The sequence below is a fragment of the Anguilla rostrata genome, chromosome 1, assembly GCF_018555375.3.
Source record: "Anguilla rostrata isolate EN2019 chromosome 1, ASM1855537v3, whole genome shotgun sequence".
NCBI classification, from domain to species: Eukaryota; Metazoa; Chordata; class Actinopteri; order Anguilliformes; family Anguillidae; genus Anguilla; species Anguilla rostrata.
In genome coordinates, this window is record NC_057933.1 from 78,582,849 (window position 1) to 78,725,740 (window position 142,892).

Below are 142,892 nucleotides of genomic sequence, written 5' to 3' on the forward strand. Positions count from 1 at the left end.
TTTATTAAAACCAATTCTGTGCCAGTGGTTAATTTGCCATATGTGCGCCTTGGCGCCGTTAAAATTCAAATTTTAATTGAGTGAGCACTTAAATTGGCGCGCATTTTGCATCAACAGGCAAGATGCAATGCGCGTAGAAAACACTCAGAACAATGTTTTTACAGTAAGCCTAGACTCTTAGCGCTCTCGTGTGGTCGATGTTACTAACTACTTTGCCGCGAACCTCACAAATTGTTACGACTGAACAGATCTGACTGTGATTTGCGAACATTTTTTTCTATCACGTGTGACTTGCACCAGAAACTAAAGGACGCCTACAGGATTAATTCTATTTTATTAGACGTGGAAGTAATGATGAATAGAATTTGAAAAAGGAATATTGTTTGTAATATACATAAAATATTTAAATAAAAAATAAATATTTGAATTGTACTGAGATTTTAAATATACAACCACGCAGGTATATCTCAAGAGATTGTACTTATTTTAAATCAAAACAATCGTTTCAATTAATTTAATTTTTTTTTTAAACGGACACGGAAACATTTGCGCATGTTTGAATGCTTCTTGTGTGTGGGTGTGATTCGTGGTTTTGGACGTATGCTCGCTTCGTGGTTGCGTGAATCCATGTGCGTCTAATTTAATTTTTATCGCTCCCTAATACCAATGTTTTGTCGGTTGTTTGTAATGTGAATTATTCATCGCCAGATGTCCCATTGCGTCGAGGGGGTAAAAACAGCACGAGGGGAGCGGTTTCTCCCACACTGGGTTACTGTGGCAGGGAAGTCAACATATACTGACGACAGACATCTTACCACATGCGTATAGTTGTATGGTCGACAACATGACACAATATATTTACCATCCTTACCACCAGCTGTCAGCGCCGCAAAAAATGTCGCTCTCCGTTATTGTGCCCAGAACGGTTAAGTGGTTTGCTTTCTTCCTCTGTAATACTTTTGCTGTTACTCCAAGAGGAGCTAGTATGGGGTCTGTTAGCGCTGGGAGCGGGCTCCTGTCACGTGCTGTCCGGAGAACAAGGTGGACTGTCAGTCGCGTGGCTCGTCGCCACTTCTGTTCAACCGCCACTGTTCTTTTCTCACGAGGTGTGCTGCTTAATTAAAATGATCCAGTGATTACCGGTCCACTCCTTGATTGTAAACACGCCACTCCACGGACCTCTACACGCCTGCGCGGGCATCAACGAAAAAAATGCCTGTCAAGGCCACTGTATATTTTAAATAAAACCTGTTTGGTTTATCCTAGCTACATTTTCTGATTATGTTGGGTTCGGAATTCCCTTTACTTAATATTTTGCAGCCGACCGATCCTTTGGACAGACTATCAGGTATACCAATGGACAATTCAATCCTTATTTGCTGGCAGGACCTGAGGAATCAAATGTAGAGAGGAATGATGAGGTGGCCAGATTTAGTGCGGATTTAAAAAAATTCATATTCATCTAGCTGGGACTGCATGAAACTAGGTGGGCCAGAACTACATAGGAGAACCTTCTCAATTGGATGTGGTGGTTCCGCCAAGACAAATGGGTGGGCCAGGGTAATATCTGAGTGACCTTGGCCCAGCCACCCCTGCAATTTTAGCGTGAACATCAAGCGTGATGCGAGTAGCACACTGAGGTTAAGAGCTCTGCTCATTCAGAAAGTCTCATGAGATCTTGAATGACCACATGGAGCCAGGACCTCAGCTCAATGTCTCATCCGAAGGGTGGCATTTTCAACAGTACAGCCCCGACTCCCCCCCTCCCCCTCTCCCTCCCCCTCCCCCTCCCCCTTTCTTTTGCTGGTGTCTCAGCCTGCTTTTGAGGTTTGAGACTCCGTCTTATCGTCTAAATCCTCTAACAGGACGTCACCTTACAGAGTCTGACACGATTAGGAGAAATGGGATTACCTGCCACTGGCCACAGATTACTCACATGAGCAGCACGCTTGTCAATCAAGCAAAAACAAACATAAATAAATAAATAAATTTTAACAGTCAAATTTCTGCACCCTATGTTTTGAACTCGCCAGTTGCCGCCACCCTGTGTCAGTTCTAGAATCTCTACATACGTTTATTTCAAAAACATCTGAGAGTAGAAGTGCTGGTCTAGGACCAGTATTGCTTTTTAGTTGATAATGGATAGGGTGAGGATACGGGCAGAGGAAAACTGATCTGAGATCAGCACTCTCAGATTTGTTTTTTTTCAGGCCTGCTCTCCTGAGCTGGGAATGAAACTCAGTTGAGCTGCTGCTTTAACCCCTTTAAAGTGTGAGATTGCAGTTGTGAGATTAGAATGTTCTTAGCTGAACATTCTAATGCTGATGTAACAATCACAGCTGGTAACTGAAAGCAATGGAGTTCTAGAACACTGACAAATTCCAAAAAAACTACTCCATAGAGGGTTAAAGCTAAAAACAATGTTTAACACATAGCCCCTCCTTCTCCTCCTTCACCTCAAATCATACAAGGGCGGCAGTGCCACATGCCCCCTGTCAAGAACTGAATGTTCTAATGTTGATGTACCAATCACTACTGGCGAAACAATTGAAATCAGTGGAGTTCTAGGACACTGACATCGAATTTAGAACAAAAAAAGAGGGTTAATAATGGGCTGTAGTTCTTACCCATCTCACCTCATAGACCTGTGATGTAATGATGACATGCCTCCATGCACCTGTGTGCCAAATAGCCACAGTGCAGCAGCTTGTCGTGGGTGTTGGTTAGTGGGTGTTGGAGTCAAATAACCATTTTACTGAGGTGTTTTCTTTTTTTTTGGAATATATAATGATAAATACATTTCCTCAGCACTTAAGTATGTACTTAGTACATTTGGCTATACGTTGTGAAGTTTTGCAATATTGTTAATAAAAATTTCCTTTCAGAACAATGCATTTCAATAAGAGGTGTCTTGGTTTTTGTTGCTTTTATGACATGCAAAAATAAAAAAATAAAAAAAGAATGAATTCAAAATGTGAAAATCACTGGACAGGCTAAACATTACCGGTCGTTTCGACTTATTTGTTACTTATTAAAGAGCGTCTTCTAGTTATATATTACTCCATATAATACACATTCACGCGTGTAGCTGAAGGAATTCTTACCACCAGCAGGGGGAAGACTTACATCAAAGATAAGGCAAGTGGTGTCAAAGCATGGAACCCCATTAGCCAATCAGTCGCCTCCGCTATTTGAACCTCAGGCACCAGTGTGTTCATAACTGACGACAGATTGAAAAACATTTTTTTTTTTTTTTTTTTTTTTTAATTCCCAGTTGTCAGTAATAAAAACCTATAGAATTGCATAGGCCACACTGATTCTACTTTACACATCAAAGTCTTGGGTGTGAAACATAACTATAAAACAATAATTATCTGAGATAGAAACAATGTACTTTTACTGACATGTAAGTCAAGATGTCTTGAGAGTTATTAAACACTGTTTTTTTTCTGTAGATTTTGTCGTAAAATGTTGCTTTACTTTACACATGCTTTGTCACTTATTATTATCTGTTCGTATTTTATTATAATAAATTATTTTTGTTTTGCTTAATTATCTACTGTGTTCTTAATGCCATTTTAAACTGTTTTTTTGAATCATATAATTGTTTTTCTAGCTTTTAACTGTTATCATAAAGTGTTATTTTAAACATGCTTTGTCTGTCTACTGTAAAGCACTTCGCGCTGCAATCCATGTATGAAAAGGTGTTATGCAAATAAATGTATTATTATGATTATTGAGACTTATGAGGGATATGAATGAAATTAACTTATGGGGTGTTATGTAACACTATGAGAGTGTGGCTACAGCACAACACAACGTCACAAGCCGAAGGCCTTAAAACTGGCCAACAGATTCCACCTTAGCCCATCTCAGTCCAGTCCACAGTGATGAAGTTAAAGCAGAGCACGTGTCATGTCCTAAGACACTCTCTGTCTTATACGTGACACGTGGGGGTGACTGGCAGGGTTAAAGACAAAAAAGGCGGTAAAAAGTAAAAAGTTAAAAATAAAAATAAAATAAAAAGTCAGTCTGTGGCGCTCTTAGATAGATGTATTGTGCATTCTGAGAGGCTAATTTGCGGCTTGTTGCATACTTTGTAGGGAGCAGAGATGACCTGAGAGATATGGCCCCATGTTACCCTAAGGAAGGGTGGAGCTTGGGGCATGTGCAGGCAGAATGACCTTTAACCCTGAGATTGCTAGGAGACTCTGATAATAGAACAAAGTGAAGGGGGTCAATAAAAAAGTCCCAACAAAACATCTGTTGCGATTTTGTTACTATGAATAAAGGCTTTCAGGTTAATTTACGGAAAAAAAGAGAAAAGAATAATAGGAACATGGTTAGTGACTGTCTCATCACTATTGATGTGATCTACACCCACAGTTCCATTCACAGGATATTTGTTATGCTGAAATATTATTTTGTGGAGGGAAAAAATTATCGTGGCACTGACATATGTCTCATCACTATTGACGTGATCTACACCCACAGTTCCATTCACAGGATATTTGTTTTGCTGAAATAGCCTATTAAGATTCAGATTGAAAAAGTCTTGAAGTGACTTGAATAATTCCTATGTTAATTAATTATTACGCTATGAATGGAAGTTACACGTCGCAATATAATTTTGAAGTTGTCAGGAATCGCCACTGAATCAGCCTGCTTGTATTTAAGAATGCGTTTGTCTATAGGAGCACACCGCGAGGAGATGCAGTATCTACTAAGTTCGGCGTAATGCGAGCACGTGAGCCCGAGGCGGTGAGAGACTGAGTTGCGTGCTACTCAGCACGATAGCGCGTAAAAATATTTTTTAGTTTACTTTAGTTTATTTAACAGTTATTAAAATACATGTTACAGCAAGTCATGTATCCTAAAATTATCAAGGATAGCACAAAAAGTCACAGACTTATTTCCATTGTGGTCCTTGGTCTCAGCACATAATATATACGTAACATTATTATCATTAGCCTACATCATTAAAAGTAAAACTAAACAAAATACAGCATCAATAAAATAAAATAAAATATCTTATAAATGTATAGATCTTATATACACTAAAAACAGGAACCCTCCCTCCACTGTCAGTCTCCTGAATTTACTCTTGGACTTTTTCTAGGAGCCATTTCCTAACGTTCACCTTAAAACTATATAGGATCAAGCCCTGTTTGATGGTCAAAGGCAACTCATTCCACTCTTGTGCTCCTGTGTGAGCAAACGAGCATTACCCCATCTTTGTCCTACACCTTAGAGGATGCAGGTTTGCTATGCTAGATCTGGTTCTGTGGCTGTGTGATTCCCTAACACTAGGAAAATAGTTGCTAAGATATTTGGGGGCCCTGTGATTGACTATTTTGTGAACCATGTTGAGCCTAAGCTGGGCTACTCTGGCCTCAACTGGTAACCAGGTGAGCTCCTGAAAATGGCTCCTCCCAACATGATCACGAGGGCCTAGGCCCATCACAACCCTGATCAGCTTATTCTGTGACACCTGTAGTTTCTTCTTTAATGAAACTGACAGCCCTCCAAACCAGGCTACACTAGCATAATCAAAATGTTACTGCACTAGTCTTTTAAATACCCCAGCAAAAATGTACAGATCCAAAATACATATTGAAGGTAGAACAGAGAAAGACTGATCACTAATGGGGAGCCCAAATTTACCTTTAAGTGCGGTGTTTAATAAAGCCTTTATCTGTAGCGCTAGGCTTCAGCCACGAATACATTTTAGCTTATGGCGTAGATGTTGGTTTAAATGAGACCACTAATGGTTTTATAGATTATGTGGCTGTTACAGCTTTAAATGGCATATGTTTGAGTGTTTGTTTAGACTTTAGAGTATCTGTAGTTTTGCATAGAAGACCCTTTAATGTAAGAAAAATATATAAGGTATTTAATATAGCTTGGGGACAAATGTTAGTAAACCTAAAACTAAACAAAAATGTTAGTTTACGACATAGCCTATACAGCGATCTTTAATACTGAAACTGTATGCATGAACTCAGTTGACCCCCCCCCCCCCCCCAGTTTAAACACTAAGTTCAAGCAGTGTATTTTTATTTGCATCCGAATATGTAGATAGTTATTTATAACTGGGGGAGGGGGGTAACTGTTCAAAAAAATTGCAACGCACAGTAAACGTATTAGTACAACTCTGGAACGTTACGCCAGCGTGAACCGGCGTGTGTACTTTGGTGAATGAATAAGGCCAGAGGTATTCCTGCGTGTGCAAATGATCAGTGGACTCTAGGAGAGAGAGAGAGAGAGAGAGAGAGGGAGATATACAGAGAGAGAGCGAGAGAGAGAGAGAGAGAGGAGGGTTATGGGTAAAGAAGGCTGTGTCTGCGTGTTGATGTCAGAGCAGAGGACTTGAATTGAGTATGGAGGACCGAAGAAGCTAGTTAGCCACGGCAACTGACACTGTAGAAACGAATTACAGCGACAAAAAGTTACAGTGAGGAAAAATAGCATCGAGACGCATATGTATGAACTGTTGCCGATGAGAATCGGCTGGATGTGTTTTTAGGAATACGGGATTCTTCGCTAAACATTCCCCTTTGGAGAGGATGCGGGAGGAATTTACTGTTTATTTACGGGCGAAAAGAAAAGGGTTGGATTTTGAATACTGGGGGTTGTTTGTGAACAGGAAAATTTGAAATTGAGGAGAGGCAGTCCGCAGCGCTCAAAAAGAGGAGGGGAGGGAGACGAAGAAAACGCCCTGTTGCTGAATCCCTCACAAAACATTAGGGTTAACTTTATCGCGCCATCGAAAACACCAGTCGCACAAATGGATATGGATCGGGAAGTTTAATACTTCATTGGCAAAAGGACTCTGCGTACACTAACGGGGATTGTGGAACGGTCTGCGTTTACGCATTTTTTTCCGGGATTGTTTTCCCTCGTTTCTCTCTTCGCCTGGACATAAAGCGAGTCCGAACTAATTCCTGAGGGCGGTGAATTGGAGGCGGCTTAGGCCCACGGACACTGTGTGGCAGAACAAAAAAAAAAGCTGTTTTCGAACCTCCTTCATGTGAGCTCATCTTTTAAAAAAGGGTTATCCTGAATTCTGTAAAGGAACGGACACCGATTAAACTGTTAAAAATGTCGTCCGGAGCAGAACGACGGCTTGAAAACCGGCTGAAGAAACTGGAAGCCATGATCAAAGATCCAAAGAACGCGGTAAACTTGGAAAGTTTACTGGTAAGTTAGCGGCGATATTTTTTATGAATATTTAATAAGACTGTGCTTATCTGCGCTGATGTTAGACCAGTGCAGTGGCGGCAGTCGACACATAAATTGTGCTCATCACCAAGACACATTTTCAGCAAGAAAATAATAAAATAATGAAAAAAAAAATCAACTCACGTAACCATCGTGTGTGGCGGTTTTGTAATTTACAGTAGTCTTATGGATTCTGTTATGTGTGTTACATAGCTCAGCATGTTTTCCCGTATCAGATAACGGCGCGCGTGCATCGTTCCCAATCCTTTGGAGATGATGAACACTGTAGCCTATTCTATCGCGCGAGCTGCATCAGCTGGATTGATATATAAATTCTTACATGCTGTTTTTTGCATTTAATTGACTTTGGGAGGTGCTGCGGCGTTTGGTTTCAAAACATGCCATTCTCCTGAGGCCATTTCCTTTCATCTCGCCGTTTTGTGTCGAGCAAAACTCATTTGTCTATAAAATGTCACGTGGTATACCTGTGAGTTAACTTGGCCAGGTAGCTGTCAGACAGAACATTGAGCATTGGAACGCTGCTGCACACGCACAGGCGTAATGATCTTGTCAAAGTATTGGCAGACAGAACGGTAGTCTGACAGAACTGTCACGTCAGGGCAAACAGGTTGCGCCGTACCAATAACACCGCTGACGCGCCACAGCGCTTTATACTAATACAACGTCATAGCTCAGGAATGCCAGGTTGAAGCGCGCGGGCCGATTAATGGTTTTGTACGCCATATTATCATATCTGCGGTGTCGCGTGGGAGCTTTAGCGTCTGCCGCATCCCCTGTCGGCACCGAGATGTCAGTTTTGAATTCAACTATGCATGTTTATGCACTTGGAGGAAAATGATTGAAGGCGAGTAGGCCTGCCTAGCTGTGTTGCGTTTTTACGGCGTCGGTTCGAACGCTGGGGCTCATTCCCGTGTTACGAAATGGGCCGTTTATTTTCCTGGAATGAGCGGGAGAGATCAGTGCGCTCGCGTGGGGGGGTCAGGAGCGAAGCAGAGTGGGAAGAGCGCGTGGGAGTGAGCACGTTGTGTATCCTGGACTCTTCCTCTATCATGCCATTTTTAGACTGGTGTTCTGTTGTAGCTCCCCCCCCCCACCCCCCATCCAAAATTTTAAAAAAGTGCTTAACTGAAGTGGACCGTGGAGGGCAATCCCAGCAGGGCTTCACTGGCAAGCCAGACTCTCAATCCACAGTAACAGCCCCCCCCCCACCTTTCTACCATCCATTTATGGCTGCTCCAGTTGGCTGCACAGGCTGTGCCCTCAATAATGTCTATGGTTCATCCACACCGCCCAAACTGACTTTCCACCTTTTGTTGTTATTGTTTATGTGAATCCTGGAGGGGATTTGTTTGTTTTATTTGTTTGTTTGTTTTTTGTTTTTTTTTGTCCGCCCGAAGTGAGCCTTCTTACAGAAGCAAATTCCTGTCTTCTCAGAGGAGAGGATCTGCTGCATCCCCCTGCTGCTTTCTTAAACCGCGTTTGCTCTTAACTGAGCCATGCCAAACTGTGCCAAACCATGCCAAACCGTGCTGGACCTGATGACAAGGCCCGGTGTCTGGGCTGTGATTTGATGGAATAAATGGCATAATGAATTTCTGTGGCAGAATGGGGATAGTTATTATTGACCTGCAATAAAAAATATTTTTAAAAAAGCTTCAGTTTAGAGTTCTCTAGCCTTCATTTACTGGACAAGCATAAAAAAAAAAATAGCTGCCAGTATTTTGTAGTAACCATGGTTTGAGCGGTGTGATTCTACAAGTGTGTTTTACAAGCTAACTAACCTTTCCGTCATACATTCTTAAACCTCAAGTAGTTGTCAACTGTTACAGCTGTCCTGCAGCTGCATGGCTGGAAGTGGAAGGAGGGAAGGAAGGAAGGAATGTTTGACAAAAGCACATGCAAGGCTTTACAGGGCGATTTGGGCATTTCTGTGGCCCCAAGGTGCAGCAGTTTAACGTATACAGTAGCTTCGCGTTGTGGTAATATTGACGTAAGACTCCATTTGACGCGCTCTCCTTCCCGACAGCGCTGAGTTACTGCGTCGCTGTGCTAATTGCTAGCGCTAGCGCTAGCCGTACCCCTGTCTGGGCTGTAACCAGGCTAGTGCCAATTGAGTCGCGCGACCCAGCTGACGCGTATAGTTCTTGTTCGGCTCTGTGTCAAATATAATGGGGGGGGAAAACTGTACAGCCTCCCCCCCCCCCCCCCTTCATCACCAACCCCCCCTGCCCCCCCAACCAAATTTTAGAGTGGGCCTTTGTTCCTGCTTTGTCAGGGAAAAACGCTATGTGCTGACTAGTACTTTGTACCGTAGGGCTATTTTTGTTTTTCCACTTCATTACCTTTATTACCTCTTTACCTGCCCCCACACAGAGATTTGACAGGAAATCCTCCCCAAAGAAATTATTTAGGTGGAGGGGAAAAGCCTTTTTATTGTTGTGTTTTTAAGGGGTTGCTTTTGTTCCCCTGGATTGGGCTGTACCCTGGTGTGGCCCATGTTTTGGAGGTTTGCGGGTTTACCTCCAGTGCTGGTGGACTCTGGTTTTCTCTCTTTTCTTTCCCAACATGAAGAGAGAATGAGCCACAGGTGTTCAGATTCTCAGTTTTTTAATTAAAATTTTTTTTTTTTTTAACAGGCCAAATCAAAAATCAAATCAAAATCAATTGATATAGCACATTTCACAAACAATTGCCACAGTGTGCTTCACAGACAACCCTGGCCTAACCCCGCCCCCCCGCGCCCCCCCAGGAGCAAAAGCCTAAGGCAACAGTGGCAAGAAAGAACCACTGGGGGGGGGTGGTTAAACCTACACTCCTCTGGTCGAGTGTAGGTTTAATTGACCCAAACACGGTCTGTCAGTCAATGGCCTGGCTTTCTAGTCAGTCCATAACTTACTTTGTCAGTTAAGGGGTGGAGTCTGTCCAGTCACTAGGGCCTTGAGCTGCCCTCTGTTTCTGGGTATGTGGGTGTCGGTTGGTGGGGGGGTTGGAGCCTTATCCCAATCTCATGGGGAAGCCCCACAGATAAACTCTCTCCACTGTTGGGCCTAGCTAGAATATGCCCAGGCCCAAACTTTCCTCCTTTTCTTCCTCCAAAAGCTCAATTGGGGCTGTGAGTAGGCCCAAATCTGTGCCTGAGGCACTCCTCCCAAGACCAGCGTGCTGCTTGTCACGATTCTCCCGATTTGTATCTCCCAAATGGGGCAACATGCGTGGTTGTGGGTTTGAACGATGTTACCATGGCTACGTCACTGGAGGTTCAGAGTTCAGTTGCTACTTTTTTCATAGCATCTAGGGAGACAGTGGTGGTTTTTTTTTACTCCTGTGCATAGTTTTTGGCCTAAAATGGCAACAAGTGTTTTTATTTTTTATTTTATTTTTTTAATGTTTTGGAAGCCTTCAGAATTTAGTGTAATGTCAGCTTTGATGGGCTTTTCTGGAAAATAAATAAAAGGCTTAAAATGAAACTCAAACCCATTTACTCTGAACTAATAATGTCCAGCTAAAATAAGCCTCATTCCCCCAAGACTGTGTTTCACAAAAGCAGGATTACTGAGTTAGCTGGCTAACTGCACTGAGTAAAACCCTGTATCACAAAGCAGGATTACTGAGTTAGCTGGCTAACTGCACTGAGTAAAACCCTGTATCACAAAGCAGGATTACTGAGTTAGCTGGCTAACTGCACTGAGTAAAACCCTGTATCACAAAGCAGGATTACTGAGTTAGCTGGCTAACTGCACTGAGTAAAACCCTGTATCACGAAGCAGGATTACTGAGTTAGCTGGGTAACTACACTGAGTAAAACTCAGATCCCACCCAAATCTGGAACATGGACTGAAGTAAAAAAGAGCTTTTCCGCGTTTTACTCTGCACAGTTATCTAGCTATCTCAGTAATCCTGCTTCATGAAATACCCCCCTCGGATTACTGAGTTGGCTGGGTAACTGCACTGACTAAAACCCAGAACCCTCTCAAATCTGGAACATGGACTGAAGTTAAAAAAAAAGAAGCTTTTCCATGTTTTACTCGGCACAGTTATCCAGCCATCTCAGTAATTTTCCTTCATGAAATACCCCCCCGGGCCTCTGCGCTCACAGATGGCCTGGAGTTAATCAAGTCTGAGGAACATCGAATTTGTGAATTTGTGCAGAGTCATGAGGTCAGGGGGATATATCGTGAGTGTAATCTGTGCATAATGTGATCTGCAGCTGGGCCTTCATACTTGCGTCCTGGGTACAGTTCTCACATTGTGTTTTGAGTCATGGGGCCCCCCATTCACATATTTTCTCTGCTACTGGAAGTATGAAATGGCTGCTTTCCAAAATGCACATTTGGCGTGCATCACAACAGCGCCTGGTCTGCGCTCGACAAAAACAGCGGTCTGTGCTAAAAATATACAGGAAATATGTAATTTTATTATGTTTCTCTCACCAAGGAGACTGTTCCACAAAATATATAACTCATATTCAGGGCTGCATTTTGTATTGTAATAATTTATTGTGCCCTCCTGCTCTGCTGGCTGATGTTAAAGTGGGGGGGGGGGGGTGCCAGGTAGCTAACGCGGTTAAAGTTTGTGAGAGCACCAAGGTCTCGGACCGAATCTGGCCCATGCCAGTGCCGACTGTGGCCTCCAGCCCAAGGGGTACATGGGCGGGGTTCAGTCAGGTTGGGATAGCGGCGTTCGTTGCTCGCGCGTCCCCCTGTTGGCCAGTCCGAGCGCCTGCGTCTTGCTTTCTAGTCAAGGTATGATTGGGTCTCCTCCGCCCCTGCGCTGTGTGCACGCGGCTTGCGGCTGCGGTGTGAAAAGAAGCATCTGGGCTAACGTCGCGCATTTCGGAGGAACACCACGAGGTGCCTTCGTTCTCCCGAGCTGGCAGCCGGGAGATTGTGAGCCTCGCTTGTGCATGCATATGTTGGGCATTTCCGAACTTGGGTGAGATTGGAGATGCCAGTTCCTCCCCCCACAAAAAAAAGTGTAAATGCATATTTATATTTGTGGCGGAAATGTAGTATAAAATGGGTAAGGAACCAGTTTTGTCACCCGTAATTCCTGGGTAGGACACTGCCGTTGTACCCTTCAGCAAGGCACTTAACCTGCATTGCTTCAGTATACGTCCAGCTGTATAAATGGATACAATGTAAAATGCTATGTAAAAAGTTGTGTAAGTCGCTCTGGATAAGAGCGTCTCCTAAATGCCTGTAATGTAATGTAACGGTTTTTGGAGCTGAAATTATTTCGCCTAACGATGTCACCTGTCGGTTTTGTTGGTGAAATCCACATTTGAGTTGCTCGCCTGTACTGAGACGGCAGTTGTCATTTTTCTCTCTGCCATGACGGCCACGCAGGTCTGTCTCTCTCTCGAGTTTAAAAGCGTTTTCTTACGGGTAAATCCGCCACGCCCCCCTTACTGCATTTTCTTAATGCCTTCGGGGCTCCCAGTAAGTTCAAAAGAAGATTCCAGTTTTGGGGCTTTTTGAGAGCTAAGTCGGCTGCCGCTCTAGGGCGTAGATGTTTTTGTCAGAGCCTCGCGTAAGCGCGTCGGTAATGATGTGGTTGGCGTGCCGCGCGGACCAACGTTAATTGCCGGGTTGCCGTCGCCATTACGGCTCGTTCGCGCGTTCCTTGTTTCATAAAGACGTGTGTTTATATTGGAAACTGCCTCGCGTCGTCGCTGTTATACATCTGTACACCTTTTGTGAACGGTTTGGGATGTCGTGGGAATGCTTTAACTGGGTCTGTTTTTGCGTTGACGTTCACGGTCTCTCCCTGTGCGTTTGAATGGGCTTGGCCCTCTCATGCATTTTTCATGACGTGTGATGTTGGCGCATGTACATGCTGTCCGTGTCACTCATTATTAAGCTGCTGGTGGAAGTTTCAATAATTAATAGCGTTCAAAAGATGCTGATTGGCGTTTGCTTTGGTCTAGAAAACCATGTTCTTTTCTTTAACCCGTCTGACAATAGACTGTGTTTCGCTCTGCTCCATGGCGTTAGCTTTGTCCGTTCAGATAAATTCATTTGGTCAAGTAGCACATTTTACAGAGAAATCGCCACAGGATGCTTCACAGTTTACCCCAACCTGAGTTTGCCCCTCAAAGGAAACCAGAGGCAACAGTGGCAAGGAAAAACCTCCCTGGATGGCTTTTAGGAAGCAACTTTGTGAGGAACCAGTTGGTTTCTTAAGTTGAATACTGTATGCATCGTGTTTTTACCAGTAAAATTTAGTCTGACTTTTTTTGATCTAACGTTTCTAAGTTCTTTGGTCATTCCTGACTGTTGCTTGCTGTGCTTATCTGAGTAAGAAATTGCACAAGCCCAAATTGGTATGAGGCACAGTCATCGCATATAATTTTTTTCTGCGTCAAATTCCAGCGGTGGCTAAGTTACTTTTCCAGCTTGTGTTTGTGAACAAAGAAAATGCAGCATTTTCTGTTGCTGTATGTTTGAAAGTATAGTCAGGGGTCTAGTGCTGGTTCTTTTATAAAACATATGTTTAAATAGAATTGGTGTAGTTGACTGCATCAATGTACAGTACATGTGTGATTTATATGTAATAATAATTTTGAAGCTTCAGACAGTTATTAATTTAGTCAAGCTGTAGGGTACAAAAGGAAATTTTATTTTTATTGGGCATGAAAAAAATGAAAATAATGTTGGACAGACACAGAGTTTGAAGTTTGGGTAGCTTCTCTGTGTTGTGTGGGGTTGTGAAACAGGATGTGTGCATGCAATATCCCTGTGTTGAAACCAGGCTGCATTGTGCCAGTCCACCAATCACAGAATCTTCAGCATATAGCCCCCACCAATGACAGAAGCTTCAGCACGTAACCCACCAATCGCAGAAGCTTCAGCACATAACCCACCAATCACAGAATATTCAACATATAGCCCACCAATCACAGAATCTTCTGCACATAGCCCACCAATCACAGAATCTTCAGCTCATAGCCCACCAATCGCAGAAGCTTCAGCGTATAGCCCACCAATCACAGAAGCTTCAGCACATAGCCCACCAATCGCAGAAGCTTCAGCACATAACCCACCAATTCACCTCTCCACTTTTGTCTGAGGTAGTGGAATTCCCACCCCCCCTTATTAAGTCACTCCCCATTGGTGCAGGCCGGGCCCTGTGGTTGCAGGTTCGAGCCTTGGGCGGGTCAGTAGCCGAAAGTGCCCTGGAGTGGGGACTCTTGCCCTGGGCCTGTCGGGGGGGGGGGGGGGGGGGGATAGTGGGTTTAAGTGGGCCGACTTTCGTTTGACTACCGTCGCTTCAGCACCTGGCCTGCAGGTGAGCATGCAGGTGGTGCAGTAGACACTTCACAGGTGGGGATCCCGAGAGGGTTGAGGGGTGTGGGTGTTAAAATTCCTGTAATGGAGCATGAAGAGGGAAAACCTGTTGCTCAGCCTTGATATAAACCTTCTGATAACCTGAATAGCTTCATGGCAGTCGTCCGTGCGGACAGGCATGCTGAGTAGACAGTGGGGCGGTATTTGTGTGCCAGTGCAGAGCGCCTCAGATTTAGGGTACTATTTCTGCAGACGGGACCGGGGCAGCTTGATCGGTAAGCCGCCTGGCGGTCCCCGTTGATGAAAGGATTAACGGGATTGGTCGGCTGCGACGCGCGGGCCAGCCAGTCAGCCGCTGGGCTCGGCGAGTGTGGCGTTTCTCCCGCAGGAAGTCGGGTTTAGCGAGCGGAGGCCGGTGTGTCAGCCTGCGTGTGTGCTTGTGTCTGTCTGTGTCTTTGTGTGTGCATGTGTGTGTTTGTGTCTGTGTGTGTGTGTGTTTGTGTCTGTGTGTGTCTGTCTGTGTCTTTGTGTGTGCCTGTGTGTCTGTGGGCATGTCTGTGTACGTGTCTGTGTGTGCGCGTGCGTGCCTGTGTGCGTGCATGCGTGGGCGTGTGTGTGTTTGTCCCTCTGTTTGTCTCTGTGTGCGTCTGTGTGTGTATCTGGGTGTGCCTGTGTGCGTGTTCCTGTATCTGTGTGTGTGTGTGTGCGAGTGAGTCAGGAGAGTGGGAGTGCATAGTCCGGTCACGTTCTGATATACTTATGGGGACGCTTTACTGAGGACACTGGGGTGCTGCTGGGACGGGGCGGGGCGGGACGGGACAGGACGGGACAGCGGGTATTCTGCCTTGTCGGTGAAACGGGACGCCCCCTCATCCAGGTGCACAGGTGCCAGTGTGGGAGAGTGTGCTTGCTTCCTCATTTTTTTTAGTTGTCAATCAGGCCCAGTTTAGAGGTTCTCCTGAGGGTGCTGTAGTTTCTTTCAGTTTATTAGTCTGAGACTTCAGGGCACCAAGCCAAGTGTCCCTCCTAGATTTTATAAATCTTAAGGGTTCTGCATGTCTGAAAGTGTGGGTTCTTATGTGCGGACTGTCATCTGATTGAAGTGCTGGAGGGTTGGAGGTCACATGTCAGGTGACAGATGTGTGCGTGTGTTTGTGTGTACCTGTGCATGCGTGTGTGTGTGTGTGTGTGTGTGTGTGTGTGTGTGTGTGTGTGTGTGTGTGTGTGTGTGTGTGTGTGTGTGTGTGTGTGTGTGTGTGTGTGCGCGTGTGCACGTTTGTGTGTACCTGTGCGTGTGTGTGTGTGTGTTTGTGTATGTATGGATGTGTGCGTACGTGTGTATGCGTACGCGTGTGGGTAAGTGTTCATTTGTTTGCGCATTTGTGTGTCTGTGTGTGTGCGTACGCGCGTAAGTGTGTGCGCGTGCGTTTGTGCGTATGTGCGTGGGTGCGTGCATGCCTGTGTGTGTGTGTGTATGTGTGTGTGTGTGCGTGGATGCAGGCTGCATGTCCAGGCTTGGCTGTGTCTTCATGCTGGAATGCTGCTGGTCTGTTTGGGCCCCCCAGCGGTGGCTGAAGGTGGCGACTCTCGCCTCTATTAAAATTCCTCTGTCGCTTCGCATCTGGGCCTCGCCAAACTCCAAACACCCTCCCAGAGAGCGGGGGGAAGTGTCCGCTCTACCGCCATACCTCACCTCTTCCCCCGAAAACAGATTGGACTCTGTGACCCACCAACCCGTCACATTCATACGAGCCCAGACCCCAGAACCGAGAGACCAGCACCGAGCGGCGTGTCCCAGGAAAGCTGCACCGTGTCAGATAAACCCCGCCCTCAGTGTCTGCAGACCTCACGAGTATTTGTGAGGTCTGCAGACCTATTATAGCTATTCTACCTCATTTTCCCCTTCACTTCCTGCTTGGAGTGCCTGAGGGGTGATGTCACTACTTGTCACTGCTGGGGTTTCTCATATACAGTACACCATGTCCAGAAATGGGGGTTAAAATAAAGGATTCATTTATTTCCTGATTGACTCTTACGGTTTGCATTTTAAGAGAGAATCCCTGGGAATGTATGTTCTAGAACAACGAGTCGTTTTTTGAAAATTTGGAGCCCCTTCGCGTGTTGCCCCTACGCTGCAGCCGGTCTGCGATGCCCTCGTCGTCAGGGCGACGTCTCGGTAACGGAGTTGTTGGCGGTAACGGGCTGAGCCCTGACCCCGCCCCACTTCCTGCCTCCACAATCGGAACCCGCGCCGGCGAGAGAGAGAAATGATGTCATGCCCTCTCCTCCGCCCTCCCGGCGGATCCCGGCCACAAACAGCGCTGACTGAGGGCAGGGACGCTGGCAGCTGCTGTATTTTAGAGGTGTGTGTGTGTGTGTGTGTGTGAGTGTGAGTGTGAGTGTGAGTGTGAGTGTGAGTGTGAGTGTGTGTGTGTGTGTGTGTGTGTGTGTGTGTGTGTGTGTGTGTGTGTGTGTGTGTGTGTGTGTGTGTGTGTGTGTGTGTGTGTGTGTGTGTGTGTTTGTTTGTGTGTGTGTGTGTGTTGTTTTTTTTTCGGGGTTCTCTCCCCCCCATGGTCTGCTTGTGAGCGATAACATCTTGGGACACACCCTGCAGGCCTCAGGAATTCGCCTGCCCCTCACCAGAGGGGAGAGGGGTACTGCGATGGGTCCCAATTGAGCCCTCTCTCTCCCCCCCCATCTCCCTCTCTCCCTCTCTCTCCCCCATCTCTCTCTCTCTCTCTCTCTCTCTCTCTCTCTCTCTCTCTCTCTCTCTCGAGCCCGATTGTTTATGAGCTCTTTAATTCCTCGTTTCTGGAACGACAGATTGTGTTAGAGTACATTACTGTTGGGAGGGGAAGTCCCTTCATATTAGAGGAGAGAGGTATTAACTCTAGAGTCACTGCTGAGAGAGAGAAAGAGAGCGATGAGCAGAGCTTTTCCCGAGATGAAGAATCTGGCTCGATCGATTTCTGCTTCGCAGACCGCACTGCTTAAGCTGTGCAAAGGGCTTTTAATAATATAATGCAGTGCCTTTTTTATGGACCGGAGGTTTGACTGTCTCCTGCGAACAGCTGACCTTTCTTTCCTTCTTTCCTGTTCTGTCTCTTCCTTTTTTTTCTTCTCCATCTCACCCTCCTCCTCCTCCTCCTCCTCCTCCTCTTTTTGTGTTCTGGAGCTCATGAGGAGGTTTGAAATGGGTAAATAAAGTGCAGCCGGTAGTTGTGAGAATAAGTCCCCTTTAGGTAAGAGCTGCGCGTGGAGAAACTCGGGTGATTCATATCAGTGTGCTGTGCAGGCTGTGCTCTGTGCAGGTTGTGTTCTGTTCAGGCTGTGTTCTGTGCAGGTTGTGCTGTGCAGGCTATGCTCTGTGCAGGCTTTGCTGGATGCAGGCTATGCTCTGTGCAGGCTTTGCTGGATGCAGGCTATGCTCTGTGCAGGCTTTGCTGGATGCGAGCTGTGCTCTGTGCAGGCTTTGCTGGATGCAGGCTGTGCTCTGTGCAGGCTTTGCTGGATGCAGGCTATGCTCTGTGCAGGCTATGCTGGATGCAGGCTATGCTCTGTATAGGCTTTGCGGAGTGTGGCACAGTGGGTAAGGAACTGCGCTTGTAACCGAAAGGTCGCAGGTTCGATTCCCGGGTAAGGACACTGCCGTTGTACCCTTGAGCAAGGTACTTAACCTGCATTGCTTCAGTATATATCCAGCTGTATAAATGGATACAATGTAAAGTGCTATGTAAAAAGTTGTGTAAGTCGCTCTGGATAAGAGCGTCTGCTAAATGCCTGTTATGTAATGTAATGTAATGCAGGCTATGCTCTGTATAGGCTTTGCTGGATGTAGGCTGTGCTCTGTGCAGGCTTTGCTGGATGCAGGCTATGCTCTGTATAGGCGTTGCTGGATGCAGGTTGTGCTCTGTATAGGCTTTGCTGGATGCAGGCTATGCTCTGTGCAGGCTTTGCTGGATGCAGGCTATGCTCTGTGTAGGCTATGCTCTGTATAGGCTTTGCTGGATGCAGGCTATGCTCTGTATAGGCTTTGCTGGATGCAGGCTATGCTCTGTGCAGGCTTTGCTGGATGCAGGCTGTGCTCTGTGCAGGCTTTGCTGGATGCAGGCTGTGCTCTGTGCAGGCTTTGCTGGATGCAGGCTGTGCTCTGTGCAGGCTTTGCTGGATGCAGGCTGTGCTCTGTGCAGGCTTTGCTGGATGCAGGCTATGCTCTGTGCAGGCTTTGCTGGATGCAGGCTATGCTCTGTATAGGCTTTGCTGGATGCAGGCTATGCTCTGTATAGGCTTTGCTGGATGCAGGCTGTGCTCTGTATAGGCTTTGCTGGATGCAGGCTGTGCTCTGCAGGCTATGCTGGATGCAGGCTACGCTCTGTGCAGGCTTTGCTGGATGCAGGCTATGCTCTGTGCAGGCTTTGCTGGATGCAGGCTGTGCTCTGTGCAGGCTTTGCTGGATGCAGGCTGTGCTCTGTGCAGGCTTTGCTGGATGCAGGCTATGCTCTGTGCAGGCTTTGCTGGATGCAGGCTATGCTCTGTGCAGGCTATGCTCTGTATAGGCTTTGCTGGATGCAGGCTGTGCTCTGTATAGGCTTTGCTGGATGCAGGCTGTGCTCTGTGCAGGCTTTGCTGGATGCAGGCTGTGCTCTGTGCAGGCTATGCTGGATGCAGGCTACGCTCTGTGCAGGCTATGCTGGATGCAGGCTACGCTCTGTGCAGGCTTTGCTGGATGCAGGCTATGCTCTGCAGGCTTTGCTATGCAGGCTGTGCTCTGTGCAGGCTTTGCTATGCAGGCTGTGCTCTGTGCAGGCCTGCCTTGCTCCTGGATGGTTGTCTCTTGGCGTGACTCACTTCTGCATCTTGTCTTATTTTCATATCTTTTGAATGTGGGTGGTGATGTGTTTGTGGAGGGGGGGGGGGGGGGTGACCCAGGTTTTGTGTTGTTATTTAAGGGGGGGGGGGGGGGGGTGCAGTTGCGACACAATGCAGGCCTTCATGGGCGGGTGAGCTTCCACTGAAGTAATGTCCATGGGCCAGTGAAAACAAGGCATTGTGGGTAAATCCGTCACTCTGCTTTGCTTCAGCGATCGTCCTCCTACGCGTACTCCCTGCGTGCACACCTCCCCCAAACACATACACACACACGCACACTCACACACCTGCATAAGCACACACACGCACACACGCTCAGGAGGAGGAGGAGGCAGTGACAAGTTAACACTCGAGCCGTGGTCATGCATTCCACTTTGTGTGTGTTTGTTTGTGTGTGATAGAATGAGAGATACCTTCTGTGTGTATGTGTGTGCGTGCGTGCGTGCTTGTGTGTGTGTGCGTCTGTGTTTGTTCTTGTTTATGTGTGTGTATATCAGGGGCCTATGAATAAACAGGGACTCCAGCTCTCTAGCTGCCTCTCTGGGGGGGTAGGGGGGGAAGGGTTGGGGGGGTTGCAGCACTCCGGTGGTCAGGGGCTCAGAGCTGGCTGGTGAAATTCCATCACCCCAGGAGAGCCGCTGTGCACACGAGCAGCGCAGAGCGGAGCAGCCCGGAGCAGCCCAGAGTAGCCCAGAGCAGCCTGGAGCAGCGCAATGAGACACACTGCACTACAGCACCAATTCTAACTCTTCCTGCAGCACCAACGGGAGCAGTGCAGTATCGCAAGAATCTTCTCTCCATCTGGGCTTAGAGGACTTAATCCTCCTGTAAGTGTGTGTGTGTGCACGCGCCTGTGTGTGTGTGTGTGTTTGTGTGTTGGAGATCAGCTGCAGCCAGCAGGAAGTTGTGTGGAATTAGCCTCTGAATTAAGGCCCATTAAAATCTCCCAATACTCTAATTTTGGTTCTTTTGTGTTATATTTTCCCCTCAGGTTTGCTTGTTTTAACACAGCTTTCTTTCTCAGGCTTCCCTGATTGGGTGAAAACTGTAGCATGCAAGACGTGCTAACTAACACCGTATTTGTAGTGTCCAAGAACGTGTTGTATGCATAAACTGTGCATGAAAGTGCGCTGTTACCTGTGTAATAGTGGTAGTTGTGAGGCTGTGCGGTCAATGTTAGCACTCGGAGTCCCACGAAATTGGCCTGCGCTCCCTGTGCACTAAACGGCTTTCCTGCTTGCTTGATGCCCAGACTCGTTGTTGTTGTTTTTATATGGTGGAGCTGCAGCAGGGTGAGTTCTGTGCCAGCGGAGAGGGGTCTGTGCTCTTTGTGGGGACGGAAGAGGGTGTGGTGTGTGTGTGTGTGTGTGGGGGGGGGGAGGGGGGGTCACTGCTCCATCCTGCTCGGGCAGTACTGCTGCATCTTGATTGGTCATTGCTGCTGCGTCTTGATTGGTCATTACTGCTCCCTCCTGGCTGGTCAGTACAGCTACGTCCTGATTGGTCTGTACTGTTCCCTCTTGGTTGGTCAGTGCTGCTGACTCCGGGTGCTTTAAGGTTAATAAACCGCTGGATCACGCTGTCCAGCAATACGAGTGCTTTCTTAGCATTTGAACTTTAAATAGAGTGGCAGTGTGTGGCTCTGTTGTGTGCTGGACACAGTGGTCAGTTGTGCTGGTGTGAGAAGCTTTCTGCAGACAGAGTGAGAGAGAGAGAGCAGTCTAAGAATCTGAAATGCAAAGAGGTGACGGCGGTGTTTGGAGCACTTGTTTATTGGGGATGCCTTTATGACAGGCGTACTTCTCACCCTGTCTCTCACCACTTCCGCTAAAATGAATAGCGCATTCAGTGCGTTAGATGGGAAAAGTACGATAACGTGAATTTGAGTGAAACTGTTCAGCACAAACGGTTTAGAAATAGTCCTAACGGCTCATGGGAAATTACAATGAAAACAAACGCAATTTAATAAGTGAGTCAACAGACTGAAATGGACTGGACAGAGTCGACAGAAAAAGTTTCTAGAACTTTCTCTCTTTAAATTTTTTTTTGTTTTGTTTTCTATTGGCTTGCTTCTGAGCCTAGTCTCCAGACTCCAGCTCCGGCGTCAGAAAGTGGACGTGTTTGTAAAGCGGGAATATCGAAGCAGCGCCCTTTGACCTCTGCTCAGGTTTGCCCATGTAAACATAGCTCGCTGCAGCCGGCGAAGTTCTGAGTCATCTCTGACTCGTATTGCGTCCGTGCTTCGCTTTCTGTTTATTTAGTGACGTATTTGTTCTCCGGGGAAACCGCCTCGCCACAAATCCGTGCTGTAGCGACAGCGCTAATGGAGCCGCGTCCGTATTTAATTATTTTTAATTAACCGGCCTTGTGCTTTTTCTTGAATTAACCGCGCGTGGCTGCGTTTTCCCCGGTGTGCATTATTAGCCTCGCGGCTAGCGGTCATACCACAAGCACAACCCCATGCAGGTTTTAATCCATACTCTATTCCACACAGAATTCAGCCACATCGAAAAGGAATCCATTTGAACTTGAATTTAACGTTTTTTATATCCTTCGTTTGAGTGCATTGTGGTGACAATGATTAAGCTATAGGTTTATGCAGGTCTTATTGATTGTGTGCATTGAGTTTATATTGTGGTTGTTTTATAACAAAACATAACAATGACGAGAACAGACCATTCAGTCCAACGATGTTTGCCGTTTTCTTGACTAAATTGTACCTAGTGCTCTCGTCACATACAGGCTAGATAGTATCTAACACCTTAACAAAATCTCCAGAATTTCTGCCTCTACTACATGACCTGGCAGGCTATGTCAAGCAGTGACTATGTGTTTTATTTGTCCCGTATACTCTTTGTAAGACGTCACAATTTGCGCATTATCCTCATGTACAAAGCCGCTCTCGGTTTCAACCTGCGCTACGTGTAGAATGTCAGTTATGGCACTGCACTGCTGCGTGTACTATGCAGTGACACGTGCGAGACACACCCCAAGAAACGGCTTTGATTCTAGCTTCAGGTTGCACACAAAGCAGCGGGTGAACGTAGCATTAGCCCAGTGGTCTCCAACCCTGGTCCTGGAGAGCTACAGGGTCTGCCGGTTTTCATAGTGACTCGGCACTTCATGAATCAATTAGAGCAGTTGATCACACAGTTAACTCAACTCACCCGGTGTCTTGGGTCTCAATTGGGTGCTGATTTTAAGGTGAAAACAAAAACCGGCAGACCCTGTAGCTGTCCAGGACCAGAGTTGGAGACCACTGCTTTAGCCCATGAACAGTGTTCCCAGGCCCAGCGTGTGCGTGTACGTGCAACATCGCTGAAGCTCCAAACTTTGACAACCTAGTAGAAGCTTGATGCATACCATAAAGCACACAATAAAATGCATTTAAAAAAAGCCATAAACTGTATGTAAAATGCCATAAAAACCAGAGTGCATACCTGAGATGGCATTCTGAGGGTGGAGGTGGGGGTTGGGGTTGGGGTTGGGGTGGAGGGGCAGTGGGTGGGGTGGTGGAGACAGAATGCCCAGTGCTGTGGAGGTGCCGTGCGGTGTAAAAGCAGGCATTCTCTCACTTTTGGGGTGATGTTACGGCTTGGCTGGGGGCCCGTGACGTGCGCTTGGGGGGGGGGGGGTTTGGGAGAAACGCTTCCGTATAAGGCAGTGTGTCTGACTCTGCGGCTTTGCGGGTTTCCTAATAACCTTCAGCCTCTCCTCCTCCTCCTCCTCCCCCCCCCCCCCCCCCCCCCGCCCTCTCAGTTCTGCTACGCCAGGGCCTCGGCTAGCAGGCAACGCTCCCGCAACGTTGGGAGAACCTTGCGTTTGCACCTGGGACTTTCGGCAGATCTGTTTAACTGATCGAGCTCCTCAGAAAAGCTAGTCGATGCTCTGGCACCCCCCCTCCCAACCAACCCCCCCAGAGCTCATATCATGGAGCTCTGTAGCGCTTCAGTGCCACATTACGTCACTTTGTATTGTATTACATTACATTACATTACAGTGCGTGCATTTAGCTGGGCCTCTTGTCCGGGGCGAGTTGCAGCATCGCAGAACTTGAGCGTGTAGACCTGAGCGGATTTGTGTGAGCGCTAGCAGCTAGCGGCTAACGGCGCACTCAGGCCAGTGAGCTAAGCGCGCTAAGTCACCGCAACTGTAAATGCAAGTTAAACTGCACCAACCTGTCGCTCTCATCCAGGCCGACTTGCGTAGCTTTGCATTGTACAGCTGGATGTATACAAACGCTCAGCGCAACCAGGGTACACCAGCGGTGTCCAGTCTAGGAATTCAACCTGCAGCCTTTAGATAACGAGCACAACTAAGGTACACCGGCAGTGTCCAATCTAGGAACTGAACCTGCAACCTTTAGGTAACACGCACAACTAAGGTACACCAGCAGTGTCCAGTCTAGGAATTGAACGTGCAACCATTAGGTAATTGGCACAACCGAGGTACACCAGCTGTGTCCAGTTTAGGAATTGAACCTGCAACCTTTAGTTAACGAGCACAACTAAGGTACACCGGCAGTGTCCAGTCTAGGAATTGAACCTGCAACCATTAGGTAATTAGCACAACTGAGGTACACCAGCAGTGTCCAGTCTAGGAATTGAACCTGCAACCATTAGGTAATTAGCACATCTGAGGTAAACCAGCAGTGTTCAGTTTAGGAATTGAACCTGCAACCATTAGGTAACGAGCACCATTTCTCAGCCATTGTACTGGATGAGGCTGGCTTGTCCTGTGTAGAGGAGACCCAGGAAGCACCCAGTCCACTGCTGCCTTGCACATTCGACCACTAGCCCTGCGGTTTACTCTGTTGCTCCTGGCACTGTGCGACTGTGGTTCATGTGCCCCCGGCTCGTTACAGGTGTGCCCGTTCTGCTGTCCTTAGCAGGGCACCCCCCCCCCCCCCCATGGACGACCTCTCGGGGGACCTCTATTGCTGTTTCTGAGGACCGTGGCATTGCGGTTTCGGCACCGTCAACCTCTCTCTCTGTTGGGGAAACTTCACCCTGGTCCAGGAATGGTCAACCACTGTGGTTGCGCACGGTCCACGTTTATAGCGTAGAGGGCCTGAGAAGTGCTTCAGCGTGTCCAGAACCCTCAGAGTACAGAGGAAGTGTTTGGGTGATTCAGCATGCAGCACACTTCCTCTTTACTTTCAGCATGCGGGGGCTGGGGTAGTGTAATGGTTAGTGAACTGGTCGTCTTGTGCACTTGCGCCCTTGAGCAGTGTACTTGGCAGTAAGTGTCCATCTGTATAAAGGGGCGCTATGTAGAAAATGCAGAAGCTGCGTGTGAGAAAGCTGGGCTGAGAGAGCGTCTTGTTAAAGGCCTGTGATGTGGCATGCCTGCAGGCTCTGCGGTCTGTTCGCAGTCGCTGTGTTGGTATGCAGCGTGGTGGGGCTGGTGGTTTTCCCCGCTTGCTTTCCACAGCTCAGTTGTGGGTCAGCCATTGCCCTGTACTGGGGGGTTGGGGGGGGGGGGGGGGTTGGGGGGGGTGGTGTGGAGTAAGCTGTCAGTCTCCCGCTACTGCTACTTGTTCGTTAGAGCGCAGTACTGTAGTGTGTACCCATAGCAACCAGAGAGGCCACACCCTCTCAAAAGTGCACATTGACTTTAAGAAATGCCCATCTAAATTCAGGTTTCTACTTCAGACCTTCATGCACCTCCTCACCTACAGATCTCCCCTCCAGTAGAAATGCACTTCCTGTCCCGCTGATCTCCCCTGCAGTAGTAATGCACTTCCTGCTCCACAGATTTCCCCTGCAGTAGAAATGCACTTCCTGTCTCACAGGTCTCACCTGCAGTAGAATGCACTTCCTGTCTCATAGATCTCCCCTGCAGTAGAAATGCACTTCCTGTCTCACAGGTCTCACCTGCAGTAGAATGCACTTCCTGTCTCATAGATCTTCCCCGCAGTAGAAAAAGCGCTTCCTGTCTCACAGATCTCCCCTGCAGTAGAAATGCACTACCTGTCCCACACATCTTACCCACAGTAGAAATGCACTTCCTGTCCCACAGATGATCTCCCCTGCAGTAGAAATGCGCTTTTTATCCTACAGATGTCTCCTGCATTTGAAAGGTTGTTTCTGCATATCCTCTGGTCCCCTGCAGGCATTGTACTCCTGTACAGCCGTCGGTGTCGACACGTTTTTTTCGTGACAGAACAGAGCTCTACATCCACTAATTAGGAGGCATTACATCACGCATGCCTACGGCTGTAACTGTGCTGCAGATGAACTGTACCTTCAGAGAGAGAGAGACAGAGGGCTGATCTTTGCCAGAAACATGCCACAGGCCAGCGATAGAGACACAGCACAGACACAGGTCCCCGATACAGACACAGCACGATCACAGGGAACCGATAGAGACACAGGACAGACACAGGGAACCTGTAGAGACACAGGGAACCGATAGAGACACAGGACAGACACAGGGAACCTGTAGAGACACTGGGGACCGATAGAGACACAGGACAGACACAGGGCACCTGAAGAGATACAGGGCACTGATAGGTACACAGCACAGACACAGGGCACCTGTAGAGACACAGGGCACTGATAGAGACCCAGCACAGACACAGTGCACCAGTGGAGACACATGGGTTGGGGGTTTATCTGTGTTAGTGGTATTTCAGTGCTCTGTGATGTGTGTAACTATGGCTCTTTAAATACAGTGTTTCTGTACAGCACGTTTCTGAGTGTATGAACACTGGCAGGATCTGACCGGGTCAGAGTGGAGACAGGCCAGGCTTTCACATGAAAAGGTGTGTGTGTGTGTGTGTGTGTGCGTGCGTGCGTGCGTGCGTGCGTGCGTGTGTGTGCGTGTGTGTGCGTGCGTGCGTGCGTGCGCGTGTGTGAGTGTGTGCGTGCGTGTGTGTGCGTGTGTGTGCATGCGTGTGTGTGTGTGTGCGCGTGTGTGTGTGTGTGCGCGTGCGTGTGTGTGCATGTGTGTGTGTGTGTGCGTGCGTGCGTGGTGCGTGCTGTGGTGCGTGCGTGCATGCGTGCGCGTGTGTGTGTGTGTGTGCGTGCGTGTGTGCGCGTGTGTGTGCGCGTGTGTGGTGTGCGCGTGTGTGTGTGTGCGTGTGCGCGCGTGCGTGCGTGCGCGCGTGTGTGTGCGTGTGTTTGTGCGCGTGTGTGTGTGCGAGTGTGTGCGTGTGCGTGCGCGTGTGCGTGCGTGTGTGTGTGTGTGTGTGCGCGTGTGCGTGTGCGTGCGCGTGTGTGTGTGCGTGCGTGTGTGCGTGTACGTGCGTGCGTGTGTGTGTGTGCGTGCGTGTGTGCGTGTACGTGCGTGCGTGTGTGTGTGCGCGTGTGTGTGTTTGAGGGTGAGTCAGGCTGTATTTATAGCCCACAGTGCATTGGGAGGAGGGAGCGTTAGCGGTAGCGTTAGCAGACGTGAAGACAGGCTGTGGTTTAGGCTTTTGTTCTTATGTCTGCCTCATTACTCACCCCCCCACCCCTCTCACCCCCTCTGTCACACCCCTCCCCTGCCCACCTCCCCAGCCCCCGGGCCTTCTGTCACACCCCCCTGTGCTCTCTCACACTCCTGTTCAGAGCCCCTGCTCCATCGCTGTGTAGGCGTCTGACAGCTCCTGCTGTCCATTGACAATTCAGACTGAAGCTGGAGCTCTCCCACTCACAGCATATCTGAGCGACTGTATGACATCTCTGCTCTCCATTTAACACAGCTGTGTGGTGTCTCTGCTTCGTGCTCAGCTGTGCAGTCTCCCCACTTTGCGTTTATCTGCGCAGCTGTGCAGTCTCCCCACTTTGCGTTTAGCCGTGCAGCTGTGTAGTATCTCTGCTTTGGGTTTAGCTGTGCAGCTGTGTGGTATCTCTGCTTTGGGTTTAGCTGTGCAGCTGTGAAGTCTCTCCACTTTGCATTTAGCCGTGCAGCTGTGCAGTCTCTCCACTTTGCGTTTATCTGCGCAGCTATGTGGTATCTCTGCTCATGGTTTTATCTGCACAGCTGTGTGGTATCCCTGCTCATGTTTTTATCTGCACAGCTGTGTGGTATCCCTGCTCATGGTTTTATCTGCACAGCTGTGTGGTATCCCTGCTCATGTTTTTATCTGCGCAGCTGTGTGGTCTCCCTCCTCGCTCCTGCCTCATTCTGCAGGGCTGATTCCCCTTCCTGTTTTCTGCCGTGCGCACTGTGCTCTGTTATCCACCTGTGTGCAAGCTCACCTGTGTTCTGCGGCTGTGCTGCGTTCCCTGTGGTCAGGTCCAGCCCACTGTGGTCATCGTCAGGTCGTAGCATTCTGGTCGTATTTAACCGGTCAGACTCTCTCTGTCCCTGTGTGTTCTGCGGAGGAGTCGGGCCTTCTGTAGTGTTCTGCGGCCATTTTGTGTTCACTGCCAGCATATCTTTCTGAAACTGAAGGTATGAGCATTCAGATCATTTAGCACAGTGCATCCTACGGGAGGTTCCCAAACTCTGGGGTGTTTGGGTGCTGGGGTGCCCCTGTTTGTTTAGGTGCAAGGGGTACCCCTGTCTGTTTGGATGCTGGGGTACCCCTGTCTGTTTGGGTCCTGGGGGGTACCCCTGTCTGTTTGGGTCCTGGGGGGTACCCCTGTCTGTTTTGGTGCTGAGGGGTACCCCTGTCTGTTTGGGTACTGGGGGGTACCCCTGTCTGTTTGGGTGCTGGGGGGTACCCCTGTCTGTTTGGGTCCTGGGGGTACCCCTGTCTGTTTGGTCTGGGGTACCCTGTCTGTTTTGGTGCTGAGGGGTACCCCTGTCTGTTTGGGTACTGGGGGGTACCCCTGTCTGTTTGGGTGCTGGGGGGTACCCCTGTCTGTTTTGGTGCTGGGGGGTACCCCTGTCTGTTCTGCTTTTTCTTCCACCTTGGGCCCAATTCCTGAAGTATAACGAACTGCTAATTGCCTTTTAATTAGACTCTTTAGCATCTGCTGAGGGGACGGCTTCCCCTCTTAATGCCAAATTAATGACCAGACACTCAGGTTGCAAATAAGCAATATTGCGTGATTATTCATTGAGGGCTTTCAATCATACAGATCCTTCCTCAGACAGCAAGTGTTCTCGTTTTCTGTAATGTGCAGTGCAGATGTTCCCTTTTTGAAGGAGGTCGCATTTTTAACCGGTTCACTCACTGACCTACAGGTGACGTCGGTGAAGGAGGTGCTGAAAGTCTGGACTTTGAAACTAACAGTTTGTGGAGAATCTTGAGCAGGGCCGTCCAGTCTAATCCCAAAACAGCTGGTGCGGGTGCATTTTTTTGTTTAAACGCGGCACTCCGACACCAGAATCTGCTAGTTTAAAAATGCTCTTTAATCAAGACCTTGTAGAGCAGCGTTTCCCAACATTTTTCCTTCCGCGGTACACTTTCCAAATTTACAGAATCTCATGGCACACCACACCGACAGAAAAAAACCACGAGCGATGTACTGACGTTGATGTGACGTGCCAACAGTAGGCCTAAATATTCTTTTGGGGTTTTAGTTAAGCGATATGCATATTAATGACATTTATTTTGGCTTTTGTGAATGGGATTTTTTTCATTTAAGTTTTTTAAAAATTAATTTTAACATAAAACATTTTTTTTAAGGATTTATCGCACGGCACACCTGACCTTGCCTGACGGCACACTGGTTGGGAAACGCTGGTGTAGAGTAATCGAATCAGTTGTCTTCGTACTGGGCTAAAACAACCACCCACGCCCACACCAGCGTGTTTCGGGTTCTACACCCCTGATATTGACTTCAGATTCAATCGAATTAGCATGCAGCCGACGCTGCTTCCTGTAAATGCCTCGCTGAACGGCCTAAGTTGAGGGGCGTAAATGTTATGTTGCGAAATCCAATCAAGATTTTGGTTGAGAGTGAAAAGCGGCGAAGGAGCGGTCCCCCCAGAGTGTGCTGTGGGAGATCTGGTGTCTGGGAATACACTCCAGTCCTGGACTGCGTGTGTGTGTCTGTGTCTGTCTGTGTGTGTGTGTGTGTGTGTGTGTGTGTGTCTGTGTTTGTGTCTGTGTCTGTGTGTGTGTGTCTGTCTGTGTGTGTCTGTGTCTGTCTGCACGTGCGTGTCTGTGTGTGTGTGTCTGTGTCTGTCTGTGTCTGTCTGCATGTGCATGTCTGTGTGTGTGTGTGTGTCTGTGTGTGTGTGTCTGTGTCTGTCTGTGTGCGTGTCTGCGTGTCTGTGTGTGTGTGTGTGTCTGTGTCTGTCTGCGTGTGCGTGTCTGTGTGTCTGTGTCTGTGTGCTTGGCAGAACGATCAGTGAGCCGCTCAGCTATGACTCAGTTGTTGCCGGGCAGTTTGGCTGTCAGCTCAGCGTTGGCTCGGTTCTGCCGTTTGGAGCAGGAGTGCAGGCTGGGTGCATGTGCGGAGAACGGGTTCAGTGTCCTCAAATTCAGCCGAGATTCTGGAGATGTGAGATTTGCAGTACCGATGCCTGTGCTAACATAGGAGAATCAACCTTAGTGTAATACTGTACGCACGCGGACACTCGCAGACACACACGTACACACGCACTTACACGCACACTCACATGCACACGCACACACATGCACGCACACATACACGTGCACACACACGCACGCACACGAATACACACACAAATACACACACACATTAACGCACGCGCACTCACTCGCGCACACACAAACACTCAGTTACTCCCTCTCATGAATCACTGTAAGTGGGCCTCTTGTTCTGGCCTCTTTGTGCCTGAAAGTGCAGCGGTATTAAGAACGAGACACGAGAGAGAAAACGGCTCATGGACGTGTTTATTTTTCATCTCCATGGTGATTAGAGCGAAGGGGTGCTTTCCCTGCCAATCTCACTGCGTTCCAAATCCCCCCCCAAAATATTTTTTAAAAAATGAATTTGGCTGTGGGGCTGAATATATCCAATTCCCACCTTCGTTTTTGAAGGTCCAGTTTCTGTTTGAAGCCGTGTTCGTGCAAGAATCCCCTCTGTCGATTCGGGAGGGCGAAGACATCCACGGGGGCCCTTCCGAAATGCGCGGGGTCTCCAGCTGCTTCTTTTCACACCCCAGCCCACAGCCAAGCTCACACAGGGTAGAGTCAAAGGAAGACCTTACATATGTGACTTTGGCATGCAGTCCACGGGGACCCATTCGATTGGGTGGGTGGGGTGGGGGGGGTGGGCGGTAGGGGTGGGGCACTACAGGGCGATGAAAGGCAGGCACCTAACCAGCTGAAATGTCCCACACCCTGGGCGAAGCAGTTGCTAATTAGCTACGCATCGCCCCATGGGGCTACTGGCTGCTGTCAGCACTGGCACGGTCTGAATTTCAGTCTGAGATGGGGAACCCACCATTTTTAAATTGCTCAAAAGCTGCCTTTATTCCTGGCTTACACACAGAATCCAGTCCACCTGCATGTGTCCAATCCCAAGCCCTGACAGAGTCAGCCCATTGCAGGTGACCAATCAGAGAGTCAGGTTCACATTCTTACCATCAAAAGTTCTTTTTTCGTCTACATGGATATTCTGAAATGGGCGTGGTCGAGGGCAGCACTGTGGGAGTGGATGTTCTCATTGTTCACGTTTCTCCATGAATATTCATGAACTAGGCTATAACATAGCATTCTAACACCTTTGAGAATGGGCATCTCAACCCCAAATCCTACATGGCCTCTACGGCCTGTACTGATTTTCAGTGTGCTTTAGCACCTGTGTGTGTAATCAATCCACACGCCCATTTGCTACAGGAACTTTTGCTACAGAATTCTGCCCACGCTGCGGCCCTCCAGGCCTGGAGTTCCAGCCCTTTGTTTTCAGAATGTGGAAGCGGTGGATATAGAAGCAGATCGTCAGGTTAGACCAGAATCTGTGGCATGGAACCCTTTTCCTTTCATCTCGCCTCATTGGTGGTTTGGGTTAGCCTCCGGGCCAATGACTGCGCGGTGTGAATTGATCATGGGTGAATTGCCAGCCTTTGTATCGCTGGGGCACGGAATGTATAAAACATAAAGCCAGAGGAATCCGCCAGGCACAGAGGACAGGAACTGCTTTTTAAACTTCAGTAACTACTTCCTGGCTGTTATTGTTGTTAGAACACCAGTCATACAGGGAGCATGATACACCCACACTGTTCAGCAGGGGTTAGCTCAACTCCACTTCAGTTAATACAAGAAATTCATTAAAATTCAGTTAATAAATTGGGGGGGGGGGGGGGGGGCGGCAATATTTTTCAACCAAACTTAATTTCGGTTAATTTCTCACGTGAGCTGAATGGAAGTGGAGACACAGGCTCCTGCAGTCTCCTGCTTTTCTCTGACGCACTGCCAGCCGTGTGTGTGTGTGTGTGTGTGTGTGTGTGTGCGCTTTAGCCATGGTGACTGGCTGTTGGCGTAAGCCGGTTTAAATACGACGCAGCGTTCCGTTTCCGGTTCCAGCCTCCCCGTCGGCGAAGATTACGCCGCGGTGGTTATAGAACAAACTTATTTTGTCGTCGCCTGGACTCGACCAGCGAGGAACTGAAGATACTGCGTTGTGAAGGAAACCAGCTGTCGCCCCCCCCCCCCCCCTTCCCCTGCCTGCCAATGCAGTGGAGACCCGCCTCCAGGACAGGAATGCTGGGAAAATGAACGCTCGTCAGAGCTCCCGTCTAAACGAGCAACTACGAAGAATAAATTAAACGCGATAAATGACTCTTTTTTGTGTTCATCTAACTTGCAAATGCAGGATAACCACTCCAGATGAATATTTTTAACCCCATTATATTGGACATGCTCCATAACTGCGACTGTTTGACGGGTTCTGTGTGCTGATAGGCCAGCGAATGAAAGATGGGCGTTTGTGATTGGTCACTCTTTAACGGTTGCCGTGTGAGGGTCGGCGACGCCTCGCTCTCGTGAGAGGCAGCCTTCCTTAAACCTGCGGTGCCTGCGTGTGGGCGGGCAGGAGAGAGTCCGGAACGATCTGCGGCGAGCAACCATGGCAACGCTCGAATTTGCTGGTATAGATGGCTTTTAAAAATGGGGGGTTTTCAACCTTTTTCTGACTCGGGGACCCCCACACGATCTCAGAGGCGTCCTGGGGTCCCCGCCCTGCACACACTCGTGCACACACACACACACACATACGTGAATAAAAGTGCACACACATGCAGACACACCTGTATATGTGGACAAACAATGACGCACACACACACACACATACGTGAATAAAAGTGCACACACATGCAGACACACCTGTATATGTGGACAAACAATGCACAACACAATCGTGAATAAAATCACACATGCAGACACACCTTAGTGGACAAAAGCCAACACCATTACATTAGTGCTTTAAGACTTGCTGTACATTTGCACTGGTTTTGTGTTTTTAGCTTGTAGTGTTTGCTAACAAGCTAACGTTGCGTACTGAATGTAGTGTCTCACACATGAACTCATCCTAGCTGCTGAGAGACGTGTGCAGCCCTTCTGTAGAGGGAGTTGCCCAGTTTCCGGCTCTCTGGGGGAGTTTTGAGGTGGCAGACTCTCCGGGGGTCAGTTTGGGGACGATGCTGTGACCCCCGGGCCGTAGACTGCCTGGGTGGGGTGGGGCAGTTAGTGGGGGCTATTATTAGGAGACTGGGGGAAGGGGGGGGGGGGGAGATGGTGTGCATTGTGCCTGTGTGGGCAGGCCTGTCTGGCAGTTACCCAACCCCTATCTGGCATTCCTCTTCCCCCGCCCCCCCCCCGACCACTGCGGGGTCACGCCGGGGGCAAAGGTCGCGGCGGCGGCCAGAGGGCTGCTCGAACCCGGGGTTCAGTTTAGAGCAGGTCTGCAGCTCTGTGACGCGCAGGAGCGTGCGTATGCGTGTGCGCGTTTATCTGCGTGGGTGATGTCATTAGCAGCTCACTCTCTGAGCTGATTCCTGTGAATGGAACCGCATTCGTTTCCAGTGACGTCCTGAGCGCTGTGCTGGCTCATTAAGAGAAGCCATTTTGAACTGCAGGCAGTTCGGTAGCCCGATGACTCAGTCTTAACACATTGTGAGATTCCACTTTAGAGCTACGTAACTAGTCCTGTTGGGATCTGATGTGTGTTTACCTAATCTAAAATTAGCAGTCTGAAGCATTTTTAGCTTCCTGACGTATGCTGACGATGGTGTGGATCAGCATAAATTATGCGGGAGGTTGTCAATGTAGTATTTTTAGCAGTGAAGATAATGTTGGCCACTTTATTGCCATAGCGAGCTGATTTAAACCCTCTGTGACGCGGATAAGTGCTTGAATGATGTCTTGCTCGCCTGAACAGGCACAGTGACTTGAGCAGTTATTTTTACTGTCCCTCCCAGCCAAAAAACTGCTGAGGGAACAAGAGAGGTGGGTTGTCTGATCACTCTCCCCCCCCCCCCCCCCAATTTACCCCCTTACCCTCTATTTCTCTTTCCTCTTCTGTGATCGAGTGAAGGAAGTCGGTGGGTTAGAAAAGTCTGTGCTGCTGTTGTTTTTTTTTTTTGTTTTTGTTTTTTTTGAGTGATGTCACTTGTGCAAAGTATGAGGAAGAGGAACGAGCATCATCCTGGCTGCGTTTCCGCCAAGGGCTGTGTTTCATTTCGGGGCGGATTAGATTAGAGCTGAGATGTGCACTAAGCTAACAGCCCTGGGGGGTGGGGTGGGGTAGGGGGTGGGTTGGTGTCTTTGCTACAGCACCACCCAGAAGCGCTCGCTTCTGCACTCTCGAGCTCGGCGCTGTCATGACAATCTGTGACCTTTGAACCCGACCCGTGAAGAGCACTGCGTCGCTCGACTTTTAACTGCTGTAAATGAATCGTGTAGGTACAGAGCTCAGGTTTTACTGTAAATGAATCGTGTAGGTACAGAGCTCAGATTTTACTGTAAATGAATCGTGTAGGTACAGAGCTCAGATTTTACTGTAAATGAATCGTGTAGGTACAGAGCTCAGATTTTACTGTAAATGAATCGTGTAGGTACAGAGCTCAGATTTACTGTAAATGAATCGTGTAGGTACAGAGCTCAGATTTTACTGTAAATGAATCGTGTAGGTACAGAGCTCAGATTTTACTGTAAATGAATCGTGTAGGTACAGAGCTCAGATTTTACTGTAAATGAATCGTGTAGGTACAGAGCTCAGATTTTACTGTAAATGAATCGTAGGTACAGAGCTCGGCGGCTCAGGTTTTACTGTAAATGAATCTTGTAGGTACAGAGCTCAGATTTTACTGTAAATGAATCGTGTGGAGGCTAGTTACGTAGAGTGTAGACAGGCTCAGATTTTACTGTAAATGAATCTGTGGACAGGCTTACAGCAGGCTCGGCGGCTCAGATTTTACAGTAAGTGAATTTTGAGGCTACGCCGCGGCGCCTCTGCGTTTAAAGGTTGCCGCTGGCGTCTCTGTTTTACCGCTGTTTGGGAGCTCGGGTGCCGGGCGCCTGACGGAGGCCGTGTTACCGGAAGGTTCTCTTTGTGATAAAAAAGGCCCCGTGAGCATTTGGCCTTATCGGGGCCACAGGGGCGACGGCCTTTCTCCGGCTCGCTTCCCCTGCTCTTTTGTCAGCGGTCGGTGGTCATTGTGCGTGAGAGTGATGTTCCTTGTCCTCCCGTGTCCCGATGCCCTGTCACACAGAGTGGGTGTTAACCTTCTTAGCGGATTCACCCTAGCATCTATCCAGCTGTCTAACATCTCCAGGTAGTGTGATATTGAAAGAAAATGTAAACAGTAAAGCCATTGCTTTGTATAAAAACAATTGGGGAAAAATATATAGCGCATATATAATGTGACCTAGGTCAAGTATTGTCATTTGTGCTGTAAAGATGTTACATATACTATACATGTACACATCTGATTTGTTCACTTGTAGTTTATTAGTAATGTAAATTTCTTACTTTGCATCAGAATAGAAATATCCGAACAGTGTTTGCTGCAGTGTACAGTAAGTACTTGGGGTATGCAGTATGTACTGGGAGTGTACAGTAAGTACTCGGAGTATGCAGTATGTACTGGGAGTGTACAGTAAGTACTCTGTGTTCTCCATATTGTTTTCGTTCATGTTGCTCTTGCATCATGTGTGAGTAAAGACGTGGGTTCTCCAGGGAGATTTCCAGAAGCCCTGATGCTGCTGCAGATGTTCAGGGACAGTGAACCTGGCCCACAATGCACTGCAGGGTTTCAGGTGGTGCCTTGTCGTCTGTCTTAAAGAGGCGAGCGCCTGGAGCACCTGAGCCCCAGCCTCCTCTCTGTCACAACTGCGCAGATCTGCAACGATGCGCAGGAGCTGCGTCTGTCTGTCTGTCTGTCTGTCTGAGTCTCTGTCTGTCTGTCTGTCTGAGTCTCTGTCTGTCTAAGTCTCTGTCTGTCTGTCTGTGTGTTTCTCTGCGTTTATCTGTCTGCATCTGTTTGTCTGTGTCTGTGTCTGTCTGTCTGTCTGCATTTGTCTGTCTGTGTCTGTCTGTGTCTGTGTCTGTCTGTATCTGCGTCAGTGTCTTCCCTAGTGTCAGTGCCTGTGTCTGTACCTGCGTCTGTCTGTGTCTGTGTCCTAGTCCAGCGGCCCATTTGAGCTCCGGGAGGTTTGGAGAGGGGTGAGGAAATGGTGGAGGCGTGAGAAATGTTTTATGTGCGGTAATGAGGAAGCGGAGCTCCTGGTCGTTGGCGTATTTGGGGCAGGGCTAGTGAACATGTGACCAAGTGAAGGGGACAGTACAGGAAGAGAACGAATAGAGGCCTGAACACTCTCTCTCTCTCTCCCTCACTCTCTCTCTGTGGCCTTACTCAGTGTGGTCTGAACTGTCCTCACTACAGGAACCACAGGCTAGTGTCCAAACCACAGGCTCAGTCAGGGAGGTTTTCCTTGGCTTGAGGCAAAGTGCTTCTTTGCAGGTGAAATGGCAGAGTATGGAGTGTGAGGTACGGGATCTCATTTGGGAGAGCCCGTTAGCATCCCTCGGTGCTCTGCTGTCCCTAACCCCCCCACCCCCCCGTGACCCTGTGACCAGCGTGTTTGGAGGGGCGGGATCTTTGGGGTCAGTGGGAGGGAGTCATTCAGCCTCCTCCTCCTCCTCCTCCATGTTTGGCTGAGTTGGGAAGTGGGCGGGGTTTGCGTCTGACTGACAGGTGCTGCTCGGAGTTGGAAGGTGGGGGTACCGTACCGTTCAGCTGGAGCCAGAGCCAGACAGAGGGAGCAGAGAGAGAGTGTGGAACTGGGCCCCCCTTCTCTCTCATTCTCTTTCTCGTCTCTCCCTTTCTCCCTCTCTCTCCCTCTCTTTCTCCTCTCTCCCTCTCTCTCTCTCTCCCTCTCTCTCCCTCTTTCTCCTCTCTCTCCCTCTCTCTCCCCTCTCTCTTCCCTCCTTCCCTCTCTCTCTCACTCTCTCTCTCTCTCTCTCTCTCTCTCTCTCTCTCTCTCTCTCTCCCCCTCTCTCTCCCTCTCTCTCCCTCTCTCTCCCTCTCTCTCAGTGCCAGCGCCCGTTCCACAGCTCTGCCTTTCGGCCCGATAGGCACGTCCGTGTTCTGTTCTCCCCCCAGCCCCTCGTCCCCCCCCCACCCCCCGCTTCTTCCAACGACTATTTTTAAACGCGAGGAAGGAATTCCATAAAAAACACTGAAACATCGGGGCCTCCAGCCGTTCAGGGCACACGGCTTGTTTTCTCTTCTGCGTGCCTGGAGACGGGGCCCGGGGTGGGGGGGCAGGGGGTGAGCGGGTGAGGGGGAGGGGGGGGCAGCAGCAGCGGTGGGGTGGGCTCATATTTTTATTTTATCCTCTTCTGTACGCTGTTCTGTGGGCCACATCTCGCGGGCCGTCTTTACAGCCTTCGCATGACGCAAGGTTCCCCTCGTTGTTCCCGCCTGTTATACCGAGCCCCCCAAAAGTATGTTACCGCTGGAGAGAAATTTAGGTTTTTTTTTTTTTGCTATGTGCTTTGGATTTCAGGCCCAGGAAGTAACTTCCATAGAAGACGGCAAATGTTTGGCGAGGTCAGCGGGTCACAGGACTCGATGCAGTTATTGCACTTCCTGGTCTGCGCGACTGAGCGTTCAGCCTCGTTGCTTTGGTTTACTCTTGAGCTGAAAGTGAGGGGACTGGACACAAAATCGGCTGTTTCTGTGAGACGGTAAAACATCTGCGCATGCAGATACCGTGAAATAAAACTCTATGCTTTTGTCTCCTTCATCTTTTGAGCCAAAATTCAAATGCCTTAAGGACATACCGTAGCAAAAATAACAAATTTCTCTCTACTGTTCCCATGCTTTAGGAGGGCTCTGAACTTTTAAAAAAAATCTTTATTCTTATTCATATCTCCATGTGTCACCTTATGCTGAGTTCATTCTTATTCTATATTTTCTCCTCTTGGAAAGTTACCAGAGAGCTTGTGTGTGTGTGTGTGTGTGTGTGTGCGCGCGCGCGTGTGCGTTCGTGTGTGTATGCGCGTGCGTGTTCGTGCCTGCGTGTGTGTGTGTGTGTGTGTGTGTGTGTGTGTGTGTGTGTGTGTGTGTGTGCGTCTGCGTGTCTGGGGCTTTCTGCTTTTTGGTCTACTCTTTCAGTCTGTTTTTGTCTTTCCCTCTGTTGTTGTTCTTTCTTCCTCTTTCTGTTTTTTTCCGTCTCTGTGTCGATGCTCTCGTCTCTGTGGTGTCTGCTCTCGGGGAGGCCTGTCTCTCTGTGGGGGGGGTGTCCTGCGTCTAGCCCCGCCCACAGTGACACGTCGCCCCCCCCCCCCCCCCCCCCCGCGGCTTCTAATCGTACGCGGGAAGCTAATCGGCGAGGAAGAGAGGGGCTCTCTATCTGCCGGGCCGGGGCCCACAAACACGCCTGGAATGGATGTTCCAAACGCTAAATACTTCCTGCCTCTCCCGGGTGGAGGGGGGGAGAGGAGGAGGGGGCAGGGGGGGGGGCGGGGCAGAGGAGGGGGGAGCAGGGGGAGAGGGAGTGAGGGGGAAGGGCAGAGGGGGGTGTAGCTTGTACCTTACTGAACCTGTGTTTTGTAGTTGTCCAACGACCATGATATTTTTTACGCCGCTTTGGATAAGAGCGTCTGCTAAATAAATGTAATGTAATGTAATGCGTGTTTCCGTTTCAGTGTCCTGGCACACCCTGCTGCTACCTGCTCATCCCCTGATTTGATTGGCTAAAAATGATTTTCTCCCCCCTCCACGTTGGCTGATGTGTGGTGAGCGTTCTGGGGCAAAATAGCCGCCGTGCATCACCCAAGGCGGGCGCTGCTGCACGTTGGCGGTGGCTGAGCCGAGTTTCTCCCTCGCTGTAAAGCGCTTTGAGCGTTTTTGTTAAACTTGGTGGTTTTTTAAATTCCCCCAGCATGCACTGGGGCCCCGAGTGCCATTTAAAGCCGCTCGGTTGCTGAGGAAACGCTCACGGCGGCAGGGGGAAATGACTCGCAGGACCGGTGGCGGAACCCACTTCCTGACACCGCCGAATTATCTTTAAAGTCCGGGACGTGACGTGTCACTTCCTGTGCCGCGGCGCTACATTTGTTTTTTTTCCCTTAAATAGTCACTTCTGTCGGAGGGGATTCCTATGAACCGTACACATCAGCACACATCAGATGGTCGCCCGGTTTAAGGGGGCGTGGCCATGGGCTCGTTGTTGGGGGGTGTGGCAAGGGTCACTGAGTTCAGAACGTGTTTTTTTTTTTTTTTTTGACCGGCAAGTTAATGGAACTCAGGGTAATGTCTCCATGGAGATATCAGATCAGGCACAGCTGTGCTCTGTGGTTGGTGTTGCTATGGAAATAGTCTCACACCCACTCATTGTTTTCTGCATATGCATGCACTAGAATACCCAGAAATAAAAGCTTATTATGTGGGCCTACCGTACCTCTAGACCTGAAAACGCTTAACGGAAGTGTAAACCAAAATATGAAATGGAAATAGTGTTCTTCTCTGTGCCTGTACTGTACTGACTAACGTTTAGTTTTTAAATTAAATTAACTGCCCTTTTTTTAAAAAAATTTTTTTAAGTAATGTTAAATATTTTTTTCATATTGAGCTGTATTTATGGCAGTTATATTCCACTTTCTGAAACTAACCTTGAGTGAACAGCTGCCTCTAAATACAAAAAAAATTCTCTGAATGATAAAAATTGGGAAACATCTGCTACCATTTTGCTGATTGCTGAAGGAACATCCTGTTTTCATCTGTGTTGTTTACGCTGTTTTTTTAAATTCAGTGTTTGATTATTATTATTATTATGCTCTCATCTCCTCAGGACTCCATGAACGCCCTGGTTCTCGACCTGGACTTCCCCGCGCTGAGGAAAAACAAGAACATCGAAACGTTTTTAAACCGATGTAAGTGCCGAGGCTTCGCCGGCGTTCGAAGGTTCGAAGGTGCCAGACCTCCGTGAGTCTTCTCCGCTGAGCCTGTCGTTTAGTTTAAAGCGGCAAGATGATGATCGCTTTATCGACCCTGGAGACCGTTTGACTGCTTCATTGCTAAATGAACTCAAGTCGAAGGAAGCTCATCTTTGAGTAACTCCATTGCATGTATACCGTAACTGATGATTGGCCTACATTACATTACATTCATTTGGCAAATGCTTTTATCCAAAGCGACGTACAAAAGTGCATTTTCATGATCGTAGACAACTGCTGAACACGGGTTCAGTAAGGTACAATTACTTATTTTGTACAGCTATGGGGTTGGGGCCTACTTGGGGTTGGTCGCTTTTTTATGACATCACAAAAGCATGTTCCGTGGTGCTGCCACAATATGCAACACATAAATATGCAGTGGTGGATTTCTCCTCGAACAGCAGCGTTTTGGATGCCAGGGTGTGCTATTGTCTCTAACAGTATTAGTCTTGTCTCTTCTCTCTGCAGATGAGAAGGTCATGGGTTCTAACAGTAAACACTCTTCTCTCTGCAGATGGGAAGGTCATGGGTTCTAACAGTAACACACTCTTCTCCCTGCAGATGAGAAGGTCATGGGTTCTAACAGTAACGCACTCTTCTCTCTGCAGATGAGAAGGTCATGGGCTCCAACAGTAACACACTCTTCTCCCTGCAGATGAGAAGGTCATGGGCTCTAACAGTAACACACTCTTCTCTCTGCAGATGAGAAGGTCATGGGTTCTAACAGTAACACACACTTCTCTCTGCAGATGAGAAGGTCATGGGCTCTAACAGTAACACACACTCTTCTCTCTGCAGATGAGAAGGTCATGGGCTCTAACACTAACACACACTTTTCTCTCTGCAGATGAGAAGGTCATGGGTTCTAACAGTAACACGCTCTTCTCCCTGCAGATGAGAAGGTCATGGGTTCTAACAGTAACACACTCTTCTCCCTGCAGATGAGAAGGTCATGGGTTCTAACAGTAACACACTCTTTTCCCTGCAGATGAGAAGGTCATGGGTTCTAACAGTAACACACTCTTTTCTCTGCAGATGAGAAGGTCATGGGTTCTAACAGTAACACACTCTTCTCTCTGCAGATGAGAAGGTCATGGCCTCTATTCGGGATCTCCAGATGAAGTCGGAGGATTTTGACAGAGTGAAGGTCATCGGTAGGGGAGCCTTTGGAGAGGTCCAGCTGGTGAGTTGGACAGACCATACTGGACCATGACTGATCCCACTTTGTGTGACTGATCCATCGGATCCCACTGTGTGTGACTGATCCCGCTGTATGTGACTGATCACATCGTATGTGACTGGTCCTACTGTACTGTATATCTAATCCCACTGTAGGTGACTAATCCCATTTATATGTGACTGATCCTACTGTACCCAACTGATCCAACTGTTGTATTGTGTGTGTGTGTGTGTGGGGTTATTCTGACAGGTGTGTGGATTGACAGGTGTTTAGTCTGTGTGTGTGTGTGCTGCCTGTGTGCATGTATGTCTGTGTGTGTGTGTGTGTGTGTGTGCCTGTGCACGTGTGTGTGTGTGTGCGTGTGCATGCCTGTGTGCATGTATGTGTGTGTGTGTGTGATTATTGACAAGTGTTTATGTCTGTGTGTGTGTGCCTGTGCACGCGCGTGTGTGTGCATGCCTGTGTGCATGTATGTGTGTGTGTGTGTGTGTGTGTGTGTGTGTGTGTGTGTGTGTGCATGTAGTGTGTGTGTGTGTGTGTGTGTGTGTGTGTGTGTCTGCGTGTGTGTGATTATTGACAGTTTGTGTGTTCTCTCTCTCTCTCCAGGTGCGGCATAAAGCCTCACAGAAGGTCTACGCCATGAAGCTGCTGAGTAAATTTGAGATGATCAAGCGCTCTGACTCCGCCTTCTTCTGGGAGGAGCGTGACATCATGGCCTTCGCCGACAGCCCCTGGGTCGTGCAGGTGAGGTCACCGTGGGGTCACCCTGTGCTGGGCTGCCTTGTGCTGAGTCAAGCGCATTTCTGTCCTGCTCATTTGTGTAGCTGTGGTATGAGTTGGGCTGCTTTAATTTGTGTTTCTGTTTTGTGTTTGTGTCAAATGTCAGTGTCTAGTGTTGTGTTGAGTTGTGCTGTGTTTATGTTATGTTGTGTTGTGTTGAGTTGTACTGTATTGAGTTGTGCTGTTTTGTGTTGAGTTGTGCTGTGTTGTCTTGTCCGTTGTTGTGCGTGTTGTTGTGTGCCTGTGTGTGTGTTAGTTGTTGTGTTGTCAGTTATGTTATGCTGTTTGAGTATGTTGAGTGTATGTTTTACACGGTTCTCTTGAGCTGTGTGTGTGAGTTAATGTTGGGGTATGCTCTTACATCTCTCTTCTCTGTAGTTGCTGTGTTGAGTTAATGTGTTGAGTATGCTCTCTAACGTGTCTCTTCGTAGCTGTGTTGGTTGTTGTGTTGAGTTATCGTGTCTGTCTTCTCTCTCTGTAGCTGTGCTGTGTTGAGTTAATGTGTTGAGTGTATGCTCCTCTAACACGTCTCTCTCTCTGTAGCTGTGCTGGTTGAGTAATATGTGAGTGTATGCTTCCTAACTTCTCTCTGCAGCTGTCTGTGTTGAGTAGTGTTGAGTGTATGCTTCTCTAACGCGTCCTCTCTCTGTAGCTGTGCTGTGTTGAGTTAATGTGTTGAGTGTATGCTTCTCTCTCTCTCTCTGTAGCTGTGCTGTGTTGAGTTAATGTGTTGAGTGTATGCTTCTCTAACACATCTCTCTCTCTCTCTGTAGCTGTGCTGTGTTGAGTTAATGTGTTGAGTGTATGCTTCTCTAACACGTCTCTCTCTCTTGGCGTAGCTGTGCTGCGCCTTCCAGGACGACCGCTACCTGTACATGGTGATGGAGTACATGCCGGGGGGCGACCTGGTCAACCTGACCAGCACCTACGACGTTCCGGAGAAGTGGGCGCGGTTCTACACGGCCGAGGTGGTCCTGGCCCTGGACGCCATCCACTCCATGGGCTTCATCCACCGCGACGTCAAGCCCGACAACATGCTGCTGGACTGCCAGGGCCACCTCAAGCTGGCCGACTTCGGCACCTGCATGAAGATGGACACGGTCAGCCCACCCCCCCCCCACACCCCACCCCCCCGACAGGCGGATGGACGGACACAGCATGTCACAAAATGACTCTAAATACCTGGACGGACAGACAGACGGACTGACTGACCAACACGACGTCATGTACTGACTGTAGAAGTGAATAATCTGGACAGCTGGACAGACAGACAGTTGGATGGCCAGACGGACATGCAATGTCACAAAATGACTGCGAATGCCTGGATGGACAGATGGATAGACGGATAGACGGACAGACCGATCAACGCTACATGTCACATACTGACTGTAGAAGTGAATACCTGGACGGACAGACAGACTGACGGACACTTGTGCATGGTGACACTCTTGTAAACTGTGAACACAACAACGCAACCGAACAGATAGACAGAGAGACACACAGTGCATATTGAGAAGAGAGAAAGGGATGGAAGGAGAGGGAGAGAGGGCAGAAGAGACAGAGGGGAAGAGAAAGAGGGAGACGGAGAAAGAGACATGGAGAGAGAGAGGATGATGACTGCCTTTGCTCGCCCATTAACAGTCAGAGTTTTGTGTGTTTGTACGTGTGAGGGAGAGGTGACAGTCAATACTGTAATAATGATGTTCAGTGTTGGAACTTCGACTGGTGGTTTTTGAGGTACAGTATGTCTCTGTGTTTGAAGCCCCCCCCCCCCGTGGGCCCGCAGGGAGACTGGGAGACTGAGATCTTCCGTAAACACAGCCTCCAGTGAGGGACCCGTTCTTTTGGCAGAGACACTGGGGATTCACCCCAGTCGCACGCACGCACTTCACGGATAAACACACTAATGCTGTGTCAACAGTCTGCTGCCTAATTCACCCGCCGTCTGACCGATGGTGCAGATCCTTCAGTAGCTTTTTTTTTAATCCTGTGGGGCTGATGGGAATTGTAGTCAATATCTGGCACATTTGTAGTGCTTTTACGCTAGCTCTGGACTTCAACTCCCGTGAGTGCCATTGTGAAATAATGCCTGTTGAACCCTGATAGCTGTGATAGCACTGAAGCGTTTAAACTTCCTCCTGGCTGGGAATGTGTGTAATGTTAATCTTTCCCCGTGCCTGTGGTGAGCTATCCAGCAGCACCACCTGGTGGACAGAGGCAATATCTGCAATTTTTTTTAGTTTATGGCACCAGTTAGAACAGTTTGAAATTCAAATCAGTTTTCTAGTGAACGATTCAAGGTCCAGGTTCACAGCTGATTTACAATACTCCTTTGCCGTAAAATGGGTGGATTAGGAGAGAAACACATTTTTCTTCTTCTTTTTTATTTGAACTGGTGTGACTTGCTTGTGAGAAGTTGTTACCTGTGCCGGGTATGAGTACAGGGAATTCACAAGAGCACCATCAAACAGCAGCGAGCCTGTTAATCAGGAATCCGGTATTTTTAGTTTTGAAAAAAACATTTTCATTTTTTATTTTGCAGTTCACGGTATGGCCAGAGGGGGGAGTCAGTGATTGGGTAATTCCCAATGAAAGCAGAACAAATGAAAGGCATTTTGCCAGCAGCAGACTTTGAGGACACAATAGAGCTGAGGCTGGGGACTGCCTGCTTGTCTGCAGCGTAGTCAGACTGTCTGCTGGGGGGGGCGGGGGGGATAAAAATGGTGATAATGGATTGCATTTATTTAGCGCCTTTCAAGATCTGAAAGGACTTCACATCAGAGGTGGGGAAGCTCACCTTAGACAGTGCGTGGAACCCCCCTGGGTGACACACGGCGGCCATTTTGCACCACCGTACAGCAGCTAAGCTGGAGAGAGATAAAAAGGCCAATTATTAGTCTTCGATCTCTCTTCCAGGAGGGCCAACTGAGGACCGGGTCTCATCTCACTGACAAATAACATGAGTTAAAACAGGAGAGTGTGAGCCTGAGGGGGGTGAGGGGAGCGGGGTCAATTCTGCCTCAATTCAAACAATTTAGAAAATGAATACAATGTAGAACATTCTTGCAATGTTGAATTTCAGTGAATGTCCTGAGTTGACTGATCTGAAGTGGAATTGACCCACCACCCGGGGGTAAAAACAGCGGAGGACAGCTTAGGGCCACACTAATGGCTGTGTGCAGGGGTAAACGGGATAGCCAGCGAATGACTGCGTTACTGCGGCTACTGACGGGTAGCCATGGTTACAGGAGTGCGGTTACTGACGGGTGGGAGGCGGTCACTGACGGGTGGGTGGCGGTTACTGCGGCTACTGACGGGTAGCCATGGTTACAGGAGTGCGGTTACTGACGGGTGGGAGGCGGTCACTGACGGGTGGGAGGCGGTCACTGACGGGTGGGAGGCGGTCACTGACGGGTGGGAGGCGGTTACTGCGGGTGGGAGGCGGTTACTGACGGGTGGGAGGCGGTTACTGACGGGTGGGAGGCGGTTACTGACGGGTGGGAGGTGGTTACTGGCGGGTGGGAGGCGGTTACTGGCGGGTGGGAGGCGGTTACTGACGGGTGGGAGGCGGTTACTGGCGGGTGGGAGGCGGTTACTGGCGGGTGGGAGGCGGTTACTGACGGTCACTGACGGGTGGGAGGCGGTCACTGACGGGTGGGAGGCGGTTACTGACGGGGGGGCGGTGCTTCTTCTCGCTCCGCAGACGGGGATGGTGCGCTGCGACACGGCGGTGGGCACGCCGGACTACATCTCCCCCGAGGTGCTGAAGTCCCAGGGCGGCGACGGCTACTACGGCCGCGAGTGCGACTGGTGGTCCGTGGGGGTCTTCATCTTCGAGATGCTGGTCGGTGAGTGGACCGCTCCTCTGTGTGTGTGTGTGTGTGTGTGTGTGTGTGGTGGGGGGTGGGGGGGTGATGATACTGGACTGTGAACATGATGGGACTCAATATCTGATCTGGGTTAATATGGAGAAGCTGAAGCTCTGTTCCTGTCCCCTTAACTCCTTCCCTCCCTCCCTCCCTTATTCCCTCTCTTTCTTTTCCCTCTCTGCTCCTCTCCTTCTCCCCTTCCATTCTCTTTCTTTCTCTCGTCTCTCCCTCCTTCTTTCTTCTCACACTTTTCCTCTCTCTTGCTCCCTCCTCCCTCTTTTCTCCTTCTTCCTCTTCTCTTCCATCTCTCTCCCCCCTCATCTCTCTCTCCCCCCTTCCCTCTCCTCTCACTCCCCTTCCCTCCCCCTCTCACTCCATCTTTCTCTCTCTTTCCCTCGTAGGTGACACTCCCTTTTATGCGGACTCACTGGTGGGGACCTACAGTAAGATCATGGACCACAAAAACTCGCTCAACTTCCCCGACGACGTGGAGATCTCCAAGGATGCCAAGAACCTCATCTGTGCCTTTTTAACAGACAGGTGAGGATCCCTGAACCGTACGGCACCAGCCAGAGCGCCCGGTCGGCTCAAAATCATCCCCAAATGAACACCAAACGCATGTCACGTGCCTTCTTCGGACAAGGGGATGTCTTTGTGTTTAGCCTGTCGTGCTCAGAGATGTTTGTCCCTGTTTCTAAGGCTGGATGTCTTTGTGTTTAGCCTGTCGTACACAGCGATGTTTGTCCCTGTTTCTGAGGCTGAATGTTTGTGTTTAGCCTGTCGTACACAGCGATGTTTGTCCCTGTTTCTGAGGCTGGATGTTTGTGTTCAACTTGTGGTAAACAGCGATGTTTGTCCCTGTTTCTGAGGCTGGATGTCTTTGTGTTTAGCCTGTCGTACACAGCGATGTTTGTCCCTGTTTCTGAGGCTGGATGTTTTGTGTCACTGTAAACAGCGATGTTTGTCCCTGTTTCTGAGGCTGGATGTCTTTGTGTTCAGCCTGTCGTACACAGCGATGTTTGTCCCTGTTTCTGAGGCTGGATGTCTTTGTGTTTAGCCTGTCGTAAACAGCGATGTTTGTCCCTGTTTTTGAGGCCGGATGTCTTTGTGTTCAGCCTGTCGTACACAGCGATGTTTGTCCCTGTTTTTGAGGCCGGATGTCTTTGTGTTCAGCCTGTCGTAACAGCGATGTTTGTCCCTGTTTCTGAGGCTGGATGTCTTTGTGTTTAGCCTGTCGTGCTCAGAGATGTTTGTCCCTGTTTCTGAGGCTGAATGTTTGTGTTCAGCCTGTCGTACACAGCGATGTTTGTCCCTGTTTCTGAGGCTGAATGTTTGTGTTCAGCCTGTCGTAAACAGTGATGTTTGTCCCTGTTTCTAAGGCTGGATGTCTTTGTGTTTAGCCTGTCGTACACAGCGATGTTTGTCCCTGTTTCTGAGGCTGAATGTTTGTGTTCAGCTTGTCGTAACAGCGATGTTTGTCCCTGTTTTGAGGCTGATGTTTTGTGTTCAGCCTGTCGTACACAGCGATGTTTGTCCCTGTTTCTGAGGCTGGATGTTTGTGTTCAGCCTGTCGTGCTCAGAGATGTTTGTCCCTGTTTCTGAGGCTGAATGTTTGTGTTCAGCCTGTCGTGCTCAGAGATGTTTGTCCCTGTTTCTGAGGCTGAATGTTTGTGTTCAGCTTGTCGTACACAGCGATGTTTGTCCCTGTTTCTGAGGCTGAATGTTTGTGTTCAGCCTGTCGTACACAGCGATGTTTGTCCCTGTTTCTGAGGCTGAATGTTTGTGTTCAGCCTGTCGTGCTCAGCGATGTTTGTCCCTGTTTCTGAGGCTGGATGTTTGTGTTCAGCCTGTCGTACACAGCGATGTTTGTCCCTGTTTCTGAGGCTGGATGTTTGTGTTCAGCTTGTCGTACACAGCGGTGTTTGTCCCTGTTTCTGAGGCTGAATGTCTTTGTGTTTAGCCTGTCGTACACAGCGATGTTTGTCCCTGTTTCTGAGGCTGGATGTTTGTGTTCAGCCTGTCGTGCTCAGAGATGTTTGTCCCTGGTTCTGAGGCTGAATGTTTTCGTGTTTAACCTGTCATAAACAGTGACCTTTGTCCTCATTTCCGAGGCTGACCACAGCTGTGTGTTTGTTCCCTGCTCAGTGTCGGTCCTGTGTGCGGTCTGACCAGCTCTGCGTGGTGTGGACGCGATGAAAGCAGAGCTCTAATTGTCAGTGGTCAGATCGTGGGGACAGACTCAGTGCTTTTATCCTTGGCCTGCATTCAAGCAACAGTTGTCCTAAACATTGTTTCAAAGTCAATAGACAAGCGTTTTTTAAAATTCTTTTTTACAAGTCATAGTTTGGTAAGTTAACGACTGCTGAACTCTCCAAACTATAATTTGTGAAAACCAAAAAAAAAGAAAAAAACTTGTTTGTTTTGAAAGTGGAAGTTAAGGAGAAACACTGAATCCAGACTTGCTGTACCACATCCGTTATCTTGAGAGGTCCACGGAGGTCTGAAGTTCTGTGAGGGGTGCGTGACTCTGTTACCTGATTGGTTGGAAGTTGGCTCGCGTGTCATAATGGAGTCTCTCACAGTGGTCCTCAGCCCTGCCCTAGAATTGAACGATGAATGCCTATACTCACTCACTCCCTGTGGACCTATACACACAAGCAGCCTGAACCCATGGACTTTTTCACAGTAGATTTACAGACATGTCTGTACACACACACACACACACACACACACACACCCCCTCTCTCTGACCCCTTACTCACTCTGTTACTCACAGATGTACTTTCTCTCGCCTACCCACACTTACTCATAATGAAAACAGCACAGTACAGTCTGGCAGCTCAAGCACTCTCCTCTCTCTGGCAGAACATGCAGTCCATGTCTACGAACCTCCCATGCGCATATTTTATGTGAGTTTTTGGTTTATCGTTGATTGCTCCGTAACTGGTGATGGTTGATATTTTAATGTGTTGAGCCCACTCAAAAAAGAAAAATGTGTGTCTTTCATGTCATATTTACCGTGCTAATATCAATGAGTAAAAATGAAGACGCTAAAACTCTGAATGACTTCACGCGCGATATGGAACTGGGTTGTAGTTCTTAAACCCTTTTAAGGTGTGAGATCACAAATATGCGATTAGAATGTTCTCATCTGAACATTCCAATGCTGATGTCACAGTGACTTCTGGTAACTGAAAGTGGTGGAGTCCTAGAACACTGACTTTTGGGGAATTTTTGGGGGGGAAAAACATTCCAAAAAAACCAAACCAACTCTTCAAAGGGTTAATCGTGTCGACAGAATGCCTGAAAATGCTAAATGGTCGAGGAATGGCATCGGGGGGGCGTAAGGTGCTGACCCTAGAGCTTTCTGTTTCAGAGATATTCGGTGAATTTTTAAATGGCTTTATACATGGCTGAAAACCACTGGCTGTGATGCAGCAGGGCGTGAACTTGACTTTGGGGGCTCGGGGGGGCTTTGGGGGCTTTGGAAAGTCCTAAACTCGGGGTTCTGGAGACACGGTGAGCGCCTTGAATGCGCTTTGGTTGACAGACAGCGGTGAGGTGAGCCGCGGTAAACCCCACGCACCGCGCAGCGCGGCGTCTGAGCCTGAGCTCCCGCCGGGCGAACAGCGCGGCGCGTTTCCTGCGTTCCTGCGGCGGGTGACGGCGGTTCCCGGGTCAGCGGACGGGAATGTGAGCGCACAGATGATTAGCGACCGCGCTAGCTCTCTGCCTCTCCCGTGCTGTGTGTGCTGTCCCCATAAACCACCGGGTACCTGCGGTGTGTACAGCGCCCTGCTGTGTGTGCTGTCCCCATGAACCCCCGGTTACCTGCGGTGTGTACAGCGCCCTGCTGTGTGTGCTGTCCCCATAAACCACCGGGTACCTGCGGTGTGTACAGCACCCTGCTGTGTGTGCTGTCCCCATAAACCCCCGGTTACCTGCGGTGTGTACAGCGCCCGCTGCGTGTGTGCTGTCCCCATAAACCCCTGGTTACCGCGGTGTGTCAGCGCCCTGCTGTGTGTGCTGTCCCAATGACCCCAGTTACCTGCGGTGTGTACAGCGCCCTGCTGTGTGTGCTGTCCCCATAAACCCTCGGTGTGTACAGCGCCCTGTTGTGTGTGCTGTCCCCATAAACCCCCGGGTACCTGCGGTGTGTACAGCGCCCTGCTGTGTGTGCTGTCCCCATAAACCCTCGGTGTGTACAGCGCCCTGCTGTGTGTGCTGTCCCCATAAACCCTCGTGTGTACAGCACCCTGCTGTGTGTGCTGTCCCCATAAACCCCGGTGTGTACAGCGCCCTGCTGTGTGTGCTGTCCCCATAAACCCTGGTGTGTACAGCACCCTGCTGTGTGTGCTGTCCCATAAACCCTCGTGTGTACACACCCTGCTGTGTGTGCTGTCCATAAACCCGTTATCTGCTGGTGTACAGCGCCCTGCTGTGTGTGCTGTCCCCATAAACCCCCGGTTATCTGCGTGTGTACAGCGCCCTGCTGTGTGTGCTGTCCCCATACACCCCCGGGTTACCTGCTGTGTGTACAGCGCCCTGCTGTGTGTGCTGTCCCCATACACCCCCGGGTTACCTGTGTGTACAGCGCCCTGCTGTGTGTGCGTCCCATAACCCGGTTACCGTGTGTACAGCACCCTGCTGTGTGTGCTGTCCCCATAAACCCCCAGTGTGTACAGCGCCCTGCTGTGTGTGCTGTCCCCATAAACCCCCGGTGTGTACAGCGCCCTGCTGTGTGTGCTGTCCCCATAAACCCCCGGTGTGTACAGCGCCCTGCTGTGTGTGCTGTCCCCATAAACCCCCAGTGTGACAGCGCCCTGCGTGTGTGCTGTCCCATAACCCCAGTGGTACAGCGCCTGCTGTGTGTGCTGTCCCCATAAACCCCCGGTTACCTGCTGTGTGTGCTGTCCCCATAAACCCCCGGTTACCTGCTGTGTGTGCTGTCCCCATAAACCCCCGGTGTGTACAGCACCCTGCTGTGTGTGCTGTCCCCATAAACCCCCGGTGTGTACAGCACCCTGCTGCTAACGCGCGGAGCAGAGGCCAGTCCCGTGTGAATTATGTGTGTGTGTGGAGTAGGGCTCTCACTTTCACTGCCCAATCCTTCACTTCTGAAATGAGTTCGAGGGACTTCATGTGTTATTTACTGCCCTAACGCCTCAGGAACATGTGTGGACACACACACACACACACACACACACGCACACATTCTTTTGCCAGGATCTGTGCTTTAACTGCCTTACCCTAGAGAGTACAAGGTTGTTTTTCAGTTTTGAAGTCTTGAGCATGGAGACACAGACACATACCATACTTGCTCAGAAACATGCATTTTTAGGCTAGAAACACACACAAGCGCACACACACACACACACATGCATATGCACAGACTCTCATACATATACACGAAAAGCATATCCTTCTTTGCTGAAATTGCTCACTTTTCTTGTGTGTGTGTGTGTGCGTGTGCGTGTGTGCATGTGCATATATCTATACGAGGGAATAAAATGAACACAGACAGTAAATCTCAGACACCGAGCAGTTGGCTGGACCTTAAGGATGTGACTCATCTGTCAGCATATACTGCTGATGTCCCAGTGTTTCCACAGAGCCAGTGATCCGGTCCAGTCTGGTAAACTTCGGTCCATTCCTTACCCCCTTAGCCCAAAATAACAGCCTGGAGCACTGACCACTCCCCTTTATGACATCACTTCCCAGGCCCCTCAGGTGCTGGTGCTGACAGCGAGGACAGATAGAGGGCGCCACTGAGCCTGTGTTATCTCACAGGTGTGGCCTGTGTCAGGGCCTTCCCCCCCGCCCTGAGGGGGAAATGCTGTTGTGAGAGAGTTCCCTTCGGCACAGAGACTGGAGGGGCGTGAAATTGGGAGGCAGAGAAAACACAGAGCGGATGGGCAAAGAGATGAAGTAACGAACTGAGAGATGGAGGGATGGAGGGATAGGGAAAGTGGGAGAGATAGAAAGGTGAAAGGTGCGGGGTGGCGGAGTTTTGGCCCTGGTGGGTTTCACTTCCTGTTTACACTGAAGCCCTCAGCGCTGTGGAGATTAATGTGAAACAGATTCCCTTTCCCCTACTTCAGAGGCCAGCCACACACACACACACCACAGACACCACACTCACAAACACACACACACAGCTCTCACACACAAGCTGGCTCGCACACACGCGCATGCACATGCACGCAGAGCTCTCACACATACGCCACAGACACCACACACATACACACTCACACACACACTGGCCACACGCTCGCTCGCACTCGCCATAGCTGTTGTACCATGGTGCACTCTGTTACTGTGTCAGTAGCGTTTAGCCTTTAACTATAGCAGCTTAGTGCTCTGGGTTACTCTGTCGTTAGCGTTTAGCTGTAGTTGTAGTACCATGCTGGTCTGGGTTACTGTGGCATTAGCCTTTGGCTATAGTACCATGCTGGTCTAGGTTACTGTGGCATTAGCCTTTGGCTATAGTACCATGCTGGTCTAGGTTACTGTGGCATTAGCCTTTGGCTATAGTACCATGCTGGTCTAGGTTACTGTGGCATTAGCCTTTGGCTATAGTACCATGCTGGTCTAGGTTACTGTGGCATTAGCCTTTAGCCGTAGCACCATGCTGACTTGGGTTACTGCGTCTCTCTGGCCCCTCTCTCTCTCTCTCTCTCTCTCTCTCCCTCTCTGAGCTGTAGCTGTTCCCTCCTCTCCACACGTGGCACCCCTCCCCAAACTCCACCGCCAGCTGCCCCTTCGTCGGAGGGGTGGGGGTTTGGGGGGGGGGGGACGGGGGGCGGGATGGCGATGGGGGGGGAGGCGCCGCTCGATAGTCCCAGCTGTGCTACGGTCTTGTTTTTCTCCAGGAGAGAGAGAGAGAGAGAGAGAGAGAGAGAGTGTGAGAGAGGGGCTCCACTTCTCCTCGTTCCCGTTCTCCCGGGTGTGTCTCCAGAGCTTCGAGAGCTCCTCGTCTACGCGCTGCTCCCCGCGCTGCTCCCCGCGCTCTGTCCGCTCCGCTCGCGCTCGCCGTGGTTACAGGGGCGGGCCCCGCCGTGGTGGGGGAGGGGAAGGGAAGGGGGGCGGGGTTCTTCGGGTCCCGGTCGGCCGGGCTTGAGGGGTCAGCGGTACCTTTCGGGTCGCGTGAGAACAGTCGCGCTCTTGGGCTACCGGTTCTGGTGAGTTCCGTCCCTTTTCGTTCCGCAGGTGAACTCTGGGGCAGTTTCGGGTGAGGGGTGCGAGGGCGTTCTCCTTTTTTTGGGTCCCGCTCGTGTGCAGGTTGTGGTCAGTGTGGGTCACTAAGAGAGCAGTCGCATGTTGGTTGCAGTCTGTTTTGGTCAGTAGTAGCTTGAATATTGCAGGCTACAGTACAGTCGGTCAGTGATTTTTTTCTCGCGTCCCAGTAGTTAGTCAGTGAGTAGCCTGTTGGTTGTGCTCCGATATTTGTCCAGTCGGTCAGCGAGAACAGTGGTCAGAAGTTTGGAGGAGAGGGTAACGGGGGGGTGGGGGAGGTGCTGTCTCGGGCGAGCCGACTCTAACCCCCTCTCCCCCCTCACAGGGATGTGCGGCTGGGGCGCAATGGCGTGGAGGAGGTCAAGCGCCACCCCTTCTTCAAGAACGACCAGTGGACCTTCGACACCATCCGCGAGAGTAAGTCTGCTGCCTCCCGCACCTACACCGCCGCACCGCTAACCCTAACCCTAACCACTTCTGCTCTACCTCCCTACAGTGTTCTCCTCTCTATACATCTGCTATACCTTATATTGCACTCGTCTATCTCAGAACACTTCTGCTCTACCTCCCTACAGTGTTCTCCTCTCTATACCGCTGCTATACCTTATATAGCGCTCATCTATCTCAGAATACTTCTGCTCTACCTTCCCTACAGTGTTCTCCTCTCTATACATCTGCTATACCTTATATTGCACTCGTCTATCTCAGAACACTTCTGCTCTACCTCCCTACAGTGTTCTCCTCTCTATACCGCTGCTATACCTTATATTTCACTCGCCTGTCTCAGAATACTTCTGCTCTACCTCCCTACGGTGTTCTCCTCTCTATACCGCTGCTATACCTTATATAGCGCTCATCTATCTCACAATACTTCTGCTCTACCTTCGCTACAGTGTTCTCCTCTCTATACCGCTGCTATACCTTATATTGCACTCGCCTATCTCAGAATACTTCTGCTCTACCTTCGCTACAGTGTTCTCCTCTCTATACCGCTGCTATACCTTATATAGCGCTCATCTATCTTGTACAGTGCTCCGCCACCATAGTACACCTCTGATATACATCAGCACACTATAGCTCTGCGACGATATGCCACTGCCATGTCTCAGTACGCTTCAGTAGCCTTTTCTGTTGTGTCTGTACCGCTCAACATCTGCTTCTGCTAACTGCCCTGTGCTGCTGTACTCTGGGCTACAGCGCTGCAGGAGTACCGCTGTAGCAGTCTCTCTACCCTGTTTATCCGCTGCTGAACAGAACCTGCGTCGAGTGAGTCTGCTCTAGTGTTGGTGCATTTGCTGCTCTGTTAGCATGTTTGTAGTTGTGTTAATGCGTTTGCTCTAGTGTTGGTGCGTTCGGTGCTCTGTTACCGTGTTTGGTGCTCTGTTAGTGCGTTTGCAGTAGTGTTAGTGCGTTTGGTGCTCTGTTAGCGTGTTAGTGCGTTTGCTCTAGTGTTAGTGCATTTGCTGCTCTGTTAGTGTGTTTGCAGTTGTGTTAGTGCGTTTGCTCTAGTGTTGGTGCATTTGGTGCTCTGCTAGTGCGTTTGCAGTAGTGTAAGTGCGTTTGGTGTTAGCGTGCAGTGCTGTTTTGAGTCCTGCTCTGTAGTGTTTAGTCGCTCCTGTTAGAAACCCACCTTTCCGCACTGGAGAGTCATGTGTGTCTGATTACGAGCGGCTCGCAACTCCTCACTACGGCTCCGGCTGTGCGCTCCAGTCAGACGGCGATGTTCCACCAAGTGTTCTGCGATTGTTCTGCGATTGTTCTGCGGATGTTCCACCAAGTGTTCTTTCGAATGTTCTGTTAGCGTTCCGCCAGCGTTCTGCCTGTGTTCCGTGTACCTTTTCGTGTGTTCCGATGGCTGAAGGTCCAGATGGGGTGGGGGGGGATAGAGTGCTCGGGGTCTGGGCTCCTCTGTAAACAGCCCGCCCCTGAAATATCCTGGTTGGCTGCATAAGCTGATCGCCAGCTCCGGGAATGCAGCAAGCGTTTCGGGAACGTTTTTGGAGCGTCGTTTGGGGAGCGCTGGATGGGCCCCTTTGCTGGGGTGGGGGGGGGGGGGTTGTCTGTCGTGCGGTGAGCTCAGCAGTAATGACAGCCCCTCCACACCGCCTCGGGGGGAGGGGGGAAGATTGAGGGGTTCACTCTGTCTCACGTCGCGCCCTCGCTGCAGGAACAGCTGCCTGTCGTTACCCCTCTCCTCTCACCCACAGCATGCTGGGATACCCGTCTCCACATCTGTCTCCGCGTAACCCCCCGCATCTGGCTTGCGGCTGGCTTCCTACCGCTCTCTCCTCTCATCCTCTGTCTCTCGCCTTTTCTTTTCGTCTCTCTTGCTCTCTGTCAGTCGTTCTTTTGCTCCGTCACACGCTCTCTCTTTTCTTCCCTTCTTTTTCTCTCACTCTGCGTTTGGCGTGTCACTCCCTGAAGACAGACCCCTGAACCTGAAAGTGTGTGTCGCGCACGCTCTTGTCCGCGCACGGCCCCTGTGTTTGGGTGCTCGTATCGGGGGTGCTGACCTGCTAAACACCCTCGGGGTGAGGGGTGTGGTGGTTCAGTGGGGTCACTGTCCTTAAAGATGCCTATTTTAGGGATTTCAGTGTTTGGTGTTGAAGGAATGTTGGGAATGGCATTATTCATATTTACTGTTTTTGTAACTCTGTTTATGATTCCTTCTGTCCTCCCCCTCTCTCTCTCTTCCTCTCTCTCCTTTCTTGCTCCTCGTCATCCTCGCCTCTCTTCTCTTCATCCCTTTATCCCTCACACTCTCTCCACTCCTTCCCTTTCGTTCTCACTCTTTCTGTTTCACTCTTGTCCTACTCTCTTCCTTTCTCTCCCCTTTCTCCCACTGTATTTTCCTTTCTTCCTCCTACCACTTCTGCCTTTCTCCCTCTATCCCTCTTCCTTCCCCCTTCTTTCCCTCACTCCCTGCTCTCTCCCACTCTCCCTCTCTCCTTGTCTCTCTCTCTCCCTCTCTCCCCCCTTCCCTCCATCCTTACCTCCCTCCCCCTCTCCCCCCTCCCTCTCACTCTGTTCTTCCCTCTCTCCCCTCTCTCTCTCCCCTCTTTCCCTCTCTCCCCCTCATCCTTCCCTCTCTCCTCCCCCCCCCCCCCCCCCGTGCAGCTGTAGCTCCAGTAGTGCCGGAGTTGAGCAGTGACATTGACACCAGTAACTTTGATGAGATAGAGGAGGTGAAAGGCGATGTGGAGACCTTCCCTCCGCCCAAGGCCTTCGTAGGGAACCAGCTGCCCTTCGTGGGATTCACCTACTTCAAGGAGGACCAGTAAGTGTGTGTGTGTGTGTGCGCGCGCGTGTGTGTGAATGTGTGTGCGTGCGTGCGTGAGTGTGCCGCATGCATGTGTGAGAGTGTGCATTGATTTGTTCTTCTCTTTTGTGTCGTGTGCTGTGTCGTACATGAGGTGAATGAGCACAGTACCTTGAGGTGAGTGCAAAGGTGCTATGTGCTTCCTCGCTCATAGCTGTGCGAACAGTCTTCGTGGCTATCACACTTCAGGACGTAAGTGGCTGTGCGTAAGCCGTGCCTGATCAGCTGATCCGTGGTGATGTGACGTGATGTGTCGTGCGTATAGGAAATGAATGGATACGATGAATTGTGTAGTCAGAGAAGGGAGATCCTGGTCTCCTCTTCAGAAGCAGAAACGATGACGTTAGAGAGGAGAGGTGATGGTAGAAATGTGTAGAATCCTTCTCCATCTCTTTCCCTTCTCTCTTCTTTCTCTCTTTCTGTCTCAGGTTGTTAACTGGCTCAAACCCCACCGTGGAGGAGAATGAGCGTCGGGCCTCAGCCAAAGGAGAGGTGAGTGTGTGTGTGTGTGTGTGTTGTGGGAGCGTGTGTGTGTTTGTGTGTGTTGTGGGAGCGTGTGTGTGTGTGTGAGAGAGAGAGAGTGTGTGTTTGCATGCCTACTTGTGTGAATCAGCATACGAAATCCTAGGCTTTGTTGCTTGTAAGTAGATCACATAAATGTGATTAAAACAGAATTTAATCTGGAAAGTTCTTAGCCGCCATATAAAGATGTGAGGTCTGTCTGTTTCCTGGTCTGTGACAGGAACATCCTGACCACTGTGTGACTGTAATGAGACTGATTTAATGAGGCTGATTTAATGAGGCTAACTCTGTTATCCTGTCTCTCTTCTCTCCTCCAGGACAGAGTAGCGGTGAGTGTTGCCCACCGCCACCTCTCCCTGCTCAGTCTGTGTGGTTCACCCGTTTAACGTGCGTGTGGCAAATGTGTGGAGCAGGAACCAGAACCAGAACCAGTGGAGTTTAAGGAGGAACTGAATAGTTATGAGCTCAGTTGTGAAAGGGCAGTGTCTACGCTCTCACTGATTACCACCTTAAGAAATGCACGATTGCCATATAAGCTGAAGGGTTTTTTTTATTGCTCTTTTAAAAAATGTTTTTTTGTGAAGCTTCATGTTTCAGAAGCTCTGATTGGTCAGTCATCTTGTCAGTCATTTAATATGCTTGTAAATTGAGCAGACAGAGAAGCATGAACAGACTGAAATGTTTGACAACCTTTGGAAATGGTCTCAGTTTTAATCCCTTCTCCTCCCTGCCCCCCCCCCCCCCCCCACAGTCAGATCAACTGAAGAAGAAGCTGAAACAGCTGGAAGAGAAGCTCAGTGCTGAGATGCAAGCCAAAGATGAAGTAGAGAACAAATACAGGTACAATAAAGATGAATTAGAGCAAAAATACAGGTATGACACAGGCAAAGTGGAGCAGAACTACAAGCAGGTTCATTTTCATGGGGATTTTTCTGTTATTTTTACCCTACAGGACTGCCAGCAGTCGCCTGGAGAAAATCTCCAAAGAACTGGATGAGGAGGTGAGGATGGGCGTGGTCTGACCCACTGAGACTCCGCCTCTGTGCGCGTCTGCTCGTGATTGTGCTCTCGTGCGTGTGTGAGACGGTGTGTGTGCCTGTGTGTGTCTCCAGGTGAGCGGGCGGAAGACTCTAGAATCGACGCTGAGGCAGCTGGAGCGGGAGAAGGCCCTGCTGCAGCACAAGAGCGTGGAGAGCCACAGGAAGGCCGAGAGCGAGGCCGACAAGAAGCGCTGCCTGGAGAACGAGAGTGAGGCCCTACACACGGCTTACTCACTGCTTACTCACACTTTACACACGGGTTACTCACACTTTACACACGGCTTACTCACTGCTTACTCACACTTTACACACGGCTTACTCACACTGCTTACTCTCACTTTACACACGGCCTACTCAGACTTTACACGGGTTACACACACTTTACACACGGCTTACTCACTGCTTACTCACACTTTACACACGGCTTACTCACACTTTACACACGGCTTACTCACACTTTACACACGGCTTACTCACTGCTTACTCACACTTTACACACAGGTTACTCACACTTTACACACGGCTTACTCACACTTTACACATGGGTTACTCACACTTTACACATGGTTTACTCTCACTTTACACACTCTTTACACTCACTTTACACACTGCTTACTCTCACTTTACACACTGCTTACTCTCACTTTACACACGGCCTACTCAGACTTTACACGGGTTACTCACACTTTACACACGGCTTACTCAGAGTTTACATGGGTTACTCACACTTTACACACAGCTTACTCACACTTTACACACGGCCTACTCAGACATTACACGGGTTACTCTCACTTTACACACGGCTTACTCTGGCTTTACACACGGCTTGAGCAGCGTCTGCTGTGTGTTACAGTGAACAGTCTGCGGGACCAGCTGGAGGACATGAAGAAGAGGAACCAGAACTCTCACATTTCCAACGAGAAGAACATCCATCTGCAGAGACAGGTGCGTGCCTCACTTCCACCTCTCTCTCTCTCTTTCTCTGCCACAGCAACACATCTATCTCTCTCTCTCTTTCTCTCTTCCATACCTCTGCATGTCTCTTTCTCTCTGCCACACTTCCACATCTCTCTTTCTGCCACAGCAACACATCTATCGATCTATCTCTCTCTCTCTCTCTCTCTCTCTTTCTCTGCCACACGTCCACATGTCTCTCTCTCTGCCACATCTCCGCATGTTTCTCTCTCTTGCTCTCTCTCTCCGCCACACCTCCACATCTATCTATCTCTCTCTCTTCCACACCTCTGCATGTGTCTCTCTCTCTGCCACACTTCCACATCTATCTATCTCTCACTCTGTCTCTCTCTCTCTCTCTCTCTGCCACATCTCTCCCTGTTTCTCTCTCTTTCTCTCTCTCTGCCACACCTCCACATGTCTCTCTCTCTCTCTCAGGTTCTCTAGTATGCATCCTCTAGCCTTTCCAGGTGTCTTAACTGACGTGTTAATGCGAGCGCTAACGTGCTAACGTGTCTGCGTTTCCCCTCTCGTGTCCGCGCACACGCGTGTCCAGCTGGACGAGGCGAACGCGCTCCTGCGGGCGGAGACGGACGCGGCGGCGCGGCTGAGGAAGACTCAGACGGAGATGACGAAGCAGGTGCAGCAGCTGGAGGGGAGCGTGCGGGAGCTGCAGGACAAGTGCCTGGCGCTGGAGAACGGGAAGCTCAAGCTGGAGAAGGACTTCATCAGCCTGCAGTCCGCCCTCGAGTCCGAGAAGAGGGACCGCAGCCAGGGCTCCGAGACCATCTCCGACCAGCAGGGTGCGCTCTTCTCCACGCCGCGGCCTTTCCCTGATCACCCAGGATGGGTCCGCACACCCCAAATACCTCTGGGGTCTGATAGCATTAGGCCTTCAGAAGTACAGGTTATAAGAGAGAACACCTACTCACAGAGTCAACACCATATTTTAAAAAAAGCATTGATTTATAGCAATGCTATTTATAATCTAATGATTTATCAGGAAAAATGACAACCCCCTCACCCTACAGCCGAGGGAGGGAAATATCCAGGCAGTTAAACTGGATGAACCCATGTTTGTGTGTAGCCACGCCCCTGTGGATGTGATCACGCCCCTTCATGTGTGTGACTCCACCCTTTCCTGTGTGTGACCCCGCCCCTTCCTGCGTGTGACCACGCCTCCACCCCTCTCTCCACAGGGCGTATCACGGGCCTGGAGGAGGAGCTGAAGCAGGCCAAGGCCTCGCTGTCCAAGGGGGAGGCGGAGAAGAGGCAGCTGCAGGAGAAGCTGACTGACCTGGAGAAGGTATGAAACTGACCCTGTTTAAAGCTCACAAACTCACTCCTGAATGCCCCTATGAAGCTCTATGGAAGCTATGAAACTGACTCTGTTAAAGCTCAATGCCTCAGTTCTCAGTGCCCCATCAAGCTCTATGGCAAGGCTGTTCACGTTTACCTTTTACACTGAGGCATGTAGCAGGTGTTTGTATCCATAGCGACTTACAAAAGCTCATTCATAAAGTTTTAGCCAGTGAGCAGAGCCAGTGCCAAGTTGGGTAGGTAGGTAATCCATACGGCAGGTTACCAGTTGATGGGGGTGTACCCCACGCCTGTACATGGAAAAGCTTGTTATTTTTCACACTGCAAGCTACTTAAGTTACTCAGTGAGTCTAATGTGCACGTTTTTATAAAGTTTGACACTGTCCTGCAGGACCACAAACTCTCAGTCCTCACATATCTTATTGACAGTTTGCAGTTGTGAAAAAATAACAGTATTCCCTCTGTTGCTGGGGGAAGTGAGATTACGATCAATATTTCAAAAGTCATGTTATGGTAAGGTAATTTAGAAGGGGTTTCTCATTGTAGACAGTAAATCATTTATATCATTTTCCAGCCAGATTGTGTAATCGTTGTGTTGTCCACCTATTCTGCTGGTGTTGCTGACCTCCCCTGACCCCGCCCCTCCCTCCCTCCCCCCTTTTTCTCCGTGATCCTTATTCCGGCCAATAGGAGAAGAGCAACAAGGAGATCGACATGACCTACAAGCTGAAGGTGCTGCAGCAGGGGCTGGAGCAGGAGGAGGTGGCCCACAAGGCCACCAAGGCCCGCCTCGCCGACAAGAACAAGATCTACGAGTCCATCGAGGGCGCCAAGTCAGAGGCCATGAAGGGTGAGGGGGGGGGGGGGGCAGGAAGGGCTTCTCAGAAACCGAGGGAGCGTGGCGGGGTGCTGGAGCCGCCGGGGCGGGGTGGAGGAGGGGGGCTTAGGGGGGTTAGGGGGGGGGTTAGGGTGGTTGGGGGTTGGGGGTTAGGGTGGTTGGGGGTTGGGGGTTAGGGGGGTGGGGGGTTGGGGGTTAGGGGGGTTAGGAGGGTTAGGGGGGTTGGGGGGGAGGGGGTTTTGGGGGTACTGCAGCAGTAAATACCGAGTTTAGGGCCTGTTCTTCCTGTTGCACTCTGTCGTGCTGGAATGAGGCCGTTAGAGCTGAGGTCTGCAGCCCCGGTCCTGGAGAGCCACGGGCTCGGCTGGTTTTCTGTTCTCGCCTTAAATACAGCCAGCGCCCCGATCAGACCCTCGTAACCAAGGGGAAGTGAGTGAGCTGCGTAATAAACCGCTCTGATTGGTTAATTAAGTGCGGGGTAATGATGAAAAGCAGCCGAGCCAGTGGCCAGCGCTGCACACCCCTGTGCTTCAGAGGCACAGCTGACATAGGCAGTGTGCAGCCTGTGCAGCCTGTGTCACACTGTGCTGCTTATGCTAACACACAGAGCTAGAACATCCATCTCCTCTCCTGCTTCTTCTCCCTCTCTCTGTCTTCTCTATGTACACCTCCCTCTTTCTGTCCTCCCTTCTCTTACTCTTATTCTCTCTCCCGTCTCATTTCTGTACTTTCCCCCTCCCCCTCTCCCCACCCTCACTATTTTTTCCTCTTTCTCTTGTTTTCTCTCTGTCTCTGTCCTGTTTCTTTCCTCTTTTTCTCTCACTTACCGGCTCTTTTTCACTCTGCCTCCTTCTCTCCTTCACTTTCGCTGTCTGTGGTTCTCTCATTCTGTCTGACTATCTCCCTCCCCCCTCCCCCCTCACTATTTTTTCCTCTTTCTCTTGTTTCTCTCTTTCTCTGTCCTGTTTTATTCTCTCTTTCACTCACTTGTGGGCTCTTTCTGTCTCTCTTGCTCTGGCTCTCTCACTGACTCTCCCCCCTCCCCCCCCCCCCCCCCCACAGAGATGGAGCAGAAGCTGCAGGAGGAGCGCGCACTGAAGCTGCAGGTGGAGAACAAGATGCTGGAGCTGGAGAAGCAGAGCTCCATGCTGGACTGCGACTACAAGCAGTCCCAGCAGAAGCTGGAGGAGCTGCGCAGACACAAGGAGAAACTCACAGAGGAGGTGTGTGTGTGTGCGCGTGTGTGTGTGCATGTGTGTCTGGGGAGGAGGTGTGTGTGTGTGTGTGTGAGTGTGTATGCGTGTGTGTGTGTTTGTGGGGGGGGGTGCGTGTGTGCGCGTGCGTGTGTGTTTATCAGTGTGTGTCAGTAAGGGCAGCTGTACTGTCCACCTCTCAGTAGCTGTGTTTTTCTCTTTTTGTGTTGCCATTTGTCCATTTTCATCTGTCCATTTTCATCTGTCCATTTGATTCCTCCTCCCCCATCAGTCTGTTCTGACAGCCTCTCATTTCTGTTGGTCCGTTCCTATACTGGTGTGCTGGTCAGTGTTAAGCCCTGTGTTCACTGTGTGTTCAGTTACACCCTTCCCCCTGTTTTACCTCTGCGACCTCTGTCTTCCTCTGTCCCTCTCCCTCCCTCTCTCTCGTTCTCTCTCTCTCTTCCCCCATTCCTCTCCCTGTGGTGCCTCTCTCCTCACCTGCGCCCCCCCGTGGCTGTGCCCCCCCCCCCCAGGTGAAGAACCTGACCCTGAGGATCGAGCAGGAGACGCAGAAGCGCAGCCTGACGCAGAACGACCTGAAGGCTCAGTGCCAGCAGCTCAACGCGCTGCGCATGTCCGAGAAGCAGCTCAAGCAGGAGGTCAACCACCTGCTGGACATCCGGCACAGCCTGGAGAAGCAGAACCAGGAGCTCAGGAAGTGAGTGGGCGGGGCCGGGAGAGGGGGAGGGGCCTGTACACAGAGAGTGGGGGGGGTGGAGTCAGGGAAGGGGGAGGGGTCTATACACTGAGGGGAGCAGTCAGGGAAGGGGGAGGGGCCTGTGCACTGAGAGGAGGAGTCATGGAAGGTGGGGGGGGCCTATACACTGAGGGGAGCAGTCAGGGAAGGGGGAGGGGCCTGTACAACAAGGGGCGGAGTCAAGGAAGGGACCATTGCGGTGCTTGAGAGGGTGTGGTCTCCCAGCATGGGTTCAGGAGGGGCTGAATTAAGGATATATCATGCATGTCCTTTACTGTCAGGTAGAGGCTGTGTGTGTTTATCCACATGCCTAATCGGTGTGTGTGCGTGTGTGTTTGCACATCTGCAGGGAGAGGCAGGATGCTGATGGACAGATGAAGGAACTTCAGGATCAGCTGGAGGCAGAGCAGTATTTCTCGGTAAGATCAGTGCGACCTGCTCTTGTGTTTTCCTGTTGAATTTGCACAATAAGCTGCTCTTGAAGGGCATCTTCGTAGAGGTGTGTGATGTAGGGGGATGTCTGGGCACTGATGGTGCGGGCATGTGTGTGTGTGTGTGTGTGTGAGATGTGAGCACTGACTGTGTGTGTGTGTGTGTGTGTGTGTGTGTGTGTGTGTGTGTGTGTGTGTGTGAGAGATATGAGCACTGACTGTGTGTGTGTGTGTGTGTGTGTGAGATATGAGCACTGACTGTGTGTGTGTGTGTGTTCTTGCAGACGCTATATAAGACGCAGGTTCGGGAGCTGAAGGAGGAGTGTGAGGAGAAGAACAAGCTGTACAAAGACATGCAGCAGAACCTGCAGGAGCTGCAGGAGGAGAGGTGAGTGTGGAGGAGCACGGCTGTAGTGAGCTTAATGATGAACTGCAGGAGGTGCAGGAGGAGGAGGTGCTGCGGGAGGAGCTGTGCTCCACCGCATGCCTTTACCGGAGTGCGTTTTACACTGCGCTAATTTTAACTGCGCTCACAGTCAACCGTACGGTCCACTGCGATGGGCTGTGCTGAAGCAGACGTTAATTTGGCTGTGTGGCGTAAACGGCGGCCGTGACTCTGGCTCCCCCTGCAGGGACTCGCTGGCGGCGCAGCTGGAGATCACGCTGACCAAGGCGGACTCGGAGCAGCTGGCCCGCTCCATCGCGGAGGAGCAGTACTCCGACCTGGAGAAGGAGAAGATCATGAAGGAGCTGGAGATCAAGGAGATGATGGCCCGGCACAAGCAGGAGCTTGGGGAGAAGGACGCCACCATCAGCTCGGTGAGATGGGGGAGGTGGGGGGGGTGGGCGATAGCATGCTCCCATTGGGTTTAGTGGGTGGAGGGTACTATTTGTGGAGTGGGGAGGGGGGGCTACACCTGGTGAGTTGGAAGAGAGATTTGGATTGGGTTGGCGAGATTGGAGGAAGAAACCATCGGCTGTATGGAGTCAGGCTAGACTAGGGGTGCCCAACCCTGCTTACACTCAATGCTGACAGCACAGCGGCTATGCTAATGTTGTCTGCGCATGTTTTTACATTACATTGCAGGCATTTAGCAGACGCTCTTATCCAGAGCGACGTACAACAAGTGCATTAGTTCAAGGTGCAGAGGTGCAAAAGAAACACACTAGAGTCAAGTAAAGATCGTAGTGCCAGAAGTGACCACATAGATCAGGACTCCAACCCTGTAGAGTAACCTGTTCAGCAAACAAACAAACAATCCTGCCAAGTACAAACTAGCACTGAAATCACATTTGCCTAATCAGAATCAGAGAAAAACAATCCTGCCAAATAAAAACTACCGTGATGGTATTAGCCTAACTAGGTACATTGAGTTAAACTATAGGCTAGGGAGGAGTGGGGAGAGGTGCAGCCTGAAGAGGTGAATGTAATGTAATGTCTGAGCATGTGGCGCTGCCCAGCTCTGCTCCAGGAGATCTACCGTCCTGTCCGCTAGCACTTCAACCCTAATTTGGCACACCTGATTCTACTAATTAGCAGATATCTAGCTGTTGAATGAGGTGCTCTTTGTTAGGGTTGGAGTAAAAACCCACAAGGACGGTGGATCTCTAAGGAACAGGGTTGGGCAGCCCCGGGCTTGAAGAATTCTTGTGGAGAAGAGGATTATATTATTAGCTGGCTTGGAATTTTTATCTCGGCCTTAGAAGGACCGATTAAGGGCATAATCAGCACAGCTAAACTCTGACTTATTCTCCACAAATTTGAGGATTGAGAGAGGATTTGTTTTCCGAAATTTGGAACGTGTCTTAACATTGGCCAAAAGCCCTGGCTGAAACAGGCTTGAGTTACAGCCCGGCACTTGGTGATTCACAAGAAAAACCAGGTATTTATAAAAACAAGGAATTCATTAACAAAAGAAAGTATTATATTAACTAAAAGGAAAAATAGTGCCATGGGCAGCTTGGAGCCCTGATGGTTGCCATGGAGTGAACTCACTCTTAGCATCATGGGGCTCCTTATAAGGGTTACCCCACAGGTGCCCTAAATCCTGCAATCACAGAAAAAAAACAAAAAACACAAACAAAAAAACATGAGAAAAGAGCGTGGCTCAGCCACATGCCACTAGGGGCATCAGTGAGAGGGCTGGGAACGTGACTGTTAGCTTTGACCGGCGGCAGAGCCGAATTTAACCCTCTACCGCCCCCTGCAGCTGGAGGAGGCAAACCGCACCCTCACCAGCGACGTCGCCAACCTGGCCAATGAGAAGGAGGAGCTCAACAACAAGCTGAAGGAAGCGCATGAGCGTAAGTAACCACTTCCTGTTTATGAGAGTCTCTGTGCTGGCCACTTCCTGTTGGGAAGTGATTTGGTATAGAAGAGGGAAAGTTCAGATTGTATCATAAATCTGACAATTGCCAGCCAGCAACACTAAGAAGACCAAGTCTGCTATTTTCATTTTCATTTATCCATTTATCAGATGCTATTAGACTGAGTTATTTACCAGGTGCTTCACCTGAAAGGTTCATAGGGGAGGAGACAAAACCCTGTATTCAAAGATAAAAGTAATCCCATAATGCTTCAGAAGTCAGGGCAGAGTCAACTCAAAAGGGATCTGTAGCGAAATGTCTAGTGAGCTCTCGACTTTCCTCTTTTAAGTGGTGTGGTTCTTCCCGAGCTCGTTTCTGCTGCTCGCGCACGCACTTCCTGTGTAAACCCCGCCCCTTCCCCCCCGCCCCACAGAGCTGCAGAAGTCGAAGGAGGAGGAGCAGCAGATAAGCCAGGTGAAGATGGCCTTCGAGAAGCAGCTTCAGAACGAGAGAACGCTCAAGACCCAGGTCAGACCACCTCTCTCTCTCTCCTCTTCCTCTCTCCCTCATCCTTCTCTCTCTCTCTCTGTCTCCTCCTCTCCCCGTGTTTCTATCTCTCTGTCTCCATCTTTCTCTCTTACCCTCGTCCTTCTATCTCTTTCTTTTCACCCTCCTTTCTCTCTCTGACTTTTGTTCTTTCCCTCTCCCCACCATCTTTATCTGTCTCTCTTTCTCTCCCTCCCTCTCATTCTCATTCTCCCTCTCCCTTCTCTGCTCACGGCGGTTGGGTCGTTGTCTCCGGCTCAGTATCGCCCTCTTCTGGTTGTTTTCTTTCTCGCTCCCTCCCTGCTGGATCAGCCTCTGTCGGTTCTTCCCCCCGTCAGGCTTGAGAAATGCAAGCCGAGATCCTGTCACACAGCCCAAAAGATCAGCAGATGAAGTGTAGCCACTGCCACTGTGGAAATATCACCAAATAGCATGTTATCATCCATTAAACTGTGGCTTTAAGTCTTTCTAAACTCATGTTTATTGGGCGTATCGTTTACTCATAAAAAGTAATCTGATTTGTACAGTAATGGAATGGATAATAGTAGTAGCTGCAGTAGTATTAATAATAATAATGTAAGTGGTTGGTCATTGTGAAGCTTTGTGCAGATTATCAGTGTGAGTTACAGGGGACTGCCTTCATCCCACAGGTTTACAGGCTTAGCTGTGCGCTAACCCAGCTCTGTTATGGCCGTTCGGGATTATGGGTAAAATCAAGTGATGTCATTAGCAGTGTGTGTTTGAGCTGAAGTGGACAGAGTAAGGGAAGTGTGTGGAAGTGTTGTTGTTATTATTATTAGTTATCTTAGCAGAACATGCAGAGGGACGTACACAGCTTAGATTTTCAGGTCAGGGGCAGTTCCTCACCTGAGATTGGAACTTGCAACTCCCAAGTAACAAGAGCAGTGCCCTGACTGTGATACCACACTGCATTCGCGTATTATTTGTGATTCAGTCAATAAAGAATCTGCGTGCGTGCGTGCATTGATCAGATTGACCTACAGGGTCCAAGTTAAACTACACGGTCGTTCCCTGCACTTGGTACTGTACTTCCCTCTAGAGTTTTCAATGCACTTGTTCCTGGTTATGGTTATACACTTTGTTGTACGTCGCTCTGGATAAGAGCGTCTGCCAAATGCCTGTAATGTAATGTGTGTGTGTGTGCGCGCATGCGTGTGCACGTGCGTGTGTGTGTGTGTGTATTACAGGCTGTTAACAAGTTGGCGGAGATCATGAACAGGAAGGAGCCCCGCCCTGCCGGCAGTCGCCGTGGCAACGACACGGACATGCGCAGGAAGGAGAAGGAGAACAGGAAGCTGCAGCTGGAGCTGAAGTCCGAGAAGGAGAAGCTCAACAGCACCATCATCAAGTACCAGAGAGAGATCAACGACATGCAGGCGGTCAGTATCTCCCTGTCCCACCAATGCAACCGCAACCTTGCACTAACGAAACCACTGCCTTGCAGTTACTCAGCCTGAACCTCATAGTACCCTGGACCACTCATACCACAAGCTCTTAGGTCAGATAAGACTGGGAACATGAATGTTCATTAACCCTTTGAGGTGTAAGATTACAAATATGCGATTAAAACGTTCTTAAATGTTCAATAACATTCTAATGCTGATGTCACAATCACTGCTGGTGACTGAAAGCAGTGGAGTTCTAGAACACCGATTTAGAATCTTTGGGGAAAAACATTCCAGAAAACCTGCTCTTCAATGTGTCACCACAGTTACAAACTGAGTGAGAGCTTTGACAGAGTGTCTCCCCTTGGTGAGTGATCACTGCTGAATGTATGGAAAGTATTCTGTCAGTCTGAAGTCCCGCCCCCTCTCTGGTTTCCAGCAAATCGCGGAGGAGAGCCAGGTGCGCATCGAGCTGCAGATGGCCCTGGACAGCAAGGACAGCGACATCGAGCAGCTGCGCAACCTGCTGACCTCTCTCAACGTGCACTCGCTGGACTCAGCCAGCGTCAGCAGCGGCCCTGACCCCGAGACCGACGACGCCTTCCCCGGTAACCGCCTGTCGCACGCACACACATACATGCACACACACCACACACACACACACACCATACACACGCACACACACACCACAACACACACACACATCACACACACACACACACACACACACACACCACACACACACACCACACACACACACACACACACACACACACACAACACACACACACACACACACACACACACACACACACACACACACACACACCACAACACACACACACACTACACACACTACACACGCATCACACATACACACACACCACATACACACACACACACTCACACACACACACCACTACACACATACACCATACACACACAACACACACACACACACACACACACACCAACACACGCACAGACACCACACTCACACACCACATACACACACTCACAAACACACCACACACGTACACATACACACACATGCACGCACACACACAAACACGCACACACACACACCTATCTCTCACCTCGAGCACAGGCCCTTTTTATCCTCCTCTCTCTCTCTCTCCTAAACCACGTCCTCCCTTCCACTGCGACTCTGCACATTTCTCCTGCTGAGTGTCTCTGTTCCTCTGTTTCTCTCTTTCCTTCCCTCCCTCCGTCTCCCTCCCTCGCTCTCTCTCTCTCTCCCGGGGTCCCGCAGTGCGTATCACTCACACGCGCACCTCGGAGTGCCTGTCCCTCACCTACGAGCGCACCTCCAAATCCGTCCGCGTTGACACCAGGCCCCTCCCACCCCGCTCTCTGTTCGACTCCGACTCTGAGGAGGAGGAGCCAGAGCCAGAATGGCCGCCTCTTCCGCTCAGTGATGATGACGAGCCAGAGCCGAAATGGCCGCCTCTTCCACTCAGTGGTGACGACGAGCTAGAGCCAGAGCCAGAATGGCCGCCTCTTCCGCTCAGTGACGATGACACTGATGGGTCTGACTGTGCAGGTGACCCCTGCATGGTGTTTGGCAGCAGCGCGCTCCGGCTCCTTGACCCCTTGACCTTCTGACCCTGCCCTAGTCGTCACTAATCCTATATTATGCTCTGCACTCATTTTGGCTTCCTTCATTTTCTGAGAGCTCTTCTGATAGGCTCTCTATGCCCTCTCTAACGCTGCCTGTGTTTCCAGGTTTCTCCTGTCCTAACAGCTTAAGGTTCAGTTGGTTCCGTTTAGTCAATAAGACAAGTGATGTTGTCCGATGGAAATGTGTGACGAAATAATGTGGGTTTATGTATTTATTTGTTTTATTTTACGGTGTGTGCAAGGGGGAGGATGGGGGACTTCAAGCCTGCTACCGAAGTAACACCTCAATATCCCTCACAGTGAATTGTGGGATATTGTGAAGCATAATCAATCAGCCTTTATTTATAGAGCACATTTCATACAAATTTGCAACACAATGTGCTGTTTGTGCATGTGTGCGTGTGCGTGTGTGTGTGTGTGTGTGTGTGTGAGAGAGAGAGTGTGAGTGTGCGTAAACTGGGTACATAGTGGTTTATGGCTTATTGTGAGTTTGCGATTCCGTGGCCACCGCCCTGTTGTCCGATCTTCGTAACGCACTTCCTGTTCCCCCCCCCCCCCCCCGCAGAAACGAGGCTGGAGGGCTGGCTCTCACTTCCTGTGCGGAACAACAACAAGAAATTCGGCTGGGAGAGAAAGGTAGAGGAAGCCGTACAGATTAAGAGCCCGTACGTCCAACTCTGGTCCACGGGGAAATCGAACATCCCTGGACGAGACGTGAAGTATCTGCTTTGTGGGGCCCTCAAAGCCCATGGGCAGAGATTAGCCCTGCTGTAATCATGGCTTCCTGTGGGTGATGTCACTGTTGGTAGATTCCAGAATGAGGCTTTAAATGGAAACGTGTGATATGGTTTCCCTACGGTGTGTCTTCCCTCATTTAACATTCTAAATTGGAGCCGTTTACCATAGTGGACACTCTTATCCAGAGTTGGGCGGCAGTGTAGTATAATGGCTAAGGAGTTGGTCTTGTAATCTAAAGGTCGCCGGTTCGATTCCCCGTTAGGACAATGCTGTTGGACCCTTGAGCAAGGTACATTGCTCTAATATATATCCAGCTGTATAATTGGATACAATGTAAGTCGCTCCGGATAAGAGCGTCTGCTAAATGCCTGTAATGTAAATGTAACGAAGCACACCACTTACATTTGTACATGCAGTCCGTTTATACAGCTGAGTATTGTACTGAGGCTGTTATGCAAAGGCAGAGCAGACTGGGGAGTCCGTTGTTCTTATATTGTAAATTGTTATGTTGTTATATTGTAGGGTGGGTTGTAAAAGGTGTTGTGCTTTGTCTCCCCCCTGTAGTATGTAGTGGTTTGTTCCATTGTGTGACTCTGCATTCAGTCTCCCCCTGATGTTCACGATGGTTTGCCCCAGTGTCTGACCGCTCTCTGTCGCCCCCTGCAGTATGTGGTAGTGAGCAGTAAGAAGATCCTGTTCTACAACAGCGAGCAGGACAAGGAGCAGTCCAACCCCTACATGGTTCTGGACATCGAGTGAGTTACCCCCCACGCCCCCCCCCATTTGCTTTGTGAGTCACTGCCTTTATTTTCTGGTGTTTAATCGCTCCTCTCTGCCCCCCCCCCCCCCCCCACAGCAAGCTGTTTCACGTGCGGCCGGTCACCCAGACTGACGTTTACCGCGCAGACGCCAAGGAGATCCCGCGCATCTTCCAGGTAAGCCGCCCTGCGTGTGCGTGCGTGTGTGTGTGTGTGTGTGTGTGTTTGGTCTGGTTCGACCCGGCCCGACGGGCGACAGCTGGCCAAGGCGCCGCCGGGCGCTCGCTCCGATAACTGGGAGCCAGGAAAAGCCCGGAACATTCCGCAGCCATCTACTCTCCCAGCTGGCCGGGTTCCCTCTCGCTGACATCATCCATCGCGCTTCTCAGACTTATAAGGGCTGTTTCAGCGCTGTCTGTTTGGGGGTGTGTTTGCACATGTGTTCGTGTGTGAGTGTGTGTGTGTGTATGTGTGTGTGTGTGCATGCTTGAAATGCTCCGTATATCTCTGGTCAGTGAATTTCCCCACTGCCCTTCGATACAGAATATTCTATTCTGTTCCATATTGTTCCGTTCGGTTCCATTTTGTTCTGTTCCGTTCCACAATCGGAGCGCTCTGACCCTCCTGAGCGTTCCTGAGCGTCACTCCAGCCCGCGTTGCGTGAGCGCAGGTCACGGCCTTCAGCGTCTGCTCCTCCTCCCCCCCACCCCCCACCCCCACCCCCACCCCCCCTCAGATCCTGTACGCCAACGAGGGCGAGAGCAAGAAGGAGCCCGAGTTTCCCGTGGAGCCGCTGGCCATCGGCGAGAAGTCCAGCTACACCTGCCACAAGGGCCACGAGTTCATACCCACGCTGTACCACTTCCCCACCAACTGCGAGGCCTGCACCAAGCCCCTGTGGAACGTCTTCAAGCCCCCGCCCGCCCTGGAGTGCCGGCGCTGCCACATCAAGTGTCACAAGGACCACATGGACAAGAAGGAGGAGGTCATCGCGCCCTGCAGGGGTACGGCCGGGGGCAGGGGTCAGGGGTCACGGGGTCAGAGGTCGACGTTCCCCTCCGGGGGGAGGGGTGTGTTTAGGGGTCAAGGGTCATCCTACCCTGGAGGGGGCAGTGTAGGGTCAAGAGAGGTTGTTGTACCCTGCAGGGGAAGGCGTCAGATCAGAGTTCAGCGCAGGGGTAGAGGTCGGTGTGCCCTGCAGGGGGCGCTGTTGAGGCAGAAGGCTGGGAACAGTAGGGGGGGGGGGTAGGCTGGGGGATTGCAGTTTGCTGGGGTGCTGTGGCAGACAGTTTAAGAGAGAACAGGATTGTATTGTTCTTCAGTTGAGTTTTTGTGTGAATGCAGTTGAAGTTGGGGGTGTGATTTTGAGGTTGTGTGTGAATGTTTGCATGGTTTCATTCAGATGTTGCGTTGGGGTTGCGTGTAATTGTGTGTGAATATGACATTGGGGGAAAATGGTGCGGTTGTCTGTGGATGTGTGTGTGGCTGTGGGGGGACGTTGACGCTGTGCGATGCCGTACGCTCACTGCCCCGCCCCTCCCCCGCCCTCTCCCTCTCCCCGCAGTGAACTACGACGTGTCGACGGCGAAGAACCTGCTGCTGCTGGCCGTGTCGCAGGAGGAGCAGCAGAAGTGGGTCAGCCGGCTGGTGAAGAAGATCCCCAAAAAGCCGCCGGCGCCCGAGCACTTCGCCCGCTCCTCCCCCCGCGCCTCCATGAAGGTGCAGCCCAGCCAGTCCATGAGACGGCCCAGCCGCCAGATCCCCCCCAGCAAGCCCAGGTGAGCCGGGGGACCATGAGAAATCTCCTGTAATTATTCAACACGAAGTAAACATTTTTGATTGCTTAATTGTTTTTGGTATATTTTTAGTGTGTTTGTGTAATTTAGTACACAAATCAGTATTCCTGATTTAGTTGAATATTTGCATTTTGTTTTTTTAAACCCATGGTGGTACCCATGAGCTAAGCTTTGACAGGGCTGGTCTTTCACAGAGACGGGCTTTCACAGAGACGGGCTTTCACAGAGACTGGCTTTCACAGAGCTGGTCGTTCACACAGCTGGTCTCTGGTTCCATGAGCTCAGGTGGTCATTCATAATGAAAGCGCAGATTAAGTGTTTGTGCTCGAGTGGAGAGCGCATACAGGGCTGCTCTGCCACTTCAGTTATACTCACACAGGGAGTATAACTCACCTGCTCTCACACCTGAGCACAGGTAGCCTCGGCTCAGCATCAACGTCTCTCACACACCTGAGCACAGGTAGCCTCGGCTCAGCATCAACGTTCTCCACACCTGAGCACAGGTAGCCTCAGCTCAACATCTCTCTCCACACTGAGCACAGGTAGCCTCGGCTCAGAGATCCATCTCCACCACACCTGAGCACAGGTAGCCTCAGCTCAACATCTCTCTCACACACCTGAGCACAGGTAGCCTCGGCTCAGCGATCCATCTCTCACACACCTGAGCACAGGTAGCCTCGGCTCAACATCTCTCACACACCTGAGCACAGGTAGCCTCGGCTCAGCATCAACGTCTCCCACACACCTGAGCACAGGTAGCCTCGGCTCAGCATCAACGTCTCCCACACACCTGAGCACAGGTAGCCTCAGCTCAACATCTCTCTCACACACCTGAGCACAGGTAGCCTCGGCTCAACATCTGTCACACACCTGAGCACAGGTAGCCTCGGCTCAACAATCCATCTCTCACACACCTGAGCACAGGTAGCCTCGGCTCAGCATCAACGTCTCCCACACACCTGAGCACAGGTAGCCTCGGCTCAGCATCAACGTCTCCCACACACCTGAGCACAGGTAGCCTCGGCTCAACATCTCTCACACACCTGAGCACAGGTAGCCTCGGCTCAACATCTGTCACACACCTGAGCACAGGTAGCCTCGGCTCAACAATCCATCTCTCACACACCTGAGCACAGGTAGCCTCAGCTCAACATCTCTCACACACCTGAGCACAGGTAGCCTCTCTCACCCCCCTAGTGGATTTGGACAGGGTGTCTGACCCCCCCCCCCCCTCTCTGCTGGTAACCCCCCCCTCACTCTAGCCCCGGCCCCATGCTCAAAATCATCCTGCACTGACCCTTCACCCCATGACCCCTGACCCCTTCATGCTCCTCCCCCCGGTGACCGTAAGTAAGCAGGCCGTGTCCGTGAGCTGTGGGAACCGCGCATGTCAATGCTAACGCTAACGGTGTGCGTTCGTCCCTGCTAGCCCTGAGGGGGAAGTGGTGTGGCACGCCCTACTAACCTGCCTGGTTACATTACCCCACACACACACACAGACACACACACACACACACACTCAAAACATCCTCACACACACACACACACACACACACACACACACACACACACACTCAAAACATCCTCACACACAAACACAGCTGTGCATCATCCTGTAACCCATGGCTGCCCAGCCCAGGTTTTTAATATCCTGTAGGTTTTCACTCCAACTCTTTCCCTCCACTTTAACAAAGCACACCTCATTCAACAGCTGGAGCTCTCACTGAGCTGCTGATTAGTACAGTCAGGCGTGCCGAATTAGGGTTTTAAGTGATACCGGACAGGACGGTAGATCTCCTGGAGCAGAGCTGGGCAGCGCCACACGTTCAGACAGCGTTAGCATAGCCGCTGTGCTGTTAGCATTGCGCGTGAGGAGGTGCAGCCGAACTGATCTGGGCCTCCACAGTCACCAGCCTCCCCCTCATTCCTCACAGTCTGTGTTTTTCCTGGCATTAACAGGGTCTCCGGTGCTCCCCATCATTTTTAATTTAAAACATGAAATTTTAATTTAAAAGATTTAAGAGGAAAAAACCCTGCCAGCACCCTCCATCAGAACCGGATGAACTCTCCATCTTTTCCACGCTGGTCATGCCACAACTGCACCACCTGATCACCACATTCTGAATCCTCACCTGCATCCGTAATGGTGTTTATGTTCCCAACAGATGCTTGCGTTTTTTTTGTGTGTGTGTTTTTTAAACCAGAAAAGAAAAGGGCAAGCGATTGCTCTTCTAGCCGCATGCACGAGTGCGGGGTCAAAGAAATGCAAGTGTTGGGAAAGAATGTTGTTTCAGTTCTCTCCGTGATTTAGTAACAAGCCAACGATGTGCTGGTCAAAACAAGTGCATAACTCACTGGAGAATGGGACTCTGTGTACAGAGGTGTAGTACCTTCGTTTCCCTGCATTTTCATAAGCAGTCCTTTTAAGGTAGCATGTACTGAGCTTGTACAACAGCAGTGGGCTTTTTGGGTGATTTGAACCTATAACATGCTGGTTGAGCATGTAGGGTCCTGATCGGCATCCTGAACTACTGCTTGGCAGTGCCAGCGCGAGGATGTGGCTGCTGGGTGTGTCTTGCTCTCTTAGCTCCACCCCTTGCCCCGCCCCCCTCTCCTGTTTCAGGTTGCTTGACTTCGGGTTGCCAGATTGGGACTGGGCTTTTGATGAAGTGGACGATGAGGACGTGTTTGATTTCTGAAGAAGCGGGGGAGGGGGGATAGAGGGTAACCACGGTGCATGCTGGGATGTCTGTGTGTGCAGTGTTGAATTTGTTTCTCTTGGGGGCCTGGAGTTGGGTCCCTCCCAAACTGAGAGAACACAGTTACCTCATTGCTGCTCACAGCACATAGGTACTCTTAAGGTTGGGTGAGACACTGTAATGATTATTATCGAATGCAATAATGATCGCCACCACCATGTGGTGCATTTTGCCTTTCTTGTCATCTTTTTCTCTTTAATTATAAACATCCAAACATCAGAGGCCTTGTCAAATGCTTATGAACAAAAAAAAGGTAACCACTGATATCTGATATTCCTATTGGTTGATTTGCTGGATTTTGATAAGACAGCCAATCAGCAGCAAGGCAATACAGCTTCCATGTGATCATGTTGTGATGTGTTTGTCAATCACATGGTAGCTGTATGCGCTTGCTGCTGATTGGCTGTTTTATCAGCACCCAATAGATGCCAGTGGTGAAATCTGGCCCTGGAAGCATTTTATGTGGCCACTGAAGTTTGGATGTTTTCTACTGTGTAATAGCAGGTATAATTAAAGACAGAGACGAAAAGAAAGGTAATGCACTGCATGATGGCGGTGATCGTTCTTACGATCGATAATCATCGTTGAGGCATATCGCCCAGCACTAGTTGCTCAGGGTACCAGTATACTGTGGGTACTGTTGGATTTTCTAACGGTTGGAAGCTGCAGTTTGTCTCTAGGCCTGGTTTATAATACCACCCTAGCTCTCCTTCATGTCTCAGTCAGGTCTGATTCTCTCTCTCTCTCAGCCTCCTGTGAAGATTACCCAGCCTCAGGCTGCTCTGTCTCGGTTGCAGTGGATTTTTTCAACATTTATTTTTTCCTCAGAACTTCTTCAATACAGCTTTATGCCCCTGGGTGCTGTAGTTTTATCTGCGCAGTGCTGTAGTTTTATCTGTGTAGTTCTGTAGTTTTATCTGCACAGTGCTGTAGATTAATTTACCCCTGTCGTTCCGGTCTGTGATTGGCTGTGCCTCTATTGGCCCTTGTAAATCTGGTCTGTGATTGGCTGTTCCTGCGCTGGCCCTTGTAATGCTGGTCTGTGATTGGCTGTCCCTGCTCCTCTAGCCCGCCCAGATCAGAGGTCCCCAGGATGAAACGGGAAGACAGTGGAAACATCAGCAGATCCTGATGCGTTCACACAACGCTAAACTTTACCCTAGAGCAATTTTAATCACACGCTGTATAGTTCTGTTTGCTGCATTATATTTGAGTTAAATGTGAAGTTTTGCAATAAAACATGCGACCCAGAGGCCCGATCCACAGCTGTCATTCTGAGTCTTTCTCCTGGCCGCACGGCGTGTGCTGTGATGCATGTCGAGTACTTTTACTGGTGTGCGCGTGTGTGTGCGCGCATGTGTGTGTGTGTGTGTGCGCGCATGTGTGTGTGCGTGTGTGTGCGTTTGTGCATGGTACAGGAATGAAGTTCCATGGTTTTTTGCAGTTTGGTGTTTTAGAGCTGTGAATGACAGCAGGCTACAATGAGTCATTTAAAGGATAACACTGGTCATTTTCATTTTTTCAGAATCATCCGCATATCCTATATACCAAAACTTTGACTCTTTTAATACTTTTTAGGACAACAATGGAGTTGTATGACTTCCGGTACATCAGCATGGGCGAGATGGACTGTAATTGTTTGTAGGATAAATTCATTCAGAACTTGGCAGAAACATCAACAGTTTTAGTCTTTTTGTAGGATATGTTGACGATACTGAAATAATGAGAAGTACCGGTGTTATCCTTTAATAAAATCTGAGCGTATGTGGATTTTGATATTGCGTTTACAGAAGTTGCAAAATCTGTGTTGGTGAGCTCTGAGGAACTCCAAACAGGGCGCTGGCGTCACTGTGGTGAATCTAACCCTCTCTCTGTTTCTCTCTCTCTCTCTCTCCAGTTAACCGTCTTTGCTTGGGGATGTGGTGGAACTGAAAGGTGACGGGTGTTTCTTCCTAACTCAAAAAGACTGAACTTTCTTGGCATATCCAAAAACCGAAACAAAAATGCACAAATACTACTTTTTAAAAGTTTCTTTTAAAGACCTTGTTTTTAAAAAAATTTTCTTCCTATCCTGGGTCACGGCACTTGGCTTCTGCGACGAACGTCCGTTGAGCTGGTTCAGGCCGGACAGACTGGGTTGCTGGTCTCCATGACGACTTGTAGGCGCTTCCAAAAACCTGCCTACTTCCTTCTGTCTGTCTGTCTGTCTGTCTGCTCCCACACTCTCTCTCGCAGCCCTCTGGAGATTATTCTGGAACAGCCAGGCCAAAAAACAAATGGGAGTGTAGTGCTGGAGGTTAGGCCATCCGTAGTCTCCTCACGGTACACCTCGACATCCCAGCGTGCTCAAGGGACACGCCTGCACCAAAATGGCCGGGGGGCAACCAGGAAGAACCACAGTGAATCTCCAGTGAATAACACTAACCGGGGGACCGCAAGTCATGTGACCAGTAACCAAGGAACGGCAAAAAAAAAATACGCTAAACTGTGTTTCAGAAGAAGAAGAAAAAAAAATACCTCCCAGCAAGAAGCGTCTTTAAACTACGGTTAAAATGGCGGAGTCGCTGGTCGCTTTCCAGGTGGCACGGAGTCATAAACCGCTACGATCTGTCACACGCGTGCTCCCAAATGTACGTGTCGCATGCATGCATTTGGAAGTGCTGCGCTTGCCCCGCACAGCGACCTGGATCCGCTCACGCGCATGAACAGCGAGTCTGCACACGCACACGCATTCTGTACTGCAAATAAGAGCGTTTGGCACCGACGCTCAACACTGCATTATTGCATTTAAAAAAAAAAACGTTCTCACAGAAGCAGCTTTATGAATGAATTTGGGTGTGTCTGCGGGTGGGTAAGGCTGCCTGCATATGTTCAGGATCTTCACAGTTTAAAATCGAAAAGTTTTAAAAAGTTTAAAAGCGCGTGAATGTTGTAGCAGCCTAGGTTTTTTTATTTTCATTTTTTTGGGTGACATTTACTTTGAGGCAGTTCGAGTTTGACATCCTGCCTGCCAGTCCTTTCATGCAAATGCCTTGACGTAAAAGAAGCGCGGAGCCCTCCGCTGTCCTGCAGGGCATTGTGGGCCGTGTGTGGGAGTGCGAGAGCGAGTCCGCATGGCGTAATCGGCGTGCCGTACGCTATCGGACAGCCGCACTTCCTTTTCGAATGTATCTGAACAGGAAGCGGGAGCGAGTGAGAGAGGAAGGGCACTGGAAGAAATATGCGCTTAATTTCTGGAGGATTGAGCGTCGTTGGTGCAAGTTCATTATCACTATTGTGTGTGTGTGTGTGTGTGTGTGGACCTTACAGTTGCCTCAAAGTTCCATTACATACTTGCCTTCTGATCCTTGTGCTCGTACTCGAGAAGAAAAGTATTATTTTTATTATTCCTGAGATGGAACAAAGGAGTTGACCTATTTTTTACTAAAAGCAAAATTTAAAAAATTAAAAAAACAAAAAGGAGGAAAAAAAATAAACTTCACTGCAGATATATCCACAAGCACTAAAGTATTTACGGTTTGCTGTAGAGCCTTTGGAAGGTTTTATGTTTGTTTTTTTTTTTGTATAGTCTATTCATGTAGCTCCAATCGTACTTGGAGGTTTTGGTGTGCTGTGTGAATTAGCTGATAATGTCCAGGGTTTGGAAAATGGCACACAATATATGAATATATATACAGCATATACTTTACATGCCATCTTAGAAAATGTATTATTTATAATGACCTGTCCACCTTTATATTTAAATAAAGTGCTATGTTCAATCTGCATGTTTTATACTGCTGGAAAGAGTGGAGAAAAGATTGTTAACCTACCTGACAATAAAATTATGTAGCCCTCTGTTTTTGAATCCTTTGTTCTACATTGGCTTTTTATTTTGAATGTGATTTTATGAAATTGTGTATATGAATGTATGTAGTTTTGGAAAAAAAAAAAAATTGTTAAAGTTATTTCCTCAGAGTGTGGAGTCCTAACTTATCTACTTTAGCATTTTATTGGTTCATGGAACTACAGAAAATGGAGTACTGGGAAGATGGACCGGTACACACTACACAGCAGATTTGGGTTTTTTTATTGACTCATATAACACAATCACAGAACCAACACGGTTGGGATTAGAGACACATCTTTACACTATGCTCCCATTACGGACCCCCCCTCCTCACTGTGGGGGGGGGTGGGGGGTTCTTAATGGCAGGAAGCATGTTTCAGAAACTGAAATTAAATCCATTCTGAGACAGGAATGAAACGGTGGAGCAGAGTTCTGAGACTGGAATGTAAAAGTGGAGCAGAGTTCTGGGATGGGAATGAAACAGAGAAGCACAGTTCTGGGACAGGAATGAAATGAGTGTAATTCTGGAATGTGTAGGATGAAGTGGTGGTGTGTAACACAGACAGGGAGCTGAGGTAAGTACACTTAAAAGGTTTGGGGGGTTTGTGCCACTGCATACTTGTCTTCTGCATCTGTGCAGTAGATGCAACGTGGCAGATACAGTACGGTACGGTCAGCTGCTTCCTCTTAACGTGGTTCACTCCCATAGTGCACTGCGGTTCTCGCGCGAGGGCATTGTGGCGGCTGGTCACCTCTGAGGATCACCAGGAGGCCCGGTGAGACGCAGGAAGCGCAGGAGTCTCCATGGCGACGGGCCCGACGCTCAGTCCTGCTTGCTTCCTTTCCGCCTGTAGTGCAGCACCACCGCCGTCACCCACCCGTTCAGTATCGCCATGACGATGAACCTCACCAGAACTGTGGGGGGTGGGGGGGTAGGATAGGAACAACCATACACACATTTATCACAGGCATGGCCCAGTCCACACTTAAGCATACTATTTTGGGTGATACAGATATGATAGGGGAATAAACATTTATGTGAATGAGTGATGCTGAATATTATATATAGAACCAGGCCACAGGACAACATGAGGTTGGAACAGCAATAAACAAAGCAAAATTTGGAGGGGGTGGGGGGTCAGGACGGAGAGAAGAAGCCAACCCACCTTGCATGTCTCCTGTCATCATGACTGTGGTGAAAATCCTGGCTGAATAGGAGTTGTACATCAAAAATTAAGAAAAGGCAAAGTCATGAAAAAAAACTACAGCAAAGCACTGATATGGACAAACATGCTAACACAACTGATTTCATGCTGTAAGTAGCGCAGTGTAGGTAACAGGTGTCATTTCTTTTCTGTGTCATCACGGGCCCCATCCCTGCGTGGGACCTGACCCAGTTTGGAGACCCCAGCTTTAGCCCCCCCCCCAGGGAACAGGACTCACCCAGGCAGGTGTAGGTGGCCATGCCCCAGGACAGGGCGCTGACCTGGCCCGAATCCTTGGCCTGCCACATACACTGCAGCTGAGCGAACTTACTGGCGGCACTGATGAGAGTACACAGGCTCTGCAGGACACGTTAAAAACAAAACAAAATAAAACAAACGGGACTGTTAATACACCTGCTAAAATAATACATAATAATGCAATTTAGTAACACTTCACAAAATGTACTCTGACTAAATGAGCTAATTGGCTGTACACACCTACACTGGTTCATTGGTTCGATTGGATCACGGTAGAACGTTTCATATAAGGACACTAGAGCAGCCTTTGGCTGTCATTCATGTACTTATCAAGAAATGTTGCTAAAATGTCAGATGGTGAACAGCTGTAGACGTAAACTCTATAACGGCCATTTTGTTTACCGAACGAACAACGTATCCCTTAAAAAGACAACGTTTGTTTCCCAACACAAGCAGGGCTGTGGGCCACGGTTTCTCGGGCCAGTGAAAACCAAACGCTACTGGAAATGCTCACCATGGCCAGGTCAATGATCCACTTCTGCAGGGTGAGAAGCTGCCAGCCGCCTACAAACCTGGTCAGCTGGGTCAAGTCAACAGTGCCGTTATCATGGTTAGCGTTAGCATTAGCATTCTGCCTGTGAACACTACTGCTGCAGCCAAAAACCAGTTTGAGACTCGAGAGAGAAGGGAAGGATTCAGTCCTGCATTACACAGCGTGTGTAAATATATGAAATGTGTGAATATATAAAAGTGACTACGGGTAGACTGTTGCTATGGTAATACGAGGTTTTCCACTTAAATATGATATCTTTTTAATTATTCTTCAAACAAGGTTTAGGCATAAAATGATACTTGATTATCGAGGACCAATGATTATTTTTCATTAAAGTCTCTGCGAAATGTGGTACTTATTCAATAATGAGATTAAGAGTCTAGATATGATGCTCATATGATGCTTATTAATGTTTCACGGGTACTTCAGAGACAGATTAGCAGGAGGGAATATCAACTGCATTCTGGGACTGTGTGGACACACATTTGCGGAAACAGTGGTTAGTGAACAGTCGCCAGTGATTTTTCTTTGTAGGCTTAATGGACAGACCAGTGAGCTAGCCAATCCGTCAGCAACACCAACAAAGACAACCTCAAAGCTACATAGCAGAATACACATGGCTATGTGTGGGAAAGACATTGTAGCGCTGCCTGGAGTTAGTAACTTCACTAATTAAAAAGCGTACGTACTAATAAACAGGCATCTTGACCTAGTAGTGTCTAGGCAGCTACTAGGAGTAACTAGAAATATAGTTTATCCAATCTGTTATGCAGCATTGTTGGGAGTACCTACGTTTTCCAGAGGAAAGATTAATAACTAAATAAATAAATTCAGATCCAAAGGAAGTGTGTGCATCTGCTATTTAAGGTGCATTATAAAGCAGTATTGTACAAAAGTATGTGATTGGTTATTGTAGACGCTGAGCTGCGTATGATTGGTTATTTTAGATGCTGAGCTTCATGTGATTGGTTACTGTAGGTGTTCAGCTGCGGGTGATTGGTACTGTAGAGCTGACTGATGATTGTTACTGACGAGCTGTGAGGGTTTACGTAGAGAGTTCATGCGATGACGGTAGTGCTGAGCTTAGGAGCTGTACGTGAGCAGTGATTGGTACTGAGGCTCTGCCGCAGGTTCCCGTTGTAGTGGAGGATCATCAGCAGCAGAATGGCGTCTGAGACAGAGAACATCTTCAGTTACACACACACACACACACACACGCATGCACACACGCACGTACGCATACACACACACACACGCACACACACATACACACACGGCTCGAAGCTTTTGATATCAATATTTTTGAATGACAGGCATTTACTATTTATATATTTTTTTGGAAGAGTCTGTGTAACGATTTCCTGGACCATTTTACTTTTACCCATTTTGTAACTTGAGAATTTCTGCAATTACAGACACGCAATATACCGTGATATTGCAAATATGTGTACTTTTTTTTTAGAAAATATAAGGATCAATATATTTCACAACAATGTACCAACAATACTGCAGTATCTGAAAGTGGCAATAATTCAATGAATCTTATGCCTGTCCATCCACAGTGAAGTCTTGCAGTATCTTGATGATATACTACAGTACATTTTCCCTATATTGTATTTGCATAAGTACACTGTGAACTGTATGTTGACCTTACCCTGAGCGATCAGAATGGGGTACTCCAGGTAGGTGGGGGGTGGGTAGTCGTAGTACATCTGGTAGGTAATGAACACGATGAACCTGAATGAACACACAGGTGACACTGTAATTCCGTGAGAGCCAGGTGACATGGTAGTTCAGGGATCCAAAACTCAAATCCTGGAGGGTCTGCTGGTTTTTTTTTTTGATGTGTTCCTGAACTTGACGCAAGCGCTTAATGCAAGTCACTGATTGGCTGAACAGTCTGCACACCTCTGTTCCGAGGCCTAAACTGGCTGCTGATTGGATGGAACTGGAGATTGACACCCCAGCTACGGTTCCATGGCAACCATGTCTGGAGCTGCTAGTGTTACTTCACTCCAGTGTAAGGTCTATTTTAACTCAGAGGGCAGGACCAGCTCATACATGTTCTCCTAGAAAACCAGCCGGTTACTGTTACTGTTCGACACCCACATTCCCATTCCCGTTTGTGTTAGCATTAGCATTCTCCATCTAAGCCTTGCTTAAATAACAAGACATTCCTTCCTCTGTTTAGGGTCCCATTCACGCTTGCTATGGGGGGGGGGGGCTGAAATTTCTGGACTCGACTGTCCTCTTTGCACATGTTGAATGTTCATACACGTAAACATGCAAGCAGAGGTGAGCAGTGATTTGTTTATTCTAAATGACAGGTCACACACGGCACATGTGGGTGAAAAGCATCACCCAAAAGTCACCATGAGAAAGCACAAGCGCTGAAAGTGCCACCAAAACGCGCATTAGAGCTGCAGCGATCCAAACCGCACGTAGCAGCAGAAACAAGTCAGCCGCACAACAATCACACACACACAGAGACACACAGAAACACACACACACACACGCACGCATACACACACACACTCAAACAAACAAAAAGTTTTTCACTGCCGAATGTTACCGAGTCATCAAAAAGCAAGCTGTGTGCCCAAATGGAACCACCAGAGGGCACCGTGGAGTGACGGAAGAGGCCTGTGTCGAGTGAAAGAAGCCGCTTGGAGCGCAGCCATAGCCTAAAGCTACATGCACTTGTTAGCAGCCTTGGCTAACACGGACTGGGACTTCTCTCTGTGGCGGTGTAGCATAACCCCGTAGCGGCACCCGACCCGGCGACAGCAAAGCAGCACGGGATGGATCCGCACGGCCGCGCGCTTCTCTGCGCGTGCAGACAACACGCGTGTGCGTTCGGTCACGCGACGACACGCCCTCTACCTGCCGGGCCAACCCTCACCTGGCCCAGACTCGGGGTCCGGGAAGCTGTGGGGGAGACCGAGCCTTTTAGGGGACGGGATTCTCCTGAACGGACCGCGAACGTCCGCTAAACCTTAAATCACGCAACGCACGCCGCGTGCTGAGGCAGCAACGTCTGCGAGCATCATTCAGAAAACCAGGGCCCATCGCAGCTCACGCAGGCCAACACACCCACCACTGGTGCTATAATGCTCAAGTCACACTGGTCACCCCCTCCCCCACTGCTTACTATGGTTATATTTCCAAAACGCCACACAACACAGAGTCCAATAAAAATCAATAGGAGAGCTCCAGTGTACATGATATTTAATATTTATATTGACATATTGATTTTATATTTACATATTGATTTTATATTTACATATTTATTTTATATTTACATATTGATATTTAATGACCAGGTGCACTCGATCGTGCGTCTTGTAACTACTCTTCTCCACAATCGATAATCCCTATTGGCTCCTCTAAGCTGAGGTGGGAAGTCCAGGGGTCAGAGAGTAAAAGTCCCGGCCTGCCATGTGTTTCCCCCACCCGTGAACTCAGCCAGCTGATTTCACTCATTAGTTCGACTTCCTGGCTGAATAATTGCGCCAATGAACAAATCCAGGTGACTGGAACGAAACACCGGGAAGGACTTCTACTCTCTGAACCTGGATTTTCCACCACTGTCTCTAAGACAGAACCTGTGTTTCCCCTCCCTCCACTACACAGCTTTTCTTTGGAGGGAAAATACACACTTGCGAAATAGGCCTACAAATGTGCACACACACAAAAAAAACAGGAACAGGTAGCTCTCTGATCTCACTGAAATACTTTGGGAATTGTGTAAAAGCTTGTGAGCCAAACAATGTGCAGCTTATGCGCAATGTAGAGATTTACTAGAAAGGAGGACGTGCTTCAGTAAGCAATAGGCCTGCTCTGTTTAAAAAAAAAATTTAAAAAAAAACTTGGAAGCACCATATCTCGCTGAACTTGTATCATGCGATAACCACATCCTTTGTTCACTCAGAACAAGTTGATCTTGGCCAGGGAAGCTCAAATTTGGCCCTCAATGCCAATAGTACTTTTGGCTTTCATTTACAAAAAAAACTAGCAGTCACCTAATATTAGCCTTGAGGGCCAGATTTAGGTATTCCTGATCTTGGCCTAAAAGAGTCATGTGTTAAGTTAGGGATGCACGAGGGTCGATACATTTCAGGATTTTGTGACAACTTTTGCTCTTAATAATTTAATGTGTTCAATCATATCTTGATCTGACATTTGTATAAGCACCAGCTGCAGGCTGCAAGTGCACCCTAAAAATGGGACTGTGCTGAAGTACAGGAGTGAACCCGCGTAGTTCATAGAGCAAAAAAATTTGATTTGATTAAATTTTGATTTTTCTAAAAACCAAAGCTGGGGCAGGTGGGGTGCAATATCAAGTCGTATAGTTACACCGTTTGGAATCTGGCAGGGAGGCGCTACACACACACGTCGTAAAATGAATCAAAGTGTATTAATCATTTCGAAAACTTTTTGGGTTTTTTAGCAACATCAACCACAATCAGGAGTTTTATGCAGGTTATCTTGTATTCGTGATAAGCACTGCATTAGCTCTTCAAGGTGCATATCGGTGCAGCCACAATACAGATAACGCCTCGTATTTAACGACGTAACACAGGCAGCAATCACTTGCAACCGCACTTTCAGAAAGGAAACGGCTGCCTTAAGTTTCCTTGCTACTTCTGGCGGGTAACTACAAAGGAGACCTTTTGCTTCGATGCGTTTGTGTTAAACACACCATACCACGATAGCCGCTTCTCTCGCTGATCGGCAATTCTGTGTCGTTGCATAACTTGGAAAGTTACGGACTAATTTGACTAGCTGTGACAAGAGACATATTTGGTTGCACGAGTTTTTCCTGCTTCTCTGCGAAGTAATGCAGCATGAAACAGATACATTGAAATATCAAAATCTTGTTAAAAATACATCTCATAGAAGGTCAATTTGTCAACCAGGAGGTTTTAGTGCAGCTGCTACTTCTAGGTAAAACTCGGCTTACCCGATTAGCTCTAACAGAAGACTCTTCAGGCTGACGCCCCTGGTCGATTTCGCCTGCATTAGTACGAATATCTGCGGAAACTTCAGCACCATGCACACGAACAGAGTGCTGAAGTTGGCGAAATCAAGCATCATATTGGCGTCCATTGTTGAGCCGTGTAGAGATGGATTTTTATTGCCCGGTCTCTCCTCTCGGAGGTCCTCTATTTATCTTGGCAGCGTTAAGTTACTCCAGCGCATCCGCGTCTAATCGAGCAATGCATTTTTGGGTTTCTCTTCCGCACACATCACCTCGGTAGGTTTTTTACCCTCCGGGCGACCCGTAGTAGAAACTGCACAATTCGCAAGTCTGTACTTGGTTCTCGCTCTGAATGAGACGCTTGTTCAAATGCTGAGCAAATTCGCCTTCAGTGTAGGGCTAGTTCACGTCGAGCTCCTATATAAAAATACGAGATCAGTGGTTCAGTTTGTTACGCATTTTTAAACGTAAAGACATATTCAATGCAATGGCTCTTTTCAGACCTCCTGGCTCATAGCTAAATTCCGTAATAATAATAATAATATATATTTTTTATTCACACAAAGTAAGTGATAAAACAAAAGTATATAAAAGCAAACCTAGCAGGGATTGTGCAGGAGAGGTAAGAAACCCCAAAGGGCTTATAGTAAAAACCTTCCCTCTAGGATTTACAATTTATCCTAATACTATGGGGTTCTTTTCCCTTAACATAATAAAAAAAGATAAGAGATAAAAAAAAGAAGAAAAAACAAATAAATAATAATAATTAGTATCAATAATATTATATATTATTACGATTAGTATTATTATTATTATTATGGACAGTCATAGCAATAATAATAATCATCACCATCATCATCATCATCATCATCACTGAGGGTGGCAGTGCAGTAAACTTAATTTTAAACTTTATTTTACCAAACGAGTCTCACATCTCTTTACATCTCTTTTGCAATAGAGATCTGGCAAAGAAAAGCAGCACAAACAGTTTCACACAATGACAACATAAGACACCAAAATATTACAATAGCGTCAATTTAAACACTTGTTAAGCACCAAATTTAAACACTGAACAGCGGAGAGAAATTTGAAGAAGGAAATAAAAGGTAATTAAGGAGTCGGGTTAGAAATGTAGTTGCAGATTTTGATTCCCACAATGGGGTTCTGTGTCGTATAGGTATAGAACCCAACTTGCTCCCCTAATTGTGCAGTAAACAGGAATTGGGCATAAAAACAACTCCGTAATTTGCTCTGAACAAGAGGGTTTTCTGAAATTATATGGCCACACAAACACATCCTTCTATCTGCTTTAGTGCATAGTTCTTGTAGAGACAGCATTTGCCGCACACACACATGCACACATATACACATATATACCGTATGGATAATATTCATTCAGTATGCTATGGGAGTGTAAATATTTCAAAAAATCACAATGCTATCTTTTAAAAATGTCTAAGGATTCAACTGTTGTTCAGAAAAATAAATCTGCGCCGTACGAGAATAGATTCAGTAATTACATCAGAGGGAAATAAAGGAACAAGAACAAAAACAACTGACAAATAAAAACTAACTGGTGTCGTGACGGGAAGCAGTCAGGTTTGTGTGTGTGGTTTTTGTTTTTTTTGGTAAAGGATGGTTTGACACGGTGGAGCCCCCCCCCCCCCTCTCGCCCCTTCCCAAACCAGGACCGCCCCGTTCTCTTCCGCCTCGTTTCTCGGACGCCCCGCTCTGGCGGGCGTACGCCGCGTTTTGGGCAGCGCGGGAGCGTGTGCCTCCACGGGCAAAACAGCCAATTAGGCCCGGCGGCCGAGGCTCCAGGAAGTCACGGGTCCGGCGTCGTCAGGGGCCGTTTCCAGGAAGCGGGTCTCCGACCAAATGGATATAAGCCCCGAAGGGTAGAGAGCATCTGCAGGTATCCGACTGCCATCTGTCTCACACACCTGCACTGAGATACACAGCCTGAGCTGAGATATACATAACTGCACTGAGATACACACCTGTACTAAGATACATAACCTGAGCTCAGATACACACCTGCACTGAGATACACAACTGCACTGAGATACACACCTGCACTGAGATACACACCTGCACTGAGATACACACCTGCACTGAGATACACACCTGCACTGAGATACACACCTGCACTGAGATACACACCTGCACTGAGATACACACCTGCACTGAGATACACACCTGCACTGAGATACACACCTGCACTGAGATACACACCTGTACTGAGATACACACCTGCACTGAGATACACACCTGCACTGAGATACACACCTGCACTGAGATACACACCTACACTGAGATACACACCTACACTGAGATACACACCTGCACTGAGATACACACCTGCACTGAGATACACACCTGCACTGAGATACACACCTACACTGAGATACACACCTGCACTGAGATACACACCTGCACTGAAATACATAGCCTGAGCTGAGATCCACACCTGCACTGAGATACACACCTGCACTGAGATACACAGCCTGAGCTGAGATACACACCTGCACTGAGATACACAGCCTGAGCTGAGATACACACCTGCACTGAGATACATAACTGCACTGAGATACACAGCCTGAGCTGAGATACTCACCTGCACTGAGATACACACCTGCACTGAGATACACACCTGCACTGAGATACACACCTGCACTGAGATACATAGCCTGAGCTGAGATACACACCTGCACTGAGATACACATCTGCACTGAGATACACACCTGCACTGAGATACACACATGCACTGAGATACACACCTGCAGGAAACGTCTCCAGCATCCTGATGACATCCTGACGACTTTTCTCTCACACACACTCACACGCTCCAGCACTTGGACTCACACACGGTAGCACACCTGTACCGAGCCCTCATCTGCAGGTACAGACAGGTGCTCTCAGGCCCCATGTCCGCCCAGCTGCCGGCAGCCCCGGCGACAGACCTGCCCAGGCTCCTGCTCGCAGCGACATGCGTCGCAGCTCTGGCGACGGGGCTGCTGTTGAACTGCGCAGTCCTGGCTGCGCAGACGCGTCCGGGCCGTCCCGGCGACGCCCTCCTGCGCAGCCTGGCTCTGTCGGACGGCCTGCTGCTGCTGGCCCTGTCCCTGCGCCTGCCCAGCCTGCTGCTGTGGGACCCCTGGGCGCTGGGACACGCCCTCTGCGGGGCCTACCTGTACCTGGCCTACCTGGCGCACCTGAGTGCCGGTCTCGCCCTCGTCGCTCTCAGCCTCCACCGGGGGCTGCTCCTGCTGCGGCCGGGGTGGGGGCAGCGGGGGAGTCCCAGGACCTGGGGGGCACTTTGCTGCCTAATCTGGTGAGTGGGGTTCTCCAATATTTGTTATTTACCAACATTAACACTAATAACCTCCTGAGACCCGAAAGAAAAAAAAGTTTAAGTGTTTTAATTTTTTTGACATAGTACAAGTGAGTTAGTGGAGTACTGGGAGTGAATCATCTCTTGCTGTTTAATATCTTTGTGCGCAGCTCGATTGCACTGTTTGCTACCTCTGTTAAAGCCACAACTGTGCAGCGAAAGCCTAACGGAAATGACCTATTTTAAAAGCGTGTTTGTTTTCTTTCCGCAGGTTAACGTCGCTGCTGTTCGCCGCTCCTGCTGGCCTCCTGGCCAGGGCAAAGCCAGAGCCGCCGCCGGCTTCAGACCCGGTCCTTTCCCAAGTCTCCGGAGCCGATTCTGCACCGGTGCTGCTGCGTTCGGCGACAGAATCCGGGCCCGTTTTTGAGCCCCCAGCAGAGGGCGCTACAGTTACTAAGCTGACGCCCGGGGCCTCGTCAGCGTCCGCGTCCGCGTCCCCGCCCCAAAATCTGTTCAGCACAGGGCCTCAGGAGACCTCAGTTGTCTCTGTGTCGTCCAGTGACCACCGCGCGACGCCACCAGGGTCAAATTTGGGGCTGGTGCCAGCATCAGGGCCGACCCCGGTGTCGGTGGGCGCGGTGTGGGCGGAGCCACAGTGCGCCCCGGCGTTCCCGGCCTGGGCCCGGCGCTGGGCCGCGGCGTGGAAGTGGGGCGCCGTCTCGGCCGGCTACCTCCTCCCCCTGGCCACCATGCTGGCCTGCTACTGCCCCCTGCTGGCGAGGCTGTGCAGCGCGGGTCGCCGGTTCCCGGGGCGCGGCCCGGCGACCAGGTCCTCCGCCGTCCGCGTCCTGGGCTGCGTGGGCGCGTTCCTGCTGTGCTGGACCCCCGCGTACGCGCTGGTGCTGTCGGACCCGCGGCCCGGCGCCGCGGCGGGTTCGGCCGGGCCAGCCTTCCTGGGCCTCGGGGCCCTCAGCGCCGGTGTGAACCCCCTGCTCTACTCCCTCCTGGACTGGGGGGCGCGTTGCCGCGGCAACCCCTGCCCTCCCGTGACCCTCCGGGGCCCCGCAGAGCAGGTGTCCGCGGTGTGACGATCGACATTTTCGGAAGGCTGCCGCCTTGCAGTTATACCTACCTGCCTGCTGCGCATATACCTGTAGTGGCCCGTTTTCCCTCCCTAATTTGGGACGTCCACCTACTTGAAACCACAGCCGCATTCATGCGTAGACCCTACCGCTGATTGGGAGAAGTGTAGACATTTTGCGGGTTCTCCTCTGCGGTCACCAGCTGCTTCTTTTCACACCGCAGCCCACAGCTCAGCTCACACAGAACTGAGGCGGAGGAAGACCTTTTCGTGTGCGTCGTTGTTATGCAGTCCACGGGCACCTGGCGTGCGATGAAATGCGGACCCGCTAACTGACCAAACCCTCCCGTACCCTGGACAAATACAATCGCCCATTGTGCTTCACCCTATGGAGCTACCGGCCACAGACGACGCTGGCACTGTCCGGGTTCGATCCGAGACTGTGGGACTCATCCATACCCCAGAGCATGGTGTCCTAGCCGAATGAGTCACCCAGTAGAAAGCACTTTTTTGTTTACGAAGATGAAAAGTCATTGAAGAAAGACCCTGAGACATTTTCAAAATCGTTTTTTGTCAAAAATACATCAATGCCTTTCCTAAAAACAAATCAATGACGAAAATAAAAAAATTGGACGCGCTTCAAAATGATCTTCACAGAGCCGAACACTGCAAGTAGCTTGGCACCACACAATTTTGTGTCGTCTGGCTCTGTGAATTACGAAAATGTATAAATTGCATCTTAAAAAAAAATGATAAGAAGGAAACCCTACAGAAAGACCAGATGCTTGCAGGATTTAAATGGCTGCCTGGCAAGTCACTCTCCGGAGTCCTTTTTCATCACACTCTTACAGGATTTGAGCTTTCGTGTTGCTCCAGATTTTCACTCAGTCCCTCACGTTGTAAACACTGCTTGGTGGAAGAAGAATTTTTTGTTTTTATAAGGAGTTGAAAGCACTCCTGTAGATCCTTAGCCTCGCGAGCCAGTCTCTTTTTTCTTGATAATTTAATGTTACTGTTACAAAAATGTGATTGGAAAGAATTTTGTTCTGAATATTTGTTCTGATTACGTTTTCATGTCACTTAATTTTTTTCTGGTGTGTAAAGCTTTTAAGTATTTAAAATAATAAATGTGCTTGATTTGAGACAAATAACAAACCATGCAATGTGCACATCGAGGAGAATCTAACACGTGTTGGCTCAAACTGTTTGTGTATGTTTGTGGGCGTTTCACATGCTGAACATTAACAGTGACTTATACAAAAGTTTGCATCTTTATTAATGGAAGAAACTTAGCTGATTCACAGCTGCAAACACACCAGCCTACGGAAGCAGCAGAGGGACAAACTTTGTAGGACAGCTTTTGGCACGAAGTCCCCTATCTGTGCACCTATGGAAGAGGACGATTCAGACCTTCTCTCTTGGAAAGTGGAGAACCCTCCACTTCTTGTCCAAGTCAAAGATATATTCATTTGGACAATGGCTAAGTCAGACATTGAAAAAAAAAGTTTTGTAAAGCTGTTATATAACTGAAATATTAACAACCTACTGAAATAGTGCAGTTAAAAGGAAATATTGGCAGATTATTGTAAAAAGACATTTTAAAAAGAACAGTCATGTTTCATGTTGATTTTCAAAGCACACTGTCTAAAATCCATTACATTCACGTATCATCTGTTTTCTCACTAAAATCTTATCACGTCACTTACCAAACAAACCAGGAAGAAGACGCATGTAACCTGAAAGGAAGACTCTAAATTCGGAGGTAAAATGGTGTTAGGTTGCTATCGCCCCCTAGAGGACTGGGGTAGACATTGAAAGACGAGTGTTAGCGAGTTCTGGGCAGACGGCCCAGTCCACTAAATCTTCTGCCCTGGAGAACTTTTACCTGTGAACTTCATTCGGGGAGCATGTGACACTCGACCAATCAAACGCGAGTATCCGAGTGTGTATACCTTCATTTGACTGGTGGAGCATCAGACGCTCCTGAGTTCAGTTCACAAGTGACGTTCGAGAGAACTGCACTCTGGCCCTGGGCATACAGTCTATGGTCCTGGCCTGGTGTGGCCTGGTGTGGCCTGGCTCTAGCAGGGCTGCATTTCCGGGCTGGGTTTGGTCTTGCGGTGGCCCGCGGAGCTGAGCAGGAGCAGGTTGTCCATTCGGATCAGCGCCTGGCCCAGGTCCGTGCACATCCGGCTGCCCAGCGCCTGGCTGGTAGTGTTGGGGACGCTGTCCGAAAACACGGGTACATAGCTGGGGAGGGGGGTCTCTGTTCGAGGGCGCCCCTGGGGACAACGGGGGGGGGGGACAGGGGGTGGGACAGGGGGTCAAAATTACACAAAGTTCACTGAACATTACTGTACCGGATGTTCTTATCCAGAGAAAAGCGCACGACTTTAACTCTATTTTTTTATTTTATTTTTATTTTTACATGGTATCAATTTATGCAGCTGGATATATGCTGAAGCAATTCAGGTTCAGTACCTTGCTCAAGGGTCTATAATGTAATATTTAGCAGGTCAACGCGATTATATACCTAACTGACACTGTGTAGACATTACACAGTGCAGCTTTAATCTGTCCGCAATGTGCTTTGTGCTCAAACTTGAATAAAGTTGTTAATATCACAATGTGAGTCGGGAGGTCTCTGGAATAAACAAGATTACTGTGTGAAAAATGTAAAAAAAAAAAAATAGGACCAATTTAAATTCAACAACTATAAAACTGAGGGAATTTTGCATTAAGTTTGAACTTAATTTAGGTGTTCGGTTTTGATGGGTGACTTACTACTTACAGTCGTGGTCTTACTTACTCCACAAAACATTTTGAAAATAGGAGTTAGTGTCAAGAGTGTTGGATGAGTGTAATTACTGCAGACACTGTGTGCGTGTCCGTTGTGTGTGTGTGCATGCACGCAGGCATGTGTGCATGTGTGTGCCTGAGTGCCTGTGTGTGCGTTTGCTCACCATGCGCACACATTAAAAACATCTTACCAGCTGGTCATAATTTGTGAGGAAACCCCAGTTCTTTTGCCTGTGGATTCAAAGAAAAAAAGCAACGAAGTGAGCAGAAGGTTGACAGTTCCACCGTGATCCGATATTAGAAATAGTTTCTATCGATTTTCTGCATTGGTCCTGCATTTATTTTGTTGTTAACACGGTAAATAATACAATATAGATCGTAAAAAAAAAAAATTAAGTATGGCATTATATTATAATTATATTTTAATATGGAGAATTTTCAACTAAAATAATGGATAAAAATATTGTTTTGTGTTAGGTATCCAAGAATATGAATAGATGAAAAGTTTGTTCGCAGCCTTCACAATACACGTCTATCCACACAGGTAGACGATACCGTCCTGGGGTCATCGTATCGAATAACGATCGAGGGATTAGTGCCACCGGTAACGATGAGACACAGTAGCTGGTACAGCTCTCTACCTCTCAGGAACAAACATTTAAATTCTACTTCCTGATCGAAAAAATAATTAGCGTATCACCGTAAATAATGTGGTTGCATTTTATATTTGTATTACACATGCACATACGCACAACAAGTTACATCACAACAAGTCTTGTCACTAGTGGATTAAATGTTAAAACATCCTTACCACTGCTTGACTCCTGCCCACTCTGTCTGAATGTACTCCCTCCACACTTGATCCTGTTTGACTGGGTCTCTCGTGTCTGGATCCGGCGCGGGTGCTGGGCCGCCCCCGGTGCTCCGCGTCCTGCCCGGCTGCTGCCTGCACACCGAGGCGGAGGAATGGGATGTCAGGGCGACCGCCGATCTATCCGGTATGCGATAACCCGCCGACGTAGTCCGCCTGAAGCTCGATTTACTGTTGGCCATCTCTAAACTCCACAAACAGTCCAGGTTTTCAAGTCGATACAACACGGGGCTGTTGTTAACTATAATGCGAGTTAAATATATATATATATATATTGTATGATACAAGATACGTCCAGAGTAGTCCAAAGGGGTGAAATTTAGATTTACTGGAGCCTTGTTATTCTGATAATAAACTTTCTAAGAAGGCTGGTAACCCTTTCTGTGGCTGAGAGTGAGGTCGAGCTGCCAATCACTACCGGGGTACTGCTTCAACGGGCGCCAGAGGCTGTTGTTTACTTGGACCGTCGCCCCTGGAAACAGGCCGGCAATTCACGGATATTCATTACCCCCTCATTGGTTTACTTGGTTGTGCGGGACATCCGGCATGGCACAGATTCTCGGGCGGATAAAATCCTGCGTAAGAATCCGGAATTTCTTCCTTTGTTAAAAATAATTCCTTTATTTATACAGGGCGTATACTTGAGACCGAGGTCTCTTTCACAAGTGTGCCCGTGTATAGCAGGGAAAATAACAAAACACAATGACAAACAGCAATAAAACTACAAATAAAAATAAGAAGAAATAATACAAGATGAAATGTAAAAAATAATAATAATAATGTATATGTATCCTACAGCCTATATATCTGGATCACTGCACTCAGGCCAGAAAGGCCGAAACGCTAGTGAACATTTTACGTTTTAACGCATGCAATTAATATTATTCTCAATTTCCCAAAAAAACCCTGTTTCTCCAATATTTTTGCAGTCACAGAGACGGGCGCATTAGCAAGGGTACTGCGTTAAGTTCTGGACTGATTCAAGTAAAACACTCAGTTGAGGACAAATGCCGATGTCTCCCCATATATTATTGTAGAGCTGAAGTCGGATGAGGGGACTGTTTTCTGGAATACAGGGACTGTGAAATTGGCACGACAGCTTCAACTCCCCTCGAGGCGCTTCTCACTCTAGCGCGTGAAGTGCAACGACGGGCCTGACGAACGCGCGTGAAGCCTGGAAACACTGTCTCGCGAACACCACCGAGCACATCCCTCTTTCTCTAAATACTTTGAGCGGCCGCTCTTCTACACCCTGTACGTCCAACGTTTATCTTCTTTTATTGGTCCCAAAACAAAACGCCTGGCACGGCCTCCACTTTGCAATAATAATACCCCATGCAGCGGTGCCCTTGTAAAACAGACACCTGAGCGTACGGCAGGTGACACATGACGTTATTCCTCAGGTGTCTCGTGCTGGCTGTGAGGCAACAGAATGTCACTTGAGAATTAATCTCTCCTGCCTTAGATACGTACACAACGCAACGGCCAAAAAGAAAAAGCTTTGTCACGTGACCCACGTCTGCACCATGCGTAAAGCCTACATGAGAAATCCATTCGAACGAGACTGGCGAGATATTATAAACGAATCGTGTTAATGCGATATGCAGGGTACGTCTCGTCTAATGTACATTTCCTTATTGGTTTATTAGAGCAATCAGAGTCGGTGTCGTACTGTACATTCTGTTAAAAAATCAGAGCCCATCCTCTACGAGTGTAGGAACTTTCCCCCCCCACCCCCATACACACACACACACACGCCCACACACTTACATCTTCTGCCCCAAAATTAGGATGTTTTCTATCTGTCATTTGTACAGGCGTGTCCTCTGTTCCTTGTTTTTCACCACAAAACTAATGTTTTTTCTGCTTTTCCAATAATTAATACAGCACACAGACAAAGCCCTTTCATCGACGGAAAAATAATCCTTGTGTGTGCTTCCGTTGAGGAAGCGAGGGACTTGACAGTAAACAGTAAACTCAATGGTATTTGACGTGTTAATGCTTTTCTGCATTTACAGCTTTGCAACCAATCATGTTCACCATTTTATGATAGCGCATCAGGTCGCACTATCAACTAAGAGACGCGCGGCACATTAAACTCAAGTCCGGTAGATGGCGCCAGATTCCTTCGAAGTTTCAGTCGGCGCGCCTTGTCGTAGCTTCCACATTTAGCACAGACCGACCGTAATCTTAGACACCTGACACCAACACTTGGCGCGGCTGTAGAAAATGCGTGATGTTATTTTTATTGAATTTCTGTAAGATTTACTTTGAGCAATGCCAAGTTCTGTTTTCAGCGCAGGGTGTGTATATCTCCTTTTAAAAAATGGAAAAGGTTTAAAGGAACTGAATGGAGGAAACGACACACAAAAGGGTACTGAGGGAGGTGACTAACTCAGAGGTGAATGTATGACAAGCCAAAGACGGTGATACTGGGTGGGGACCAAAGAGTGAAGGAGAGAAGGGTGGACAGAGGAGAGTAAAGAAAGGTGGAATGTACTAGTAAAAAGTATGAGGGGTGGAGGGAAAGCGTGAATGGTGAGGGAAGAGGCAAAAGAGGGGAATTAAGGTGAGTGAGTGAGTGAGTGAGAGGAGGGTGGAAAGTAGTTTGTGAGAGTTACTGAGTGAGTTTGTGAGGTAGTGAGTTACTGAGTGAAAAAGTCAGATAGTATATTGCTGAGTTACTGAGTTAGTGAGTTAGTGAGTCAGAGGGGGAAGTGAACAGTGCAATAACTGAGACATTGAATATAGTAAACCAATGAGTGTTTTCATAATGAATTTGTTGCAACCCCATCAGTATTTGAGAGGAATGGTCTGGTCTGCAATTCCAAATTCAGTCTAGTGCACGGATACTCAAATCTGGCCCTTGAATCCAAGTACAGTTCTAGTTTTTCCTTTCTTTCTTTTTTCCCAAAGTAAGTAACTGAACGATTAGTGCCTTCATAGCTGACTCCCAGGTAGAAAAACCAGCATTTCTCAGGACTCTCTGTGATTTGAGAAAGAGGGGTTCTAGTGTCTACCCTCCAGCAGCCATCTGCCCTTCAGCAGGGGTGCGAAATCCAGGTCCAGAAAGTTAAAGTCCTCCCCGGGTATTTCTGTTACAGTCGCCTGGATTTGCTAATGAGCACAGTTCTTCAGCCAGCTAATTAGCCGGCCGAGTTCATGGGTGGAAGAAACACACGGCAGGACTGTTACTTTCCGACCCCTTGGACTTTCCACCTCTGCCCTCAAGCAGTAGGCCATGGCCCTCGTTCACAACACGAGCTCTTACAGACCCGCTACGCTCAGTTCTGAGGAAGTAAAAAAAAAAACACAGCCATCCTCTCCATATAAATATGATTGACAGCACTCCCCAGCCAGGAGCTCCCAAGCATTCCCCATCATCACACTGTACTACCAGCGCATACATTTTCCATCAGACGCCAGTTTCCAAAAATGCTGCCAAATGTGCGCACGGCATGTTAAAATACGAAGAGCACATGTTTTAACGTGCGGCGGAAAACACATCTGAGTATACACACTTCAGCTTGCGCTGTGTGTGTGACTAACTGCAGTGTTTCATTTGGCTGGTGTTAGCGCTTATGGAATGTGTATTATATGCAGAAAGTTATATATATATATATATATATATATATATATATATATATATCGAAGCATCTTGTGATGAATCACAGCCCTTTTATAGCCCAGCAGTATGTCCTGACTCACAGTTTGGGAACTCCTGTTCTAGACAGTCGGCATGGCGACCCAGCCCCAGCAGCCATGAAAGGCCTGTGCCGGTATATGGTTCTTTTCGGTTAACAAGTTCGGTGCACTCGGTGAAAAAAAAAAAAAAATTAACACCTCACCACTCACCTGCTGCCCCCTCCCTGCCCCGGGCTGAAGTAGGAGAAGGACAGAGCCATGACCGGTCGGGCCGTCCCGAAATTCACCCGCTGTCCGGACGTCTGATACGAAGAGTGGGAAAAACCCAAAAGAGAGAGAGAGAGAGAGAGAGAGAGAGAGAGAGAGAGAGTTATAGCATTCCACATTGAATCCAGGCATGGGGGGGGGGGGGGTGGTATGGAGGGAGAGACAGACAGAGAGAGAGAGAGAGAGAGAGAGAGAGAGAGAGGAGAAGGGGGCGGAACCACATGGTTGTTGACTAAGGACCTCGGCAACTGAATCTCGCCTCCATGGCAACGCTGACGAGCATATTTATGGCTGTTCCCCCACTAATGAATAGCAGGAGTCACACCAGTCCCTGTGAAACAGTAATACATATTTAAATATTTATTCACAGAAAAGGAGACGTGAAAAAGTGAAAAATATGGGAGAAAGCATTATGGATTTGATGTCATCGGGCCGTGTTAAAACAAATCCATAAATTACTTCCAATGTCATGCATATCTTTTTGGGCATATTTCATAACATACATTTTAAAACAATATTCCGTCGTATATGCTCAAGTTCACACACAAATACTGCATAATGGTACGATATATTTTTTCATGACAGTTTTCATAACATACAATATTTTCGGACGGAGTGTAGCACAGTGGGTAAGGAACTGGGCTTGTAACCGAAAGGTCATGAGTTAGATTCCCGGGTAGGACACTGCCGTTGTACCCTTGAGCAAGGTACTTAACCAAAATTGCTTCAGTATATATCCAGCTGTATAAATGGATACGATGTAAAAAATGCTATGTAAAAGTTGTGTAAGTCGCTCTGGATAAGAGCGTCTGCTAAATGCCTGTAATGTAATGTAATGTAATGGATAGTAACTGGATAGTATGGTAACCAAAACTAACTGGCCAAACTATATCATAATGTGACCTTCCCTATAAGAGATTTTTTGCAAGGGTTCTCTAGGCCCTGATTTCGAAAATAAATAAATAAATCATGATCAAGTCTGTGGCGGTATTCACACCATCACACCACCACTGCAGAGCTTTACCTTCATCGGTAACCTTTTTGGGGTTTTATACCGCGTTCACAAGGGGAAACCACATCGCGTCGGTGTAAAATTACTTTTGTGACAAGGGAGTTAAAACACAACAGCACCCGAGAGTGATTGTGTTTACTTCCCAGACTGGTTTTCTATTAAAGTCGGAGACCTTGAGTTCTCACGCCCGGGCTATCAAATTTCTCTCGGTCTTTCGGGGTCAGATTGAGTCAGTGAGCAGAACTCCCCGCGCGGAAATTCCAAGGCCGAAGAAGTACATACTTAAATGTGAACTCGGGTAGGATGCTTTCGGTACTTTCAAGCTCAGCGCACCGCGGACACTGCGGAGGCTCGTCGGTGTGGTGCGTAAGGACGCGTGCCGTTTGCGGTGCAGTCGCGTTCTGCTCTCAAGGAAGCTGCGGTTGTGTAATGCCTTTGGTGCTCGCGGCGCGCGCGCGCGCGCCGCCGCTGCCTGAAATATTGATGGACCCTGCAATCTGGCGTCCGTTGCTAAAACCATAACGGGGAAAGTGCGGTTGGGTGAAGGAGGGCGTACGCTGGACACATCAAACAGCCCACTCGAGCCTAGATTGATTCCAGTCTTCTGCGCATTTCTGTAGACAATTTTTACCACCCATCGCGTGCAATAAAACGGACCCCTGTTCAATTTCTGGCCATCTTCTCATGAATAGTTCCTCTTGGTGGCTGTGTAATTATATCGTGGCCATCTGGCGAATGAACGAATGAAAATGTAATGAAAATGCGCATAAATAATAAATTAACACATGGCGTACATGATATATGCACAAATAATAATAAATAAAGTTGATTAAAGAACATCAAAATCAACGAATTGATGATAGTAACATAAAGCCAGTTGCTTCCATGCGCATGACTCGCTCAGGCGCTCTGTAATATGTGCATATTTGTAATATGTGCATGTCTTTCTGTGGTATCAGTTGTTTTAAAATCGTAGACAATTTCCACAACAGACGCCTGTGTGTTCCGTTTAAAGAACAGAAGTAATAAAATGCACGGTAATGGTCATTTTAATCGATTACTGGCAATGATTATCGTCAGCTGGGCTTGTGAAACCGTGGGCCAGAACAGTTCTGGCATAAATTTCTGGCGCGCAAGAAGCGGACACATCGCCCGCTTGGTGCTGGCAGGACCAAAACATTCGTTCTCATCAACACCCGCCGCACTGCAAGATCCGAACTGTTCATGCATGATTTATGTTATCGAAGCTCTGCTTACACACGCTGAATTTCAACGTTAATTAAAGGAAACTCGTCAACACTCAAAGGAACACATTATGAATTGGGGATAAGGAACACACCACGTGTCGTAGCCTTTACAGACGTGGTGGTCCGTTTCAATTTAGTCCATTCGATGAATAAATGTAAAGTCAGTGAATCAATTGAAACAGTATCATGTTTCAATTGTTTTTTTATTTATTTTTAAGTTCAACAAATTTTAACATTTTTGCTGAAATGAATAAATTTACACTGAATGGATCTCAACCCTGCTGAGACTAGACTCTCCCAGATCAGTTACAGCATGTGTTCACACAAGCACCTTTACTCCCCGAAACCCACCGTTACCGTCCACATAGAAACACGAAGGCTCCTCTGGCGGGCTGATCCCAGCTACTGGCAGAGAGGGGCTGTTTGCATCAGCCTGTTCAGTATTTCACACTGGTGTACTTGTGAAGAGCAGAGCTCTGTACGGTGGCTGCCTGTTGAAAGCTAGACATTCCCTTACAATAGCAGTTCAGTTTTCTCAGCATTCGTGAGTGGCAGGTAGCCTGTCAAAAAAAAAAAAAACACCATTACAACAGTGAACTGTGAATCGGTCTTCCTGGTCTGACCTGTTGAGCTCCGTAAAATCTGGTTGAGTTTTTTTATTTTATTTATTTATTTATTTTTTTTTACTGCCTGGAGAAACAAGGATATGCTCAGGCAGCAAGCAACAGAGAGTCTCTCTCTCTCTCTCTCTCTCTCTCTCTCTCTATCACTCTCTCTCGCACAGACACATGTGCACCGTGCACGCATGTTCACTCACACACGCTCGCGTGCACACCCACTGACACACACACACAAACACACACAACGTGCACTCATACATACATACACGCATATGCACACATGCACACACAAACACTTGTGCACTCACACACTCCTTCACATGCGTGCACACACACTCACGCACGCACACACAAACACTCACAGATTCACACACACACACACAAACACTCACAGATTCACACACACACACGCACACGCACACACACAACACTCACAGATTCACCACGACACGCACACACACACACACAAACACTCACAGATTCACACACACACACGCACACACACACACACAAACACTCACAGATTCACACACGCACACGCACACACACACACACAAACACTCACAGATTCACACACGCACACGCACACACACACACACACAAACACTCACAGATTCACACCTACACACGCACACACACACACAAACACTCACAGATTCACGCACACACACACACACACAAACACTCACAGATTCACACACACACACGCATACACACACACACAAACACTCACAGATTCACACACACACACGCACACACACACGCACAGACTGATTGATTTTTGCGGGCTGGAACCCGCTCAGCACATTGAAAGCGTCGGTCAGAGGTTGCAGGTTTCATTCATGCACACCCACGCATCCGTCGAATGCAGCTCTGCTGTCGGGGAAAGTGAGACCCGTTTCTCCGCTTAATTTCATACGTACCGAGCACTCAAACCCTCAAACCCACTAGCAGGCTGCTGAAATGGGGAGGGGGGTGGAGGCAAGCTCACAGCACACAGATTCCCCTGGGGATGAATGAGAATAGTCACTGAGATACTGTGATGTTTTGCATTGGCGGGGGGTGGGGGTAGAGGGTGGTAACGGCTGGACCTGAGAAAAGAGGACAGATGCAGGTGACCCCGCCACCTCTCTCTCCTGCATCACAGCCAGCGGAGGAGAGAGGCTGCTCTCTGCAGTGGCTTTTGAGCCTGGAGCTCAGAGCTGGGGAGGGGGGGGGGGGGCTCTGGGTCTGGTGCAGTGGCTCCTTTGCACTGTGTGTGAATGCTAGGCACACATACTGTACAGAGAGAGACACACATAAACACACACATACACAGACAAACACGCACACGCACACATACGCACACATACATACACAGACACTCACAGACACATTTACACACACATACACACACACACACATAATACACTCACTCACACATACACAGACCCGTACACATACACACACACGCATACTCACACACACACAGATACAGAAACACACACACACACAGAGACAAGCAGAGACAGGCAATGATAAGGAGAGACTTTGGATATTATCATCAATACATTACTCATTTTGATTTGGTTCTCACCTAAGGTATCTATTCATAGTAGCAATAAATTAAATTCCACTCAACTCCCCCCTCTCTCTCTCTCCCTCTCTCTTTTATTCTGTTCCTTTTATAGAAATAATTTTATAGCCATATTTCTTCCATGCTCTTTAGTTAATTTAAGGTTAAATACATGAAAGTCTTTATGAAAGTCTTAATCATTCTTTGTTCATCTTTTTCTCTCTTTCCCTCCCCCATCTCCATCTCTCTATCTCTATTTCCCTTCCTCCATCTCTCCCTCTCCCCTTCTTTCTCACTCTCTGTCTCTCCTACCCTCCATCAATCTATCTTTCCTTCTCTCTCCACCCTTCTTACTTTTTTTCTCTCTTGCTATCTCTCTCCCTCCATCCATTCCTCCCCCTCGTTCTCATGTCTTGTGGTTCCCAGCAATGGTTCCTATAGTGACATGGTTCCAACCTTCCGCCTCTCTGAAATACAGCCCATTCTCTGGGCTGCCGCGGAGCTGGCTGTCCACGCTCGTCTCAAAAACACCAGCAGGGGGCCAAAAGTGCCCCCCCCCCACCTCCTGCCCTTTGCGGTGTGAGATCGCATAATTGTGCGATCAGAATGTTATTTAACTGAATATTCTAACGCTGATGTCACAATCACCGCTGGTGACTGAAAGCAACGAAGTTCTAGAACACTGACTTTTGGAGAAAAAAAACAAACATTCAAAAAAAAAAAACCCTCTCTTCGAAGGGTTAAATCAGTGCACCTCCCACCCCCCCTCCCCCACTGTCCACTACACTCATTGTACCTAGCCTCTGCTCCCATGATACCTCACTGTCCAACAGGGCCCATGTCAGTACAGTAGAGGGATGAATATCACAGAAAAGTTTTTTTTCCCTCTTCACTGGCATAATTTAGCCAGTGAGCAGTGGGCAGAGTGTAGCCCTCATCTTTCCCTCATTGATGCTCAGCTGACCTGTGAAGGAGGGCTGAAGAGGATTAGATGACTGAGTGTCTCAGGGCCCCATAAGAGAGATGTTCTTCTGCGTGGGCTTTGAGAAAGCAAAAGGAATTTAATGGCGTGTGTAATGCCGAGGTCCACTTCAGACCGTGGTCATTCTTTTTTTGTCTGAGAAGTACTTGGGGTTCCTCTCAGATGTTTCTATTCCCTTATTTTAATTAGTATTGATCGGGGACCATGCATATTTTCTGCGTAAATTCCAAAACATTAAATGCGATCTTTTCACGGCAGAATTCACTTAAAAGCTTATTTTAATCTAAGTCCCAGTTGAAGGAACTTTGATTAGAATTTGGAGAAACCCCAAACTCGCCGCTCACCTTTGTTTTGCATATTTCATGTGCTTGACAGTTTGGTGGCATTATGATTGACTGATCTATCCCCCCTAGGGGTGGTTTATTAATCCATTATAAATGCATATGCTATAAGTCACCTTGGTTTAAAAGGGCTTGCTAAATGCCAAAAGTGAACTTGAAATTGTGGTGGTGGTGGCGGGGAGGGTGGGAGGGGGGCAGGGGTATGTTGTCCTCCCAGGTTGATAGGCTGGTGTGTAGTGTAGTGGTTGAGGAACTGTCCTTGTGACTGAACGAGCGTGGGTTCAATTCCCAGGTAAAGCACTGATGTTATGTTCTTAACCTGCATTGCTTAGCCTATATCCAGCTGCGTAAGTGTAAGAGATGCATGTACACTGTGGAAGTCACTCTGGTTGAGCTCAGACTTGCTCTCATGATTGGCTACTGGTTTCAACAGTAACTTGCTCTCTTGATTGGCTACTGGTTCCAACAGCAAATTTCTCTCATGATTAGCTACTGGTTTCAACAGTAACTTGCTCTCTTGATTGGCTACTGGTTCCAACAGTTACTTGCTCTCATGATTGGCTTCTGCTACCAACAGTAACTTGCTCTCATGATTGGCTACTGGTTCCAACAGTAACTAGGTCAGATGCGCTCTTAGCTCTCCATCCTCCTGGAATAACTTACAGCCAGACATTAAAGTTTGATATTCGGATGACTCTGGGTAGTTTTAGAGAACTCATTTAATGGCCCGATTTGTTTTAATATTCAATGTTTTCAGTGATGATGCCTTTTGTTTGAGATTCTGCCCTTTTGATGTTTTATGAAACTTGGGCTATTTTGTCTTCGTTACATTACAGGCATTTAGCAGATGGTTTTATCCAGAGCGACTGACACAACTTTATTTAAACATAGGCATCCATCTATACAGCTGGATATATACTGAAGGTTACGAAGGTACAACAACAGTGTCCAACCCAGGAATCAATCCTGTGACCTTTAGGTTACAAGCCCAGTTCCTTACCCATTATACTACACTGCCGCCCTACTTTGTCTGCCTATTTGGCCATTTTAATTTGATGCTCGGCGCACTTGAAGAAGAGGACTCTTGTCCCTGAATGGGTTTTCTCCTGGAAATGAGTGGAAATGATGGTTGAATTTGGAGTGTCTGCTAAATGCCTGTAACGTAAAAGCCTGTAATTCAGAAAAGGGGAGGTGTTCTCCTGGGGAGGTGCACGTCCTGGACAGTGGATGGGGGAGGGCGGGGGCAGGATGGTGAGTGGTCCTGAGTCCCTAAACTTTAGCACAGGACACTGTGGAGGTAACCTTAAACTATGAAATCTTCCACGGTCTTGTGTCAAATCTGGACCGTAACCAGTGCTGACTGTGGCTGGCACCAGCGACCCCTGATGGCCAACCTGGCACCTGCACTTCCACCTGTTAAACTTGAGAGGCCTGTTTCGGACACAGACGCAGATTAAGCCTTGTCCGAGGCTAAATTCAATTTCGAATAGAGATTCTCCGTACAAAACTCAGTTTAGTCCAGGACTAAGCTTGATTTGCATATAGATAATATATGGATGGTTGAAACCACCCCATGAGTTGTCTTTCCCCTTCTAAGGCAGTGATCCCCAAATCTCCCCCCAGTGACCCCCAGGATGTGCTTTGTTCCAATTTAAGCGCACCTGATGCTACAAGTCAGGCCCTTGATTAGTTTTATCTGTCGCGCATGAGGTGGAACACATACCTGGATCCACCGGAGGTGGAGGGGGGGGTGGGGGGGTCCACATGCAGAAGTTTGGGAACCACTGCTTGAAGGCAAGGGCAGGCCTGGGGTGCGACAAGTGGTCCTGGCTTTTCAAATCTAGATTTTATTGGGGTTTTAAGGAGACATGGTATTGTTGTGCATTTAGTGGGTCGCAAGCACATCCTTACAATGATTTCTTGTGGAAAAAACCTATTTAGAATGTAGCTGGAAAGCTATGTTTTGGTGTGGTAAAAAAAAAAAAAGTTTGTAATTGCTGCAGTGTTTTTATAAGCCACAACCGTACTAGCGTGCTGTAAAAAAAAGTTGCAGTCATTGTGCAGTACCTTGGCACCATAACGATATCACAGGATTCATTTTGTTTAATCAGGTAGTAAATACAGGTGACTATTCAGGTGCTGGAAGCACTCACCGTTGCACCATTCCGAATATTCAGGCTCCGACCGTTAGCCGTCCATCGAACCCGCGATCTTCATTCGCGGGCCCGAGGAGCCGCAGGTGTCAGCCGGTTTTTGATTTCGCCGTAATATCGGCAACCGGTTCAGACCCAAGCGAGGTGAGTTAACCGCGTAATTGACCGTTTTCATTAAATTAAATGAGAATTTAATTCAGTCTAATTGCTCGATTAAGTAGCAACGAGTAGCAACAAAAACCAGCAGACCCTGCGGCCCGCCAGGACCAGAAATGGAGATCGCTGCTTCCAGCTCTTGTGTTGAAGCTCAGATGGGAAATTTCAGAAATTTCCACTGGTGCTCCAGGATCAGGACTGCCTACCGCCAGTGTGCACACGTGGTTGGCTTGCGAAATTCAGCGCAATAAGAAGCGATGACTGGCATGGTGTGCTTTAGAGGCGGGTAGGTGCTTGTCTGCACCAATGACGACCTTTCTGTTGGAAAACGCTGGAAAGTGGTGAGCGCTGACATGCTGTATGTGCAGCGAAGTGCTCCAAACTGGGGGAGAATTAGCCCGAAAAGCACAAAGAGCGCGGCGTCGAAGATCGAGCTAATCTGCCCGTACGCAAGCGATGTTTACAATTCGGCGAAAAACCTGGAAAACTATACGTATAGAAAAATGTCCTTTTATGGTCAACTGTTGCCGCTGGAAAGCAGAGAGAGCCCCCCCGTGTAAAAATAGCTGACATTTAATGGAATATGAGGTTTTTTTTTTCTTTTTTTTCTGAGCGATTGCAGATCTCCCTGCAGTGACTCATTATGTACACTTGAAGGAGTAAACTTTTAAGCGGGAAGTGGAAGGATGGAAGGAGGGTAGAGCGGGGAGGGGGGGCCGCTGCTTCTGACTGAAAATGATGTGAGAAAGCCGAACTGCAGGTGCTCTGGTGTCTAACAGAGCAGTGCTATCTAAACCAAACGGAACCGGCTTTAGTTCTGTGTGTGTGTGCGCGTGTGTGTGAGTGTGTGTCTGTCTATATGTGTGTGTGCGTGTGAATAGCGCAGCCATAATTTTTATAAGTAGTTTCCCCCAGGAAGTGTGTGCGGGAGGCTGTAAAAAGACCTGGTCTTGTGTCTGGCACCCCATCCGCAAAATAATAAAATTCATTTGTTTTCTTCCGAAATTTGCACTGCAATGTCGGGACCAATGCTCGATCTTGGCCCTCAAGTCCGATTGAGCTTCTGCGCAGCCTCTCAGCTCAGAACGCAGAGCAGGACTGTTTCAGAACTGCGTCGCTGTCGAGCTGAAGTGCAGCCGTGGTGATGTAGGAGCTGCTGTCCGGGGCCCTGGGAGGCTGGGAGAGGTGACAGGGCCTGGTGTCTGACAGTACCTGGTATCAGCCAGCACGCCGGGTCTCCTGCTGGTTGCTACGGTGACGCTCTGCCAACCGGAGCTCCCGAGTCTCAATCCTCACGTTTAAAAAAAAAAAAAAAAAAAAAATATATATATATATATTTTTGTATTGCATTTATTTGTTTATTCTTTATTTATCCGAGAAAGAGCTTAGGACTCCCGAAGGCGTCTGGGCAGTCAGCACTCCGCCAACCCGAAGCCGCCGCCGAAGCGTCTTGGTCGTCGGCTCGCGGCTCGCTGCCGGCGGCTGGACGGCGTGGGCGGCGCGACCTCAAGCTGACCCCTCCCGCTGCTCCTCATCATCGCCCCCTTCAGCGACGCACCATTCCGCCTAATGAGGAGCCGCGCTCCCGTTGCCGTGGAAACGCCCACCGGCTCCACCGCCGAGCAGGTGAGCCTGCGCGGCGGCGTGACGATGATGATGAGCGAGGCGGTAATGGGGGGGGGGGGTACACCAGTGGGGGGAGGGTTTGAGTCAGGGGAGGGCGGGGGTAGGGTGGCGCATTAGATGTGCATGCATGTAGGGGTGCTATTGTCCGTTTTCTCTGTAAGTGAACTGGACTCTAATAGTGTTATTGTTTAAACTGAGTTATTCACTCTTGTGGATGTGTGTGTGTGTGCGTATGTGTGTGTGTGTGTGTGTGTTTGTGCGTGTGTGTGCGTGTGCATTTGTGCATGTGTATGTGCGTGTGTGTACGTGTGTGCGTGTGTGTGTGTGTGTGTGTGTGTGTGTTTGTGCATGTGTGTGTGTGTGTGAAGATCCTATATGTGTAGCTGATGCAGGCTCAGACTGGTGTACAAAGAGAGATCCCCCCCCCCTCCCTCCCCATGTCCAGCAGGCCAATCAGACGCTGCTCTGTGGGGCTCCTTCAGTCGATCAATTAAGTGCTGACCAACTGCGAAAGCTTGTGTGCCCTGTGGCTCTCCCAGGGCGGGAGTGAGCACCACCGCTTCAAAGCCAGACGCGCTGCTGGCTAACGAAACAGGCTGCATTCCCCCCAAAAAGACTGGCACGGCGTGTTTTTATTTTAACCTAAGGATTCAGCCACATATCCCCAGATATTGGAAATCCTCGAGAGAGAAAAAAAAACTTAGCCAGCAAGGAGGTTCGTTTCCCTGCAGGCTGAGATTTGCATTTTACAGTTAACATTTTAGGCGTTCAGCTCGTGCCTTTATCCTGAGTGACGAAGGAAAAGGCCTAGATTAGTAAATCGCCCACATTCCAAGTAACGAATAATGAGGGTGCAATGGACTGGTCATAACACACTGGCGACTGATAACCCTTTGTCACATTTTTTTTTTTAACATTTAAAATTTTAGAGAGAGCGCACCCACAACCAACACAAAATCAAATAAACAAACACCCTTCCCCCTCACGAGTTCTGGGATCTTAAACTAAAACAACAAAGACAAAAGAAAGCAAAACTGAGAGGCAGCTTTTCAGCTGACCAGCTCCTCCTGCTTTCCAGCTGACCAGCTCCTCCTGCTTTTCAGCTGACCAGCTCCTCCTGCTTTTCAGCTGACCAGCTCCTCCAGCTTTTCAGCTGACCAGCTCCTCCTGATTTCCAGCTGACCACTCCTCCTGCTTTTCAGCTGACCAGCTCCTCCTGCTATTCAGCTGCCCAGCTCCTCCTGCTTTTCAGCTGCCCAGCTCTTCCCGCTTTTCAGCTGACCAGCTCCTCCTGCTTTTCAGCTGACCAGCTCCTCCTGCTTTTCAGCTGACCAGCTCCTCCTGCTTTTCAGCTGACCAGCTCCTCCTGCTTTTCAGCTGACCAGCTCCTCCAGCTTTTCAGCTGACCAGCTCCTCCTGCTTTTCAGCTGACCAGCTCCTCCTGCTTTTCAGCTGACCAGCTCCTCCTGCTTTTCAGCTGACCAGCTCCTCCTGCTTTTCAGCTGACCACCTCCTCCAGCTTTTCAGCTGACCAGCTCCTCCTGCTTTTCAGCTGACCAGCTCCTCCTGCTTTTCAGCTGACCAGCTCCTCCTGCTTTTCAGCTGACCAGCTCCTCCTGCTTTCCAGCTGACCAGCTCCTCCTGCTTTCCAGCTGACCAGCTTCTCCAGCTTTCCAGCTGACCAGCTCCTCCTGCTTTCCAGCTGACCAGCTCCTCCAGCTTTTCCGCTGACCACCTCCTCCAGCTTTTCAGCTGACCACCTCCTCCAGCTTTCCAGCTGACCGGCTCCTCCTGCTTTCCAGCTGACCAGCTCCTCCTGCTTTCTAGCTGACCAGCTCCTCCTGCTTTCCAGCTGACCACCTCCTCCAGCTTTACAGCTGACCACCTCCTCCAGCTTTTCAGCTGACCAGCTCCTCCTGCTTTTCAGCTGACCAGCTCCTCCTGCTTTCCAGCTGACCAGCTCCTCCTGCTTTCCAGCTGACCAGCTCCTCCTGCTTTCCAGCTGACCACCTCCTCCTGCTGTCCAGCTGACCAGCTCCTCCAGCTTTTCAGCTGACCAGCTCCTCCTGCTTTCCAGCTGACCACCTCCTCCAGCTTTCCAGCTCACCACCTCCTCCAGCTTTCCAGCTGACCACCTCCTTCAGCTTTCCAGGAGCGGGTGTTCTTCTTTTGTCCTAGGACAAACAAAACTCAAAGACGTGCTCTCTCGGTGTGCAGTCCTGGTCTTGGTCCTGAACTGCAGAGAGGAACACACCTTTAAGCACTTAAAGGCTGGTTAATTAATGCAACCCGGGTGCATTTTTACTCTTTCTAACAGTCGGAGTTGCGGAGACCAATCCGCTTCTCAGGCGGATTAAACGCTACAGTCTGGTTTTAAAATTATTTGTACGAGTTCCAGTTTTTGCGATCTCGACCGGACAATTTAATTTCCAGCCTGAGTAACCGATTGAAAAAAATTTACCGTTAGACAGTGATGAATTCACAGGTCTTAACCACCCCTTCGTCCATGATCAATTCTGACAGCTGACATCTGAGAGCGCCCCACCTTGCGTGTAATTAAACTTTTTGACAAATTATAAATCTGGCAACCCTAACCCTGAAGGTTTTAGATTCAATTCCCTGTTTAGGATGCTAAATGGGAATTCAGTACTCTTGGGCAAGGCACGTAACCTGAATTGCTTCAGTGCATATCCAGCTGTGGATAAGTGATAAGAGTGCTCTGCTGAACACCAGTAATGTAATGAATGAATGTGTCCAGGAAGTGACATTTCTTCATAAACTGCCCATAATCTACTAAAACTGGGAAATTCGTCTTTGTCCCCTGTTGGGGACACCAGTCTCTCTTCTTAAGAACCATATACTCTACTATGCTGAAACCAGCACTGCAAGGAACAGTCGATAAAAATGTTTTTTTTTCATCCAACTCAGGTGAATATCCAGCAGCTGTGTAATCATGGTGCAGATTCCTCGTGAAAATTTTTGTCGTGAAAAGTTGTCCTTCTGGGCATTCAGGTGAAAACCCAGCTACATTTTATTGAAAAGTGGAAGTTTTCCAGCTAACTACATTACACCACGCTACAGGCGTTTAGCAGACGCTCTTATCTGGAGCGACTTACATACATACAACTTATTTACATAGCATTTACATTGCATCCATTTATACAGCTGGATATATAGCATACTGAAGCAATGCAGGTAAAGTACCTAGCTCAAGGGTACAAGGGCAGCATCCAACCCAGAAATCGAACCTGTGGCCTTTAGGTTACAAGCCCAGTTCCTCACCTATTATATCACTCTGCTGCCCCTGGATGCAGGGTGCACTCTGGGTAAAACCTGAGCTATACTGTGATTAACCTAGTCCCTTTGTGTCAAAAAATGTCTCTCATCCTAGATGTCCACCGGTAGATCTGCAATTCAGGCTAGTGCTCACTGGATTGCCAGAATGGCTTGTACAACCTCCATTGTAATCTCCAGAGTATCTACAAAAAAACAAATACAATGCCTTATCTTACATTTGAATATTTTACATCATACAGACACGTAGTGCAATGCAGTTGATATTTTCCTGTGTGACGGTGGTATCTTAGCGTCTGAGTGACGGTCGTGTCTGCTCTTTCTGGTACACAAATTAATTCTCTCGTCATTGTACATCCTCTTCCAGACATAAAAAGGCGGCATCCATTAACCCTGTCTGCAAGCATTTTCCTGCAGTCATGGTGGAGATATCCCTCTGGGTATTGGTATTCTAGTCCTGCTTTCTCTTTCTCTTTCAAACAGCGCATGGGGTTTGAAATTCAAACTGTAAAAAAAACAAAAAAACCCTTCTATGGTTATGGAGTCTTTGAGCTCATTTTATCTGGACTGCACTCAGAATTCAAATTAGCGTGCTTGGCTTTGAAAATAATTCATCAAATTAGTTATGCTTTTTTCCCCCCAATGTACAGTACATGTCAGTCTCAGAATAACATCCCCCTCCCGTCCCCCATCCCATCGCATCCCGTCCCCCCTCCCTCCTTCCCTCAACCATACTCTCTCACTGAGAGGCCTAAAGCTGCCAACCGTCAGGATGCCCCATATGTCAGCCCAAAAGTATTTTCCCACTTCCCCCTTATGTCTAAGCAGGGAACCGAGAAACCACACTGTTACAAAATTCTTGCAAAAGGATGACAAAAAATTCTTACAAAATTCCTGAAAAATCCAGGTTGCTGAACACTGCAGGTGAAACACTGCAGAATTTCCGGTTGCTGCATTGTCACCATGCATGTGATTTGAAAAAAAAACGGTATCAGATGAAGAATGCAAATACCTTCTCTTATGCCATAAGTCGCTCTAGATAGGATTGTCTTAAATAATTAATAAGTGACATGATGTAATGAATGCAACACTGGATTATTAATGCTGAAAACCAAACCAGCACTGCGGCAGCATAATTATTAGGGAACTGAACTTTCCACAGTAAGATTATAGGTTTGATTCCCTACAATCACTGTTGCATCCTGGGAAATGTGTTTAATATAGTTTTTGTCAGTGAATGTCCGTCTGTACAAATAGGTTACACATACAAGGGATATGAGCTGTGTACCTTGCACTTGATAAGGACGGAGTGTAGCACAGTGGGTAAGGAACTGGGCTTGTAACCGAAAGGTCGCAAGTTCGATTCCCGGGTAAGGACACTGCCGTTGTACCCTTGAGCAAGGTACTTAACCGAAATTGCTTCAGTATATATATCCAGCTGTATAAATGGATACAATGTAAAAATGCTATGTAAAAAGTTGTGTAAGTCGCTCTGGATAAGAGCGTCTGCTAAATGCCTGTAATGTAATAATAATGTAATGTAATGATAAGTGCATCTACTAAATGCCTCAAATGTAATGTACAGCTCTGGAAACCCCAGAGGCCACCTCATAATTTCTGAAGAAGAATCAGACTTACTCCAAATTTTGATTTGCTGAATTGGTATTGCTAGGGACATTGTTATTTCTCATTATTAATTAGTCGAATCGGATGTGCCTAATTAGAGTTGGAGTGAAAACGTACAGGATGGTAGATCTCCAGTGCTGGGCAGCCCTTGCTGTAGAGCAGGGATCATCGACTCTGCCCCTCGAATCCAAATCCAGCCCTGGTTTTCTTTTCTCCCGGGTAATTAAGTGCTACTGATTGGCCAGACTGTCTTCACACCTGACTCCCAGGCAAAGGGAGGGTGGAAAACAGGCAGTTCTCGGCCCTCGAGGACCGTGAGTTGCTGATCCCTGCTGTAGAGGTTTTTGCACGCGCAAACCACAGTCTTTACCAATTACATTGGTGTAAATATAAGTTTTCTTACAGCTTTTACACATGCTGAAACCCTAAAGGGAATATACAGTATATATCGCCTGTTGTCCATGGGTACTCAGATCTCGCCCTCAAATCAATGTCCGGCCCTGGTGGCCTTTTCTCCTGGGTAATTAACCGACCAATTAAGTGCCACTGATTGGCCAGTCTTCCCACCTGACACCCAGGCAAAGGGAGGCTGGAAACCAGCAGCTCTCAGCACCTCGAGGACTGTGAGTTGAGTAACAAGGCTATAGTCTGTGCAATACGTTTAGAAAAGGCATCAGGATATGAAACTTTACTGTATCACTAAATAAAAATATCTAAATAAAGGCATGCCAATTGTCATTAATGTCAATTCTCCACATCTTAACTTTAACTCCCAATTGAATGTAACTGTTAGTTTTCTTTCTTCACAAGCACAGTTTGCTTCGCGAGCTCAGCGACTGCCAAATATTATTCACCAAACAGTGTTCGTGCGGGGAAAAAAGAAATGTTTCACATATTTATTTGTGAGTTAAACTGAAGGACAAATCTGGAGGATGATGGAGCATCGGAGCTCCAACTGACTGTAACAGCCATCAAGTAATGGGTGTAGGAGCCATTGATTAGGGCAGCCACATGCAAAGGTATTAATACACATGTGGAATATATGTGCCTTTTAAGAGCCAAACATTCTTCACATGTTAGTTCAGTTACTCCACATGCCCAAAAAGGCTGTTTCGGTGTGTTGTTGGCAACATGACTGCATTGCTTTCTCCTTGCAACTCTTTGGGTACAAAATTGATCTTTTTCAACTTCTGAACAACCACTCCTCATCATTTCTTACAGGATTAAATAGCAGTAACAGCACATGTTAAATGAGCCATAGAATTAATTACATTGACTAACAATAGTGAAGAAATGTTTGGTGAATCTTAGGTAATTTTGGGAGAGAGGCAGGTCTGGGTCTACGGATCCAAGATGGCTTTGAGGTTGTGGGTTTGTTTTCAGTCCGCATCAAGTCGCAGGAAGTTACCTTGCAAGAAATCACGTTGCAGTTTCCTCCAGCCCTGCGCCTGTCGCTATGGAGATCAGGTGTGGGCATAAAGACATGGGCACGGCCTCAGAAGGGGACCGAAATGCCCTGATTGGCCCATCGACAGAACCAGAGCCAAACGTCCAATCAGAGCAGGCGTTAAAATAAGAGATCACTGACAGCATGAGACATCCTTCTAAATAAATAGTTTTCAACTTTACAACTGAATAAACTTGCTTCAGCTCATGTTGGACTTCAGCTCATGTTGAGAACGCAGTATATTTTCCTGGATAACCTGAATGGACAGACACTGTCGTACACAGATTGGGATCTAGAACATGCATTCAGAATGCAACATTCCTTTCAAGTTTGGCTTATCGTTTGACTCTGGTTTTTTTTTTTTTTACTGTCATTGCAAAGCGATAGTAAGACTATCATTATTGGGTTTTTACTATCATTGTAAAACGCAATTCCGCCTGGCTTTCCGAGATTAGGGGAAAGCTCTGGTCCCTGAGCGTAAATATCTGCAGTTGCGATTGCCAGTTCTTCTCCCAGCAGAAAAAAAGAAAATACAGAGATCTCCAGGAGCGATGGAGAACAATGACTAATGGAGGCAATAATTTAATTACCCACGATGCCGCTTGTCACTGCCAGCCCTGTGGGATAGCAGGCCGCTCTCCTGTGGGCACGGGGGATTCTCTGATAAAAAAACGTTGTGCTTTTCATTCGTTGGTAATAACGGAGAGGCCGCGTGCTCCCACAGGCACCCCGAATCCTCGCGCGCGCTCACGTCGTCCCGGTAACCCAGCAAGCACGCGGGACTGCACCTGCTCAGCTTTTCAGATGAACCGTCAATTACCATATTTAGCAATAAGATAAAAGTGGGGCGTACGTTATCAACGTTTTGTTTCTGGATATGAAACGGAGTGGAAAGGAGCCCGTAGGGAAATGTAGTCCCTTTCTGGAGAACTACCCACAGGAAGCTAGTGGTTGGTACACTATCAATGTCGGTTTTGGAGATGTGGTGGCCCGAATGAATAATGAGCAGGAGTCTGTCCACCCCGGAGCCCCAGATCTGTAGGCAAAGTGGGCAGACTGATTATTTTGGGAAGCGAGCGCCACGCTGTCCCCACACGTTCTCCAGTTCCTGTCCTAGACCCTCTTCTCTTAGGAGGCGTTTCACACCGGGTTTGTTGAAGGGATTTTTTATTTTTTATTTCCAAACTCAAGTATGTTTGCCCTCTAAATTTAGATCAGCTGATAGAGGTGAAAACATCAGTGTTTGGACAAGGTAAAAAAAAAGTTTAGCGAATTTAACAGGGGCCCCATCACTTATTGTTTTGACGTTAGAATCTTCACCATGTTTATAATTTGGGAGTGATGTACAGAGGGTACAAAGTGTACAGTAAGGTCCTTGGGAAATAAAACGGTCTGTTTTCGGTGCTCAAGGAGGGTCAAGTCAGCTGGCCTTGGATCGGTGGCAACGTGCCCAGCGCCACACAATAAGCAAATGGCCTTTTGCAAGACTGACGACTTCGTCTTGTGCCAAAGCCAAAAGCTTTTCTTTTGTTTTTTGGAAGCAAGTGTTTTTTCGGGAAACAGTCCCGACGTGCCCTCTAACAAAGGATGTTTAACTTGCAGTTCTAATCAGGAGGGCCTCCCTCCACCGCTGCCAGTGTACATTTTATCACCGCGGGAGAAAGTGTTAAAAAACCTCCTCATACGTCTCCTCTGCGAGCTGAGCTCTAAATCAGTTTAGTGGTTCACACCGTCCCGGGGAGGGGGGGAAGACTATTTTTTTTTTCGTGGAGACAAGACAGCCCGCCCTGGCGTGTTAGCATAAGGCCCGAAACAAACCCTGCGTATGTGCGCAAACGCAGACGCTCCCAGCAACGCAAAGGCGGTTTCGCGTGTCATTGCGTCACCTGAAATTCTTAATGCTACGCAAGTGCGAGCTGCAGTTTCAAGCGTCGCAGCGAGGGGGCGCTATAGCTGGTAACAACGGGATCAAGCTGTTTTCTTCCATTTGTGCTTCTTTCCGCTCAGTCTTTCACGGCTGTCCTGGATCACCCCCCCTTGAGGACTCTGGTTTATTGCCTCCACTTGGACATGGGAGCGCGCGTGGAGTGTGTACAGCTAGGCCGTGCGTTTGCAGTGCAATGGCCTGGCGTTGTCATTCGCCTTCGCGTACTCGCGTGGGGGTACGCGTATTTCGCTCGCGTCGGTTCGGTGAGGTTGGTTTTCCCGAGCGGCTCGTCCAGCAACCGCCAAACCCCGCCGAACCCCGCCGAACCCCGCCGAACCCCGCCGAACCCCATCGAACCCCGCCGGCGCGCTCTCACCCCTCCAGACGGCCCGGTGACGGCACTCTTGGACGCCGACCCCCTGTGGCACTGGGTCGGTTCGGCCAGAAAAATACGAGCGAGCGGAGAGCGATTTAGACAGGCCAGACAGAGCATGGTGTTTCAGCCCGTGAAATACAGCGCGGATGCTCTGTGGTTGTCTGAGCAGCCGTCAATAAATCCTTTCACTGCCTGGCGACGGCTGTTTCTGGGATTTTCTCTCTGTGTGAAAATGGGTGGCTTTCATGGATCTTAAGAACTGTAAAGAGAATGGCCACCCGTGTCTTACCTGCTTGGTCAGAATTCCTCGCCTCTGTTTTAGTAAAATTACTCTCTTATAGAGAAAAATCATCATTTCATGAAGTGGTTTCATGACCATAATATTATTTTTTTAATAATAATACTAACAACAACAGACTAGAGTGATATAATAGTTTGTATGACACACCAACCCTGGCCCGGGCGGCATGCCCACACTGGAAGATGTTTTGTGTTAATCCAGCACTTACAAGGCCTGTTAAATGTACTCTATCAGTGTAAAATGTACTCCATCCGTGTAAAATGTGCATTATTTTGTGAATCTCAATCTGTCTATTTTCTAGTTGTGCGATAGACCATTTTTTGTTCTGCTAGAAAAGCTGTTCAAAGACGTAATTTACTACGAACGTATCAAGCAGTAACGTCATGAATGGTGTGATAACTGTACTCTCCTGAGTTGATGTAAAGTAACTATATCAGTGTAAAATATACTGCATCAGCGTAAAATGAACTATATCAGTGTCATATGTACTCTATTAATGTAGAATGCACTATATCGTCGTACATTGTAAGTGTAAAATATACTCTATCAGACCATTTTGCTGTGCACCGTCCCAATATGTTAGTTCCAGAACGCTTAGAAGTCCCCTCAGGCGAAGTGGGGAATCGGCTTTAGCTGATTGAATTTAATTAAACTGAAGGGATGTTTAGGAAAATTAAGTGAGCCAAAATAGGAATTTGGCAGGGACACCCGTGTGTACCTGGCACTCAGACAAAAGACAAGTGATCAGCTAAAAGCTCCATGGCTATAAAAAAAAGAGAACAAAGTTACTGTGACAGGATACATATATATATATATATATATATATATTCCACAAGGGAAATTAACCACATTTTCAAAAGCCTGTTCCTCTTTGGTTCCTGTTTTTTTTTTTTTTAAATCCACGGCTCATGAACTTATTTACAGAAATACATGGGAAGCAGCAGCGAGTCTTGGCTGTCTGCTGCGTGTCGTGAGGAGCGAAAGAGAGATGGAGTGAAAGGGAGGGATGGCTCAGCGTGAAAGACGTGAGAGAAGGAACGAGAAAAACGAGCGAATGAAGTTCAGGCGACGGGGGGGGGGGTAAAAAGGGAGCAAATGCTGCGGTTTGCAACTGGCTGGCAGCGGTGGGAAGTAGCGCTTTTTATTTTTTTAAAAAGGTTCATAAATAACTTTATCCTTGGGGTGCCGTCACCTCTGGGCATGACAAGATGATTGACAGGCTGTAGAGGCGCTAAGAAAAAATAAAAAAAATAAAAATGGATGACAACTTCCCTCTTCCTTTCTGCTCTCTCTTCCTTCCACCTCCCAAAAATGTCATCTGTTCCCTCTTTTCACCTTCTTCTCCTTCTTCTCATCTCTCTGTTTATTTCACATGTCTGCTTTTTCACTCTTTCCGCCCCCTTTCTTCTCTTGATGCCCCCCCCCCCAGGGGTCTCAGGCTGGCAGTGGAGAGAAAGGGAGGTCCCTATACACAGGGAGGCAGTGCAGTTGGTCTTGTAACCTAAAGGTCACAGGTTCGATTCCTCGGTAGGACACTGCTATTGTACCCTTGAGAAAGGTACTTAACCTGCATTGCTTCAGTATATATCCATATATGTATAAATGGATGCAATGTAAATGCTGTGTAAATGTTAATACTCTGGATAAGTGTCTCTGCTAAATGTTTGTAGTGTAATGTACATAGTTACATGTCCAAAGTTAACTCAACACTAAAAGAGTACATATGAGTCCAATAGACTAACATATAGTACATATGGAAAATGAGACATGTTTTAATGCATTTCTAGGCACACTGAAACGCAGTGTGAAACAGGCTGAGACACAGTGTGAAACAGAGAGACTGAGACAGAGTGTGAACCAGAGAGACTGAGACTCAGTGTGAAACAGAGAGACTGAGACAGAGTGAGAAACAGAGAGACTGAGACTCAGTGTGAAACAGAGAGACTGAGACACAGTGTGAAACAGAGACACTGAGACACAGTGAGAAACAGAGAGACTGAGACACAGTGTGAAACAGAGAGACTGAGACACAGTGTGAAACAGAGACACTGAGACACAGTGAGAAACAGAGACACTGAGACACAGTGAGAAACAGAGAGACTGAGACACAGTGTGAAACAGAGAAACTGAGACACAGTGAAAAATGGATTTTAAAAAAGACAGCAGCACTCATTTCATTTAAACATTAAAAACATTTTTTTTTTCAACAGAACAAGAGAAAAACCCCAAACCAAGACAAATTTCCTGTCGCTGCTCTTGCTGCAGCTTCAGAATGACAGGAGACAAAAAAAAAATAAAAAATAAAAATTAAGACAAAAAATAAAAAGAAGAAAAACAAGTCTCCTAATTATTTCCATCGCACACAGGCCCTGTGTGACTGACAGGCTGAAACGGCTGTTTTATCTCTGATTGGTGGAGACACTCTGAAACATTCTGGGGGCAGTGGGGAGGGGGGGCTCCCTTTGAAGTGATAAACGATGACCGTTGTGTGTTTATATGTCACCAATGGATCCACTGGTCTCTAATGCTTCATTTCCGCTCCCCCCCCCCACCCCCACACACACACACGATGCCGTTAACCGTATTACGCAACCCCCCACTCCCCCCCCCCCATTCTTCCCCCCTTTTAAAAAAATAATATGTTTTCTCCTTCCATTCTGGAACATTCTCTGCCATGTGATGGCTGGAATTCTATTTTAATTATCGGGACTTGACACGTCCTTTCAAGATAAGTGCTAAAAACTCCCCGCTTCCTCTCTCCCTCCCTCCCTGCTTTAATGTTCACCTGTCTCTCTCTCTCTCTCTCTCTCTCTCTCTCTATCTCTCTCTCTCTGTCCCTCAGTTGGCGCAGCGATGTCTGTGACAATGGCCTCCATTCCTTTCATTTTCACCTTTAATATTTCATGGACTGTATCATCTCTCCCCTCTTCAGATCGCTGCGAGCTTTTATCCAAATGAGGTTCGGGAGGACGACGCCGGAGTCAAAGTCTCGGAGATCCCGTATCCCATGGTTACGGTTAATTAGCAGCCATAATTATACATCCCTGTGTTTGCTTTTTTTTTTTTTCTTTTCTTCCCTTTAAGGGATTTTTCTTGTTAAAAGCTTTAATTAAAATGCCTTCTATGAAATGGCTGACAAGTTAAATGGGTGCCTTTAATTCAAAGTATGTCGTTGGGCTGTTTTTTTTTTTTTCAGAGTTTGCGCAACAGTTGACACGCAGAACCCATTAGGGCGTTAATCAGCCTTTGGAGCACGTTTGGTCGGCGAACTGCTCGCAGCCCGTTAGCATTCGTGCTCCATTTTCGGAACGTTCGAGCCTTCGCCGACGGAACAGGGAGAAAGTGGGGGGCTCTGCCGTTCTGGTCTGTATCCCGGCAACCGTATGCCCGTCCAGTTCTAAAATTAGGGGTGAAGTGACGTCGTGAGAAAAACAACAAAAAAAAAAAACAACATATCGCACCAAAAAACAAAAAGCGAAACAAACACGCACACACACACACGCACACACACAAAAACGGTAAATTGCACATAGAACAGTCTGGTAAAAGAACAATGGAAAGCCGTATCCAAGCTACCACCTGAGTAGCCTATCAGCTGCCAGTCTGACTGGGCATGAGAGCGTTCGCCGCCTGGTGTGATACACACTGTTCTCAGTTCCCCTCTTGTACAAACATCTTCAGAAATGAGACAGAGCATGTCTCACCGAGACACGGACAAGCATATTAGGTAAAATGCAAGGTATGGTTATCAAAATGTATACACAAACACAAAATATTCAAATCTATTTTTCTTTTCTTTTTAAAATTATTTAAACACAACAAATTATTTGCCCTCTGCTTTGGTATTTGCCCCACGGCCCAGGGCAGAACCCCTGCTGATGACCAGGGGTTCATGTTAAATGGACTGCATTTATATAGTGCTTTTATCCAAAGCGCTTTACAGTTGATGCCTCTCATTCACACACACACTCACACACCAACGGTGACAGGCTGCCATGCAAGGTACCAGTCAGCTCGTTGGGAGCAATTTGGGGTTAGGTGACTTGCTCAGGGACACTTTGACACGCCCAGGGCGGGGGATCGAACTGGCAACCCTCCGACTGCCAGACATACGTTCTTACCTCCTGAGCTATCAGGGTGCTTCTCCCTACCCCACCCGACGTCCAGGCACCTGCTATCGTGCACATTGCTAACTCGCTGTCAAGGCCTTGAAGCAGCGACGCCTAACACACATTGGATCTCAAGTAAGAGGGGGGGAGAGAGAGAGAACAAAAGAACCTAAATTACAGTCACAGACCCGAGTGAGACGATGTGACAGGCTGTGTGTGAAACTATAGATTTAGACTCAGATATTTTATACACACAGATCCTGCATTACGTCCATAATGTGTGCTTCTAATCAACCCTGGCAAATTCCAGTCACGAACAGGAAATCCCACGGCATTGTCCTTGATCATTTTGCCCCTTAATGAAATTCCTGAACATGCATAACATTTGAATATTTTGGCTTCAGTGGTAAGTAGGCGGAAATGATCATGTTAAATTTGAATTGCAGTTATGGTAGAATACCTGACCTTCCAAAGAAAATGTGGATGAACAGAAATTCCTGTTCATTCAAGGGATTTGGGTAAAGCAGAAAGCCAGTTTATTCAGGAGATTCTGGGTAAGATGGAATGCCTGCTCTCCCAGAGGATTGTGGGTAAAACAGATTGCCTGTTATCCTAAGGCTGGGTTGCCCAACCCTGCTCCTGGAAATCTGCCGTTCTAAACTCTAATTTGGCGCAAGTGATTCTACTAATTAGCCTCTCGAGGAGATCTCCAGCAGCTGTTGAAGGAGGTGTACTTTGTTATAGTTGCAGTGGAAAACCTACAGAATAGCAGATATCCAGGAACAAGTTTTGGGCAGCCCTGTCCAAAGGGATTGTGGGTAAGATGGAATGTCCTCCCCCCCCCCCCAAAGGACTCATGGGTAAAATTTTAAAATTCCAGGGGGACTTTCGATTGCCCTGAAATGTCTGCTGGTGGGAGGTTTGTGTGAGTAACGCAGGCTAGCGGCTAACATGCCCTTGACTTGTACGGTTCACGTAGCTCCTGGACGGGGGGGGGGGGGCCGACATTCCTGCAGCCGGGGCCCCAGGGTGTGAGCCCCTCTATTCCCCCGCTGAGGCTAATCCTCTTAGCGCTATGTCCTCCACGCCCCACGCCCCAAAAGACCGGGCTTCCTCAGAGTCCGGGCCTGGCTGCTTAATCTCCGCTGCAAAGCCAGCTGAAGGTCTTCTGCCTCGGGGCGGGGGGCGGGGGCGGGGTGGGGCGGGGTGAGGGGGGGGATAGGGGGGTAATTTATTTTTCCTTGTTCGTGAAAATGTATTCAAATCGCTCGTTAATGGGGCTTGAAAGTCAAGGTGTATGGCTCGGTGCCGCCATTAGCGGGTACGCTATTACCCATGAATAGCGGAGAGGAGGACAATGCACGGTACGCTCAAGACCGCACGTCGCACGCAAGAGAAACCGTTCGTCATTGGTGGCTGTGCGGGATGATTATGTGGATACTTCAGCCTCAGCAACGGAGAGGGCTGAGCAGCTGAACTGGAATTCTCCTTCAGTTTCCGATCTTCGGACTGTCGTTTGGACGACGACGTCGTATTACGCGCTTCTTATTGCGACGCGGGATCTGTTTATTCAGTCGAAACAGCTGGACGTTTCGCGGGTTAAGTACCTTGCTCGAGGGTCCACGAGCAGGGCCCGACCTTGAAACCTCTAGGTCGTAATTACAGTATGATGACTGCCTGAAACGAAAACGCTAAATTAAGTGTGAATGATTAACTCATTTCAGCATGACTAAGGCAAAGGAAGAAGAAGAAAAAAAAGTCAATGTCAGGGATTCTGTACAGCTGATATTACAGAAAAGGTAAAATAAATTAAAAAATAAAATGAATTAATTAATTAAAAAGAAGCAGTTTCTCTGATGAATGTCATTCAAGGCTTTTCTACCATTGCTTGACCCCCCCCCCCCCCAACAAAATGAAATTCCAGTTTTTTCTGTTGTCCAAACGTACTCAGTGTTGTTCTAAATTACTCACTCAATACTACTCCTCTGATTTCCATCAATTTTGCATAATCTGTCTGGAAATGGATATTTACAGAATAATTTTAGTCGGAAATATAGGGGCTGTGCTGGACTGTGTGATTTCAGGCTTTTCCAGTTCATCTAAGTAACTCTGACATTTGCAAGATGATTACTTTGTACCTTGATGATTTCCTTCCTTGTATTTATTCGTGTAGTCTAGTTCTTTGCGATCACAACAATAGAATTAATTAACATCTCTTTAAAAAAAAAAAAAAAAAAAAAAAAGACAAAATAAAAAAAAAAATCTTAGTCATGATGTATCCATGGATACGGACAATGCATCGTGGGCTGTCACGCAGCAGGTGCGGAAGCGCTAATGGCGCTCCTGCGCCTCTCGGCTCCTTCACGATTGGACGGCGTTGGCCGCCGAGGCGCGCGCGAGCGGACCAACCGCTGGTTCTCGCTCGAGCGGTTCAGCGTCAGCATTCCGGCGATCGCGGCGGGGACGGGCCGCGAAACCCGCCAACGGAGCCGGGCGCCAGAGCTCAGGGGAAAAAACTTCATTCCACTTCTGCTGGGAGTACGTCTTTGGTGTCGTGATTCTTTTTTTTTTTTTTTTTTTTGTCGTTGTTATAAATTAGCATATTGCAGTAAGAGCATTCCCCGGCAGGGGGCCATTAAGAGAAGATACAGACGGAGTTGACAGTGCCCTTTTTGTTCTTCCTGAATTGAGTTTGGACAAGTATGATGAGTGTGTGTGTGAGTGTGTGTGTGTGTGCACGTGTGTATATGTGCACATGTGTGTATGTGCTTTCTCTTGAGTGTGTTCACTTGTGTGAGTCTACGTTTGTTTTTGTGTCTTGTGTATGTCTATGCACTCGATTCTATGTGTAGATATTTGTATGCACATGACATAACATAACGCATGTTTGGTCGAGTGTGTGACTGCTTGTGTGTGTGTGTGCGTGTGTGTGTGGTGTGTGTGTGTGTGTGTGTGTTGATGGTCAAAGGAGCAGAACACAGGAGAAGGAGGGACTGAGAACGTATGAAAAGTTTCTCACAGGGGAGTCCAGGCCAAATTAGATTCTCTACTCAACCTCTCCCAGGGGGGGATAATGAGCAGGTTGCGGTGGTAATGTCCGTGTGAGGCGGCACTGTGGAATTCATCCGCCATTTCTGTCACACCCACCAGGCAAGGCTGGAAACAATGGCCCCAGGTCGGCTCCCCTTCACACTGCCCTGAGTACTGTAATTGAGTCAGTCAGCTGGAGGTCTGGAAAGTTACTGGCTTTGGCCAAAGCCTTCCCTACTGACTTCAGAACTGAGCTGCACATTAAAAAAATATATATTTTTTAAAAATTCAATGGTTTTCCCCACTTTTCGTCCAAATCGTGTGATGCTAAGTGACATTTTTTCTAAATGCTCTGCAGTTAGTAAGTCAGGCTTGCACAGACACGAGTCAGTGGACGATAGTGTACTTCATGTGCAATTTATCAGGCCGACCTGCGGACATTGTATTGACCAGCAGGGGCCCCATTAAGACACGTATGAACTGGAGACAGCTTTCGCTTTACGGTCCCATGGATTCCTATGGGAGCTGCTCAATGGCGCGTGAAGCCAGTTGGCGAAGACCGCCATGTTTGACTATGGGCGTCTGGCCCCAGAGCTCGCGTAATGGGTACCTAAACGTGAAGGGATGAATGGGAATGAAAAGATCACCTGTGGGGCTCAGAAATAAAATAGAATATTTTAAAAAATCACCATAGCCATCTATGGTGCCGCTGGTCACGGTTGGTAGCGGTGCGGTCCGGATTCGACACTGGACCGTCAGGGCTCATCCATGCAGTAGCACAGGGCCTTAAAAGGATGAATTACCCAGCGGAAATAAAAATTGACTTTATACAGTGGTAACACACTTTTTAGACTGGGATTAAGCAGTAGCCTACCAAAATAAAGCTGGGTTCAATATGGCCATTGCTATTTAGCTAGCCTAGAATTAATTTTAAGTGTGTGGTGCCTTTTTAAAGACTGGGGAATAATTTTGGTTTTTCCCCCAACATTGGCTTGAATTGAAAGAATGATTGATTGATTGATTGATTGATTGATTGTTGAACAGGGAGGCAGTGCAGCGGTAATGGTGGGGGAACTGGGAAAGCGAAGTCAGACTCATTTTCCAGACGATTTAGCCTACGGTAGCGTACATGGCAGTTGGTTTAAATATGAATGAGGCTGCAAAACGCCCTGAACCACTTTTCTTGTTTTTTTTTTTTCTTTTTTTGTGGTGCGGACTGTGCTGTGTCTGCGACTGTACTGTTAAAAAATGGATGGCTGTCACCACTCATTACAGCGATGGCTTTAACAAACTACAGTGCCGCAACAACACACTGGGCTTAAATGTCGCTCTGGATAAGAGCGTCTGCCAAATGCCTGTAATGTAATGTAATGTAATGTAAAAACGAGGGTTCACCTGTGTCATTAACCCTCGTGTAGTTTTCATACTGTGTGTGCACCCCGTGTCCAGAGGGTCAAAAATGACCCACGCTCACCCTGGACCTCCTGTGATGAAGCCTCTTCATTGAATTTTAAACCCTAAATCAATTTTTTTTTTCATGTAGAAACAACCTGTCATTAAATCTGCAAATGGCTGTTTTCCTCTTTCACAGTCCAGAGAGGCTGTTTCATAACAGCAGGGTTAAAATAAAAAACCACATAAGACATTATGTACCCTGATGGTGTACCGCTTTTATAAATATATAAAAAAAAGAGCAATGTTTAATTTGTTCTAATGGTAGGGTCACTCCAGGAAAAGTCATTAAATTTTATGGGTTTTATAAAAATTTAATATAAATTTGAATGGGTATTTATTGCTGTTAAACTCAGAATGGGTCATTTCTGACCCTGAAGACTACAGAAGGTCAAATTTAACACTTAGGCTGGGCGGCTTTGGTGCAAGAACATGGTGGCAGTCTGGAGAGAGGAGGATTCAGGGTTGTTTAGGAGCTGAATAAAGTAAAAAGAACCTACATCTTCCTCATGATGCATTTCTTATGAGCCCACACTTTTCAGAATTTCCCCCACAGCCCCCCACCCCCCCCCCCCAGCCCACCCCCCTCATTAAACCAGGCCCCGAAGAACCGTTTTGATCAGCAATCCTTTCATGAACAAAGAAAAAAAATCCAACTGCCCGGCTCTAGGTTCTGATTAGTTCAATCTTTTGAAGTGTGAGGGGTGCGTCTGTTACACAACCGAAGAGCAGGTTTTTGGAAGGGGCTGTCTCCTAGGGAGAGGCCTATGTGGAGAAACAGGAGCCTGTGTAAAGGTGTACTGTCTGGTAAGGGGGAGAGAGGTCCAGGCCACGGGACAGAAGAAGAACTGGAGTCCCTCATCTTTGATGGGGTGGTAGAGCGTTCTCCAACAGAGCCCCACTGCTGTGGAACCGGCTTCCAAAATTTATAAAGGAGTCAGACTCAGTCTCGGTATTTAAATCTAGATTAAAAAACGCACCTCTATGCTCAGGCTTATAATCAGTTATAGTCTGGAGGCAGGGTGGGAGAAGCCTCTCGTCATACAGCATTGTGGGGTGGCAAGCCTTCCCTTTCCCATCTGCCACAGGGAGTTTCTCCTTGCCACTGTTGCCTAAGGCTAGCTCCTGTGGGGGGTTTAGGCCAGGGCTGTCTGTAAAATGTATTGCGACAACTGCTGTAAAATACGCAATACGAATAAAGTTTGATTGATTGATTGATGCATGCTACAGATCTATGACCTGTGAGAGGACAACAAACCTCAGTTCATTAGCATCGAGTGGTCCTAAGCACGTCACAACCCAGGGGCAATGCAATTAAAGCATAATGCGTTTAAAAAAAAAAAAAATTTTAATGGCTTGAGAAAATGAATCAGCTGTAGGGAGGGTCACACCTCATTAAAAGGTTTATTATTTAAAGTTTAATTCACAGAATGAAATAACTGAGGGGGGGCGGGGGAGGGGGTGGACCTGGGAATTATCTCAGAATTTTTATTTATTTTTTACAAACAATAATTAAAAGAAATGTTTTTTTATTTATTTTTTTTATTTTCTTTACAGATGTGATGGGTTTTTTCTTTGGGCTCTCCATTTGCTGGCCCTGCGAACGTGTTCTGACTTTGTGAAAAGTAAAGCTGCGTTTTTAGACAGCAAAATAAAGTCCATCGCAGAGGTTAGGCCACTTGCGGTGTTGAAAATGCACCACCCCCCCCCCCCCCCCCCACTATCAGCACTGCGGGATTGACTGAAAATGCGTGCTGAAACAAAATAAAAGCAAAGAAAACACACAAATGCCAAAATGACCTTTAGTGGAAGGATTGATAAAAGTGCAGCCCAGCTGGGGTTTTTTGTCTCTCTCTCTCTCTCTCTCGCTCTCTCTCTCTCTCTCTCTCTCTCTCTCTCTCTCTCTCTCTCGGGGCGGATCAATAGCGCTCCCCGAAGGAGGAGACGGAGCAGGAGTAACTTCAGAGCGCCTCACAGGGGTAGGCCGCAGGTTGGGAGAGATGTTCCGCGGTCAGTGAAGGTCACCGACTGGGGCTCGTCTCAGCGGTCACACACCTTGGGGCCCGACCGCCAGAGCGCGAGCGTGTTTCAAATGCAGAGAGAGAGAGAGAGAGAGAGAGAGAGAGAGAGAAAAGAGAGGAGAGAGAGAGAGAGAGAGAGAGAGAGAGAGAAGAGAGAGAGGAGGATGGGAGAGAGAGAGAGAGAGAGAGAGGAGAGAGAGAGAGAGAGGAGAGGAAGAGAGAGAGAGAGAGAGAGAGCAAGTAAGAGAGAGAGAGAAAGAAAGAGAGAGAAAGCAAGAAAAGGAGGGACAAATCAAATTGAATCTATTTTATTTGTTTACAACTATTTTTAATTATTTTTCTTAATGCTATTACCTATGTGTCTGATATAAAGTTAAATCGATTGTATATATTTGTATATTTACAGAGACCTGTTGCTTTACAGAGTAACAGAAGTGAAATTTGGCAAAATAAAACAAAATAGAACAGGCCTGAACCCCTTCAAAAGGCAAGAAGAAAAAAATAGTAACAATAACTGCCCTGTTGACAGGAAAACACTCAAACGGTGGTGAGAAAAAACTCCCTGTTGGGAAGTGATCGCAGCTATAGAGGGAGAGAGACAGAGAGAGAGAGAGATAGACAGAGAGAGACGGAGAGAGAAAAAGAAAGACGGAGAGAATTCAAACAGGTGGTTCTGGTGAGAATGGATTTTCCGAGCGGATCTCAAAGGTGCCAGTAGACGCAGAGCTGCCCTGCGAGGTCAGAGGAGGGGTCACGAAAGACGAGGTCGGGCACGTTGTGATATCCCCCCCCCCCCCCCCACCCCCCCTCGAACCCAAACGCCCGTACATGAGCTGCTGGGGCCCCAGGAGTTCCCAGCAGCCTCTCCCTGGTCTCCTCGCCTCCTCCGCCAGAATTCAGACGTTTAAAAAGAGTGACGCTCGCTACCTACCGAGCGCGCTCTTTCCGCGGCCCATCGCCCGTAGCAACGGCGCTATTTTTCACCGCTGTGAGTGGCAGCCCTGTAATACGGGGTTCCAAATGTGAAGCGCGTCGAAAAATCCCCGATGTGTTCACTTCCTGTTCGGCTTCTTACTCCGACGAAGGAGGACTGCTCAGTGGCCACAGAGTGCAGGTGTGTGTTCACGTCTGTTCATGCAGGTGTGTGTTTGTGTGTCTGTTCATGCAGGTGAGTGTCTGTTCATGCAGGTGTGTGTTTGTGTGTCTGTTCATGCAGGTGAGTGTTTGTGTGTCTGTCCATGCAGGTGAGTGTCTGTTCTTGCAGGTGTGTGTTTGTGTGTCTGTTTATGCAAGTGAGTGTCTGTTCATGCAGGTGAGCGTCTGTTCATGCAGGTGTCTGTCTGTCTGGGTAGGTGTATCTCTGTCCATCTAGGTTTATCTGTGCTTTATCTTAGCGGCTCTGTCCTTTATCTTAGCGGCTCTGTGCTTTATCTTAGCGGCTCTGTCCTTTATCTTAGCGGCTCTGTCCTTTATCTTAGCGGCTCTGTGCTTTATCTTAGCGGCTCTGTCCTTTATCTTAGCGGCTCTGTCCTTTATCTTAGCGGCTCTGTCCTTTATCTTAGCAGGATTTTTCCCCCTAAAGATGAGAGGCGGAGCTCCGGGGGGGTCGGCAGAGGCCGTGCGATCCCTGCTGTCCTTGGCGATGCCCCGCCGTTAGTTGAAGCGAGGCGATTAGTGGAGCGTCTTCTCGCTCGCGCTGCAGTAACTTTCGCTCCTGATCCGAACTCTCAGACGTGCGGGGGACTGAGGTTCTGCTGCGTGCTGGTTTTGCCACCGGCTCCCAGAACCACTCCCGGAATAGGCCTCCAATTACTGTGACGGGCTGTAATCTGTGGAGGATCAATGTCACTGATGCACCTGGCCTCACTGAGGACTCTGAGGTGGGGTGTGTCTGTGTGTGTGTGTGTGTGAACTTGTAGTACTATCCTTGTGAGAACCAAATGTCCTCACAAGGATAGAAAGACGAGGATAATTACGCAAAGTGGGGACCTTTTGCTGGTCCTCATAAGTTCAAGAGGCTGTTTTAGGGCTAAGACTTAGGGTTAGGGTTAGGGTTAGAATTAGGTTAAGGTTAGGGTTAAGGTTAGGCATGTAGTGGTTAGGGTTAGGGTTAGAGGTTACGGAATGAATGTAGTCAATGGGAACTCCTCACAAGTATGGCAGTACGGGACTGTGTGTGTGTGTGTGTGTGCGTGTGTGCGTTTGTACGTAAAGGTAGAACATTTGTGATTTAAAGCCAAGCAGTTGCTGAAGTGGTGTGTTGACAAGACGACCAGAATAACCAATGGATGTACCCCCTTTCCAGCACTTTTGGTAATTTGTATTTGTCCTAATATTGTAGCTTGTTCTTCTCCCTAGTTTGGCTTGGCATAAGTTAGGTCAGAATAATGTTCACTGTGTGAACTGAACTGTGTTCTTGGCTAGAAATAGCTGTACGAAATTAGTATTGCACCTTACTGAACCAGTGTTTTGTAGTTGTCAATGACCATGATATGCACTTTTGTACGTCGCTTTGGATAAAAGCGTCTGCTAAATAAATGTAATGTAAAGGGTGAGTAAGACTGTGGTGAAAATGCCAGGCAGTGATAGTCACAGTGTGCCACTGTACAGATATACTGTACACCCTTTTCTACCTGTTACACATGCAGAGGTGGAAAATCCAGGTGTAGAAAGCAGAAGGAGGCTAAAACGAACGAGTGAAATCAGCCGGCTGAGTTCATGGGTGGATGAAACACACGGCAGGACTTGTACTTTCTGAACCCTGTACGTTCTACCTCTGCTCTTAAGAGTGTAAGTTTAGTTTTGGTGATAACATTTTTTTATTATTTTTCAAACAGTGAGCTTCCGATTCAATGCAAACAGTATACACACACATGCACACACACCCCACACACACACACACACACACACACACACAGGATGTTAATTTCAAAGCATTTTACAGTAGAAGCACACAGGATGTTAATTTCAATGCATTTTACAGTAGAAGCAATCGCATGCAAATTACATGTTGTGGGGCAGGAAATGTGTCGCATAATGCTAGGTCTCGCTGACTTTATCCAGCGTTATGAATGCCGGAAACGTTCGCGCGCTCAGTTTTTTTTGTTTTTTTTGTAGATGTGCCGCAGTGCATCTCAGCGAAGAGCACATACTGTGGTAAAAGATCCTCGCCGTTCGTTCCGCTTTGCTGTCCGAAGGCTTGTTTAGATGACATCATCAAAACCGGTCCTGCGACCCGCCCCTTTCTCTCTCTCTCTCTCTCTCTCTCTCTCTCTCTCTCTCTCTCCTCTGGAGGAATTTAAATATTAACAAGGCCTTTATCGCCAGCTTTCAAATGCACAACAAAGTAGACAAATGTCTTCAGAAAGAAAGAGAGAGATAGAGAGAGTGATGAAGAGAGAGGGGGAGAGGGAGGGAGCAAAGGAGAGAGAGAGAGAGGAAGGAAGAGGGGGCGAGAGGGGGGAGGGACTGAGATATATTTTTAACATCGTTCCCTTTTAAGTAAAATAAAAATCTGTGCCACAAAATGTCAGCTCTCTAGTCTGTGATGTATCGCACAGGATGTCGTTCTGCACTTTGGAGGACAAAGTCATAATCCTACATGCCTGAGTGTGTGTGTGTGGTGCATGTATGTGCTGTGTGTGTGCATGTGTGTGTGTGTGTGTGCATGTGTGTGTGTGCATATGTGTGTGTTCGTGTGATGTTGTGTGTGTGCTGTGTGTGTGTGTGGTGATGTGTGTGTGTGTGTGTGTGTGTGTGTGTGTGTGTGTGTGTTGCGTGTGGTGTGCGTGTTGTGGTGTTGTGTGTGTGGTGTGTGTGCGTGTGTGTGTACGTGTGTGTGCGTGTGTGTTGTGTGTGTGTGTGTGTGTGTTGTGTGTGTGTGTGTTGTGTCGTGTGTGTGTGTGTGTGTTGCGGTGTGTGTGCGTGTCGTGGTGTGTTGCATGTGGTGTGTGTGTCTGTGTGGCTTTGCAGTGCTCAGTCAGTGTGAACTGTGTGTGATCCTGTGTGAATTTGCAGTCATTGTGTGCTGTTGTGTGCATTTGCAGCCATATAATTACCATTAACATGAGGCTCAGAGAAGATTATATCTCCCACAGCCACTTGCAGCATCCACATCCCAGTATAAAAACCACAGCAGTTTCACATGAGAGAGTTCGTATGAAAGAGAGTACTAAACATAAGACATACTATGCTTCTGGCAAATTATGATATTTCCCACCAGAAACAACATAGATCTACTCTCTCTTGCGTGAAACCCCACCCCCCCCACCCCCACCCCAAGTCCCCTATAAACCTCCTGAAGATATTGAATCTGTAGTCTAATCTGGACTCCGACTGAACACGTGTGCCCTTAACGTCCTCGTAAAGAAAGGCGAAATTGCTCATTCAGCAAACCCCCCCCACCCCCCTCATCCCCCTGTCCCCCATCCCCACGCTGGAGCCGCCTGCAAAAACAACTTTATAAAATGGTGGTAAACAGGCTCGTAAAGGCCAGGGCCTGGCTGCTTTCAGAGATACCGTCAAATGCGGATTGAGAAAGTGCCCCGCCCGTTAAACAGCCTGATTGATCCCATAAAACCCCACGGGCAGGGCAGTGGGGTGGGGTGGGGGGGGGGGGGGGGGAGGCATTGGTATGCAGCAGGGTGGTGTGCACAAAATCAAAAACCATCTTACCCTACATCCTCCTGACCCCAAATACACACTACTCCCGAGCCCCCAGTTGCTGCCCTACCGACTTCCCCCCCCCCCCATCCTTGCTCCCCAAATCCCCCCACCACCCATAATCCTTCCCCATAGTTGACATCTGCCTTGTAAACATTCCGTCCTTTCAAAAAAAATTAACTAATTATGATGATTATGATAATTGAAATAAAACTATAAAATCACTTACCAAATTTGGAGAAAAAAACATGTTCTTACCAATCACACATTGAGAAACATTGAAGAAAATATATGAGGAGTATCTACAGTCATTCATCAGAACCACACAGTAGAGCATAATACTGAAATCTGGTTTTGGGAATATTTCACAGAGTTGTATAACTGGCGTTGAGTAAAACCCGGAACAACTCTTTTTACTTCAGTCCATGTTCCAGATTTGGGAGGGTTCCGGTGCAATTAGCCAGCTAACTCAGTAATCCTGCTTTGTGATACAGGGTTTTACTCAGTGCAGTTAGCCAGCTAACTCAGTATCCTGCTTTTTGATACAGGGTTTTACTCAGTGCAGTTAGCCAGCTAACTCAGTAATCCTGCTTTGTGATACAGGGTTTTACTCAGTGCAGTTAGCCAGCTAACTCAGTAATCCTGCTTTGTGATACAGGGTTTTACTCAGTGCAGTTAGCCAGCTAACTCAGTAACCCTGCTTTATGATACAGGACCCTGAAGGGGCAGCAGTACTGCGGGTTTTCTCTTCTGCCTGATAGTCCGTAGTCCAATAAAGTCCCTCAATCACTGATTGAGATTACACTCACCTGGTGCGTCAGGCTTAGTCCCTTATTAGAGTAATGAAAACCATCAGCACTACTGGCCCCGAGGGTGTGTGTATGTAGTCTTGTTTTAGGTCTGCCTATCGAGTTGCCTTTTGTCACTTGCTGATAAGCAGGAAGTAGCATGTGTTTATTTTAAAGCATTAAGGTTTCTTGAGTCCTGCTTTTACATGACTTTAAATAGTTTTTTAAAAAGCCAAAAGGATGGAATCAGTGTCATCGAACTGCAGCAGAATGCTGTGGGAGCAGTTAGGACAAGGGCTACGAGGGGAATTTCACGCTAACTGCCCACATTCTTATTAAACGACTGGTTTGAGTTTGATATAAAAAGTCATGCGTTTAGTATGCATTATTTATTTGTGACCGCAATCTTGAGAATCTTGTGTGTGTGGGTATACATGTGCTCCTGTGTGGTCTGTATGTGTGCACGTGTGCCTGTGTATGTGTGGATGTGTAAGAGAGAGAGAATGTGTGTGTGTCAGTGTGTGAATGTGTGTGTGTGTGAGTGTGTGTGTGTGTGTACATGAATGTGTGTACGTGTGTGTGGGTGTGTAAGACAGAGAGAGTGCATATGTGTGTGAGTGTGACTGTGTGTGTGTGTTAAAGAGAGAGAGAGTGTGTGTGTGAATGTGTGTGTGTTAGAGAGAGAGAATGTGTGTGTGTGTGTGTGTGTGTGTGTGTGTGTGTGTGTGTGTGTCAATGTGTGAATGTGTGTGTGTGTTAGAGTGTGAATGTGTGCGTGTGTGTGTGTTAGAGTGTGTGTGTGAATGTATGTGTGTGTGTGTGTTAGAGTGTGTGTGTATATGTGTGTTCGGTCAGCAGGGCTCTCCATTCCTCTCCCAGCTCTGAAGAGGACCTGCTGCAGACCCAGAGTGACCCCAGAGACTCTGAATGATTGATGAGTCACTGCACTTGCAAGTATGACAACCTGTCTTCAGCCATGGGGATGGGCCCTTCTCCTGCACTCACAAGGGTTTAACCCAACACAGAAGGGGATCTAACCCAACACAGCATGGGCTTAAACCCAACACAGCATGGGCTGTAACCCAACACAGCATGGGCTTAAACCCAACATAGTATGGGCTTTAACCCAACAAACCATGGGCTTTACCCCAACACAGAATGGGTTTTAACCCAACACAGCATGGGCTTTAACCCAACACAGAATGGGCTTTAACCCAACACAGCATGGGCTTTAACCACCAGCATGGGCTTTATCGCAAAATATCATGGGCTTAAACCCAACACAGCATGGGCTTTATCCCAACATATCATGGGCTTAAACCCAACACAGATTGTGCTTTAACCCAACACAGCATGGGCTCAAGCTGAGTTCAGAAAAGAAGATCTTCCTGTCCCCCAAACCCGGCCATTCCCTCCTCCCCCCTCCCCCCTCTCACCGGAGGTTCTATTAATAAATGAGATGGCGGTAAGGCGGGGCCAGGGACCGGCGTATCTTCGGGGGAGATTAATGAAAAGGTAGCGAACTCCCCTGAATTATTCACCGCTCTTTCATTACGCTGCTCTGCCTGAACGTGCTCGGAGACGACCGCGGGGAGTCCATCTCAGCACAACCCACGGAATTAAACCCGAAAAGACCACCCCCCCTCCGCCCGCCCGCCCCCGCCGGCTCGACCACGGGAACCTCTCAGCCCACGGCGCTGACCAGCAACGTCCCAGCACCAGCAGGAGGTCCTTTGGGCTGAGCCCCGCTCTGTGGGAGAGTTTGGAACACGTGCGTCGCTGGAGCATGATGTCACCATCTCAGTTTTCAGGCTCAGGCTCGTCGCCGCATAACCTCGATCAGGGGTGTCCAGTCCGAAAAGGGCCGGTGTCGGTGCAGGTTTTTGTTTTAGCCCTGATTCTACTCATCAAGGAGTGGATTGTAGTAGCGCTGGGCTAAAACAAAAACCTGAACCCACTCCGCCCCTTTTTGGATAAGACTGGACACCCTTTGACCTAGAGGGTCATCTCTTCCTCCTCTCTCTCCCTTTCCCTTTTTTGAGATTTTTTTATTTTCTTTGTCCTTTTGTTGTTGAATAAGGGGAAAAATATATATTTTAAAAACAGTAGCCTGTCACTGTTTCTCATTCCCTTTCTCTCTCCCTTCTCTCTTTCTGTGAGTCTCTCCCTCTCTCTCTCTGTCTCCCTCTCTCTCTCTCTCTCTCTCTCTCTCTCTGCAGTAGGAGTGTTCATCCCCTGCAGCTTTTCTTTGACAAAAGTTGTAAAAAAAAAACAAAAAAAGAGACCGCGAGATGAGGTCTTGCAGGCACAATGCAAAAAGCAGAACCAAAGTCTTGCAGGTTATTTAACCATTCTGGTGAGTCACCCCCGCCTCCACGACCACCCCCCCACCCCCTCCTCCTCCCCACCCCCAAAACTACCGCCCCCCCCTCACTCCCGCCCCTCTTGAGCCACGCTGACATTTGTCCGCGAACAACATACAGTCGGACATTTTCTTTTCGGGCCGTTTCTCTTTCCTGTGGGAAATGAGCGTGATCCCGGACAGCGGGGTTTTAATCAGCTAACCGTTTCTCATTAGCGAACCGTTTCACTAATCCTTCAGGGGGGCCTGCGTTTCCAGGGATACCAAGACAGACTAAACAGAAGAGGGTCAACGGCGATCCTGCCAGGGGGCTGGAATTTTCGGGAAGTTCTGTAGTCTGTGGTCTTCAGGTCCGAAAGCTGGTTCTGTGAGACGTGGTGAAGACGCTGTTGTCCAGTGACCTCGCTGCCCCCCCTTCTGAAATGGAAGTGGCGGCACAGCTCGCCCTGTCCCGGAACTTCCAGCCCTCATGTTTTTTTAATCTCTCGCAGACTGCACAGTTGGTATCTTCACTTGGGACCCTGAGGAGGTCTTTTCGCCCCCTCCCCACCCCCCCCCCCGGCCCCCCCGCCCCTCCCTGTCCCCGTCTGTCATGTTCGCCTGGGCTGCAGCGGGGACATGGGGACATGGACACCTGGGGGGGGGGGGGGGGCACAAATGGGCTTTGCAGACCAAAATGAGAAAAACTCAATATTATATCACATTAAATAAAGACAGTGCCTGCCCCCCCTCACCCAGACCAGCACCATCCACCTCCCTCAGTACCCCTCTAAAAAAACACATGTATTATTGATCAATAGGTTTTTAAAAAATGTGGAACAGCACTAAAACACCATCGGCTCAGACTTTCATCCCCACCACACTCTTCACCAAACTTTTCATTCATGTGGGGACCCCGTCCCTCTCAAACACACACACGTACCCATATAACACACTCTGAAACACACACACGTACCCATATAACACACTGAAACACACACACCTACCCATATAACACACACTGAAACACACACACGTACCCATATAACACACACTCAAACACACGTACAAATATAACACACACTGAAACACACACACGTACAAATATAACACACACACAAACACACACACACACACACACATACCCATATGACACACTCTCAAACACACACACGTACCCATATAACACACACTGAAACACACACGTACCCATATAACACACACTGAAACACACACACACACACACACACATGTACCCATATAACACACACTGAAACACACATGTACAAATATAACACACACTGAAACACACACACAAACACACATACACACATACCCATATGACACACACTGAAACACACACACGTACCCATATAACACACATTGAAACACACACATGTACCCATATAACATACACTGAAACACACACACATACCCATATAACACACACTGAAACCCACACACGTACCCATATAACGCACACTGAAACACACACACGTACCCATATAACACACACTGAAACACACACACACACACGTACCCATACAACACACACTGAAACCCACACATGTACCCATATAACACACACTGAAACACACACACGTACCCATATAACACACACTGAAACACACACACGTACCCATATAACACACACTGAAACACACACACATACCCATATAACACACACTCAAACACACACGTACCCATATAACACACACGCAAACACACACACGCACATATAACACACACTCAAACACACACACCTACCCATATAACACACACACGCACATATAACACACACTCAAACACACACACCTACCCATATAACACACACTCAAACACATACACGCGCACATGCACCACACACTCAAACACACACGCACACACACTCTCTCTCACACACACACACACTCCCACAAAGACAGAATAGACCAGTTGTCCTCTTTGGGCCTTCTCAAATGCCACAGGTATGATTGAAAAAAAAAAGAACAAAGAACGGAACATGGTGCTGGGGGGTGGGGGGTGGGGGTGGGAAGGCTGAGGCGGGTGGGGGGGGGGGGGGGGCTGAGGGCGGGTGCTATGGCTGAGGTGCGAGAGGGGGAATCAATGCCCTGAGACGGAGGTGGAGAAGAGGCTTCAGTCACACAGGAACACAAACGGTCCAGAAAGGTCACAGCCCCATCAGGCTGTTTTCTCTGCTGCCCCCCCCAGCCCCGCCCCCCCCCACTAAGTTCATCCTTTCAGAACACACTCTAATTCACAGCTCACCGCGGGAGTGGCCAGCTTCATGCTGCCGGGGGTATGGATTCCCCCTCCCTGTATCTTTTGAAAGGGGGGCAACGAGGGGGGTGGGGGGTATTGGGGGGGTGGATTGCGGCTGTTTGCTGGAGCGATATGAAATGTCGATTGGATCACAGGAAAAGCGATAACACCAGGGTTTCTGTTTGAACAGTACATGTTCAGCTGTGGTTACTGGAATGATCTGTTCGCGCAGTGATTTTGGAGTTAACCTTAAATATAAACTATCCCTAATAACCTCAGCTTCATTTAAAACATGTCAGTGGCCTGGATTCCAAAGCACATTTGTCTCTAACTTTGACTAAATAAAATAAATAAAGGCAAGCATTATTTCATCCGACCCAGTTTTCTTGGTCAGTTTTTCTCATTTCCAGACTTTGTTTTTTCAAGGCAAACAAAATAAACTCTTGCTTTTAACGGTGAATCAAAGAGACATTTTTTACTGAATCCAGACCTGTATCTTTGCAGTAACAAACGAGACCACTTCCTCTTTGAAGCATACATATATATATATATATGTATGATGTACTTCCACTCCCAAGCTCCTTAAATTGAATCCTTTGTGTGTTCGTGAGAAAGAGAGATAAAGAAAGAAAGAAATCTGTGCAAAGAGGGAGAAAGGAGAAAGAGTCCCCTCGAGTGGCAGAACCCGTTTTGGAGATAAGAGGACGACCGTGGTATGACGGAAGAGAGAGGTGATCTTGCCTTGTTAAGGACCATCACCGAAATTACTCGCTCCATTAAAGACGCTATCAAATGCGCAATCACACATCCATCACCCGCATTCGAGCTCCATCTGACTGCCCCCGCTGCTGCGGCAGTCTGGATGGGGTTCTGAGAACCCGGCATCCTGCACGTCATCCTACCTGCGCTCCCGGGCTCGCCATTATCCCTAAAATAAAAACGGCGATGGAAAGGGAAAGCGCGATTGAGCGGACGCCGCTCACGAGCCGCCTCTGCCCTGCAATTAAAGCCGAGAGAGAGAGAGAGAGAGAGAGACACCGGACCCGTTTTGTGAAGGTGAAGACGAGGGTGCCAGCGCAGCTGCACAAGTGCTTTTAGCATTTAAGGCTTGTGCAAACCTCATCAGGATGAGTCAAACGTTTCTGATGTGCGTGGGTGTGTGAGTGTGTATTTGTGTGTGTGTTTATGTGTGTGTGTGCGGGTGCATGCGTGTGTGTGCGGGTGCATGCGTGTGTGCGTGTGTGTGTGTGTGCATGTGTGCGTGTATGTGTGTGTGTTTGTGTGTGTGTGTGTGTGTGCATGTATGTGTGTGTGTCTGTGTGTGTGTGTGTCTGTGTGCGTGTGTGATTGTGTGTGTGTGCATGTGTGTATGTGTGTGCGCGTGCATGTTTGTGTGTGTCTGTGTGTGTGTGTGTGTGTGTGTGTGTTTGTGTGTGTGTGTGTGCACCTTGCATCGTGTGGGAGATGTTCAAGCAGTGTGTTTACTCAGTGTAAGAGGAGGATTGTTCATTTATCACAGCCTTGAAAACAGGCTGGTATCTCTCCCATCCAGCCCCTCTGATAGACAAACACTTCTCCTTCGCTCTCGCTCCGCCCACCAGAGCACGACCCTTCACCCAGGGATGATCTCTGATTGGACAGGAGGGCAGGCCTCTTATCCGTACTGCTGTTGGACTGTTCCTTCAAGATCACACCTCCCGGCCACTGACAGCGGCTGTTGCCCTGCCAGTAAAACACTCTCGCCAAAAGCAAAAACTCAGACAATGCTAGACGTTTAAATGCCTAAAACAAAATGATATATTGTTATTCAGTGACTTGCATAGCTGACGTCATTTTAGCCCTTGAAAGGCATGCTCTGCAGGATTTTTACCTAGAAAGTATTAGAAAGTAACCACGATAAGGCAAGGATTGTTTGCTTTTTTAGTGAGCCCGTGAGCATGAGGACGGGCCTGGTTTTTTGCCTGCGTGGGTGCGTGTGAACTGTGTGTTTGTGTTGTCTGTGAGAGTGGTAACGGCATCTTACATTATTCACGTGCCATTTCATGAAAGGCACACAGCGCATGTACACTGACGAACGCTGTCAGTTTCCCGCAGGGCAGTACTGTGTGTGAACAAATACTGAGCAATTAGTGCTCTGCCCAGGGAGACAGTGAACAAGCAGTACTGACTGGGACTTGCACTCATCAGAAGAGAAGTGAGGCATTATGACTAAGCCAGTCACAGTTAAACTCATGTAATCTGCACATAGACTGAGCACAGACTGTGACTCATATAGACCTGAGAGCACAGTTAATCTGCACATAGACTGAGCACAGACTGTGACTCATATAGACCTGAGAGCACAGTTAATCTGCACATAGACTGAGCACAGACTGTGACTCATATAGACCTGAGAGCACAGTTAATCTGCACATAGACTGAGCACAGACTGTGACTCATACAGACCTGAGAGCACAGTTAATCGGCACATAGACTGAGCACAGACTGTGACTCATATAGACCTGAGAGCACAGTTAATCTGCACATAGACTGAGCACAGACTGTGACTCATATAGACCTGAGTGCCCAGTTACTCTGCTCATAGACTGAGCACAGACTGTGACTCATATAGACCTTAGTGCACAGTTACTCTGCTCATAGACTGAGCACAGACTGTGACTCATATAGACCTGAGGGCACAGTTAATCTGCACATAGACTGAGCACAGACTGTGACTCATATAGACCTGAGAGCACAGTTAATCTGCACATAGACTGAGCACAGACTGTGACTCATATAGACCTGAGAGCACAGTTAATCTGCACATAGACTGAGCACAGACTGTGACTCATATAGACCTGCGTGCACAGTTACTCTGCTCATAGACTGAGCACAGATTGTGACTCATATAGACCTGAGTGCACAGTTACTCTGCACATAGACTGAGCACAGACTGTGACTCATATAGACCTGAGTGCACAGTTAATCTGCACATAGACTGAGCACAGACTGTGACTCATATAGACCTGAGTGCACAGTTAATCTGCACATAGACTGAGCACAGACTGTGACTCATATAGACCTGAGAGCACAGTAATCTGCACATAGACTGAGCACAGACTGTGACTCATATAGACCTGAGAGCACAGTTAATCTGCACATAGACTGAGCACAGACTGTGACTCATATAGACCTGAGAGCACAGTTAATCTGCACATAGACTGAGCACAGACTGTGACTCATATAGACCTGAGTGCACAGTTAATCTGCACATAGACTGAGCACAGACTGTGACTCATATAGACCTGAGAGCACAGTTAATCTGCACATAGACTGAGCACAGATGTGACTCATATAGACCTGAGAGCACAGTTAATCTGCACATAGACTGAACACAGACTGTGACTCATATAGACCTGAGAGCACAGTTAATCTGCACATAGACTGAGCACAGACTGTGACTCATATAGACCTGAGTGCACAGTTAATCTGCACATAGACTGAGCACAGACTGTGACTCATATAGACCTGAGTGCACAGTTAATCTGCACATAGACTGAGCACAGACTGTGACTCATATAGACCTGAGAGCACAGTTAATCTGCACATAGACTTAGCACAGACTGTGACTCGTATAGACCTGAGTGCACAGTTAATCTGCACATAGACTGAGCACAGACTGTGACTCATATAGACCTGAGTGCACAGTTAATCTGCACATAGACTGAGCACAGACTGTGACTCATATAGACCTGAGAGCACAGCTAATCTGCACATAGACTGAGCACAGACTGTGCCCTCCTGTCTCCTCCCTTGCAGACGCTTCATCATTTTCTCGCTCAGTAATTAATTAATAGATTCTTCCTTAGTAAAAGAGGTGATCATATGGGGCAGGCAGACACGCACACATACACACACACACTCACACATGCACAACCGTGCAAACACACACACACACATGCACACACACTCACACATGCACAACTGTGCAAACACACACACGCACACACACACACACACTTTCTTGCGTAACATAGTTATATCTTAGTTTTATGGTCAGTTGTGTGGTTGACAAGTTGTCAACTGAGTCTGTACTTCTTGCACTTTCTGTCTCTTTCGGGGCTATACGTTTCCCGTGTTGTTGCTGGAACAAAAACTTTATAAAATCCCAAAGCTCTTTAAAAACCCAGGCGCCTCACAGTTTTAATGATGACCCTGCTGGGCCAGGTGTAACTTCAGGAGTCTCCACATTTTATTTTCCTGCCCGCATAAAAGCCGTCCCTTGTGCGTAGTGTGCCATACCAGAACCATAATTTGCCATAACTGAATGGGTGCTTATCTTGTCTAAATATGTGTATGGCAGTGTGAAAGGATTTTATTGTATAAGACCTACAACAAAAAACAGACAATAAGCACAAACTCACTGGGAAGGAAACACACAATGGGTTCCACACATGAATAATGAAATGCTGAATTGTACACAATGGTTCGAAGCACAGTGTCATTCAAAGAGAGGATTGGAACAGTAGTTTTTTCTTTTCTTCAATATTTAAAAAATTGTTTTGGCCCCAGAAGCACAAACAAGGCCCCTCCGACAAACAGAAAGCAGAACTATGAAGGGGGATGCAGCCGACATCTCATCTGGGTACATCTCCGAATTCATTCGACTCACTTCTCTGTGTGTGCTTTTGTCCGTCCTGCCTACTGCTATTAATAGGGTAAGAACAGGAAGCTAATTTGAAATGCTTTCACAGTCATTAGCCTCAGTCGTTGCAGGTGCTCAGTCTTGTTGATGGGGTAGAATGGAACTCTCTTTTGTTTCTGTTGCCATGGTGACACCGCCGGTGTTCCAAACGACCCCTGAACCCCGGACGCCTCGCAGCTCTCCCGCTTGACGAAGTGAGGATTCCGACCCGTCTGCTCCCCACCGCGACACAAATCACCACCCGAGTCGGCCGAGGTGGGGACGCAGTTTCGCCCGGTCCTCTTTTTTCCGAAGTCATCCTACCTTCGGTTCTGCAGACCTTCGTCTGGTCTGAGTTCTCGGCGGGTTCAGTGGAGTGGGACCTCAGAGAGCTTTACCTGGTGCGGTTTCGCAGAGTTGGGCTGGTTCTGTTCTGTTGGCTCTTTGACCACTTTCGTTTTAGCTTGACAGATTTTCTTCAGAACCAAATTTGCCTTAGCTCTTTGAACGTCAAAACAACAGCAGTTGGCCACATTTTATCACGCTCCACTGGTGCCCTGTGTCCCGCGTCTGGAAGAGAGGGCACCTTTTTGCATTGACTTCTCATTTTGTGTTTAAACCCTCTGTGACCCATGTCTGGAGCTGTTCCCACAAAGGATGTGTCTGTGGCCTAACCCCCATCAATCCCATAATGCACCACATTAAGGACTGAGTGTGGGTGTAAACTCTTTCTCGTTATATATCTGATAGGAGTTTGTAACTTGCTCTGTAGCTGTTACAGTCGCTAATGTCGAGGACAGAAAACCTGTATACGCGCATAGCACGCGTGATGCATACTGTATGCTGCACATACTTAAATAAAGCACTGTCTGCAATCGCATACACACACGCTCCATCACACACACACTTGCGCGCACACACGAGCGGAGAGATGTGTCTGAAACCAAGCCTGCGCAGCGCTACCTCTTTCTGCAACAAAAAAACAAACAAACAA

The 142,892-nt window shown here is 48.3% G+C and overlaps 3 protein-coding genes across 7 annotated transcripts; 1 reads left to right on the forward strand and 2 right to left on the reverse strand.

Annotated features, from left to right (window-relative positions):
- The first annotated feature begins 6,312 nt into the window (after window positions 1-6,312).
- Window positions 6,313-78,931, forward strand: rock2a (rho-associated, coiled-coil containing protein kinase 2a). 4 transcript variants are annotated; one of them, XM_064302759.1, is made up of 33 exons: window positions 6,313-7,200; window positions 39,547-39,628; window positions 40,774-40,874; window positions 41,478-41,615; window positions 42,491-42,751; window positions 45,355-45,499; window positions 45,922-46,060; window positions 53,082-53,173; window positions 55,874-56,033; window positions 56,504-56,567; window positions 56,915-56,926; window positions 57,349-57,437; window positions 57,550-57,598; window positions 57,710-57,845; window positions 58,491-58,582; window positions 59,148-59,394; window positions 59,791-59,897; window positions 60,602-60,761; window positions 61,812-61,972; window positions 62,479-62,663; window positions 63,052-63,121; window positions 63,418-63,521; window positions 63,766-63,952; window positions 65,344-65,437; window positions 65,874-65,968; window positions 67,195-67,386; window positions 67,832-68,000; window positions 69,599-69,669; window positions 70,438-70,526; window positions 70,628-70,706; window positions 71,266-71,533; window positions 72,094-72,307; window positions 76,153-76,343. In XM_064302759.1, exons 1-33 carry the CDS (start codon window positions 7,102-7,104, stop codon window positions 76,214-76,216), a joined length of 4,215 nt encoding a protein of 1,404 aa, XP_064158829.1. In that variant the 5' UTR covers window positions 6,313-7,101; the 3' UTR covers window positions 76,217-76,343. The 4 variants fall into 4 exon arrangements, with proteins under 4 accessions (XP_064158829.1, XP_064158851.1, XP_064158819.1 ...); XM_064302781.1 differs by lacking the exons at window positions 56,915-56,926; window positions 76,153-76,343 and adding an exon at window positions 76,982-78,931 and having other exon boundaries at window positions 6,314-7,200; window positions 56,504-56,579; XM_064302749.1 differs by lacking the exon at window positions 56,915-56,926 and having other exon boundaries at window positions 6,314-7,200; window positions 56,504-56,579.
- Window positions 78,932-79,137: 206 nt separating this feature from the next.
- slc66a3 (solute carrier family 66 member 3) lies at window positions 79,138-86,209 on the reverse strand. The gene is made up of 7 exons (XM_064302798.1): window positions 85,893-86,209; window positions 82,584-82,666; window positions 82,048-82,100; window positions 80,891-80,965; window positions 80,357-80,477; window positions 80,080-80,121; window positions 79,138-79,828 (listed from the first exon to the last, which is right to left on the reverse strand). The coding sequence occupies exons 1-7, from the start codon at window positions 86,036-86,038 to the stop codon at window positions 79,737-79,739; spliced, it is 612 nt and encodes a 203-aa protein (XP_064158868.1). The 5' UTR covers window positions 86,039-86,209; the 3' UTR covers window positions 79,138-79,736.
- A 5,368-nt stretch (window positions 86,210-91,577) lies between these two features.
- c1h2orf50 (chromosome 1 C2orf50 homolog) lies at window positions 91,578-98,068 on the reverse strand. Of its 2 annotated transcripts, none has more exons than XM_064302812.1 (4): window positions 97,851-98,068; window positions 93,936-94,070; window positions 93,316-93,355; window positions 91,578-92,607 (listed from the first exon to the last, which is right to left on the reverse strand). In XM_064302812.1, the coding sequence occupies exons 1-4, from the start codon at window positions 98,024-98,026 to the stop codon at window positions 92,407-92,409; spliced, it is 552 nt and encodes a 183-aa protein (XP_064158882.1). In that variant the 5' UTR covers window positions 98,027-98,068; the 3' UTR covers window positions 91,578-92,406. The 2 variants fall into 2 exon arrangements, with proteins under 2 accessions (XP_064158882.1, XP_064158892.1); XM_064302822.1 differs by having other exon boundaries at window positions 93,936-94,236; window positions 97,851-98,067.
- Window positions 98,069-142,892: the final 44,824 nt, after the last annotated feature.

What these genes read in the sequence shown, in the direction of transcription:
- rock2a (XM_064302759.1), top strand. Translation starts at nt 7,102, where the DNA reads ATGTCGTCCGGAGCAGAACGACGGCTTGAAAACCGGCTGAAGAAACTG. An exon ending in AGGAGAAACTCACAGAGGAG is followed by an intron (nt 61,973 to 62,478) that starts GTGTGTGTGTGT and finishes CCCCCCCCCCAG; the next exon opens with GTGAAGAACCTGACCCTGAG. An exon ending in AATTCGGCTGGGAGAGAAAG is followed by an intron (nt 69,670 to 70,437) that starts GTAGAGGAAGCC and finishes CGCCCCCTGCAG; the next exon opens with TATGTGGTAGTGAGCAGTAA.
- c1h2orf50 (XM_064302812.1), bottom strand. Translation starts at nt 98,026, where the DNA reads ATGTGGAATGCTATAACTCTCTCTCTCTCTCTCTCTCTCTCTCTCTCT. An exon ending in GGGCAGGGAGGGGGCAGCAG is followed by an intron (nt 94,071 to 97,850) that starts GTGAGTGGTGAG and finishes CTCGGTGTGCAG; the next exon opens with GCAGCAGCCGGGCAGGACGC. An exon ending in TCACAAATTATGACCAGCTG is followed by an intron (nt 92,608 to 93,315) that starts GTAAGATGTTTT and finishes CGTTGTCCCCAG; the next exon opens with GGGCGCCCTCGAACAGAGAC.
- slc66a3 (XM_064302798.1), bottom strand. Translation starts at nt 86,038, where the DNA reads ATGGACGCCAATATGATGCTTGATTTCGCCAACTTCAGCACTCTGTTC. An exon ending in GGATCATTGACCTGGCCATG is followed by an intron (nt 80,478 to 80,890) that starts GTGAGCATTTCC and finishes CGTGTCCTGCAG; the next exon opens with AGCCTGTGTACTCTCATCAG. An exon ending in GATGACAGGAGACATGCAAG is followed by an intron (nt 79,829 to 80,079) that starts GTGGGTTGGCTT and finishes CACCCCCCACAG; the next exon opens with TTCTGGTGAGGTTCATCGTC.